Genomic DNA, 144,179 nt, shown 5'->3' on the forward strand with positions numbered 1-144,179 from the left:
GGGTGTATGTGTCGAGGAATTTATCCATTTCTTCTAGATTTTCTAGTTTATTTGTGTAGAGGTGTTTATAGTATTCTCTGGTGGTAGTTTATATTTCTGTGGGATCAGTGGTGATATCCCCTTTATCATTTTTATTGCATCTATTTGGTTCCTCTCTCTTCTTCTTTATTAGTCTTGCTAGAGGTCTATCAATTTTGTTGATTCTTTCAAAAAACCAGCTCCTGGATTCATTGATTATTTGAAGAGGTTTTGTGTCTCTAACTTCTTCAGTTCTGCTCTGATCTTAGTTATTTCTTGCCTTCTGCTAGCTTTTGAATTTGTTTGCTCTTGTTTCTCTAGTTCTTTTAATTGTGATGTTAAGGTGTCAGTTTTAGGTCTTTCCTGCTTTCTCTTGTGGGCATTTAGTTCTATAAATTTCCCTCTACACACTGCTTTGAATGTGTCCCAGAGATTCTGGTATGTTGTGTCTTTGTTCTCATTGGTTTCAAAGAACATCTTTATTTCCGCCTTCATTTCGTTATTTACCCAGGAGTCATTCAGGAACAGGTTGTTCAGTTTCCATGTATTTGTGTGGTTTTGAGTGAGTTTCTTAACCCTGATTTCTAATTTGATTGCACTGTGGTCTGAGACAATTTGTTGTGATTTCTGTTCTTTTACATTTGCTGAGGAGTGCTTTACTTCCAACTATGTGGTCAATTTTAGAATAAGTGTGATGTGGTGCTGAAAAGAATGTATATTCTGTTGATTTGGGGTGGCAAGTTCTGTAGATGTCTATTAGGTCTGCTTGGTGCAGAGCTGAGTTCAAGTCCTGGATATCCTTGTTAACCTTCTGTCTCATTGATCTGTCAAATATTGACAGTGGGGTATTAAAGTCTCCCACTATTATTGTGTGGGAGTCTAAGTCTCTTTGTAGGTCTCTAAGAACTTGCTTTATGTATCTGGGTGCTCCTGTATTGGGTGCATACATACTTCACAGAGTTAGCTCTTCTTGTTGAATTGATCACTTTACCATTATGTAATGACTTTCTTTGTCTGTTTTGATCTTTGTTGTTTTAAAAAGTCTGTTTTATCAGAGACTAGGATTGCAACCCCTGCTTTTTTTTTGCTTTGCATTTGCTTGGTAGTTCTTGCAACATCCCTTTATTTTGAGCCTATGTGTATCTCTGCACTTGAGATGGGTTTCCTGAATACAGCACACTGATGGGTCTTGACTCTTTATCCAATTTGCCAGTCTGTGTCTTTTAATTGGGGCATTTAGCCCATTTACATTTAAGTTTAATAGTGTTATGTGTGAATATGATCCTGTCATTATGATGTTAGCTGGTTATTTTGTCTGTTAATTGATGCAGTTTCTTCATAGCATCGATGGTCTTCACAATTTGGCATGTTTTTGCAGTGGCTGGTAGCAGTTATTCTGTTCCATGTTTAGTGCTTCCTTCAGGAGCTCTTGTAAGGCAGGCCTGGTGGTGACAAAATCTCTCAGCATTTGCTTGTCTGTAAAGGATTTTATTTCTCCTTCACTTATGAAACTTAGTTTGGCTGGACATGAAATTCTGGGTTGAAAATACTTTTCTTTAGAAATGAATATTGGCCCCCACTTTCTTCTGGCTTGTAAAGTTTCTTCCAAGAGATGCGCTGTTAGTCTGATGGGCTTTCCTTTGTGGGTAACCCAACCTTTCTCTCTGGCTGCCCTTAACATTCTTTCCTTCATTTCAACCTTGGTGAATCTGAAAATTATGTGTCTTGGAGTTGCTCTTCTCAAGGAGTATCTTTGTGGTGTTCTCTTTATTTCCTGAATTTGAATGTTGGCCTGCCTTGCTAGATTGGGGAAGCTCTCCTGGATAATATCCTGCAGAGTGTTTTCCAACTTGGTTCCATTCTCCCTGTCACTTTCAGGTACACCAATCAAATGTAGATTTGGTCTTTTCACATAGTCCCATATTTCTTGGAGGCTTCGTTCATTTCTTTTTACTCTTTTTTTCTCTAAACTTCTCGCTTAATTTCATTAAGTTGATCTTCAATCACTGATACCCTTTCTTCCACTTGATTGCATTGGCTATTGTAGCTTGTGCATGCATCAGGAAGTTCTCATGCCATGGTTTTCAGCTCCAGCAGGTCATTTAAGGTCTTCTGTACATTGTTTATTCTAGTTAGTTAGCCATTCCTCTAATCTTTTTTCAAGGTTTTTAGCTTCCTTGAGATGGGTTTGAACATCCTCCTTTAGCTTGGAGGAGTTCGTTATTACCAACCTTCTGAAGCCTACTTCTGTTGACTTGTCAAAGTTATTCTCTGTCCAATTTTGTTCCATTGCTGGCGAGGAGCTATGATCCTTTGGAGGAGAACAGGTGCTCTGATTGATTTTTAGGATTTTCAGCTTTTCTGCTCTGGTTTCTCCCCATTTTTGTGGTTTTATCTACCTTTGGTCTTTGATGTTGGTAACTTACAGATGGGGTTTTAGTATGGATGTCCTTTTTGTTGATGTTGATGCTATTTCTTTCTGTTTGTTAGTTTTCCTTCCAGCAGTCAGGTCTCTCAGCTGCAGGTCAGCTGGAGTTTCCTGGAAGTCCACTCCAGAACCTGTTTGCCTGGGTATCACCAGCAGAGGCTGCAGAACAGCAAATATTGCACAATAGCAAATATTGCTGCCTGATCCTTCCTCTAGGAGCTTTGTCCCAGAAGGGCACTCACTTATATGAGGTGTAAGTCATCCCCTACTGGGAGGTGTCTCCCAGTTAGACTACACAGGGTTCAGGGACCCACTTAAGGAGGCAGTCTGTCCATTCTCAGAGCTCAAACTCTGTGCTGGGAGAACCACTGCTCTCTTCAGAGCTGTCAGACAGGGACGTTTAAGTCTGCAGAAGTTTCTGCTGCCTTTTGTTCAGCTATGCCCTGCCCCCAGTGGTGTGGTCTACAGAGGCAGCAGGCCTAGCTGAACTGCAGTGTGCTCCACCCAGTTCAAGCTTCCAGGCCGCTTTGTTTACCTACTCACACCTCAGCAATGGCGGACGCCCCTCCCCCACCAGGCTGTGGCCTTGCAGGTCAATCTCTGCTGCGCTAGCACTGAGCAAGACTCTGTGGGCGTGGGACCCGCCGAGCCAGGCAAGGCATAGTATCTCCTGGTCTACTGTTTGCTAAGACCATTGGAAAAGTGTAGTATTTGGGCAGGAGTGTCCCATTTTTCCCCGGTACAGTCTGTCATGCCTTCCCTTGGCTAGGAAAGGGAAATCCCCTGACCTCTTATGCTTTCCAGGTGAGGCAATGCCCCACCCTGCTTTGGCTCACTCTCTGTGGGTTGCACCCACTGTCCAACCAGTCCCAGTGAGATGAACCAGGTACCTCAGTCGGAAATGCAGAAATCACCCATCTCCTGCGTTGATCACACTGGGAGCTGCCAACCAGAGATGTTCCTATTTGGCCATCTTTCTACACCCTGTAGAAGCTTTTTAGCTTGATGTGATCATATTTGTCAAATTTTTTATTTGGTTGCCTGTGTTTGGGGGGAATTACTCAAAAGCCTTTGCTCAGAACAATGTCCTGAAGACTTTTCCTAATGTTTTCTTGTAGCAGTTTCATAGTTTGAGGTCCTAAATTTAAGTTGTTAATACATTTTTATTTGATTATTGTATATGGAAAGAGATGGGGTCTAGTTTTATTCCTTGGCATATAAATATACAGTTTTCCCAGCACCATTTATTGAAGAAATTGTCTTTTCCCTGGTGTAAGTGCTTGGCAACTTTGTTAAAAATGAATTCACTGTAGGTGTGTGAATTTATTTCTGGGTTCTCCATTCTGTTCCATTGGTCTATATGTCTGTTTATATGCTACTACAATGCTGTTTTGGTTACTATAGCTCTGTAGTATAATTTGAAGTCAGTTAATGTAATTCCTCCAGTTTTGTTCTTTTGCTTAGGATAGTTTTGGTTATTCTGGGTCTTTTGTGGTTCCATATAAAATTTAGAATTGTTTTTTCTACTTCTGTGAAGAATGTCATTGGTATTTTCATAGGAATAGCATTAAACCTGTACATTGCTTTGGGTAGTACAGACATTTTAATATTTATTCTTCCACTTCATGAGCATAGAATGTTTTTCCATTTTTTGGTTTCCTCTTCAGTTTCCTTCATCAGTGTTTTATCATTCTTATTAGAGATCTTTTACTTCTTTGGTTAAATTAATTACTATGTGTTTAATTTTGTGTGACTATAGTAAATGAAATTGCTTTTTTTTTTTTTTTGAGATGGAGTCTCACTCTGTCACCCAGGATGGAGTGCAGTGGTGTGCAGATGGTGCAGTCAGCTCACTGCAGCCTCTGCCTCCTGGGTTCAAGCAATTCTCCTGCCTCAGCCTCCCCAGTAGCTGGTACTACAGGTGTATGTAGCCACACCCAGCTAATTTTTATATTTTTAGTAGAGATGGGGTTTTACCATGTTGGCCAGGATGGTCTTGATAGCCTGACCTCATAATCCACCCGCCTTGGCCTCCCAAAGTGCTAGGATTACAGGCATGAGACACCACACCTGGCTGGAATTATTTTTTAAATTTCTTTTTCTTATTATTCACTGCTGGCATATAGAAATGCTACTTTTTTAATGTTGATTTTATTTACCGAAATTTTACTAAATTTGTTTATCAGTTCTAATAGTTTTCTTGTGGATTCTTTAGGTGTTTTCAATATAAGATCATATCATCTACTAACAGGAATAATTTGACTTCTTTATTTCCAATTTGGATGCCCTTTATATCTTTCTCATCTGATTCCTCTAGCTATAATAGTACTATGCTTAATAACAGTGGTGACAGTGGGTGTCCTTGTCATGTTCCAGATCTTAGAGGAAAGGCTTTCAGTTTTTCCCCATCCAGTGTGATACTAGCTGTGGGTCTGTCACATAGGGCTTTCATTATATTAAGGTATGTTTCTTCTATTCTCAGTTTCTTGAGGGTTTTTGTCATAAAAGGATGTTGCATTGTATCAAATGCTTCTTCAGCATCAATTGAAATGATCATATGTTTTTTATTCTTTATTCTGTTGTATCACATTGTTTAATTTGTGTATGTTGAACCATCTTTGCCTCTCAAGGATAGATCCCACTTGAGCATGATGAATAATCTTTCTAATGTATTGTTCAATTCTATTTGCTAGTATTTTCTTGAGGATTTTTTGCATCAATATTCATCAGAGATATTAGGCTGTAGTTTTGTTTTCTTAACGTGTCTTTTTGTGGTTTTGGTATGTGGGTAATACTGGCCTTGTAGAATGAGTTTGGCAGTATTTTGCCGTCTATTTTTTGGATATTTTGAGTAAGATTGGTATTAGTTCTTTAAATGTTTGGTATAATTCAGCATTGAAACCACTTGTTCTGGGCTTTCCTTTACTGGGAGACATTTTAGTACACCTTCAATCTCTATACTTGTTATTTGTTTGTTCAGGTTTTGGATTTCTTTCTGGTTCAATCTTGGTATGTTGTCTGTGCCTAGGAATTTCTTCATTTCTTCTAGATTTTCAAATTTACTGGGATATAGTTACTCATAATAGTCACTAATGATTTTTTAAAATTTCTTCAGTATCATTCATTTGTAATGTCTCTTTTTACACTTCAGATTTTTATTTGAATCTTTTCCCTTTTTTACTTAGTTGAGATAAAGTTTTGTCAATTTTAATTACATTTTTAAAAAACCAACTTTTGTTACATTGTATTTATTTCAATTTCATTTATCACTACTCTGATCTTTATTATTTCTTTTTTTCTACTAATTTTGGGTTTGGTTTGCTCTTGCTTTTCCAGTTCTTTAACATGCATTGTTACATTGTTTATTTTAAGTTTTACTCTTTATGACATTGTTATACTGTTATCTTAAGTTTTTACTCTTTTCTGATCTTTTATAGCTATAAACTTCCCTTTTAGTACTCCTTTTGCTATATCTCATAGGTTTGGGTATGTTGTGTTTCCATTATCATTTGTTTCTAGAAATTTTTTAATTTCTTCATTGGTCCATCTGTCATTCAGAAGCATATTGTTTAATTTCCATGTATTTGTATAGTTTCCACAATTCTTCTGTTATTAATTTCTAGTTGATTCCATTGTTAGAGAAAATGCTTGATATTATTTCAAGTTTTTGAATGTTTTAAGACTTATTTTGTGATTTACATATAGTCTATCCTTGAGAATGATCAATGTGCTGAGGAAAAGAATGTGTATTCTGCAGCTGTTGAATGAAATGTTCTGTAAATAAGTATCTATCAATCAGATCCATTTGGTCTATAGTGCAGCTTAAGTCTGATCTTTCTTTGTTGATTTTCTGTATGGAGATCTGCCCAATGCTGAAAGTGAAGTGTTGAAGTATCCAGCTATTATTGTATTGGGGCCTATCCCTTATTTTAGCTGTAATAGTTCCTTTATATATCTGGGTGGTCCAATGTTCAGTGAATGTATATTTAGCTAATTTTTTGCATTTTTAGTAAAGACAGGGTTTCACCATGCACCATATTAGCCAGGGTGGTCTTGATCTCCTGACCTCGTGATCCACCCGCCTCAGCCTCCCAAAGTGCTGGGATTACAGCTGTGAGCCACCACACCTGGCCTGTACTTATTATTTTTGATTGGTTCATATTTAATCTTTCTACCTAGGATAAGAGTAGTTTACAAATACATTTACAGTGTTACAATATTCTGTGATTTTCTGTGTACTTACTATTATCACTGAATTTTCTACCTTCTGGTGATTATTTATTACTCATTGATGTTCTTTTCTTTCTGATTCAAATAAATACTCCCTTGAGTATTTCTTGCAGGATAGGTCTGATATTGTGAAATCCCTCAGCTTTTGTTTATCTTGGAAAATATTTTCATGTTTGAAGGATATTCTTTTTTTTTTTTTTTTAATCTTTGGCACTTTAAATATGTCATGCCTATTTCTCCTAGCCTGTAAGGTTTCCACTGAAAAGTCTACTGCCAGACGTATTTGAGGTCCATAGTATTCAAGGTGATTATTGATAGGTAAACTTTATGATCACCAATTTGTTAATTATTTTCTAGTTGTTTTGTAGTTTGTTTCTTTCTATTTTACTTTACTTTCGTTTAAGTGACTTTCCTTAACAGTAAGTTTTGATTCTTTGCTTTTTTATCTTTAATGTATCTATTATAGATTTTAGCTTTGTGATTACCATGAGGCTTACAAAAAACATCTATTACATATATCAGATTTTAAGCTGATACAACTTAACTTTAATTGCAATATTTTAGAAAAGTCTCTGCATATTAACCCCAATTCTCCTCTGTACATTCTGAGTTTTTGATGTCAACATACACATTTTTATATTGCATATCCCTTAGGAATTTATGTAAATATTATTTTAATAATTTTGCCTTTTAACCTTTATATTAAAGATATATGTGATTTACACACTACTATTACACTGTTAGGATATTCTGAATTTGACCGTGTGCTTACTTCTACCAGTGAGTTGTTGTTTTGTTTTTAACTAACTTTCAGATGTTTTTGTGTTACTAATGTCCTTTTCTTTAAGCTTGAGAAACTCCCTTTAGCATTTCTTGGAAGATAGGTCTGGTGCTAATAAATTCCCTTAGCTTTTGTTTTTCTTGAAAAATCTTTATCACTCTTATTTTTCTGATGAACAGATCTGATTTTTATACTATTTCTTCTGCAAATCCTATCTGATAAATATTCTGTGTCTTGATGGTGTCTCATAATTCATTAAACTTCCTTTATTCTTTTTTATTATGTTTTTGCTCTTCTGACTGGATAATTTCAAATGTTTTGTTTTTTAACTCATTGATTCTTTCTTCTGTGTGAGTCTGCTGTTGAAGCTTTCTATTAAGTTTTTCATTTCAGTCTTTGTATTATTTATCTCTATGAGTTGTCTCTGGTTCTTTTGTCTGTTTTTTGTTCATCTGACCTTTGTGTTTATGGTTTTTCAAATTTCATTACATTTTCTGTAAGTTTTTTCTTTTTACTTTACCTAACTTTAATTTTTTGTCAGCCATTTCATAGATCTTCATTTTGGAGGGTCTGTTATTGTAGGTTTATTAGTTTTCTTTGGGGGTGTCATGACTTCCTGATTCTTTACAATCCTGTGTCCTTATGTTGTTGTCTATGCATTTGAGGAGACATCTCCTTCTTCTGGCCTTACAGATATTCTTTGGCAGGTATACAGCTTCATTATTTATCTAGCCTATGATTATGTAAGGCCAGCTAATGATGACATTATGGAGGCAGAGCTTGTGAGTTAGTTATCTAGTGAGCTGGGGTGCTGCCATTGCTTTCATGTTGTCGGGGGCTACTAGCTGAGGTCTGTTGACTGGTGAGACCACTGGCTGGCTCTGCTTTCAGGTGGAGCTGCTGGCTCAGTACTGCATAGGCTTCTGGTCAGGTCAGTCACAGGATTTATTCCCTGGCTGGATAATCTCACTCTTTGTTATCTGCAGTTTGGCAGGGGCTGCAGGTTGGGCTCTGAGGTTAGGCAGGGAAATGACCTGAGGCTATGCTCCTTTAGAAGTATGAAATTAGAGATTGCTTCCCTGTCTGGGTTGAGCTGTGGGGTTGGCCTTTGGCTGAGTCAGGTGGCTGCTTGATTTCTTGGTTGAAGCCGTACTAGCAGCTCTGTTTCTCCAAAATGCACAGAGGTGGCAGTCTTCCTTCCTAAGCAGGATCATTAGTCAGTATAGCCCCTTTACTTACGTGAGATCCACAGGGTAGAAGTCTCTCTTCCTGGATGAGATCATTGGGAAGGGGGTGGGGCGGGCGCGGTTCTGAGGCTGGGTTGGGAGGAAAGCAGTCTAGGAGCTTAAGCTAGATTGTGCTTCCCATCCTACTTCTAAAGGCTACCGTCTCAGCTTTGCAGGTATGTTATGAGATTGGCTGATATTTCTGATCAAGTTCTGCAGCTGGCAGGAAAGCAGAGGTGCCACGAAGATCTGTGTGCTAGTACTCTTTGTTTCTACCTGACTCACCAGGCAGTCAAGCCATGTTGATTTTACCACTGTTCCCTGTGAAGTCAGTCAGTCCTGACTGGGCTATCTGAGAATGCCAGGGAAGCTGGATTCAGTTTTTGTTGTTTTTCTTTCTCTCTAAAAAAAAAAAAAGCTGAGTTAGTTAAGGAAAACTCTGTCTGGCACCATGCCTGCTTGTTTGGAGTGACACCATTCCTTCTACTCTTCTAAATTCAGATTGTGTTTCATTCTGCATGCCATGTGAGTATCTCAGTATTATTTCCAGATGTTGGAGTTTTTAAAAGGATGTTCTATTCTATGGATAGTTACTAGTTGTTGGTGAGTTGGGCCCAAGACTTCTTACTCTAGAATTTTGCTGATGGCACTCCCATAGAAGAAGTGATTTTATTTACACAAGCACATTACATGAAACCATTGGTGGGTGAGTATTCATACTTCACATAGGATTCATGTTGTGTGTAGGCAATGGGTACCTTGATCTTGTGACTGTTACCTTTCTCTAAATCCATACTGTAGCTGACTTTTCTGATGTGATATTCAATTTTAAATTTTAATGAAGTCAACTGATATTATTAAGCTGAGGATAAATTAGCTCTTCTTTCTGTTTTAAAACTATGTTGAATTTGTCTAAGAAAAAATTATTAAATAGAGTTGGAGTTTACTGCCATTTAAAGTATCTTTTTTTAAAAGGCACTCCTCCTTACACCTTTTTTCCACCCTTTTGGAAGGTACTCTTTAATCTCATGCTTATGAGATTTTAATCTTAGAACTATTTTCTTTACAATGAGAAGATAGTTCAAATTTAGGTAAATGTTAGACCAAAACTCAAACAAAACATAATAAATTATACAGAATAAGAAGAAAGAAAGAAAGAAGAGTAAATGGCATTCCAAAATACTCTATAACAGTGAGAAGTGCATTTTTTATTGTCTTCCTCGACATTCCTCTTAATTTTGTCAATTAATGTTTACATCTCTTAAGAATCAATACTCACAACAGCTTATGGCCAAAAATGCCATCAAGTTTACCTTTATACCTATTAATTAATTTCCCTTTTTCACCATCTTTTGTTTATAAGTCCTATGGAAAGTAAAAACTTATTATTAATTTTGTTTTAATGAACATAAGCATTCTGCTAAAAGTGTTTTTCTTTACTGAATTCAAGGTCCATTTTTTCCTCCTTGGTGGAACTGTCATTGTGCCTATACATCACCATAGTGTATATTTGAAAAAGTATGGGTTTAAACAAAGCATTGATCTACTATCCACAATTTCTTTCTTTCTTTAGATTTTATTTATTTGTTTCTTTGCTTGCTTATTTACTGAAAGTACTAAAATTTGACTAGTATCTTTCAAGAGCAATGAAATACCAGGAATAATGGTTATAAAACGTTGTGTATGTATTTTTATTTAATATTTCTTCTGTCTTTTCAGATGAGATCTAAAAGTGATCTAAATGTACCAAGATAACTTTATTATCATTTTGAAATGTGCCCTGTAGTCACATTTGTTTAATATATTTCATTTGCCAAATTTCAGGATATCATTCTTGGTAATGCCTTATGTAAGACTTTTTAATATCTCACAAATGGTTCCCTAAAATTATGTGAAATATTTTGTCTGTTTGTGTCGTATGCTGTTTTCTGTTGCTATAACTAAATACCTAGGACTGGGTAATATTTAAAGTAAAGAAACTTATTTATTACAGTTCTGAATGCTGGAAAATACAAGGTATAGGGGTTATGCTTGGTGAAGGACCTTTTGCTAGTAAGGCATCTCTTCAGAATCTCAAGGCAGTATAGGGCATCACATGGTTAGGGGGCTTAGTGTGATAGTTCAGGGTCTTATTCTCCTCTTACGAAGCTACTAATGTCCCACACTCACAAACTTATTTAATTCTAATTACCTCCCAAAGAAGTTCCCACCTTTAAATACTGTACTCAGATTTCCCACCCTCTTGATACTATTAAAATGGGGATTAAGAAGTTTTAACATGAATTTCAAAAGGGACAAACAGTTAAATTATATAGCATTTAGCAATATTCCTAAAAGTAGTGAGAGTATAGTCTTTTTGGTAGAAAAATTTGAAGAATATTTAGAATGCCACAATTTTATAAAACAACGACACTGTACCTCAAGGTGTAACAGCGCCTAAAGTAATATTAAATATTAATTTATTTAGATATGCTTTGTCTGGCTCATCTTCTGCCATACCAACATATGAATCTGCAACACATTATGTCAGGGACAATTAAGGCTATGAATGATTGCCCATGTCTTAACAAGGTATTTGAGCTTAAGTTGTAGCTTTCTTAATCATTCTATGTTCTTATTTGATACATCACCTGTTTGGGTTTCAATACATCATCTTTAAAATGAGAGGATTAAAACATATAATTTACATGGTTTTAATATATTTCCATGGTTTTATTATTTCTCAGTTTAATGCTTATAAAGGTGTTGCTACAAATGTCTGACAGAAATAACTCAGACAAATTGAGGTCTCTGTGAGCTATTATAAACAACCAACTGAAAAAATGATGACAGAGTAAATTAGTAGAGTAACAGAAAAAGTAAGCCTACTTACCCACTGCAACCTCAAGAAAGCTCAGTGTAGATCTTTCAGGTAAACACAATGGTAGATACAGTCTCGGTATTCTTTACTTCTCTTTTTGTTGGAAGATTTTGTACTTATTTGACCATAGGTTGTATGTCTTTGCAAACCTTACTTGCACAAAGGTAGAAACAGCTGCACCTATTTGAGACAACATTATTTTACTCCTTATTCAAAAGAAAGTCCACGGTCCATAATTTCAATTTTATAATTGTCAGTAGCATAGTTTATCACACCTGCTTCTCTTTCTATTTTTCATATCTAGCAAAACTCTCAAACTAGATAAATCTGTCTATTGCATTTCCCATCTATTACATTCAGAACTAAGATAACTGTACCCTATTGGAAAAGGTCACACAGAAGTACAGATTGGTTTCACTTTAAATTTATGATTACCAAGCACAAATGCAATCTCAACATGACCCAAAAAACGATCTGTTTCTCTGATCTGTTTGCTCTATCACATTCCGCAAGTATTTCAGACTTTTACAACTCCTTTAAAAATCTTGACTTCTCCAATTTCCTAGTTTATTTCAGTAGGTTATCTTTTCCTATCTAAGGTCCACGTCTGTTGCTTGGATTCCATTCTCTACCTCTTCATGACCTTTACAGCATTGATTATTCTTGCTTCTTTACATATTTAACCTCTCTCAATGTTTATCCTTTCTCATAAAGGATCCCTTTGCCCCACTTTCTGCTCAATCACTACTATACTTCTCTCTCCATTTCTAGCTAAACTTTGTGAAACATTGTCTGCACTGTCTTTGTTATCTCATCTCCATTTTGGGTAGAAGACCAAGCTCTCTGGACTCACTTAATCTATACAAAGAGTCCTCTCTAAATTCAGTTAAACATTTTTCAATCCTTAGCTTTTTGAGTTCTCAGTAGCATTCAAGATTATTGTTAACTATTTTAGAAAGACTCATAGTTTGCAACCAATCAATGACCAATACTGGTTTTTTTCCTCTCTCCTATTTTTTTTGGTTAAAATTCCTCAAAGCTCAGGCCTAGGCTCTCTCTTCTTCTCACACTGTAAGCAATGTCATACATTGTTGCCTTTAAATATCATTCATTTTATGGTGTATGGTAAACAAAACCTCTCCTCTATTCCACTTATTTTTCATCTCTACTTAGACATTTCAAAGATATGTTGATGTCATTATCCTCAAACTTAACCAATAGGCTTACATATCAAATGTGATATTATTCCAATGTCAGCATCTCTTGTATGGTTGAGTTATATATTCAGATACACAAACCAGAAAGCCATGAGCTATTCAACCACTTTCTCACTCAAGTTATGTAATACAGTGTTAAGACTTTACTAAGTCCCTCTTGAATGTACTAAATTTTATTCACCCAACTTTCCCCATTGCAGGCCATACCACCATCATCTCTCATCTGGACTACTCAATAGCTTTGCATGAATCACCTTCCAACCCACTTTTCTTATTGCAGCCAGTAAACATTCAAAAACACAGATATTATCATCCGTTTACTCCAATGGCTTTCTATTGTATTCAAAATAAAGCCTTTTTTTTAGAAAAAAATATAAGACTCTTTATTTTCTGATTCTCTGTCTTTACTTCAAATGGTGCTGCCACCTGCTTTCTGCTTCCCAGCACCACTGGGTTTCCTTCAGTTTCTCCCAAATGTATCACTCTTTTTCTAATGCACTAATATGCTGATACACCTAGTCAGCCTTTTCATGGGCTTTTGCCTCTGTGTGGAGCACTATTCACCCTCCTCTAAAATGCACTCACAGTTTTACTTGGTAGCACATCATTCTTCAAGGCTCTGCTTAACTGTGACTTCTGCCATGTTCTCACTTCCCAGACTAGTTAAATCATTCACCATGTGCTTTAAGACGGTCTACTTTCATTCACTATCATAGCGTCTGAGCTAGTTCTGACACAATTAATCTTATTGAGTAAAGGCCTATGATTAAAAATAAGTTAGACAAAAACCATATGATCATCTCAATAGACACAGAAAAAGCATTTGACAAAATCCAGCATCCCTTTATGATTAAAAAAAAGCCCTCAGCAAGATTGGCATAGAAGGGATATGCCTCAAGGAAATAAAAGCCATCTGATAGGGTTTGGCTCTGTGTCCCCACCCAAATCTCATCTCAAACTGTAATCCCCATGTATTGAGGCAGGAACCTGGTGGGAGGTGATTGGATCATGGAAGCAGTTTCCCCCATACTGTTCTCATGATTGATTATGAATGAGCTCTTATGAGATCTGATGGTTTTATAAGTGGCAGTTTTCCCTGCTTTCTTGCTCTCTCTCTCTCTCACTCTTTCTTTCTCAATCTCTGACTCTTGCCTGCCACCATGTAAGATATACCTTGTTTCCCCTTAGCCTTCTGCCATGATTGCAAGTTTCCTGAGGCTTCCTCATTTATGCGGAACTGTGAGCCAATTAAACATCTTTCATCTATAAATTACCCAGTCTAGGGTATTTCTTCATAGCAGTAAGAAAACAAAACTAATACAAGAAAGTTGTGCTGTAGAGAGGGGGGCACTGCTATAAAGACAATCTAAAAATGTGGATGCAACTTTGGAACTAGGTATCAGGGAGAAGTTGGAACAGTTTGGAGGGCTCAGAAGAAGACAGGAAGATGTAAGAAAGTTTGGAAATTCCTATAGACTTTTTGAATGGTTTTGACCAAAATATTGATAATAATATGAACAATGAAGTCCAGGCTGAGGTAGACTCAGATGGAGATGAAGAACTTATTGGGAAATGGAGCAAAGGTCACTCTTGCTATGCTTTAGCAAAGAGACTGGTGGCATTGGCCTAAGCCCTCATGATCTGTGGAACTTTGTACTTGAGAAAGATGATATGAAATTGGAATTTATGTTTTAAAAGGGAAGCAAAAAAAAAGCTTCTGCATAGGAAAAATAATAATAATAATCAGAAGAGTAAACAGACAACCCACAGAGTGAGAGAAAATAGTCACAAATTAAGCATCTGACAAAAGACTACTATCAGAATCTTCAAGCAACTCAAACAAATAAGCAAGAAGAAAACAATAACCCCATATAAAAATGGGCAAAGGACATGAATAGACAGTCCTTGAAAGAAGATATACAAATGCCCAACAAACAAACATATGAATAAATGATCAAAATCACTAATGACTGGGGAAATGCAAATTAAAACCTCAATGAGATACCACCTTCTCCTCTAAGAATGGCTATGATTAAAATATCAAAAAAAAAAATAGATGTTGGTGTGGGTGTGGTGAAAAGGGAACACTTTTTTACTACTGTTGGCAATGTAAACTAGCACAACCACTATGGAAAACAGTATGGAGATTCCTTAAAGAACTGAAAGTAGAACTACTATTCAATCAAGCAATCCAAATACTGGGTATCTACCCAAAGGAAAAGAAGTCATTATATAAAAAGGATACTTCCACATGCATATTTATAGCAGCACAATTGCAAAAATATGGAACTAACCTAAATGCCCATTGACCAATGGGCGGATAAAGAAAATGTTATATATATATGGTATATAATGGATATATATCATATATATCATACATACGTGTGTATATATATCATATATATGTGTGTGTGTGTGTATATGTATGTGTATATATATATATATCCACCATGGAATACAACTCAGCCATAAAAAGGATTGAAATAATGGCGTTTGAAGCAACCTGGATGGAGTTGGAGACCAGTATTCTAAGTGAAGTAACTCAGGAATGGAAAATCAAACATTGCACGTTCTCATTTATAAGTGGGAGCTATAAGGATGCAAAGGCATGAGAATGATATAATGGATTTTAGGGAACCAGGAGGAAGGGTAGGAGTGGGGTTAGGGATAAAAGACTACACATTGGTTACAGTGAACACTGCTCAGGTGATGGGTGCACCAAATTCAGGAATCACCATAAAGAATGTATTCATGTAACCAAAAACCTCCTGTTCCCCCAAAACTATTGAAATAAAATAAGTTTGAGAGGTGCTACAATATTTTTTCATGTAAATTACCAGGTAAATTTAACAACCCCTGAATGAAAGGGAAATCTGTATATCCAGTAAGTCTAGAAACTTCTGAACCAATATCTGTGGCACTAACTGATTTGTTATTTTATTTTCTTTTACAGTAATACAAAAGCTGATATGAACCTGAATTCTTCCCAAAGGAAGAAAACTGCAAATGCCAGAGCCCCAATTTAGGTCTGTATTTTTTTCTAATTTGTCCACCAACATTTCTCCAAAAATGAGGATGTTCTCATTTTCTCCACGTCTTTCCCATTATGCACTTGCAGCTCTCCAATGATTATTATTATACTAACCTATTCATGGAAGTGGTTTCATCTATTTTTTTCTAAGCATACTCACATTCTTCCATTTATTTTTTTCCACTTTCATCCAAGACAGACATAAGTTATCCACCCTCTCTCACATTCCATTTTCAATACTTGACCTTAAATATCTCCACTTGTCAAGATGACTGACAGCTAACACTAAGACATCAGGTGCAATACTGAAATTTTTTTCTTAAGAAAAAGATCTTGAAAAATCTTAATATACCTTTGAATATTTCTGTGTCTTTGAATATTCTTTGCCTTAACTCTCTGCAGGACTAGAAACTCCTAACTCTCCAAATTTCCATATAAAATGTTCACTCTCAAGACTGTGAACATTAAGCAGAATATATACTTTATAATTTGACCTCGGTTATTTAGGGAAGTGTTCACATTTTTAAATATGTAAAATCAAGTGGAAATGTGAATGCAATTCTACACCAACACTAATAAAATATTTCTTATTCTCAATACAAAATTTCTCAACTTTTTTCTGGAAACTGTTCTTTGGAAACCTTACCCTAAGCCCGCAATCCTTTTTTTTTTTTTTTTTTTTTAATTTTAATACAAGACCCTGGCTTTACGTAAAGTTACTTAATGCCAGGAAAATAATGGAATGCATTTGTTGTTCCAAACTTTCTATAAAAGGAAAGTATAAAATGCATCTTGTGTTGCCTACCTAATTGAAAGGTGCTTTTGAAATTAACTCTTGGCAATTCAAACTTTTAAACTTTAATATTCAGAACTAAAAAATAAGAATACAGTGACATGTTCTCCTTGAAGAGGTCCTTCATGTCCCTTGTAAGGTATTTTATTTCCTTCGAAGAAATTGTGAATGGGAGTTCACTCATGATTTGGCTCTCCGTTTATCTGTTATAGGTGTATAAGAATGCTTGTGATTTTTGTACATTGATTTTGTATCCTGAGACTTTGCTGAAGTTGCTTATCAGCTTAAGGAGATTTTGGGCTGAGACAGTGGGGTTTTCTAGATATACAATCATGTCATCTGCAAACAGGGACAATTTGACTTCCTCTTTTCCTAATTGAATACCCTTTATTTCCTTCTCCTGCCTGATTGCCCTGGCCAGAACTTCCAACACTATGTTGAATAGGAGTGGTGAGAGAGGGCATCCCTGTCTTGTGCCAGTTTTCAAAGAGAATGCTTCCAGTTTTTGCCTCTTCAGTATGCTATTGGCTCTGGGTTTGTCACAGATAGATAGATAGTTCTTATTATTTTGAGATACAGCCCATCAACACCTAATTTATTGAGAGTTTTTAGCATGAAGGGTTGTTGAATTTTGTCAAAGGCCTTTTCTGCATCTATTGAGATAATCACATAGTTTTTGTCTTTGGTTTTGTTTATATGCTGGATTACATTTATTGATTTGTGTATGTTGAACCAGCCTTGCATCCCAGGGATGAAGCCCACTTGATCATGGTGGATAAGCTTTTTGATGTGCTGCTGGATGCAGTTTGCCAGTATTTTATTGAGGATTTTTGCATCAATGTTCATCAAGGATATTGGTCTAAAATTCTCTTTTTTGGTTGTATCTCTGCCTGGCTATGGTATCAGGATGATGCCGGCCTCATAAAATGAGTTAGGGAGGATTCCCTCTTTTTCTATTGATTGGAATAGTTTCAGAAGGAATGGTACCAGTTCCTCCTTGTACCTCTGGTAGAGTTCGGCTGTGAATCCATCTGGTCCTGGACTCTTTTTGGTTGGTAAGCTATTGATTATTGCCACAATTTCAGAGCCTGTTATTGGTCTATTCAAACCACTGCTCGATGAAATAAAAGAGGATACAAACAAATGGAAGAACATTCCATGCTCATGGGTTGGAAGAATCAATATCGTGAAAATGGCCATACTGCCCAAGGTAATTTATAGATTCAATGCCATCCCCATCAAGCTACCAATGACTTTCCTCACAGAATTGGAAAAAACTACTTCGAAGTTCAAAAAGAGCCTGCATCGCCAAGTCAATCGTAAGCCAAAAGAACAAAGCTGGAGGCATCACGCTACCTGACTTCAAACTATACTACAAGGCTACAGTAACCAAAACAGCATGGTACTGGTACCACAACAGAGACATAGATCAATGGATCAGAACAGAGCCCTCAGAAATAATGCCACATATCTACAACTATCTGATCTTTGACAAACCTGACAAAAACAAGAAATGGGGAAAGGATTCCCTATTTAATAAATGGTGCTGGGAAAACTGGTTAGCCATATGTAGAAAGCTAAAACTGGATCCCTTCCTTACACCTTATACAAAAATTAATTCAAGATGGATTAAGGACTTAAATGTTAGACCTAAAACCATAAAAACCCTAGAAGAAAACCTAGGCATTCAGGACATAGGCATGGGCAAGGACTTCATGTCTAAAACACCGAAAGCAATGGCAACAAAAGCCAAAATTGACAAAAGGGATCTAATTAAACTAAAGAGCTTCTGCACAGCAAAAGAAACTACCATCAGAGTGAACAGGCAACCTACAGAATGGGAGAAAGTTTTCGCAACCTACTCATCTGACAAAGGGCTAATATCCAGAATCTACAATGAACTCAAACTAATTTACAAGAAAAAAACAACCCCAACAAAAAGTGGGCGGAGGCCATGAACAGACAGTTCTCAAAAGAAGACATTTATGCAGCCAAAAAACACATGAAAAAATGCTCATCACTGGCCATCAGAGAAATGCAAATCAAAATCACAATGAGACACTATCTCACACCAGTTAGAATGGCGATCATTAAAAAGTCAGGAAACAACAGGTGCTGGAGAGGATGTGGAGAAATAGGAACACTTTTACACTGTTGGTGGGACTGTAAACTAGTTCAACCATTGTGGAAGTCAGTGTGGCGATTCCTCAGGGATCTAGAACTAGAAATACCATTTGACCCAGCCATCCCATTACTGGGTATATACCCAAAGGACTATAAATCATGATGCTATAAAGACACATGCACATATATGTTTATTGTGGCACCATTCACAATAGCAAAGACTTGGAACCAACCCAAATGTCCAACAACGATAGACTAGATTAAGAAAATGTGGCACATATACACCCTGGAATACTATGCAGTCATAAAAAATGATGAGTTCATGTCCTTTGTAGGGACATGGATGAAACTGGAAATAATCATTCTCAGTAAAGTATCACAAGGACGAAAAAACCGAACACTGCATGTTCTCACTCATAGGTGGGAACAATGAGAACACATGGACACAGCAAGGGGAACATCACACTCCGGGGACTGTTGTGGGGTGGGGGGAGCAGGGAGGGATAGCATTAGGAGATATACCTAATGCTAAATGACAAGTTAATGGGTGCAGCACACCAACAAGGCACATGGATACATATGTAACAAACCTGCACATTGTGCACATGTACCCTAAAACTTAAAGTATAATAATAAAAAAAAGAGTATAGTGACATGTAAACTCATTGTTTATAGAATGGTAAATTAATTAATTGTAACTGACCCAAACCAATAACACATATCTATCTATCTAACAAAGCGAACAATATTAGCAGCTGAGTTAAATCAAATGTACAACGTTTTTCTTTAAAAAGGGCAAATTCTCAAAAATATGAGAAAAATAGAATTATTTTTAAGTTTTTCCCTCTTTCTTCATTGCATGCATTTCAATGTCTTGGGCACGTTATTTCACACTTCTGAGTGAAATTTTAAAATTTGTAACGTGTTCAGAAAAGTACACTAGTTACAGGGATACCAGTTAATGTATTTTTTTAAGGAGTATACATTTATCATCATCAGTACCCAGATCCAAAATATGCTTCAAAATATCTCATTTCATTCACTGAAATAGTTTAATATTGACTGCCTTAGTCTTTCTTTGTGCAAACTCCTTTACTTTTTTGCTAGGCCATCTGTTTTTCTTATTTTTGCCTATATTATCCCAAGTCTAGAATTTTCTAACTTACTCCTTCATTCGACTTATTAAAACACACACTCACATACAAACACACACAGTGATCTAGTAAATATGTAAAAGAATGGAGGCAAAGGCTAAAAGATAAATGGCTGCAGAGATAAGCATTAGAAATATACAAGTATGCAGATTGGGCACGGTGGCTCACGCCTATAATCCCAGCACTTTGGGAGGCTGAGGCGGGTGGATCACCTGAGGTCAGGAGTTCAAGACCAACCTGACCAAAATGGTGAAATCTCGTCTTTACTAAAAATATATAAAAATTAGCCAGGTGTGGTGGCACGTGCCTGCAGTCCCAGCTACTGACACAGGAGAATTGCTTGAACCCGGGTGGCAGAGGTTGCGGTGAGCTGAGATCATGCCATTGCACTCCAGTCTGGGCAACTCCATCTCAAAAAAAAAAAGAAAAGAAAAGAAAGAAAAAGAAATATACCAGTATGCTAGAGATCTGTATAAATGTGCTAGTTAAAGCCATAAATTAAATTATTCTCCTTTTCACTTAATTGATAATTTTTTCCCCGTTAGCTATTTGTTTTAACATTTTACACTATGTATAGTAGCATTATTTTAAAAATCATTTTGTGGTCTTAGGCATAAAAATGCTATAAATGTTATTTAGACATAAAAATCTGAGTGTTTATTTGTACTTAATACACAATACATTAAAGGCATAAAGAAATACATTCTCTCTTAGACACTGGATATTAGGGGATATCTCAATGACCTAGTTGACACGTACAGATGTTTCTCATTCACTGACGATCTCTGACAAACAGCTCTTTAATTCAATATACACTAATTTAAAATAGCCTTTTTCACTACAGTTTTTAAGTCATTGCCAACTGGGTAAATTCACTCATATCAATTGTAGTTAGTTAATTCTAAAAATTGTCAGAAACAGCAGCATATTACCCTATATAGAAAGGAAAAATCTTGCAGCCAATAGTGAAAAATTTAGAAATGTGAACAAAATTATTTTTTCTTATGCTACTTATATTAAAATATATTGAAGAATATATATTATGACACAGTTAGATGGCAGCCAACTGTCAGCCAAGGAGAGAGACCTCACCAGACACCAATCCTATGGACACCTTGATCTTAGACTTCTAGCCTCCAGAAGTATAAGAAAATAAATTTCTGGTTTTTAAGCCATGCACACACATACACATGTGTGTGTGTGTATAAATATATATTTAAAATAACCTTTTTCACTACACACACATATATATTGTTTGTTCACATTTCTAAATTTATATATAATATATTATGTATAAAATATATATACCACCTTTCAAGAAGTCTCATTCATTGTTTTTCTTAACGCTATAGCATTAAGAGTTTCTTTAGTTTAAAGTCGTTTTGTTTTGTTTCACAGTAAAAACAGAGGCACTAAATTTCCAATGAAAAGTGTTTTTAAGACAAGAGTATGGGTTGAAAGGAGCGGAAAGGAAAATCTGAAGAGATAGAATATTTCATTTTTCCATTCAACATGTCTTACGAGAATCTGCTAAGACACATAATGTATAACAGTTCACTATAGAAAGGAAAATGAAATAATCTCAGTAAAAAATTTTCAGATCTATCCTCAAACCATCAAAGAGAAATTTATCTAAATCATTCCACTTGGGAGACTCCACTTCATATTTTACAACTCATTTAACTCCAACAATCTTCATCATCTAAAAGTGTTCCTTTTGTGTCATAAATGACTTAGGATGCAAGCAAAGAAGCATTCATGAGAGAAGATAATGCATCCCACAGTTTCTCATTGGGAAGATAATATTGAATTTTGCAAAGTCTTAAGATGAGTGCTCAAGAGCTAGAAAGGGGCAGTAAAGAAGATGGGTGAGGACTAAGTTAGGTATTTGGAAAGAGACTGCATAGTCATTCTGCATTTTGGCTAGAATTTTCTTTGGTCTGATGGGAGGGGCACTGTCCTCATTTCCTATGGCTGCTGTTACAAATTATGGCAAACTTGGTGACTTCATAAATCACACATTTATTCTCTTAACACTCTAAAGGCCAGAATGTAAAATCGTTACACTGTGCAGATATCAAGATATACACAGTACCATATGCCCCTTGAATCCTTTAGGGAAGAATCTGATCCCTGCTTTTCCCAGCATCTGGTGGCTGCCATCATTCCTTGACTTGTGGCCCCATAATTCCCTCCCCTGTCTATGTGGTCACATTGCTTCTCCACTTCTGCTTCCACTTCTCTACTTCTGCCTGTATCAGATTCCCTTACAAGGACCTTATGATTGCATTGAGGCCCTACTCGATAATGCAGAATTGCCCCATCTCAAGATTCTTAATCACTTCTGCAAAGACCTTTTCTAAATATGGGGTGAAATGTATAAGTTAAGGGCATTATGAGATAACACATCTTTTAAGGGGCATTAACTAGCCCACCACAGATGGGGATAAGGCAAGAGGTTGAAAGGTAAAGGTTTCAAGGTCACAGGTGATATATGAATGACCCCTGTGCTAAGGAAATATATGACATTTTTGGAGTATGAAAGTTATATTTACAGAGAATTTGAAACTAAGAAGACATAGAATCCTGCCTTTACCTTGGGTTTGCTGTAGAAATCAAAATAGATCCACTTAAAGTTACCAGCAGATAGGAATAGCATTTCATATTTCATACACTTATAATGTTTGGCATATACTTTTTAACCTCAATTCTTTTTAGAAATTCTTTGAGGAACCAAGAAAAATAAAAACTCCATTTTGCAAAGAGAACAAATAAGGCTCTCAGAACTTAAGTAATGTGCTAAAAACCAGTCAGCCAGTAATGCTTGGCCAAGTCCACAGATTCAATGCCTCCCCCTCTAGCACATATAATTTTAATATATCTTAGATTTTTCTACCTTCTCACACATGGTAGGGTCTCTGAGAAATGAAGTATTACAGATGACATGCCTAAAATCAACCCCGTGATTTCAAAACACAGCGAGAATGCTGCTGATCATCTGTGAGTTCCAGAGTTAGAGGCATTCAAATCTTTCAATTTAATGAGAATGACTCCACATTCTGTCATTTAGATAATTAAGCTTTTCTTGAAGGTAAGAAAGCAAGTCCACATCTGCACAGGGGGGATAGGATCTGGCAGTGGAGCTACTGGTTCCTCTCTATTTCTCAAGACACAGCACACTCAACTTTACATGTTTCTGACCCTTTCACGGAAGCACACATAAACCTTATACAAATGTCATGCTTTTTGAAAAGTAAGGATTATTTTAAAAGTAAAGAATAGAATCCTGAATTTCCTGTCTCATTTGAGTAAAATGCTGCCTCCAATTAAAGAAACTATTAAGAATATTTGAAGGAATATGAAAAATACGGGGAGTAAGTCAACATGTATGTGCAAAACACCATCTCTCCTTAACATATTCGGGCTCTTGTCTTCGAGCATTTTCTTTCTATCTAGTAACTTAGAAATTGAAAGCACAATAGCACAGTGGACATGGTTGTTAATGTGTTATTCTTCTATCATTTTCTATAACTGATTAATGGGAGAAGAGTAAAAGGTTAATTTTCTAATTACGTACTTGCCCAAGGTAAATTATGCCTGTTATCATGTTCATTGACACACTATAATGGGCATTTTATGGAAAAATGATTTTCTCTGAAGCTACGAACAATCAACAGTATATTTTTAGGAAGCAAGTAGGCAGCAGGCAAGCCAGTGAAAAGACCTGCCTCTACCAAAAAATATGTTCGCAAGCAGCTTTTGCCTTCAAAGCAAATTGTGGTGATTCCAAATCATTCTGTCCAGCCATATGAGTCAAGTATAAGCTGCAGAATTGGACCTGATTTTGACTCCTGACTTTTTCCATTTGTTTGTTAATCACATGACATAAATATATTTTATATGTCTAAGCATTGACTAATTCATTGATAAGTGGAAATAATTACTGTGAGAACATAATTACATGCAGAAACGCAGTGATGTATATATAGCAAGTAATGTATAGCAAGTGTCTATCACATATACTCTCAATACATTATAACTGCAATCATGAGTCATGAGAGAAGTTGAAATTAGGAAGTGAATTGTGGTGTTAAGTACATCCTTAATTAGAAGTGTCTGTGTAAATAGAATCTTCCCAGATCATGTCCCCATTTAGTATTCTTTTTGTGAGGAAAGAGTATTGGAGATAGATATAAATAGATTCCTGTGATATTTTTATTTCTTTACTGAAATAGAATTGATGTTCACAAATGCTTATATTTAATGTATACATTTTTATAAGTTTGTACTTATGTCTACATTTGTGCTACCAACACCATAATCAAGGTACTAAACCTACACATCACCTCCAAAAATGTCCCTGTGTTCTTGTGTGTGTGTATGTGTGTGTGTATTTTTTGCTTTTGTGGTTAGAACACCTAACATGAGGTCTATCCTCTTATCATATTTTAAAGCACACAACACCATACTAGCTATAGGTATGATGTTGTGTAGCAGATTTCTAGAACTTATTCATCTTGCATAACTGAAACTTTATACCCATTAGGTAGCGATTTTCTATTTTCTTCTCTCCCCAGCTCTTGCAACCACCATTTTATTCGCTCCCTCTATGAGTTTGACTATTTTAAGTACCTCATATAAGTGGGAAAGCTTGTTGACATTGGTCTTGGCAATGGTTTCTTGGATTTTACACCAAAGGCACAGGCAACAAAACCAAAAATAGACGAGTATGACTACACCCAACTGAAAAGCTCCTGCAGAGCAAACAATCAATACATTGAAAAAGCAGTCTACAGAATGGGAAAACATATTTGCAAACCATCTATCTGATAAGGGGTTATTATTTAAAATATATAATAAACTCTTACAACTTAATAGCAAACAACAAACACTAGTAAAACGAAGAAACCCTGCTTTTTAAAAATGAGGCAAAGGATGTGAATAGAAATTTCTCTAAAAAAGACAGACAAGGCCGGGCACGGTGGCTCATGCCTGTAATCCCAGCACTTTGGGAGGCCAAGGCAGGAGGATCACCTGAGGTGAGGAGTTTGAGACCAGCCTGGCCAACATGGTGAAACCCTGTCTCTACTAAAAATACAAAAATTAGCTGGGCATGGTGGTGGGTGCCTGTAATAACCAGCTACCCTGGAGGCTGAAGCAGGAGAATCACTTGAACCTGGGAGGTGGAGGTTGCAGTGAGTGGAGACCACGCCATTGCACTGCAGCCTGGGCAACAAGAGTGAAACTCTGTCTCAAAAAAAAAAGACATACAAATGTCCAACAAGTATATGAGAGGCTGTTCAACATCATTATTCATCAGTGAAATGTGAATTAAAGCCACAATGAGATATCACCTCCTACCTGTTAGGGTGACTATTATCAAGAAGATAAGAGATAATAAGTGTCAGTGAGGGTGTGGAGAAATCAAAACCTTGATATACACTGTTGAGGGGAATATAGAATGGTGTAGGCACTATGGAAAACAGTAGGAAGGTGCTTCAAATAATTGAACATAGAAAGATATGGTCCAACTATACTACTTTGGGGTACAAATCTAAAATAATTGGAATCAGGATCTTGAAGAGATATTTGCCCCCATGTTCATTGAGCATTATTCACAATATTCAAGATATGAAAACAGCCGAAATGCGCACCTTCATATGAAGGGAGAAAGAAAACCTGGTGTATGTAAATACAATGGAATATTATTCAACCTTATAAAAGAGGAAAATCTTCCCATTTGTGACAACAGGAATCAACCTGAAGGACACTATGCTAAATGAAGTGAACCAGTCACAGAAGGACAAATACTGCATGAATCCATTAATATGAGGTATTTAAAATACTCAAACTGATAGAAGAGAATAGAATGAGCTCATAGCATTTATATGAATAACAGAAGAATTATAGAGGAGAAAGTATTCGGACGTTTAGACCAATTAGTTTGTAAACCTCAGGGAGACTCCCAAGTCTCTTTAGGATCCATCCTCTGGTGCATTCACTCAGACTTTCTAGGGACTAGTCATGTTTAAAAGAACATAAATGAGGACAACTTAAATAAGTCTATTATAGAGAAGCTCAAGAAGTTTGGTGAAAGGAAGCCCAAGACAAAAAGTGAAGTCCCAGTGTTTTAGACCCAATTTTGTACCCTTTCTAGCACAAAACAACCACACTAATGGATGTCACACATTTCAAATATTGTTCCAGCTTCATTCCACTTTTTTTATTAATCTTAATATGTGATTTAGGGAGTTTTTTATTTAGCATTGCCAATGAAAAATTAGATACTAGGGAAACAGCTGCTTGTCCATTTTAAGAATATTTTCCTATTTCCTGAAAAAAATTGTTATAGCATGTTGTCTTGTACATTTATACAGAATAAATTTACCTTTAACAAAATAATGGAAGGTGGTGAAAATAGTGTGAGATTTAGAATAAGACCTGGGTTCAAATATTACTTTCTCTGTAACTCTGAGCAATTGCTTAATCTCTCTGGATCACAGAGAGGTTTCCTTACTTGTAAAATGAAGATAACAGCAATACTGGAGGGCCGTTAGGATGATTAAATATTAACATAAGCGAAAATCCTGGCTCAATCCTTGACCAATTGGAGCCACTGAACCAATAGATTTTTGAGTAAATGAATAAGGTGATTGTTTTAATCACCTTCTATTTATATTGTTGGTGAGAACTTCTTGCCCTAGGTTTATGAAGATAGACAAACAAACAACACCTCAGTGGACAGATAAAGATTCACAGAAGTCGATGTGGTTTGACTCTGTGTCCCCACCCAAATCTCATCTTGAATTGTACTCCCATAATTCCCATGTGTTGTGGGGGGTACCCAGTGGGAGATGATTTGAATCATGTGGGTAGTTTCCCCTATATAGTTCTCATGGTAGTGGGTGATAAGTCCCACAAGATCTGATGGTTTTATCAGGGGTTTCTGCTTTTGCATATTCCTCATTTTTTCTTGCCACCACCATGTAAGAAGTGCCTTTCACCACCTGCAATGATTCTGAGGCCTCCCCAGACATTTGGAAATATAAGTCCAATTAAACCTCTTTTTCTTCCCATTCTCTGGTATGCCTTTATCAGCAGCGTGAAACAGACTAATATAGAGAAGTTTACTGATTACACATTTTCACAGCCAGGAGGAGGAGGACACCACAGGCTAGGCATATACAAGGCTTGCACTAGGGAACAGAATGAGCAACTGTGGGCTGTGGGAAACAAGATTAAGAGACTGAGGTGTCCCTGGTTTTATGAGAGGGTGTGATTGTCATAGTGGAATAATTTTGCAGGCTGGAAGGGAACCCTTTCAGGGATGAGCAGGAATTATACCTCCTCCATTTGAGAAAAAGGGTTGTTTGGCTAGCATTTACAGTAACGGAATGAAGAGGAGATTTTCAGGTTACGCAATTTGAGGTCATCCTTATTTCTCCAGATGATAAAGCAACATAAAATATTGAACCTTAGTTTTAGGCCTCACATACAGTAACAAAGCTTAATCTTCCTGTGATCATTTTATCCCCCTTTTTCCTTAAAAGGAAAAATGAAAAGACTATCAGGATAGTTATATTTTTCAAAATGTCTAACAATCACATAGATGGTATTATAATCAATCTGATGATAATTTTAGGCCTAAAAGGATGAGGAGAAGAGAACTATTCAAACCAGAGACTTCTTGGAAACCATCTGGAAAGCTGCATTAAATGATGGTGCTGACTCTGTTGATCTAGTTTTGAATTAATATTACAGGTTTAGTAGTAAATGGGTGGGGGAAAAAAGCAGATAAATTTCAATGTTGGTGCAATTTAATTATTGGCTCGTTAAATTAAGGTAATTTTTTCCCCTAAATCTTAAAAAAGTAATAAATGTATTTTCAAACAATCAAGAATAACAGAACAGTAAAAAAGCAAAACAAAACAAAATAAAACAAAAAAACCTATCTGCTGATGACCAGCAGACCCCATTACATCCAATGCACATGGACGTTAACCTTTTGCCCTTTTGTCTGAAATTGACCTGATGATCTGCTTTCTTCAACTGCATGGTTAGAAATTTCATCAAAAATCTCATTTAATTTATCTACATATTTCATTTCTAGACATATTTTGCCTAATATTTTGCAGTTATGGATATTGTAGGCAGTAATTGTTTTAGATCAAACTTCTTATTTTGACAATTATTTTTAACTCTAAGATCTCCCATCATTAGTTAAGCAGCAGGAACTATTTGATTTCTGCCTAGGTTTCAGAGTATGAAAAAGATAAATAACAGAGTTCAATTTCAGGCTTTTGAGCTCTTAAGTAGACTTTGTAGAATCTATAGGAAGAAAAAAGTGTCCAGTATTTATAGGTTAAGAGTTACAGAGCTAATTCCAGCTCAAAAACCTTAGATTGCTGCTTGCTAGAGTGATAAATAGTAGGCGTGTGATTAGATTAAAAACTGTCTGGATTTCTGAGAAAGTGTCCTATGCGTACTTCTACTCCTATTTCCTACCTCTACCCCAGTCGTGGAGCTGTGTTTAAATATAGTTTATATCTGATATAAAGAATATGTGCATCTGAAATGCAGAAGACGCTTAGACCACAGACATCAGTCAAGGACAACACTGAACAATGGTAACAACCTTCCAAGTAACATCTCAAAGGATTCCAGGACAAACAGGAGACACCAGGCGATACAGGGTGTCCTTTCCCCAGTTTATGGACAACACAAGCATTGCCTTCCTCTACTTTTATTTCATCTAGAAGTAAAAGTCAAAAGGAAGCAGCAAACACTGAATTGACTCAATTAAAACCAATAATCAAACTTGTAAACTCAGGAATGACACAATTCGTCTTGAATCTTCCAGGTTAGGTTGCTTTTACTGAGTAAAAATTGAAGTTTAATTTTAGTAAATTATTTAAAGTAGTTCTTTTGTAGAACTTATTAATGACAATAAATTTTAACCCTTCTCCATGGATAATGTCATTTCTAAAATATTGCATTTTATCTTAAAGTTAATAAAAACACAACAAAAAAAGCACCCCATATCTGAAATAGTTTATCTTAAATATGGCCCTATATCCTGTATTTGATGTTTTCTCCTTAGATAGTCCATAATTTTCTCAATAATAATTACTTTGTGAGTCAGCTCATGATGATGCAGGCTGTTAGTTCTTCCTGGTGTTGAGATAAATGAAAATGTATCCGAGCAAGCATCCAAAAGTCTTCCCAAATCACAACAACATACAATGGCAAATGATAACACTAGGTAATGAGCCCTTTAATATTCCAGCCACATCTGAAGTACTTTAGTGATATTTTTTGGTTAATCTTCATAATAAGACTGAAATAAATATTATTTTGTCCTTTTACAGATGAGTAAAGTGAGGCAACAGGTTGTTCATTAATTTGCTAAACAGTCAGTCTGGCTCTTGAACATAGTTTCTTAATCCCTAAACCATATTATCTCTTCAGTTCAACATACATCCTTATTACTGAGAGGTGAAGCCAGATGGACTTCCTGGGTCGAGTGGGGACTTGGAGAACTTTTCTGTCTAGTTAGTGGATTGTAAATGCACCAATCAGTGCTCTGTGTCTAGCTAAAGGATTGTAAACGCACCAATCAACACTATGTAAAAACGCACCAATCAGCACTCTGTGTCTAGCTAAAGGATTGTAAATGCACCAATCAGCATTCTGTAAAAACACACCAATCAGCACTCTGTGTCTAGCTAAAGGATTGTAAACACAACAATCAGCACTCTGTAAAAATACACCAATCAGTGCTCTAGGTCTAGCTAAAGTATTGCGAACATGCCAATCAACGCTCTGTAAAAACGCACCAATCAGCGCTCTGTGTCTAGCTAAAGGAAGGATTGTAAATGCACCACTCAGCACCCTGTAAAAATGCACCAATCAGCGCTCTATGTCTAGCTAAAGTATTGCGAACGCACCAATCAACGCTCTGTAAAAACGCACCAATCAGCGCTCTGTGTCTAGCTAAAGGAAGGATTGTAAACGCACCACTCAGCACTCTGTAAAAATGCACCAATCAGTGCTCTGTGTCTATCTAAAGGATTGTAAATGCACCAATCAGTGCTCTGTAAAATGGACCAATAAGCACTCTGTAAAATGGACCAATCAGCAGAACATGAGCTGTGCCAAATAGGGGAATAAAAGCTGGCCACCCAAGCCAGCAGCGGCAACCCACTCAGGTCCCCTTCCATGCTGTGTAAGCTTTGTTCTTTTGCTCTTCACAATAAATCTTGCTGCTGCTCACTCTTTGGGTCCACACCACCTTTATGAGCTGTAACACTCACCACGAGGGTCTGCAGCTTCATTCCTGAAGTCGGCGAGACCACCAACCCACCGGGAGGAACAAACAACTCCGGACATGCCACCTTTCAGAGCTGTAACACTCACTGCGAAAGTCTGCGGCTTCACTCCTGAAGTCAGTGAGACCATGAACCCACTGGGAGGAAGAAACAACTCTGGAGGTGCCACCTTTCAGAGCTATAACACTCACTGCGAAGGTCTGCGGCTTCACTCCTGAAGTCAGCGAGACGACAAACCCACCAGAAGGAAGAAACCCCAGACACATCTGAACATCTGAAGGAACAAACTCCGGACACACCATCTTTAAGAGCTGTAACACTCACCGCGAGGGTCCACAGCTTCATTCTTGAAGTCAGCGAGACCAAGATCAACAGATAGATATTATCTGCAAAGATATTAAGGTTGAATAAAATGTTTTGTTTGCCTTTAGAGACATCAAAATCCAGATGGAAAGAAGAACATACACACAAAGAATATCAGTAAACTGCTATGTGTAATAAATCCATTCAGAATTATAAATATACATATATGGGATAGTTGTTAGATTTGAGTTGATATAATCCAAAACAACATCCTGGACTATGGCAGAAACAGTGTAAAAGCTTCTTACCAGTTAACTAATTTGCAATGGATGTGCTCTAGCCAAATCAGTTGCAGAATAATTGGAATATTTATTTAAGATGGCCATCTGTAGATTGTACTGAACAGTTCTACCATTAACTGCTGTTGCCTTAGTTACTATTTTCACCAGCATGTTTTATTTATTTTAAGACAGTCTCCATCTTCAAATATTTTTGTTTTCTTAAACTCACTTAGAGGAGACGCCCGCTTTAGATGCAATGTGTTCATGGAGACTGGGTCTTAAAAGTGGATCAGTCAGGCAAAATCTGGAGTACATAGGCTTGGACTGTGGTTAGACTCAACTGTTCAAAAACTGATGAAAGTTACTGAACAATGCAGTAGACGTTACAAGAAGTGTAGTGCAGGCTATTAGGAACTTTTTATCCAACAAAATAGCTAAATAAACAACTGCCTACATTTATATTTGAGAGCCAACCCATGTCTATTATTTTATAACAGATTTTTGCTGTTTTCATAGTTATCATACCAGGTTGAAAAACTAATCTGGGATAGGATTTTATCCTCTTGCAACTATAATATTGCAGTCTCACTTTTCTTCTAGAAGATAGAAATTATTGCTTGCAAATGACAGAGAAAATCTAATTTATAGAGGTGAGCTGAGCTGATACCACACGGAGCTGAGATCAGCCTGAATTACCAACCGACAGAATTTTAAGCAAACAAACATTTGTGATTTTTCAGCCACAAAGGTTGGAGTAGAAAGAAGAACACTCAAAGAAGTAAAAGAAACATCTTAATTAGCAACCCCCAAAAGCAAGAAAATAGGACAAAATAAGTGCAAAATAGTTTGGTAGAAATAAAATTTATAATACATAGAAATAATTGGAATAAATGTAAAAAAACTCAAACAATCTAGCTAGAGTCATGATGAATATCTCAGTGAATGTAATTATTTGTGAAATATCAAAATAATTACATTCAAAATTAGGAACATGACAAAGATGTTTCCTAATACTTGGGCCATTCCTAAAATCAAGAGAAACAGAAAGGCAGGATATAAAATGATGAATCAAATCAAATTAAAGTAAGCCTTCTCTTGATATGAGGTCAGGTCCCAAGAAATTCTTGGACAACAGAGTGAGACCCTGTCTGTAAAAAAATAAATAAGTAAAAATAAATAAAAAAGATACCACTCTTGGCCGGGCGCGGTGGCTCACGCCTGTAATCCCAGCACTTTGGGAGGCCAAGGCAGGTGGATCACGAGGTCAGGAGATTGAGACCATCTTGGCTAACACGGTGAAACCCCATCTCTACTAAAAATACAAAAAATTAGCTGGGTGTGGTGGCAGGCGCCTGTAGTCCCAGCTACTTGGGAGGCTGAGGCAGGAGAATGGCATGAACCTGGAGGCAGAAGTTGCAGTGAGCCAAGATCATGCCACTGCACTCCAGCCTGGGAGACAGAGTGAGACTCCGTCTCAAAAAAATAAAATAAAATAAAAAAACTAGGAGAAAATATGTAATATGGTGGGGAACTTGAAAGCAAACATGTTTATTTTCATAACACTATAGTAGGTATATAGTACTCCACTATTTTCAGTTATTTTCTTTAGCCAGATCCATAAGGAGATTATATTTTCCTGATTATGTAATTTTTTGGCCAATGAAATATTAGCAGTAATAATTTGTACCATTTCTAAGGTGAATTATGTGAGATCTGGTTTGTGCTTCTCTATGTACTTTCCCCTACCATTATAAATATTGAAACTTACTGGCGACACAGAAATATAATAAGTAGGTGGAGCCTCTATATGTCTGTGCCTTCAAGAAACTACAGTAACCAGAGCTAAACCTTATATGGAAAAATATATAAGGTTACCCTAAGGCATGGAGGGTTTGGTTTCTTTGTTATCACAACAAATAAACCAATTTTGTTCTAATCTACTGTCATGGTGAACACAATCATTAGAGTGTTTCCAAGCCTAGTTTATATACTTACACTTCTCACTGAATGTTGCATAGGCTAAGACTTCTCTTCATCTATGAAATATTTTCTCTAATTCACTTCAAATTCAGCCTACTACAGTCACCATAACAACCAAGATCTTACGCCAAATAATGAGGACTCCCTGGGATTAGGGGGAGGAGGAGAGAACACACTTTTCTTTAGAAGTCTCACCAGCATATTTAATTTCCTAAAGGAGTCTTCTGAGGTCTTGTAACCTCAAGATTAGCCCTATATTAGCCCTGTATGAACACATACAGGTGAATTCTTGAGTTCTCTGAATCCTGGCAATTGAGATACATAAATCCTACATGACAAAGAATGGAAAAGTAAAGACTGTATTTCTACCATCCTTTATTAATCCCAAAGTGGGTTATAAAGCAATAATGAACACAAAATATATCCGTATTATATTTGTTTTTAAGTAGATAATTTAATTTGAAAAAAATGTATTCTGGTAGCCTTTGACTAATAAAACTGAAGGCTGCAGGAGAATCATATCAGTCTAGCTTAAGATTTCTATATCTTTAAGTCCGAAGAATGAAGCTAATTCCAATTCTGTGTGTGTGTGTGTATGTAGATAGATACAGATTCATATATATATATGCATATCTATATATAGATTCATATATATATGAATCCCACATATATATGATACACACACACATATATATATACACAGAGAGAGAGAGAGAGAGAGAGATTAAGACAGCTATGTTTTCTAAAACAGAGATAGTTTATAAGAGCCCAGACACTGACTAGCATGTTTAATTCAATGTGATTGTTGCCTTTATAAGATGATGTTATAAAGGCAGTGGTAGAGTGCCATGGGATGACAGAAGCAGAGATTAAAGTTATGCAGTTGCAAGCCAAAAATGCCAGAGATTACTGGCAACAGCAGAAACTGAAACTAACATTCCTGGTTACTGAGGAGTTTCCTGAAAAATGAAATTCACATATGAAATTAGTGCTTGAAAGATAAAATATATTAAGTAAATTTTCTGGGTTAATTTTAATTTTTTTCCTGCTCTGGTCCATAAGGACAAGTAAATGTATTATAGACCATATTAGATTTTATTACTTCCTTAATAAAGCAGTACATATGTAAAATTCTAATCCACACTGGTTTTTCATTATTTTCTTGAGTTACTTTTGTGTCTATTGTTTATTGATTATCCACTCTGTGCTAGACATACAGGTGGGGAGAAGGGAATAAAGAATAGCCTAATTATTGAAGAATCTTTAGCAAGACTGTGTTAAGGGCTAATATATATTATTTCTAGATGATTATTATTTTTTTCAGGGTTCCACAGCTGTGACAATAACCCACTGTATATACATCATCCCTCTGGGTCGCTCCACATCATTCCCATGGGACTTGAGGGCCAAAGGGAATTCATCTGAGCATGAAGCTCATGCTTCCTGCTTCACTATGAGTAACAAAGCTCATGGTCTCTGATCCAGGAGTTTCACATCTTCTGCCAGCATCCATGATACTGTAAGGCTAACTTGTTAGCTTGGAAATAGGGAAAAATAACAGAATTTTCACAGGTCCGGAGATAGAAAGGTAGAAGAAATTCATCTTAGATGCTCTGTAGCTTCTAAATCACCTAAAAACAGAACTGATCAAAGTAAAAGTGAAAGAGTTGGTCTATGATATACAAACTCATAACCTAATCATATAATTACAAATTATTTACCTTAGGGAAAGTGAAGAATCTACACATAGACATAGATATAAATATATATATAATATATTTATATATTTTTTATTTATATATTTTTTTATTTATTTGTATTTATAAATAAATATTTAAATATATATTTAAATAAATATATATTTAAATATTATTAAACATATTAATTAAATAAATATATATTTAAATATTATTAAACATATTAATTAAATGTTTAAATAATATTTAAATATTAAAATATATATTTATTTATAAATATATATATTTTTATATATTTATATTTATATATATTAAAAATATGTGTGTATATATATATATATTTTTTAAGACAGAGTCTTGCTTTGTCACCCAGGCAGACTACAATGGCACGATCTTGGCTCACTGCAACCTCCACCTCCTGGATTCAAGCGATTTTCCTTCCTCAGCCTCCCAAGTAGCTGGGAATACAGGCATGCACCACCATGCCTGGCTATCCCACAAAATATTCTTTCTCATACTACTGTTTCCAAGATTTAATCCTAGTTCAGATCCAAGTCTTTAATCACTCATTATGCTATCTCTATCATCTCAAGTTTCCCTTATGACCATATGCTTTAATTTAGTCTTGGTTACACAATGCACACTTGTCCTTTCTAGGACTCAGTATTCTTTAAACTCTGAATTTGATACCACTACCAACAGAAAACATTATCACTTTTAGTATTATAATCAGTTCATTTCCTCCACCACAGTGAATGATTAGAATAGTTAGCTTCTTAAAACCAAAACTTTTATATTTGTAACAAAAAGAAAAAAAAAAACCCACAAGTTTAGATTCCTCCTTTCCTCAATCTTTGGATCAAGAGATCCTTGTAATCTTAGTTTCTTCCCTCAAAACAGATGCATCTAGAAATAAATACCATTATTGTGACAAGTCACTGTAGTCCCTTAAGTTTTAGGCTGACTCTGGATACATGCTACAGGTTCTTCTTCTAGAGCATGCTAAAAATGATCAGGTTTCAAGCACTATTTCAGCAAGCCACACACTAGTGAAGGCAGATCACATCTGTGATCAGGATTTAGTTCTTTCTTTAATATCTTCTTTCTATAGCAGTCATTAGAAACAAAAGACTGCTTGCTGGTAATTGGATCCCACCAGCCCTAACCCCTGCTTTAGCACATTTGAAAAATGGATTTCCTCTGTTTGTTTAATTTATTCCTTAATCCAACTCATTGTAAGAGAGAATATGAGATGGGGGGAAGCATGGGTAGTTTATTATGTTTATCTTAGAGAAGCAGTGTTTAAGCATGTATTTTATATTAAGTTTTTAAAAAACAAACCATTGCATAATAAAAATAATGAAGACTGTTAGGATTCTAAGGGCAGAGAGTTTTAAAAGCGGAATAAGCTTGGAAGAATCACTCTTAAAATACGCTAGTCATTTCTAGAACAACTATATTTTTTAATGAACAATAATGAAAGCCTACTGAAGTGTAATAGCATGAATTTCCTCAGTAACACTCAGGGCTTAAGATCAAAGCATTGTAAAGAAAGCAAAAGAGTGTCAAGTAAATTGAGAATTTTAAGGAAGAAGTAAGGTTGTTTTTCATTTTCTGGAATCCTTGACCAAGAATGGATAGTAAGATAAGTGAAAGAGGAGGAGAGAGAATGATTTGAAGTAACTAGAATGGACTGGTTAATTTAAGTTTACTGAGATAGTTAAGATTTTGAACTATTGTAGACAAAATAGTTCTTCTCTTTATGGGAAGGTGTGAAGAACAATGTGAGACTTAGAAAGTAGAGTAACCATAGAGATGGCTGTCACTGGAGTTGCAAAAGTGAGTATGTGTGAGTGTTTCTGCATGTGCATGGAATGGGGGAAGGATAAAAACATATTTTGCTGGGTATAAAAATAGAATTCTTCATTTGCTTTTTGTTTCGTTCTGCCCTTGTCATAGTATCTAATCTATAAAATTAAGAGAATGAACAAAAGTCCCTTGGGAATTTTTGCATCTAGGCATTAGCTCTAATTTAGTCTACTGAAATAAGCCACAAAATGCAAGTGCTTGCTGGTTCACCCAGGTGGTCCCTAGTGTTACTGCAGAAAGTTAGAAACTACACGAATACAACTCTTGCCTTCTGCAGCCAGGATAATCTGGAGTTTATATACATCTCTAGAGGATTTGGAAATTTTAGAATTTCCATTGGATTAAAGTTGAGGATCTGGTGCTCTCGGAAAACATGTAATCTATATCAAAGTCATTAACATAATAACAATTGTTTTGTACTGATTTACTTACATGACGTCATTAAATTCTTCTACAAACCCTACAGCATTGCCCACAACATAAAAAACTCAGAACAGATTAATTACTCACTCAAGGTCGCACAGTGATAAAGCCGTTTTTAAATTGAAAGGTCAATCAGTATTTATGCTCTTAATTACAACACTCTACTATTTCAATCAACTCTGACTATAGGATAAGAGCTGAGATTCAGGAAATATATTTTGAAGAAAGACCGTCATCTCTATAGTTACACAGATTAGGTCCAAATCCTAATTCCATGTATAGTAACTGGGTCATCATAAGCAAGCTTACAAATTGATTCAGCCTTTCATTATGTATTTATTTCTTCACTCATTTATATATCCATCCCATAATTCATATTGTTCATGTAGATAATGATAGCTATTGAGCATCTACTGTTTACCAACACTATGCTTAAACACTTTGAACATCAGTTGATTATTTCAGTCAACAACATGGGAATGCTGATATCTATTTCACAATGTTTTGTAAGGATTAAATAATCAAACATAAAAATATAGCTAGTATTGTATCTAGCCTATAGCATACATTCAATAAAAGGTAAATATTTTTAAGTTATTATTGTTACATGGTACATTCATTTGCATTATACTGTGTATCTGATGAAATGGCTAAAAGAAAAATTTTTGAGTCTGCCTAGGAAATTTCTTTATTCTGACCCATTGGAAAGGAAGTAAGAGTATATACAAATATAAATTGCCAGAGGAAAATCCCAAATAGAGGATGAAAATGTCCAAACTCAGTATACTTAGATTTAGCACAGATGAAAATTATTTTTCTCAAATCTAGAGGTATATGATATTATAAAATCATCTTTAAAACCAATAATCAAAGTTCCAGAAAATTTTCTATGGGAGAAGATTCAGTAGTGATAGAAATGAACAGTTTACGGAATAAATTCATGTTAGAAGGTGAGCTCATCATAGAATATTTGAAAGCCCTTAAGAGTGCATATTTTGTTTGTTTTTTCAGAAGTAAAATAAAGATTAATGAACAGTATATAAATGATTGATAACTTATGTTTCATAAATTAAAAATACTGGATATATTAAAACATTTCTATGTAGCATCTCATATTAAAACTCTTCAAGGTAAGTGCCAAAGGGATATATATATAACTATTTTCTTAAATCTTCTTGATTGTGTAGTATCTCATTTACAGGATTAGTAAAAGTTTCAAATTTTTAAACTCAAATTCCCTTAGTTAATTCTATGTTGTTACTCAAAGTGACTTTTTATTAGAGGATAGACTATCTAAATTCTCATGTATAGAATGCAGTATTTCATGTAAATACGTTTATGTAAGAATATAAAGGAGAATTATGTGGCTGGGAAACAATTAATGTTTTTGGTTTAAATTAATCAGTACAATTTTTATGTCAGTCTGATCAAGGTAGAGACTCTCTTTAGGGATTGCTGACAACTACACAGCCAGGCAAGAAACAACAATATTAATTAGTTGTTATTTAGCTATATATAAATATCAGGAACGACCTCTAACTCTTTGTGTCACCCATTAGGTAACCTCCATATTCTGAAATGTTTGTCAATAAGCCTAGATCCAGGGGCTATAGATCTGGTAGAAAAACAAAACAGTTACCTTGAGCATCTTTTGACTTCTTTATTCTCTGCAGTGCATTGGCGTTCATGTCTTACAAGACACACGTAAAGTTTAGGGGTCCATTTCAGGACATTTGTAATAAGGAATGGAACATTCAGGTTGTTCCGTTTCCCTATTACAAAAATCATCTTATTTGTTTAGTACTTCACTAATAAACTCTAATCCCTCCTTCTCAGTCCTCTGCTTCTTCTCATGGAGAGTATTTCTGATTGAAAGTTAGAAGGTTTGGGGTTATAAACATCTATAATTATTTATTTTAAAAAATAATTATCAAAAATAATTATTAATCATCAATAATCTCACAATAATAAGATTTGCTTATCTCCAAAAAAGAAAGTTATTTTTTACAATCCAAACCACGGGTTTTTTCATGACGAAAACATTATCACTTATGACTATCCATAAATACTGTCATTTCCACTTTTTATGTTTATGATACATTTTCTGTGATAAAGGACTTCTCTTCAATTCTAGCAATATACTTAAAATCACCACTATTCTAATTCTCTATTTTTGTTCAGTATTCAATATTAAAGTCTCCAGTAACTGATTCCAATAATACTTGTACAAAAACTTCTTAGACTACAATGTATATTTTCCCTAAATGCCCAGAAATTGCTGCAAATAATCATACAAACAACCCAAATGAAACTCTTCATTCCAGTTATTGAAACACATTGCAGGTAGATAACTTGACAATAATTGTCATGTATGCTATCAATCTCTCTCTGCTGTTAGATAATTACTGAGGTTCTGTCTATAAGAACAGCAAAAATATAATTTCAGAATCTTATACCTTTTTTGAAGACAACAATACAAAAATACCATTTGAAGTATAGCTGTAACGTTGTATTTGATTCTGACATTGGTCTTGGGAAGGGAGAATAACATAAGTTTAGGTTTATATATTTTAGTGAAAGGAGAACTTGATTGGAAATGCTGTTACCCACCATGACCCAGTGAAGTGTTTACAAGAGTAATTTTTACTGTAGAAAGACTCTAGAGTGTTGAACCTGAAACACTGAAACCGAATCACTCACAAAGCCATGCCAGGTATTATTTATATCAGATGCTGATTAATGCATACATTTTATTTAGAGGAAGTTAATACTGAGTTATTAAAATGGGAGACTGTCAGTTTCAGAGTGACTCATGTCTAGAATGGAAAAGATTTATGAGTTAGGTTTGAAGAAGTATCTAAAACATTTCTAGTGTGGATTTTTCAAGTGTAAATATCTAAAACAAATAATTTGTTTATTTTATTATCTAACCAAACTTGCAATGAATGCCTACTATAACCAAGTCCCTGAGCTAGGTACTGTGATCTGTCCTGAGAGGGGTACAGTTTCTCAGCTGAATGAGTTATGGACCATGCTCGCAGGTATCTGAATAAAATTATATGACTATGTCAAATATTAATAAAATAAATACTGTAACGAAAGTGGACTACTAGCCGTTAAAATTAATTAAACAATCATTCTTGGATCAACTGCCACTTGAGCTTAGTCCTCTAAAATTCAGTCTTTTAGAATTTAGACACATAGAGCCAATGCAAGAAAGGTATTACTGGACAAAGGATGGTACACAATTAAAGAAACATCTGGCTGTAATATGATCCCAGCACATTGTTGTTTTTAGTATGTGAGCTAAGTAAAGGTTGAATTTAGAGAACAGGATGATTGGATGACATGGCGTAGTAAAATCATAAAGAGACCTGAATGACAAGCCCAGAAGTTTAGGTTTTACTTCATTGATAGTGGACAGCACCTAGAGTTTTATGAGCAGAAGAACATCTACGTTTTCTAGAATAGAAAAATACAGTGAAAATACTCAGAAAGGGAAAAACAAATATAGTCCCTTTCTGAGTTTTTAAGATGGTTCTGGGGCTGCTTTAGTATATAAAGTAAAATGCTAGTATGTTAACATTTTCAATAGAATCATTACGGCCTGGCCTGGTGTGATGGCTCAGGCCCGTAACCCCAGCACTTTGGGAGGAGGAAGTTGGTGGATTGTTTGAGCCCAGGAGTTTGTGAACAGCCTGAGCATCATGGCAAAACCATGTCTCTACAAAAAATGCAAAAATTAGACGGGTGTGGTGGTACACACCTGTAGTCCCAGCTACTCCAGGACACTGAGGGAGGAGGATCGCTGGAACCCAAGAGGTCAAGGCTTCAGTGAGCCATGATCACGCCACTGCATTCCAGCCTCGGTGACAGAGTGAGACCTTGTCTGAAAAAAAAAAAAAAAAAGAATCATTAAGGCTTCACAAATACTTTTTGGCCAAATTAAAATTGAGTTGACCTAGAATTGCATAGCTGTTTTGTGAGAATTTCTTTTTTAAAAATAAGACCTTAATAAAAGTAGATACAAAGGGAATGCCTCTAGATAATAAGACTTGTTGAATAGGACATATTTAAATAATAGGACTTATTTTAATTTGCATTCATATGTGAAATTGATACCATGCATATGCAACTTTTGAAGGAGCTGACTTTAAAAATTTAGGGAAATAAAGGTAAAATGCAGACCCCAATTCTTTTCGCATTTCAGTCTGTAAGCTCTAAAGTGACTTAAGTACCTCGGCTGATAAGTCAAAATTGATATAAAAATATTAAACATTTCCTTATTTTCTCAGTCTGAGTTCTGAAGCTAAACTATATAAGTCATGGCTTCAAACTGAGAAGGAAATGTCCAGTTTGCCTCTAAACATAACTGAAATGTACATGGCTTCGACCCTGTCAAGTGCTTGCTTTCTGGCATTGGAAATAAGAGCCAGATGGCCACCTAGCATCATAAGCACCCCGTGATGATGAACAACTGAAAATGTGCTGGGTGAACAAACATAATTTAAAGTCTTTTAACCTTAGAAATTCAAGATATTATCATGACAGAGTCAATCATTTTTTAAAAGCATAATTACCTGCTTTGTCCCCAACCTTCTTCCCACTGCGACCAAATAAATAACTTACATGGCACAAGTATAAAGTCCCTCTGCATGTCTCAGGTATTAAAAAAAAAAAGGGGAAAAAAACCCTTCATTACATATCTCAAATGAGAAAAATACCATCCAGGGCATAGGCAGGCAGATAAAATAGAAACTTGTACGGCTCAGTGAAAAAGACTAGATATTGCCACATATAGAAGTATTAAAAATCTCTGAGGTCCCTAAATATATAGGCAACTGAGTTTTCAAAAGGTGTCAAGATAATTTAATGTGGAAAAGGTAGTCTTTTAAATAAATGGTATTGAAATTGGATATCCATATCCAAAAAACTGTTTTTTTCTCACACTACAAATATGTATAAAAATGAAGTATATTGTGTACTTAAATTTATGAGCTAAAGCCATATAACATCTAGAAGAAAAATAGAAGAAAATCCTTGCGACTTCGGATTAAGCAAATATTTATTCAACAGGATACAAAAAGCATAAACCATAACAACCAATGAACAAGCAAAAAACTGTAGGTTCAGGTGGCAATAGGTTTAGTATAGTATTCCTTCAGAGATTCATTATAGCTTTTGTTTTTCTACATAGTTTTGATGAAACTTTCTATTTTGCTAAACTATGAAATCTGCCAATGCAGAAAATTTTTTTATTTTGATACTTTAATATCTAATATTTTTAAATTAATTTTTAATAACTTTTTTTAAATGCTTAGTAAATGTCGACTAAGAAAAAAAATCAAATAGACTAAACTTTTCTCCATTTCTTTTATTGCTGTTACTATAGAACACCGACTTATAATAAAATTCATGTATATATGTGTATTTATTTACCTATAGCCATGTCTAATCATGGGTGTCCCATCGAACAAAGCCAGGGCATTAATTTCTCTTTATGGAATATACAAAGACCTCTTCCTAAACACATATTTGAGCTTTCATGATCTTATAATAGTAGAACAAATTTGTTTTTTGTTTGTTTGTTTTGAGACTGAGTCTCGCTCTTTCGCCCAGGCTGGAGTGCAGTGGCATGATCTTGGCTCACTGCAGCCTCTGCCTCCTGGGTTCAGTCGATTCTCCTGCCTCACCTCCCGAGTAGCTGGATTACAGGTGCACACACATACCCAGCTAATTTTTGTATTTTTAGTAGAGACGGGGTTTCACCATGTTGGCTAGGCTGATCTTGAACTCCTGACCTAGTGATCTGCCTGCCTCGGCCTCCCAAAGTGTTGGGATTACAGGCATGAGCCACCACACCTTGCCAACAAAATTTTTAGTAAACAACTTTTTATATTTATGAAGTTCAGCGTCTTTAACCAAGCTGAAAAAAATTAGTGAATATGCTCCACATGAGCAAGTACACAGAAACGATTTTTTTTTCGGCTCTACCACTTTATGTATGTATAGACTTTCATTGCAAGAAAAGTATGCTCTTCACTACCAAGATAACCAGGTCTCCTAAGTCCAGAGTAGTTGAGGTTGTAATATTGTGACAAAATCTGTTTTCCTGTAGGAGGTATTGGTAATAATTCCCCTTCCCTTTAATCTAGTTAGTCATAATAGTAAAATTCATTATTACCCTTATTTTTGTGTGTAGACCTCAGGAGCAGCAAGAAACATATATATTCCTGGGAGAAGAAAGGTTACCAAGATGTCTGCCCTCACATTTCCTTCTCAGAAGTCACCCCACTGCAGAGAATCATAGCAAACACCCATACTACTCTGTGTAGGGTTGTCTCAAAACACACTTTAGTTTAAAATATGCATACATTCTTGGAAAATATCACAGGAGGTGTCAGGAAAAGAGAAGGAAAGAACTCTAGGGAGGGGTAAATTATTTCTTTTGCAAAGTTATTAAATTATTAAAGTTTCATGGTGCGCTATTGAAAGAGCAAACTTGTCCCTGTAAACTGGATTAGAGGGATGTCACCTTCAAGTCTCCTCTCATTATTATTTGATGTGTATTGAACACCAACAGGGAGCTTTGATAGCTTTCAGGATCTCTCTGAATCGTTAGTATTAAAGGTGAAGAGGAGAAGAAAACACACAGAACAAAACTAGCAGGTCCTCTAGTCCCTAGAGGAGTTGGTTTGGCTCCTACTGAAGATGTGAAGGAACAGGCCTAGTTTGTATAATACATAAGGAGGCACTCTGGAGTGACTTATTCTTGAACTAACCTCTGATACTAACAATCTAAGTGCCTGTTCAGAAAAAATGCACTTCTTTAGAAAACTATGTGCCCCACGACAATGTCACTTTCTAATTCCACCTGTCTATTACACTTCTCCTTATAGCTAAAGCCATTTGACTCCCAGATCAATGTCTTCCCCTAAAATTCTTAGTAGTGTTATTTACCAACTATCTATAGAAGAAAAATTGCCTTCTCTTCTGTATTTTCAACTTGATATTGTACTGGACTACCAGCCCATATCTTTTTTTTTTTTTTTTGAGACGAAGTACCCCTCTGTCGCCCAGGCTGGAGTGCAGTGGCACGATCTCAGCTCACTGCAAGCTCCGCCTCCCGGGTTCACGCCATTCTCCTGCCTCAGCCTCCCAAGTAGCTGGGACTACAGGTGCCCGACACCACACCCGGCTGATTTTTTTGTATTTTTTAGTGGAGACGGGGTTTCACCGTGTTAGCCAGGATGGTCTCGATTTCCTGATCTCGTGATCCACCCACCTGGGCCTCCCAAAGTGCTGGGATTACAGGCCTGAGCCACCGCACCCGGCCTGCTACTAGCCCATACTTATTATACACTGTCTACCTTGCACATTCTGTTTGTGATATTAAAATCCCAGTAACATCTCTTCCTTTCCAGGATATATATATATATATATATATATATATATATATATATAAATATGCATAAATTTTATATATGTGTGTGTGTGTGTGTGTGTGTGGTGTGTATGTTTGTGTGTGTGCCTGTGTGTGGATGTGCATGTGTGTGATTTTTTTTCCTTAACATAAATGAAGGTTAGAGATTACCACCAGATACACTGGTCTTTCTTTGTTTCAAACATATTATGCTTATTTTCACCTGTTTCTTCATAGGCTCCTCTTTTTACAAAACTTTGAATACATCATTCCTTCTTATTTTATGAGTTTTAACTTAGCTGCCAGATCCTCAGAGAAGCTTTCCACACTCAACCAATCTAAAGGTAGATACTCTACCTAGTCGCTCTCTATAGATTAGCATCAACTTTTTTTCTCATCATAGCACATACGATTGTCTGACACTATATATGTTTGTATGATTTTCTCTTCTCCACCAACCCCTTGTCACTACAATGTCATCTCTAAAAGTAGGGCTGTCATCAGTCTGTTCACATCTATTAACTCTTGTGTCTACAAAGGTGCCTACCATCTAATGGGCATTTTATAAATATTGATTAAATGAATAAAAAGCAATAAAGACCCTGTGGAAATGGGCTCTCATCTTAATCCCACCATTTGTGGGAAATTTCGCATTTGCCTCAGGTAAAGAAAATACATCCACTTATAAAATAACTATTTAAGAAGTCCTTAGTCTGCAAGAAGCACTATGGAGCTTAAAAAAAAAAATACACCGTCTACACATCCTGCATTTTCTCAGGACCCTGCAGTCTAATTGAGGAGTTACGGTAATACATAACTGTATCATAATGTGTTAAAAGAAAAATACAAATAGAGTCCATGGACTTCAGGAGTAGTGAATCCACCTATGGTTGGAGAAAGCAGAGAGGACTTGTGCATGGAAGCAAAAGATACACTTAAAGGCAGTGGAGAGGCGATTATAGAGATAATAAGGACAGAGGAAAGAGGTTACCTGGTCAGATAGGCGTACCAGGCCTGAAAAGGAGGTATCTAGAAAGCTTATATATAGGAAGAACATGAAAGCTGTTGAAGAGCAGAATAAAAAGTCAGACTTTAATCTTCAGACCAGTCTTTCTTAAAACAGATCCCTAGATTTACTGGGTATAAGAGGAGCCAAATATGAAAAGCAATTCTACATTATTGGTGAGCGAACTAGGGCCTACAGATTAACTCTGCCTGTAAATAAGGTTTTACTGGAATATAACCCACACCCATTAGTTTAGATATTGTTTATAGCTTTTCACTGCAATGGTGTATTTGACCAGCTGTAACAGAGGCAGTATATATCAGAAAAATACAATATTGACCACCTGGTCCTTTACAGAGACTGCCTGCTAGCTTTTGGTATAGGTAATGGTAAACCACTTATTATTTTTCAAAAAAAGTAAAACAAAATTATAATAGTATTTTGGAGAATTTAACAGAAACATTTTACGTGAGCTAAAATGGATGCATTCCAGAAGCAAGGTAACAGGTTACTAAGAAATGAAAAAGTCTAAGAAAATATTACAAAGATTTGGAAGATAGTAGTAGCAATGAAATGCAAGAAGGGACTAGATATAAGAAATGTTCTAACAGTGAACTGTATAGCAAATACACAGTAACATAAAGAAAATCAAAGTTGATTGAGACCTAGAACTTCAGTTACTAAGAAGCTAACTGATGGTAGACAAAATAGGGAACCCCAAATTAGAGAAATATATGGCGGGAAGCATATATTGAGTATGTGTGATTAAAGCTTTTAGCAGACCATTCTGTGGACACATCCAATGGACTTTCACTTGAACTGAAAAACTGAGGCCAGGCGCAGTGGCTCACGCCTGTAATCCCAGCACTTCAGGAGGCTGAGGCGGGAGGATCACCTGAGGTCAGGAGATCAAGAAGAGCCTGGCCAACAATGGCTCAACCCCATCTCTACTAAAAATACAAAAAAATTAGCCGGACGTGGTGGTGTGCACCTGAGTCTCACCTACTCAGGAGGTTGAGGCAAGAGAATTGCTTGAACCCTGTCAGCGGAGGTTTACAGTGATCTGAGATCGCGCCACTGCACCCTCTGGGTGACAGAGCGAGACTCCATCTCTACAAAAAAAAAAAAAAAAAAAAAAAATTGAAGTCAGCAATGGAAGTGAATGAACCATAGTTTACTTTGGTGTATTAGTTATAACTCTGGGAGTTGCCAAGGAGGAAGTTATAGGGAAATAGGAGAGCCAAATGTGGAAAGTAAAATTAAGTTTAAAAATGGAGTGGGGTGAGAAAAGAATGCTGAGATAGACACCTATAGTTATCCATCACTCTTTAATTTACCATCTGAATCATGGGTCTTTTTCTTTTCTTTTTTCTTTTTTTTCAAACAACGTCTCACTCTGTTTCCCAGGTCCAGGCTGGAGTGCTGTGGCGTGATCATGGCCTACTATGAGCTCAATCGATCCTCCCACCTCGGCCTGCTAAGGAACTAGTACTACATGCATGTGTCACCACACCCAACTAATTTTTTTTTTTTTGAGAGATGATGTTACTTTGCTGCCTAGGCTGGTCTGGAACTCCTGGCCTCAAGTGATTCTCCTGCCTCAGCCTTCCAAAGTGCTGAGATTACAGGCATGCACCATCACTCCCAGCCCCTGAATAGTGGATCTTTTTATTTCTCCACACACTTCTAGGAGTTCATGTAGCTTATACCATGGCGGAAATAAAAGACTAAACTGAAAATCAATTCAAGACATTGGTATCAGGAAAAAATACTTTGGCTCTAAAATACGCAAGGAACAGTTTTTCATCTTACACTCAAATAAGTAGGTGACTTTCCTGTACACAAGGAACAGAATATACTGTATTTCAACATAGCACAAAAATGGAATGAAGCTAAAGCACATAGCACTGAAAGAAGAGAAAAATGTCTTTCCAGATTTAGCAAATAACCAGTAGATGTTTTATGAAACATATTGAAGAAGGAAGATCTTCATATAAATTGACAGTAAATAAAAGAGTCAGAGCCTTCCTGAAATAGAATTAGTGCCCTGAGAAAAGGGAACAAAGACTTCCATTGTGGACTAAATGCTACAAAAACAATGTGCAAAGCAAATTAGTGGAATCTGGAAAATATGAATACTGAGCCAGAAAAACATCACATAACAAGAACAAAAAATTCCCTTTAACAACGTCGGTTATATTCTTATTGGCTCATTAAAGGAAAGGGACTAGAACTTTATATTAACAGTTGTTTAGTATTTATAAATAGTTAAATATATGTATAATCAATTCTAGAATTACATTTCTGTGGTCCTCATACCTCGGTATGGATTTACTTGTCATCACTTAAGCTTTCAGTTACCTTACATAGGTGTAAATTAAAGAAACCCGCTAGTCAGTAAAATATAGCTGAATGCAATGGATGAATCCAAACTGATGATTTTGGTGAAGACATCATGCTTAAGGTGTGAACCCGACAAGTAGCACCCTCTCAGAACATAGTCTTAATGAGGATCATTTTTCTCTGTGTATCCTGTATGTTGCATTGGCACAGTCCTTCTTTCTCACCTACTTAGTCAATTACACAAAGAATTCTTCCACAAAGAGTGCTTAGTAATTTGAATGTTAGGAACTGCAAAAAATATAATTGTGCTCATCAGACTAGTCATCTATAAGAAAATGCATTTGCTATGTGTGTTTATCTTTGTTTTTTGGTTTTTTTGCAGGGGGGGTGTCGGGAGGAGACAAGGTCTTGCTCTGTGACTCAGGCTGGTATGCAGTGGTGCAATCACAGCTCACTTCAGCCTCCACCTCCCAGGCTCAAGTAATCCTTGCACCTCAGCCATATACTACCACGCCCAGCTAATTTTTCCTTTTTTTGATTTCCAGGGTTGGTCTTTAACTCTTGGGCACAAGTAATCCTCCCACCTAGGCCTCCCAAAGTGCTGGGATTACAGGTGCGAGGCACCACGCTTGGCCTGCTTTTACCTTCATTTTATTTATTTTTTTATAGAGATGAGGTCTCACCATGTTGCCCAGGCTGGTCTCAAACTCCTGAGCTCAAGTGATCCTCTCGCCATAGCCTCCCAAAGTGCTGGGATTATAAGCGTGAACCACTGTGCCTAGCCTTGTTTTTACCTTTTATATTCATGTTTCAATTGATTCTTAAACCAACATCACAAAGCATTAGTGAAATTATTACTTTTCTATTTTGGAAAATAATGTGTGTTAGAAGGTTAAGAGTTAGCCAAAGGCCACACAGAAATGATAGCCTAAATTTTTGTTTCAGTGTCTTTTGAGGTGTATTTGGGTGGTCATTTGTTTTTCTCATATTTTCATACATATCCTAACCATCTGTGGCACATTTTTCTTATATATATATATGTCTCATATATATATTATATGTCTCATATATATAATATATATACATATAATATATATTATATATATATTTATATATATATGTCAGTACCTCACCTCTCAAGGGTATAAAGCCATAACCCATGCAAATACATATACGTTCATAGGTCATGCAGTCATGCTGATTCTCTGGAGAAAAATGACAATAGTAACCATTGTAAGTATGGTAAACCTAAACACTTAAGCTTGAGAAGATTAGGTAAATAATTTAATAAGGAGATGAAATATACCCTTTCTATACTCCCATTGACCACAATTAGCTCAGAGTAGAAAGATGTTGCCAACCCACTAGGTGTGGACCGTAAATAGTGTCCAGAAATTTAACCCTGTCAGTAGAATTATCTGACCTATTAATTTTGATGCAAAGGTATTTGTGTGTACATTCAATAAAATTGTTATGATAGCTGTGAAAGCAGTAGTTTTTAGGGAAATTTAAAAAAAAGATGATGGGAGGGTAAACGGAAGGAGTAAAATATGTACACTTCTAATTGTGGGTATTTTCAAGGCAAGTAAAATCATCAGTATTTTCCTTCCATTTCATTACTCAGCCCAAATGCCATCAAGCTAAGTTGAGTGGGAATTGCATACAGGAATTACCATGGCAACCAGCTTAAAAATTTGTTCCCCTGCTGAGAATTTAGCTCACTGGATAATACTTTGTTTTTACCTTTGGAAAATTAGATGGGAGTTAATTTTGGAAACATGTATAAGCCATCTCTAAGTTCAAGCCATTACTTGGGTTAGTTTCCCTAGGGGTAAAGGATATTAGTAGTGGTTTGTCCCTTGCAAAATAATATACAGGAATTCAAAGAAGGTAGATATGCAGTCTATTATGACTTCTAAGGCACCAATGTCTAGACAATCAATCTCCTAGGTGCGATTTGGTCATTTATTGAAGGTCTGGTGTGAGCAAGAACACAGATAATCATGACATCAGAGAGAATGAGATGGCCTTCTGTTTCCAGTGATATGGTGGACTGGACATTCCGGAACACCTTCTTACTGTAGTCATCTAAAACACTGGGGGAATATTAAAAATAAAACTTCTTAAAAACTATGTTGATAAGGAATTTTACTTGCGGTTAGACTAATAATTCCGTTGTAACAACAACAACAAAACAGGACAAAAGAAACAAAAGCATATAAATACACAACCTGATGCCTCTACCCATTTCAGCTTTTGGAGTCTAATATGTCAGTAATACTTGAATTGACAGGTGATTGTATAAAGATTATGCCTGATTATTTACTTCATGTCTGCAGTTAATTTAAAAAGAAAGACAAATATAATATTATAGCAGTAATACAGGAGGTTGACTAGCTCTGTCAGTTGAATTCAGTAAAAAGCTCCAATCTTGTCAAGGAACGTGTTGCTTAGGGTGTAGGAAAAGAAATTCAATTGTATGAATTAGAAGATCTTGTGAGGTAGTGGAGTGTGGTCAAAATTTGGACATCTGTTTAGCAAACATATGCTTACCTCAGAGATCATAGAGGTTTGGATGAAAATTAAGAAAAGTTTATAGCTATTAATATGCCACATGTCATACATATGACTTGTATTAAATTTAGGGTTAGATATAACAGTACAAGGATGAGCAACATAAACCGAAAGTCTTGATTAAAAAAAAGAGGTTTGTGACCTTCCACTCTTCTATTTCTCATCCAAGAAAGTTTCTTGATTCAATCTGTAAAGCAGAGATTATTGCTAGTTCACTCCTCCTAAAGGACGTAGTCTTATTAAGCAGAAATTTACACCTCTGCAAGTTATTTTGCTTTGGAGCTTACATTATTTCATGTAATTTCCCAAGCCTATAAAGAAACAGCACACTGGGAAAGGCAAAGTATTTTGGAGCAATTAATAAACATACAGATAATTAATTTGTATTAAAATGGGCTAATTTATCAATCGTATGGAGATCTGATGTTTTATTCCGCATAGACTTATTCAATATTGAATGTATATGAGATAGCTGTTTAAAAAGGAAGGAAGAAAGAAAAAGAAAGGAAGCTTTAGAGAAATAAGGAGATTTATGTAAATCAAACTAAACATTAATCCCAAGCATCAAACCAGGATTATTTAAAATGTGACATTGATTAACATATTAGAATGGATTTTATAAATCTTTAACTTGGGTGAAAACAAAGTTTGGACACATTAAGCATAAAAGAAAGACATTCTGAAGAGTTTCAGTAGCTGTTTGGAATTCCTACATTCTTCACAAGAGTAATGACATTTAACTATTCTTGACCACTGTGGGTACAGTTACCACAATCCAAGGACAACAGCTGGACCGATATGTGATGCAAGTCATCCTCTACCCAGATTGGTTCCAATAAACATTTGTGAATTCATGTTTGAAGAAAGTGTGTCATTGTTTATGAATTAAAACTTCAGATAAAGGTAGATTTTGGAACTATGAAAATAAAATTAAAGGTAATTTTTTTGAAATGATGAAATTAAACAAAGATGTTTCCTACTAATAGCATTATAAAAATGGTTCTCTTAAACTAGTTAGTCTGTCAATTGGAAAGTATGCAAAATTGCTAGGAAAATCTGATTTATATGTTTATTTGATTTATTATCTTCATAATCTTACTTTTAGAAATATTTTGTATAATAATTCAAAAATACCCAGTCTTTTTCTCAATGTATAGTTTAATTTTCAGATTTTTTTTTTTTTTTTTTACTTTGCAACTCCAATATTTACTCTGAGAAACACCCTTTTAAAAAGATGCATGTAGCCTTCATGTTTCCTTATTTTTGTTGGTATTCCAAATCCACAGTGGATAAGGAATTACCCTAGACATATAATTATCTTGTACATTCAGATTAATTTTTAAGTCTTCTAAATTTAGAGCTTTCCTTGTGATCATACAGCCCAGATGTAGAGTCCACTTCTTTTGAAATCATAAATCCTTTCATTGTAAAAGATTAGTTCTGATTTATTTTTATATATCTTTGAAGCACTGGTATATACTGTTTTTTATTCAATCATTTATTCATTCAAAAAAATCTTCCCTAAGTGTGTACTAGATTAAGCCTTCATGTTTCTTTTTGTGAGAGATCAAAGACTTGGTAATCCTTACCTTTAAGGAATTTATTTAAATAAAAAATATGATACAGATAGAACAAACTTGCTGAATTTGAATCAGTTCAAAATTCTTTAATGAAGTACAATTTTGTGATATGATCATATTAATAATTAGTGGAAAGGGAATGGAGTATATTTAACATGCTAAATTTTGTATGTACTCAAAGCATTAGAACGGCTGAAGGCTCTGGAAGCTTACCATTTGGATATTTCAAGTTAACATGACCTCAGCTGACAGTAACATAAACCTCTAACCCTGTCATTTCATGTGTAATTCTACATGGTTAAAATTCTACAATGTATGTATTGTTTTATACTCATTCATTTATATACACAAACAACAAATCTCTTCTATGTTACTCAGAGCAAAATACATATTTTGACTTTTTAAGTCAAATTTAAATTTATGCCTTCTAAAGATATAAACAAAAATACAAGGATACAAAAAACGTTTTCATATTTTCTTTGATGAGATAATAAAAATTGTGTTTCACTTTATACCTACTAAGTACACTAAATAAAGGAGAGCTATGTACTTTAATTTGTAGGTTATTAAATTAGCTTGTTGGTCTCCACATTGTCAAAATTCACTTAAGTTCATTACCAAAATTCTATTTAATTTTGTGATACAGCTTCTCTCAGATTTATATTAACTGATGACCTCAAGATCAGTTATGGTTTTAGGCCAGAAAAGAGAAAATAGAAGACTAATAAAACATGCGTATAAATAAATTTCATTTGTTTCCTTCTGAAAAATCTCCGAATAAAAACATGGACTCAATATTTTTTACGAAGAAACAAATTCTTCTCTGTTAAGAGGTAATTGAGTTAAAAACTCTTTACACAGAATCTAGATATCTGCAGAATGAAAATTTGGTGTAGGGGAAAGAGAACTGGTCTCAGAATTAGAACTAATCTAAATGCATAATTTAGTTCTGCCATTACCGACCATTCACGTCAGAAACAATTATAGTTCTCTCAGATTCTTATCTTTGTCCAAGTAATTTTCCTGGCAAGTTTCTGAAATTGACTCTAGTTTGCCTTCAGCAAACATGAGTCCAAGAAGTCACAGTCTAAGTGGTAAATGGGAGGCAGACAAAAGAGTGATTAGAAGACATGCACAGGAAGAACCACAGCCAAAGTCAGGGACAATCCTTACCAGCACTGCCAAAGCAGTGAATTATTTTCAGTTCTCATGTTCTTGCACCAGTTGCACAAGATGTAGAGCACATATAAGTTACCAAGTCTGGGGCATGTGAGATAAAGAATCTCCATACGACTTTCCATGGGACTACATAAAATGGGAGGTTGTCCAAAAAGAAGATCTGAGAGCTCCTAGGAAGATACACCTTAGAATTAGAGTTTCCTCATCAGTAAAATCACATTCGTAATATTTACTTAAGAGTATTAGAGATAATGGTACAAATGAACACACTTTTTGGTTAAATTTAGTTGTATCTGCATCAGTTAATGAAAAAAATGAGAGAATATTTTAAATTTCATAACAAAGAAATAGTCGCTGCATGCAAGGAACATATGGAAGGCAAAAAATGATGAACAACATGTGCTAGAGTCTGGTCTTCTCTCTGGTGTGTAGTCTTTGCTTTAAATCGAAGGAAAATAAAGAAGATGCAAATCGAGGGAGAACTGATTATTGCAGCACAACATGCTAGATCTTAAGATCTTGTGTCAAGCTATTATTAATGAGGCTTTTTTCTCCCAAAGCAAACTTGAGTATCACTCTTGATCAAATGGAAAGAGAATGTCAAAAGTACGTAAGTTCACCATTAGAAAAAGAGAGTCTACTGGCACATAGGAAGTCTATTTTGCTTGACAATGGCAAAATATATAATCTTGTTACAGAGAATGAAATCTGCTTGTTTGTCTCAGAGCTTATATTTATGTGGTCACTGCTTGACTCTGAAGCCATTTCTTGAACTCACTGAAGATCTCAAGATGGAATAAATGAACCAACTGCTGAAGTATTGTAAAAGTAAAGTAATTCAATGTTTAGTTAAATATATAACAGGCATGAAACGTGCATATATTCTGTAAAGATTTCTCAAAGATGTAACCATTTCAACAACGTTATATTATATTCCCATTCATTTAATTACTTTAGTATAGGAATATCATGTGGTAAGATGTTTGGAGTATTTTTTTAGATTATCTACTTGAATATCTTCAAATTAAATGAAAAATGCATTGGAAATATTTAATTCTATTAAACATTAGAGGTTGGAGAATATGCTGTTTTTAAAGATTGCTATTTTGTATGTTCATTTGGATATTCATTGCTTCACTGAATCCTAAGATCTTTTATTAGTTTTCTAATTCATTTTCTAGACTACAGTGTAATGTAAACACACTGAAACTGCTGAATAATATCTTGATATTATGATATGTAACAGTCAGGAGTATTGATACACATGAAGTTGACATTTAGCTTAGTATTTTTGTTAATATTCTTTCTCTATTTTACTTTTGCTTTTATTGCTTCAGTAGAGATAAAAACAAGTGATAGGAATATGGCAGTTAAGAGGTTCTAAACATATGAGGCTGCAAATAATTTAATTGGATATAAGTGTCTAGAGACACAATTTATCTTAAAATGTCCTTACTAAGTTAAATAGAAAAGTAAAATGCTTGGATCTGTTAAGAAAAAAAGAGCAACAAAATTAAACAATGAATGTCTTTTTAAGTTGTATATAATTAGATATTTCAACATTAATTATATTATGAAAAGCAAATCATGAAGTATCTTTTGGCTTGAATTTCAAATTGTCCAAGGGTCTTTCTTCGCTTCAAACCACAAGTTAATAAAAACATAGAAAAAAGCTGAGGTTGATCAATGCTGGACTCAAAAAACACATATAATGAATTTATATCTGCAAAATATAAGCCCAGTCTCTTTTACTAATAACCACAAATGATATGTAATCAATGTATAATAAAACCACTAAACAGATAATTAGCTTTGTGGTTTGAGGTATTAAAAAAAAGTAGATTCTTGAAGCTTCTAATTGTCTTCCCAACTGGTATATATAACTTGGCATTTAGTATTCTGCATGACAGATTATCTTCAATCTTGCTAGGCTCAACTTAATTTTGATTTTTGAGTGGGGTAAAAAAAACTAAGAAAAAATAACTCAATTGTTTGACGGAGCTTAATGCCAATTTTAATTAATGGTCCTAAAACAATATAAGTACAACAATGATCAATACAAAATTAAAAAATATTAAAAGGAATATAAATAAGTCTTTGGATTGATGAATCAATCAATATTTAATATCATTTACCTAATTTGTGTTCTGTATGTTGCACAACATTTTATGAGAAGAAAAAATATATTTTTTAAATTACTATGTTTTTTCTTTGAGGTGGGGTAGGTGGAGGAACATATTTCTATGTAGTTTCCTTTCCCTAACACTAAGTTGGATTATATATTAAATTTGACTATAATTCTACTTTTAAGATATATATTTCCAATTCTAAATAAAGAAGTTTTATCATTTGTGTGTCATGTTAAAGATCAAAAAGCAGTTGACTACTGTGGCAGGAAAAAACAAGAAAATAAACTATCATCCTTCTATTGATACTCTAAGACTACTCATTTCACAGTCTCTTCTTTGGGGATTTGCACTCATATAAGACAACCTTGACAGAAGATCATATCTGAAGTAAATACTTTCAAATTTAACATATAATTTTAAGTTTCTAAATGTTTTCTTACCAATTACTAGTGATTATAGTATTTCCTACTAATGATAGGAGTTAACAAAACTGTTTCCTTTTTGTTAAAGAAGTTCATAGTTATTCTGACTTGCTACAAACATTACTTGATGGTAGTATTCTCTTTATGTTCTGTAACATATGCATATTAAGAATCTAAACATAATTAAGTGAGGCTTATTAAGAAAGTCTAAAATTGTGATGCATTTAGTTCTCTCTAGTCCATATTGGTTTTCAATGACATAGAGAAAAGTCAATTTAAGTCAATATACTTAACTTAGCAAGAATCATTAGTCCAATCAGATAATCAGTATATCAAATAAACCAGTCATTCATTAAGCCTTTATTAAACACTGTGTACAAAAATTGTACATCTAGATAATTGCTCTTCTATAGAGCTGAACAAAATGCTCTACATTTTAAAGACTAGAGAAGTTAGAAACACAGAAATTTAATTTGTATTATAATATATTCTTACTATAAAAATGTATAATTGAAATATAAAAATTCTATGGCTATTATTAAGTATTTATCATGAACTATTATTAGCCACTTAGAGGTTAGGCATTATCAGAGAAATGAATAAAAGGAAATTATTAAATTTCTTCTTGAAATATAATTAAGTACCTAGATTATATCTGCAAAGTCAAAATTCTAGAGTCTACGCAAGCTATTATCTAGGTAGCATTTATGGAAAATATCCTTAACCTTCAACTTGTTTAAATTATCTAGGTTAGGTATGAAAGTATCCTAGAATTGCTGAAATCCTTTCTTTGTTCAATACATATCTATCAGTATGCTGACGTGTATGGAGACTTTTGACTTCAGATGCACTGAAACAAAAATGAGCAGTTGTAATAAATATTACTTCCTTGATTAATAAAGCTGAGTACTCAAGTGCACTGGCACTACGAGATGCATCAAATATGAGACATGGCAAAATGGTAGGAAAGAAAAACAAACAAGCAAAATGGCATGAATCAAGGTGATAGTAGTAAGTAGAGTACAGATTCCCCCAAGTGTTAAATAACAAGTTTCCTAGGCCTCCACTGCGAAATCTTCTTGAGAGAGACATTTTATGTCAGCCCAGACTTTCAATGAAACTATTAACTCCGAGAGTTTCCTTTCCCAGATCCTTATGACTCCTTATGCCATTTTTATCAATAATAGAAATAATCATAAATATTTTATTTATGGTAAGCTAGTACATTTTGGATCATTTAAATTCACTTATCATTGTATTATATATACATTATACTGATTTTATAGACAAGGGAACTGAAACTTAGAATGGTTTAGTAACTCACCTAAAGTCTCATAGCAGTTAAGTTGTGGAGACAGAATTTGAACCCAGATACATATGGCTTCAGGGCTTCTGAGTTTACACACCACGTTATGTTTCCTCCTTTTACAAAGGGAGTGTCTCTATTATGTAGTAAGCCAATAGAGTTTGGAGCAGTGGTATCTAATCAGCTTTTTTCTCCTATTTTCTTTCCTTATCTGTCTTGTAAGCACGCCAGTTCCTTTGTAAAATTTGATAAATTCTTGTAGCTTCTTGTTATATACCGATGGAAAAAGCTAGGACTTTTTAGAGCAAAGTATATGAAAATTGCTGGAGGAATATGTGGCAAGATGTTAAGGAGGAGAGAAGTACAAATACTTGAAAAATCCTACAATATAGATTAGCCATTTGGAATAAAAGGTAATAAGTAACAGATAAGATATATTAAAATGTTCCACAGGCCGGGCGCGGTGGCTCAAGCCTGTAATCTCAGCACTTTGGGAGGCCGAGGCAGGCGGATCATGAGGTCAGGAGATCAAGACCATCCTGGCTAACAGAGTGAAACTCTGTCTCTACTAAAAATACAAAAAATTAGCCGGGCGTGGTGGTGGGCGCCTGTAGTCCCAGCTACTTGGGACGCTGAGGCAGGAGAATGGCGTGAACCCGGGAGGCAGAGCTTGCAGTGAGCCGAGATCGCGCCACTGCACTCCAGCCTGGGCGACAGAGTGAGACTCCATCTTAAAATTTTCCATGAAGACTTAGAAGATATTTAAGAGGTGCTGACTGAATTTAAGTTACATAATCATTTAATCACACATAGTACTTGCAATAATGTTTGGCACACAGCAAACATTATATATGTGTCAGCTATTGTTAATATTTATTGTTATCAATACTAGTATTTTTATCCCTCCAGTCACCTAGGATATTGGATTTGATCTTTTTAAAAAAAAATTTATGAAAGGGGTACCACCAGAAACGGGAAAGCATAGATGCTTATATTACACATCCAATATAATATCACCATTTTCCTCTACTAAACTGTCAAATTCTCAATTTAAATGAATTACGAATGTGTATCTCGATTGAAAATAAAAGCATAAAATGATTAAGAGAAATAATCTCAGTTAGAGTTGTAACCATATCTTTACTAAGCCTTGTGAAAATAAATAAATAAATATGTTAATAAACAAATACATTCTTGTAACCTCAGTTTCTGTTTCACAAGCTCATTGTAAATATTGATGGGATTAACTTCATAAAATCCTATTTATCCATATATTAATTTATTCATAAAAAGTATTTTATGGTGGACATTGTTTTAGAAACAAGGGATAAAATTATGAAAAATATAGACAATATCTACCGTCTTGGAGCTTTTATTCTACTGTGGAGAAGATGGAGAATAAATAAGAAAAAATAAACAAACAATATAATTACAAACTGCGATGGTGCTCAGAAGAAAATAAAACAGGTTTATCTGATAAAGAGTAACTAGAATTTGACATACTTGAGTAAAAACAAATTCTATAATAGAATTTGACATACTTGAGTAAAAACAATGAAAAATTATTACTGCTGAAAAGAAGGGAATATCATGGGAGATGGGACAAGAGATAGATTACGTAGAAGCATTGTACACAGTATGATATTTATTCTAAGTTTAAGTAGAGCCATTCAAGGGCTGAAGGAGGGCCATAGTGGGTGAGATATTTGATTTTCTTGAAGGAAAAAAAAATGCCTAAACAACACACTTCTAAATAATAACAAATGAATCAAAAAAGAAATCTCCAGAGAAATATTGAAAAGATTCTGAAGTTCATGCAATGAAAAGGTAACATCAAGATTTGTTGGATGAGGCAAAAAAGTGCTTGCAGGAAAATTCATAGCACTGAATGAATTCATTAGAAAACAAGAAAAATGTAAAATCAGTAATCTAAGCTTCCACTTCAGGAAACTAGAAAAGGAACAACAGATTAAATCCCAGCCAAACAAAAGAGAATAAATAATAAAACTTAGAGCAGAAATCAATGGAATTAAAAACATAAAATCAACAGAAACAAATTCAACGAAACCAAATGCTGGTTCTTTAAAAAGTTGAATACCATCAATAACCTTCTAGCCAAGCAAACTAGGAAAAATACAAGAGAGAAGAGATGGAAATTACTAATATTGTAAATGAAAGAGATGGCATTCATACAAATCCCAAGAACATTAAAATGATAATAAAGGAATACTATGAAGAACTCTATACCTACAAATTTGATAACTTAGATGAAATGTATCAGTTTTTTGAAAGACATAATTTGCCAAAACTTACACAAGAAAAATAGACAATTTGAATAGGCCTATATAAATTTTAAAAATTTGATCAATAATTAATAATCTTACAAAACAGAAAACACCATGGCCAGTGGGTTCAGCGATGAATTCTACTAAACATTGAAAAGGAAATTACATCAGTTCATCGCAATCACTTTTAAATGAAAAAGCAGAGGAAATACTTTCTAACTCATTCTATAAGATCAGCATTACCCATACCCAAACCACAGAAAGATGTTACAACAGAAGAAAGCAGTGTAATATCTCTCATAAATATGGATGCAAAACTCAAGAAAATACTAACATCAAATCCAACAATGTATATAAAGAATTTTATACCACAACCTATTAAGATGTATCCTAATTATGCAAGGTTGGTTCAACATTTGAAAGGCAGTTATTATAATCCACCACATCCACAGGATAAAGAAGAAAAATCACATGATCGTACTATTAATAATAGATGAAGAAAAAAGCATTTGACAGAAATCTAACACCAACTAAAAAAAAAAAAAACACTCAACAAGCTAGAAATAGAAGGGAACTTCCTCAGCTTGATAAAAAGCATCTACAGAAAACCTATAGCTAACATCAGTTAATAATGAGAAATTTAAAGTTTTCCTACTAAGATCAGGAACAAAGCAAAGATGTCCCTCTCAGCATTGCTTTTCAACATCGTTTGGGAAATCCTAACTAATACAAGAAAAAAAGAAAATGATTTAAATGGCATACAAACTGAGAGGGAAGAAACAAAGCCATCTTTGCAGATGACATGATCATTTATGTAGAAAATCTGAATTACAGCCATGCTGCAGGAAACAAGGCTAATACACAAAAGACAATCACTTTCTTGTATACCAACAACAGATAAGTTTAAGTTAAAATTTAAAATGCATTACTATTATGTTAGCACCCAAAAAGTAACAAAAAAGGTACAAGATCTATATTAGAAAAGTTACAAAAGTCTCATAAAAGATATAAAAGAAGAACTAAATAAATGGCAAGATAGTCCTTGTTCATGGATAGGAAGACCCAATATTATTTAAATGTCAGTTCTTTCAACATTGATCTCCAAATTCAATGCAAGTTATTTTGTGGATATCAGCAAAATGATTCTAAAGTTTACATGGAGAGGCAAAAGACCTAAAATAGCAAACTCAATAGTGAAAGTACAAAACTGAAGGACTGAAATGACCTGACTTCAGTAATTATTGGAAAACGACAATAATCAAGATAGTGTGGTATTGGCAATAGAATAAGTAGTTCAGTGAAATTCAGGGTCCAGAAATACACCCACATAAATATGTTTAACTGATCTTTGACAAAAGAGCAAAGGCAACACAATGGAGCAAAGGCAGTCTTTTCAACAAATGGCACTGGAACACCTGCAAAATCACATGCCAAAAAACAAACGAATGAATGAATGAATCTATACACAGACCCACGCCCTTCATAGGAATTAACTCAAAATGCATTAGATACCAAAATGTAAAACAGAAAACTATTACATTGCTAGAAAATAACATAGGAGATAACCTAGGTAAATATGGGTATGGTGATGACTTTTTGTATATAACACCAAAAGTATTATACATGAAGCAAATATTAACAAACTTGACTTCATTAAAATTAAAAGCATTTGCTCTGTGAAAGACTATACCAAGAGGATGAGAAAACAAGCCACAGACTTAAAGAAAGTAATTGCAAAAGATACATCTAATAAAGGAACGTTACCCCAAATACACAAAGAACTCTTGAAACACAATAAGAAAATTAACATCCCAATCAAAAAATGGGCCAAACACCTGAAAAGGCACCTCACCAAAGATGATATACAGATGGAAAGTAAGTATATAAAAATATGTCCAACATCGTATGTCATTAGGGACTTGCAAATCAAAGCAACAATGAGATACGACTACACTCCTGTTACAATGGCCAAAATCAGAAGACTGACAGCACCAAATGCTAGAAAGAAAGTGGAGCAACAGAAACTCTTGTTCATTGCTGATAGGAATGCAAAATGATACAGCCTTTTAAAAAGACAGTTTGGCAGTTTCTTAAATACAAAACATTTTCTTACCATATAATTCAGCAGTCATGTTCCTTGTTATTTATCTAAATGAACTAGAAACTTAATGTCCACACAAAAACCTTCACATGGATGTTTATAGAAGCTTTATTCTTAATTGACAAAATGTGGAAGCAACCCAGATGTCCTTCAATAAGTAAATGGATAAATAAAACACGGTACATTCAGAAAATAGAATATTATTCAGCAATAAGAAGAAATAAGCTATCAAGCCATGAAAAGAAATGGATGGCTCTGTACAGTGGCTCATGCTTATAATCTCAGTACTGGAAGGCACAGGTGGGAGGATCACTTGAGGCCAAGAGTTCGAGACAAAACTGAGCAATGTAGAGAGACACCATCTCTACAGAAAAAAAAAAAATTGCCCAGGAGTGAAGCCTCCTGGGAGACTGAAGCAGGATTGTTTGAGCCTGGGAGTTGAAGGCTGCCATGAGCTATGATTGTGCCACTGCACTCCAGCCTGAGTGGCAGAGAAAGATCTTGTCTCAAAAAAGAGAGAGAGAAAAAAGGACAGAACATAAAAGAAAATGAATTAAAGGAAGAAAAGGCATGGAGGAAACTTAAGTGCATATTACTAAATGAAAAGAATATGATCTGAAAAGGCTGCATACTATATGAGTCATTATGACATTCTGGACAATGCAAAACTATGGAGACCATATAAAGATTAGTGTTAGGGGCAAGTAGAGAAAGAGAGATGAATGGGAATAGCACAAATAATTGTTAGGGCAGTGAGACTATTCTGCATGCCACTATAATGGCAGATACAAAATATTGTGCATTTTTTCCAAAACCCATAAAATGTATACCAGCAAGAATAAATCACAGTGTAAACTACGGATTTTAGGTGAAAATAATATATAAATGTAGGTTCATCAGTTGTATCAAATTTACCACTGCTATGCCAGAGGTGAAGATGTAAATAGTGGGGAAGTTTGTGAATTTGTGTGGACAGGAAGTACATGGGAATTATCTGTACTTTTGCTGTGAACCTAAAACTTTTTTAAAAATGAAGTATGTTGGCCAGGCACTGTGGCTCACGTCTGTAATCCCAGCACTTTGGGAGGCCAAGGCGGGTGGATCGCCTGAGGTCAGGAGTTTGAGACCAGCCTGGCAAATATGGTGAAACCCCATCTCTACTAAAAATACAAAAAAAAAAAAAAAATAGCTGGGCATGGTGGCAGGCGATTGTAATCCCAACTACTTGGGAGGCTGAGACAAGAGAATCACTTGAACCCGGGAGGCAGAGGTTGCAGTGAGCCGAGATTGCGCCACTGTACTCCAGCCTGGGTAACGAGAGCCAAACTCCACCTCAGAAAAAAAATAAAAAATAAAATAAATAAATAAAATATATTAATTTCTGTAAATCACTGATTACTACAAGAAGAATGTGTTGCTAAGAAGCAAACACAGAAGCAGACCAACTGGTTAGGAGTCATTTAGTAATCATGTAGTAGCACTAGATATCAAGAAAAGTAAAGGGAACCAATCTGTATCTTGGAGGTAGAACCAAAAGGGATAAATGGATTACTTGCAAAAAGATGAAAAAAAAAAGAAAGATAACTCCAAGTTTTTTAGTTTAAGGATCTAGATGAATGGTGGTGCTATTTACTGAAGAAACCTGTGGGAGGAATATGTTTTGATTTATCTATTTCATTTTAGTGAGGAATGGGAGATATTTGGAGACATAGACACATTGTATTTATGATGGTATATTTCAAAGAAAAGTTAAATATGGGGTGCTAGAAGATCTCAGGAATGGTGACATACATTTGAGAGTCAATAGTAAATTGCTAAAATTCTAAATCATAAAACTAGATGAGATTAGTATATTTATATAGATAAAGTAATTATGACTAGAACATTCCAACATGTAGATATCAAGTAAAGAAAAAGAGGACACAAAAAGGAACAGAGAAAGAAGATCAAATGAGGAAAAACACAAAATTGTTATATGCTAGAAGTTAGGAAGAGGAAGTGTTTTCTTTTTTTTTTGTTTGAGATGGAGTCTTGCTGTGTCAACCAGGCTGGAGTGTGGTGGTACGATCTCAACTCTGCAGTTTCTGCTACCTGGGTTCAAGGATTCTCCAGCCTCAGCCTCCCACTTAGCTGGGATTACAGGTGCAAACCACCACACCCAGCTAATTTTTGTATTTTTAGTACAGATGGTGTTTTGCCATGTTGGCCAGTTTGATCTTGAACTCCTGGCCTCAAGTGATCCACTCTCCTCGGCCTCCCAAAGTGCTGGGATTACAGGCTGAGCCACTGTGCCCAATGAGGAAGTGTCTTCAGAAATGAAGTAAAACTTACATGAAAAGAAAGAATAATGTAGAGTTTGAAAGGAGAGATTACATCCAAAACACCTGGGTTCTAAGTCAGTCTTCACCATCAACTAGGTATACAGTCATGGGAAAGTTATTCTCTGTGACACTCAATTTCCTCTTCTGCAATATTGTGATTGATTATATTATTACCAACCTAGTGTTACTGTGAGGATTAAATGAACAAACGTACTTAATGCACTTAGAACATGTTTGGTACATAGGAAGTGTAATATATGAGTTTGTTTCTACAGCAAATATGAAAAGCTATTTTAATTGTTGCTGAGGTGTTAAGACGAGGGTCCAATGATTAAATTGACTATTGGTTTTATCAACATAGTAGTTACTCTTGCATTAATGAGGCAGTTTTAGTGGAGTGGTTAAAATGTGGGTCAAACTGAAGAGGAATAAGTAGTATATAAGAGGTTATTGGCCAGGCACGGAGGCTCACACCTGTAATCCCAGCAGTTTGGGAGGCCGAGGCGGGTGGATCACAAGGTCAACAGACCAAAACCATCCTGGCCAACATGGTGAAACCCCGTCTCTACTAAAAATACAAAAAATTAGCCGGGTGTGGTGGCAGGCACCTATAATCCCAGCTACTTGGGAGGCTGAGGCAGGAGAATTGCTTGAACCTGGGAGGCAGAGGTTGCAATGAGCCAAGATCGCGTCATTGCACTCCAGCCTGGGCAAAAAAAGTGAAACTCCATCTAAAAAAAAAAAAAAATGCAAGAGGTTATCAATTGGAGAGACTATGTATAGACAATTCTGTTGAGAAGATGTGTGTGTCTGGACACATAGAAACAAAAAAAAGGAGGTTGGCTGGAAATGGGTCTAGAGATCAAATTGAAGGAGAGTTTTTGCTAGATGTAGACATTAAAACAGAACATATGAATTCTGAAGTAAATTTCTAAAGGAGAAAATCAAATCTTCACTATATGTTGGACCTTTAGTAAAGCAGACCTAGTTTGCTCATCAATTTATTTTATTACCAAAAATCCTTGATTAAGCCAGTACACATGCCACTGCAAGCCCGAGAACTATATCCACACTACCTCAAGTTGAAGGAGTGGGATAGACTGGCTCACATAACTGAATTCCTTGAGTAGAACTCGCTTCAAATATGAACACAAAGTCACAAATAATGTCATCAGATCCCTGTCTCTTTTAACACTACTCACACATCTTCTTCAAGTGGCTAATGTATGGGGGACAACTGTCTAGCATGCTCCTATCCTACAATAACCTGAAGAACAAAAACGTCTTTTTTAATAGTTCAGGTAAAGACCTTTAGAAATCTCTGGCTTCCCTGCCTTGAGGCATGTACCGATCCCCGAATGTACCGGCGTCACAGAGTGCTAAAATTGATTAGGAATACATCAGGTGCCCATTTCTGGGAGTTAGGATAAGTAAAGTCAACATCAACCTTAATGAATAGGATAAAACATGTTTATTTTAGAGAGGAGAGAAGCGGTTTCCAAGTAGGCACTGGCAGAGCAAACAAAGCAAAGCAAAACAAAAATGTGTCTATTTCAAACATCCTAGAAAGAATGGTTAGTTGATTGTCTCAATAGTGCTCTCCGGTACTCTTAAACTTGGTCTATGACCTTCATTGTCCTTTCTTACAATGACTAGAGGACATGGCAACATATTATGCATTTATTCTATTCCAGCTGTAGATTATCAAGGCTTTACTGCCCTAACTGCAAATCATTATCATTTGAATTCTCGGTATGTTTTCCTAAAGAGTACTTTCTCCCCTTCATTATTTTCTTTTTTAGTTTGTTTCATTATGTAGTTGCTGCTTCTCTTTTCACTCAATAATCGCCCTTTTTTGGGCTCCATCCCAATGAAGCTATATTTATTATGCTCTCCTTACATTTCCCTCTTTCCTGCTGGCTTCTTCTCTACTACATTTTCTTTCCACTATTTGTGTCTAAGGAGAGGTACAACTATTTTCTTGGATAAGTGGAGAATTATCTTTACGCAAGAATATTTGTGTGTATGTGTGCTCCCAAAGGAAATTATGCATTTTGAGCATGAAAATCCTGACTCCTCAGTTAAAACACTCCGAGAGAAAAAAAAAAATACCTCCCACATCCAATTCTAAGGGAATCACCTACAGTGGGAAAAAAAATCTTAAAAAAATATTTGCTATTTTCCTCATTTTTATGTTCTGCTGTAACAGTATTTTAAAAAAGGAATCTGGTATTATTTCAAGACCTAGCCAGCAAATGCTTATGATCTTTTGGCTGAATATCCAATGGATTTACATCTGTTCTGTCTTCTCCAATGTTCCAGTTTAATTATTTCAGTGAGAGGAATGATTGTGACTATAGATGGACCCAGGCTTGATATTAAAATTTCAACTTCCTCTCTCTGCCAAGTGATTTTTATTAAAAGTCAAAGTACTATTGCTGTCCAACAAAATGCTCAAAAGTATATTGAATATATATTTCAAAAATACACAGTTCCGAAAAAGATATTTAGCCTATTTCTGGGTTTAAGTTTTCACTCTTCAATAGGTAACATTTTTATGTTTTTGGAATCACATCTTATGATCATTTCTAACTTGTAAGGTAATCTTATTATGATTATTACTATTATTATTTTAGAGCAGACATGTTGGAAATATTGAACAGATCTTACTAATTCTTCAACGGAGATCTTTTTAATATGTAAGTCTGTTTACTACCATCCTGACTATGGGAGTTCATTCAGACTTATTCAAATAATGAAATACTATACCTATAAAAGATTTTAATGTATTTCTTGAGAAAATAAAACGAGATGATTTTAAAATATTTTTAGGGAAGGGAAGTGAGAGAGAAAGATGAAAAATCACCTGATGATTTTAGATCTCCTGCCAAGGGTATCTTCCCCTGTCTTCCAAGAAATCTCTCCTGCTTATTATTATGTTACAAGATAATGATTTACATTTTTAAAAAATCATTCAAGCACATATACTAACTATTGCTTCTTCTACCTCTTTCAGTCCTTGACTTTTAAAGGAACTATGAAGGTTAGACACACTTTTATTTCAGCTCTCATCTCCCAGGACTTAACAAAATAAAGTATAATGGGATATGCAAACATGTAATCTTCGGAATCCAAAAAGTTGATTCTTTTGTGGAAGGCTTAGAGAAGATGGGCCACACCATCAAGAATTTATCAAACAAGACTATCATACCCGACACTCAATCCTCTGTCAATGTGCGTGAGTCTCTTGGGGAAGCAAAGTGGATCGCCTTCTGGGAACTTTTAAGAGATTAACTAATGATGCCTTATCACTAAGAGACAGACTCGCCACTGAAAGTTTCAGGAATACTTTCCTTCAAATCTAAGAGGCACATTATTTACATTTTAACATATCTGAGACCCATATCCGTGACTGTGAAGAGATTTAAGATTACATTAACTTTTTCATGGTGTTGATTTTTTTCCTTTGCTGTGAAGAAACTTTACTTTGATGTAGTCCCTCCTACTTGTTTATTTTTGCTTTTGTTACCTTTTGGTGTCAAATCCAAAAATCACTGGCAAGATCAATGACAAGGAACTTTACCCATGTGTTTTATTCTAGGAGTTTTATGACTTTATATCTTATCTTTTAGTCTTCAATCCATTTTGAATTTAATTTTGTGAAATGGGTAAGGGAAGAATACAATTTCATTTGTTTCTTTTTGCCCATTATTATGCAGTTTCCAAAGAAACATTTATTAAAGAGTCTTTCCTTGCCCAGTATGTGTTCTTGGCAAGTTTGTAAAAATTAATTGACAATGTACGTGTGGGCTTATTTCTGAACTCTTGTGTTCTGTTCCATTGGTCTCCCTGTCTGTTCTTATGCCAGTACCATATTGTTTGTTACTACAGCTTTGTAACATAATTTGAAATCAGGATGTGTGATGCCTCCAGCTTTGTTCTTTGTTCTTCTTTCACAGGATTTCTTTAGCCATTTGGGTTTCTTTCTTTTTTATGATTGTATCTGATAAAAGGGATAACATGGAAATATATAAGGAACTCATTTAGCAGCTAAATGGTAAAAAAAAAAAAGGAAGAAGAAATAGAGGAAGGAGAAAGAAAGAAAGAGAAAAAGAGATAAAGAAAGAAAGAAAAAGAGATAAAGAAAGAAAAGAAAAGAAAAAAGAAAAGAGAAAAGAAAAGAAATAGAGAAAGAAGAAATAGAGAAGGAAGGAAAGAAGGAAAAGAGAGAGAGAGATAGAAAGAAAGAAGGAAGGAAGGAAGGAAGGAAGGAAGGAAGGAAGGAAGGAAGGAAGGAAGGAAAAGAAAATCTAATTTAAAAATAGACAAAAGTCCTAAATGGATACTTTTCTGAAGGAGATGTACAAATGGCCAACAGATACACGAAAAGATATTCAATATAATCATCAGGAAAATGCAAATCAAAACCACAGTGAGCTATTATCTCACACCAGTTAGTATGGAAACTATCAAAAAACAACTGATAAGAAATATTTCCAAGGATATGGAGAAGAGAACCCTTGTTCACTGTTGATGGGAATGTATATTGGTACTGCCATTATGGTAAACAGTGTGAAGTTTCCTCAAAAATATTAAAAATATAACTACTACAGGATCCAATAATCCCACTTCTGCTTATATATCCAAAGGAAATAAAATCACTATTTTGAAGATATATCTATGTTCTCATATTTATTGCAGCGTTATTCACAAAAGCCAAGATGTGGAAGCAAAATTGTCTGTCAATAAATAAATGGATGAAGAAAATGTGGTAAGTACACACACAAACATATACATACAAACACACACACACACATAAATACACACACACACTCACAATGGAATATTATTCAGCCTTAAAAGAAAAAGCATCTTGTCATTGGCAACAACATGAATGAAACTTAAGGTCATATTAAGTCAAATAAGCCAGATACAGAGAGATAAATACTGTGTGGTCTTGCTTACAGTAAGAATTAAAAGAAAAAAATAAGTCAAACTTGTAGTAACACAGAATAGACTGCTAGTCACCTGAGAGGTGCAGAAGGGGTGTGGGGAAAAGGGGAATATTGATCAAAGGGTACATGCTTTCAGTTGTAAGATTAATAAGTACTGGAGACTTAATGTACAGCATGGTGACTATAGTTACTAAAAATGTGTATTTCAAATTTGCTAAGATAACAGATCTCAAGTGTTCTCATCGCATGAACACAAACACACAAAAATGGTAACTGAGTTGATGAATATTTTTATTAGCTTGATTGTGATCATTTCACAATGTATACATATATCAAAACATATTGTATATCCTATAAAGATAGCCTTTTTAAAATCAAACCTTAATAAAGCTGGAAAAATAAAAGACAAGTGTGTATTAAAAAGATTACATTAACCTACTTACTTCGATTACCTTATTCTTTCATTACAAGAGTAAATAATGATAAATCTGAGTTTAAGTAATGCTAAAATAGCTGTTTTCATAAGACTAAAAAAAAGCCTCAAAGTGGTAATAGAATTTTCTTTTGTAGTTTACCTGCATCATATTTTATCACTGGCATTTAAAATGATAATGTAGACTTGTTTAATTGTCAATTTTGGCTCTCTGGAATAAATGCAAAAATAAACTGTTGATAAAACAAAGCTGAGATCTTACCTTGTTCTAGTAGTGCCTTGGATAAAGGAAGGCCAAGGTGAATACTTCTGAGGGTTTGCGGGGGTTTGGTTTAAGGCAAGAGCTTGATCAGGATTGAGCAATTAGTGAATAAACATTAACGATTAGTAGAAAGAATGAGACAGCATTTAGAAGTGAGTTTTGTTTTGTTTTGTTTTGCTTTGCAATGGAGTTTCACTCTGTTGCCCAGGCTGGAATACAGTGGTGCAATGTAATCTCGGCTCACTGCATCACTGCAATCTCTGCTGCCTCCCAGGTTCTAGCAATTCTCCTGCCTCAGCCTCCCGAGTAGCTGGGATTACAGGTGTGTGCCACACCACACTCAGCTAATTTTTCTATTTTTAGTAAAGATAGGGTTTCACCATGTTGGCCAGGCTGGTCTTGAACTCTTGACCTCAAGTAATCTGCCCCCCTCAGCCTTCCAAAATGCTATGATTACAGACGTGAGCCACCGAGCCTGGCCAGAGCTGAGTTTTGAAGAGTTAACAGATGTGTGATACTAGCACTGTTCTGAGAAGGGGATAAGGGAAAATTGACTTGTCTAGTGTTCGAATAAATGGAATTTTTAAAAGGTTCTGTACCAAAAATAAATTTAATTCCCATTGGTAGAACTATGTCATGGTTCTTACACAGACTTGGAATATAACATGACCCACAAGTGTCTTCTCAAATCCTTCATTTATATTGATTTAAAAATGTGCATAAACAAAAAACATTATCATATACAGCAATAATGTCTCTCATCTGTTTTTAGCTGAACCAAACAATCCTGCTACATCACAGCCAAAGGAAGAACAACTTCAGTTATTATGATACATTAGGCTTAGCTAACATAAAGGGCGAGATAAAAAAATAACTTTTATTATATCTTTTTCAAGCCCTCTATCAACCCCAAATTTTGGATCAGAGAAATATAGGTAAAATTGGGATTAATGTTTCATTTTGATGGGATTATGTATCTTCCAGTTATGCTCATTTAATAATGCTTTGACTTAGTAGGACCGAAAGAAAGTAAAACTCTAGCATTTAAGAAAATATTTTAATGGATTTTGAAGTTTTATATTTTCTTGCTGGTTTTCCACTATATATGTTGTCAAATTAGTGTCTACTTTTGGAAATATTCATGTTATAGAAACTCTGAATTTAGAATTAAGGATTTAGATGTCACTTTGATTTTTGTTTCAAGGACATGGTTGAAGATTTGATACTGAAGGAATTCAGAGTGTACAAATAATTTCTCATTTAATATTGAGAACAAATATGCCAAATGCTTAACATTTTTAATCAAAAAATTGAGTCTATTAAACATTAAGAATAGCACTATTGAATACAGAAGACCTAAAGTCCAGACTAAGTATTGACTGCATAATAGAACTGCAGATTCCTTGGAATGGGGTTGGGGAATGTGAAAAGGATAGAAAGGCTGTCTTTCTGCTTCAAAGATGAACTTATTGTCAATACAAAATTAATTAATATGTCTGAGTGATAAATATCAATCACCTATTATATCTCAAGCATGATCCTAAGTATCACACATAGGAGTGTAAAATAGACTAATTTTTTTGTTCATAGAGATTACATTTTAATTTGGTCACAGAAAAAATAAATAAATAATTTATTATTATTTATTAATAAATTACTATATAAAATGTCAGGTAGTGGTTAGTGCTATAAAACAAAGAAAAAAACTAGGGGTATGGAGGACAAGTAAAAAGGAAAAGGAAATAAAGGAGAAATTTATTCTACTGTTCAATAATTCATTCTCTGTAAGTTGTCTGTTTTCTACGTTCTCTTTTTTGAAATCTAATTAGCAGACTTTTTTTCTTCTGAAGTAACCACCACCTATCGGCATTTGGTTATATTTCCAAAGCTGTGTCACTTCACTGTATGTTTTGGGAAGTTTCTCAACTTTTTCACCCAACTATTTTTTCGTGACTGTTTGATCATCATATTTTAATTATCAAGAACATCTTCTAAATGTGTGATTGTTCCTTTTTCACCATAGGTGATTCTTGTTTAATGTCTGTCACCTTGATTTCTCCTGAGAACATTGTTTCTTTAAATTGCTAAGTTATTATTGTTTCCTCAAGTATCAATTGTTTCTTTTGATTTTATCCTAATATTGTTGTTCTCATTTCCAAAATAATCTTGGCTGTTTATTCATATTTATGGACAAAATATTAAGTTAATTTATACAGTTAACTCTTTAGGTAGAAAAAAATGGCTTCCGGAAGATACCCATGAGTTAATCCAAAGAGCGTTGAACATGTTATAGCAAAGAGAAAGTAAAATAAAATATAGAATTAAGGTTGGTAATCAACTGAGTTTGAAACAGGGAGATTATCCTTGATTATCTAGAGGGTAAAGTTTGGGTGGGTGGGGGTTAGGGGTAGAAGTTCTCCTCTAGAGCATCCAGAAAGACTGCAGCCATGCTGATATTGCTGACACAAATCTTGATTTTAGCCCATTGAGACCTATTTTGGACTTCTGAATTCCATAATTGTATGATGACAATAAATTTGTGTTCTAAGTTACTAAGTTTGTGGTAAGATGCTGCAGAAGTAATAGAAATCTAACACAGCTCTCCACTGGGTGTTCTCTATGGATTTTTTTCTACTGATCTATAGATCTTTTGCTAAGGAGTATTAATTTGTAACTTTAAAGTTAAACTTACAAGTCAAAGTTTTAAAATTAAAGCTGTTTTAAATTAAGGATGGGCAAGACCGAGTTTAACTTTAGGCATATATTAATAAAGTGGGAATGACTTTATTCTCGGAAACTAAAATTTATATTAGAAACTGTTAGCCTGGTCCAGGTATGTCATTCAATTTGTATACTGCTGATTTTAAACTGATGCAAAATGCTGCTTTTGCAATGATAATGGTGAAAATAGGGCAGTTAAAGGTCAGCTCAAACAAATATTTGTGGATATTGGCTGGCTAGCAGTATTCTTTGTTTAAACTTTGATACATTCCATGTGCTTTTGTTTTCAGAAGACACCAAAATCCCTTATATTCTGATGTTCCATCCTCCAATTCGTATCTTTAAGGTCGTATTCCTGTTTGTACATCTTTGTTATCATTAATGGGATTTAGAATTGAGAAACAACATAAAATCATATGCCAAGTCATCCAAATTGAAGTGGAAACCCCATTTACTTCCGGTATTATTTTGTTTCTCTAGAAATTACCACCTCTAGAATGAAAACTAATAGTTGGTTGCAAGAGTTCAAGAGTTGCCAGGTCCTTTTTGACTAGATACTATCCAAAGGTCAGAAAATAAAATGAATTACCTGTTCCAGGCTCTTCAATCTAGAGAAAGTACTTTTGTTAGAGAATGTTAGCATCAGAGAAACCCTTGTGTCAAAATAACTGACTGTAAACTGCACATCTGAGGAAGTTGATTCTTTGTTTCTCTTGCCATCAAAAGCTCTTGAGTGACACAATCACAAGCTCTTCTCTAAGTGTGCAATTGCCTACGTAGCATGGAGTTGCTGCTGGGTCAACGTTCTTTTCCCAGTTCATTTCATTATTCCTTTGGCTTTTACAACTTCTAGCTTTCAGCTACGTATCTGCATCTCACACATGCCACCCAGCTTCATGATGACAGGTCTAGGCTTCCCCCCTATTATTCTGTGTTTGATGACAATACTTAACCTTTCGTGAAGAAAAGCAGTGATCCTCTTAAAACATTACCAGCTGGTTGACTTTATCACACTACTAATAACTGATCAATAGGTTACAGGCAAATCTTAATACAGACATCCCTATAAAATATCAATAAAGCCTTATTCTCAACAAGTCTCATGATAGCTGAGTCTAACTCCTACACTTGTGAACCATGTATTTTACTTCTAAATGATGGAATGTTAGACTTTTTCTATTGAAAGTAGGACTATCGTAGCAGAATTGGTCCAGATTTTACGCACACACACAAAACCCATTATTTAGATTTGGCTGACCATTATACTAAGGCTATTCAGGTAAAAACCTCTTGGATTTGTCATGCTTTCATCCTTTTTTTATGGACTCTCAGTAATATATAAATTTCCCAGAGAAGATTTTCTGTCAAGGCAAAAGTCTTTTTTTTTTTTTTTAATCTCCCAAAAGGCAATAATGTCAAATTCTAGAATGAATCCATTCATGTGGCTTGGGATCTCTGAAACCAAACATACATGTAAATGCTTCTCATATAACTCAATGGTACTTGTCAAAAAATATTTATTTTACCTAATCAAATGAGTACTAATAATTGTGAAGAGCTAAGACTTACCTTCAAAATAAACCAGCACCTTTGACCAATTCATTTACAGAGCCAAATTCTTGACTTTCAACCATGTGAAACCTGACAGATTAAGTCTGCCTACCTTTCAGAGACCATTCTGAAATGTCAGAACAATACTTCAGAGATATAATTTACATGGTGGGAATGAAGACAGTTAACAAAATAAAAGACATGCTAATTCCTACACAAAATGGCATTGCTTCAAGTTTCAAGTCAAACCACTTTAAATGTAAAAATGTATGTGCATCTTTTCTGCAAAGCCTTTGAAGAATGAAAGATTATTTGTTAGTGACTCCAACATATGGTGAAGGTACAAACAATATGCTAGAACCTGACTTTTTGAACAGTAAAGAGCGAAAGAGCATTGCATGTGTAATAACTAATTTTAAAGAAATACTAATTGAGCAAGGATCTAACGAAGGTTATTTGATTGGTAGCAATGAGGAAGGATAGCCCTACTGTTCAGATTTAAAGCCTAGTTACAGAGTCCTGTTTTATATCTACAGCACCCCCCACTAAAAAAAAAACCAAACAACAACAACAACAACAAAAAAAAACAAAAAACCCAAAACCTCTTATAAGTAAGGTCAATGTTATGTTGTTATGTGCATAGGTGTTTCCAATAAGTTCCTTGCACTAAGCTGACAGCATGGATGCAAGTTACGGTTAATGAGAATTGTTGCAATACAGTAGGGAACTACAATTTACTTACCTTTTAATGTATTAAGCTGTAATGATTTGAACTAGATAGTGCAAAGAAGTTTAAGATGATATAAAACAGGAAAGTGTATGTGTTATGTATATGAAAGGGAAAGAGAAAATAGAAGAGGAGAGAAAGTGGGAGGGAGGGAAAGAAAAAATAAATTGGGTGAAAGAAGATGGGGAAAAAAATGCTACAGACCAAAAGAACCTCCAAATATATTGAAGGACTGAAAGAAGATTGCCAAGAAATGCCATTTCTTAAGGAGATAAATCAGTTTCCAGTTTTTCAAACTTGCTTCCTAAAACATTTCTATCAAAAAAAAAAAAAAAAAACAGTTTTAAAAAAGAAATGCCGGAAGCTTACAACAAATAAGATTACTGCCATGAAGACAAGAAGCCAATTTCTATTAACCATAGAAGGAAGGGAAAATAACAGTTTTCTGCAATAGAAAGCCGACTCCACAAGAAGATAAAGTGTAGCAGTTGCAGCACCCATGCACGCAAAGCACTGACCAGTAATGTCTGAGTAACTGTGTGACATCTGTGTGGCTATAACATCTAAATGAACACATTATGGAGAGTCAATGCATTTTTAAATGAGTAGACTGTGCCAAAAATAATTTAAAGCAACTCTCTCTTCAATTGTGGAGTATTTTTGTTTCAACTAAGTATTTTTTTCTTATAAAACTGATTCTCTGAAGAAAAATCTGGGTCGTGGTGTCATCTTGACATGAATACACTTAGCATCAAAGAGTTTTCTGGAAATACGGTAAACATCGGAAAATTCTAAGGATTATTTTTTACCTTCGGTAACAATTAGGCAATAATAATTAGGCTTCTTTTATAGACATTTTTGGTTCTGATTAAAGGTGACAAGAACCATTACTAGGATAGTTTGATTACCACATCACTTTAACAACTCTTATCCTCCATTTGTACTTGTCTAAGAAAATAAATTATTTCTTTGCCAATGAAGAGTTGTTCTTACCCATGATATTACCTTTGTCTCCGGGGTAGTCTGTAACCATCAGAGTATAACAGCTTCATCAAAGTTTCTCAAATTGTATTCTTTTTTCTTGCTTTCAAGAGCAGGGAATTCTTACTTCTAATTTGAAGTGAAGCTCTGTGTTACCTAACAGTATTTGACACAGTAGACATTTTGATTCCTCTGGAGTTAGAAATCTGTCTTTTTTCTTTCCCTGCCAGATACAGATACTAGAAATAGATGCGTTATTTTTTGAAATCAAGAAATATACTAAAGGATGGATACAGGAATGGATGTGCGAAGAGATTAGGAGCTTGTGATATTGGAATACAAGTGGAGTATCCCTTACTCTAAATGCATGGAATGAGAAGTGTTTAAGATTATGAATTTTTTTTTTTGGATTTTGGAGTATTTTCATATATATAATGAGATCTCTTGGGAATGAGATGCAGATCTAAACATAAAATTTATTTGTGTCATGTACATAGTATACCCATAACCTAAATATAATTTATATAATTTTTACAATATTTTTAATAATTTTGTATTTGAGACAAAGTTTGTGTACATTGAAGCCATCAGAAAGCAAAGGTGTCACTCTCTCAGCCACCCATGTGGACAGTCTGTGGTTGTTTGGAATCATCATTATTCCTAACTGAATTTATACGCTGCTGATTAAACAACATTTTCTTAAATTCATTTACATTTAAGCACCTAACAGTAAAAAATACGACATACCATTAATACAGTGAAAAGTAACCTGTTCAGGATAACTCAGCAGCACAGCAGCATCACGAGAATACCTGTATCAGCTGTTAAACAACAAAGGCAGGCTTACAGTTTCTAACTACAGTGCTGTGTTTTGATTAAAAGGTTATTGTATACCGTATTTTATTTTTTTTCTTTTTTAGATGATATAAAAATCAGAAACATTTGAGATGCCAGAAAGTGGGCCCTTTAGTGATGAGGAGGCATTCTGCTGGACAGGTTTCTTAAATGTTTTCTCCAGAGTCATCTACCTCATTAACAATGTTTTTTGTCTTAGTCTCTCTTTGTTTTCATAAGCTGACATTTTTTGTATTCTGTTAATGCACACTGCTCTAATCCTTCAATAAGCCCATTATATATTTTCACCATGTCATCTATAGGTATCTTTTCTGCAGTGTTGAAAGCATCATCTTTGTCATCACTATTATGACAATCACCTTGGTTCCAAACCATTTGGGTTATTTCACCATCAGTCAATGAATGAACAACTGGGGCCTTATTATGTATGTTAAAAACTACTTTGATACCTACTTCTTCCAGCTTATTCATGCGGGCTGAAGGTATACTTTTTGCATATGCAAGGAAGTCAGACATTATTTTCTCACTTGACATAGAGAATTTTTCAAAGTCATCACTTTGTCCATCATCATCATGGAACAGTCACAGGCCAGAGGTTGTGTCAGACACACACAGCTGTGTCTTTAGTTACGGTGTTCCAAGCAGTGGCAACAGCATGTATGGCATCCTTTATGCTTAACTGTTTTTGAAAATCTTCCACACCTACATTTCGGTTCACTGTTGCTAGCATGTTCAAGAAAGTGTTTATACACTTATTCTTCATTGATGTAAGGATACTCTGATCACGTGACTGAGGGCATCATCACATTTGGGATAAATTACATGGCATAAATATTATTTTTGATGAGAATTTCAACTGGAGGATGAGCAGAACAGTTGTTAAGGAATAGTAAAATCTTTCAGTCGTCATCCAGTCCAGCTTCCGCGCAGTAAGCATGAGCTGCTGGCACAAAATGTTTGTAAAACCAATCAGAAAAGATGTCCTTGGTGATCCATGCAATTTGGCTAGCATCATAATGGACTGGTAAGAAAGCCACTCCTTGAAAACAGAAAGAATGCAAGCTTTTGAATATCACAGCAAGTTCCACTTACGTGTGCCCCTGCATTAGCATATCTCGGCTTAGTTATTCTGCACTTGGCATCCTTACTTTCTGCAGGGGCTGTTTTATCAACTATAGTCAGTGTATTTTTGGAGCGAAATTACCAAAATAATGTTTCATCAGCATTATAAACTTGTTCTGGCATCAGCTTTTTATCAGCAATAGCCTTGGCAAACTCATCAATAAATTTATTCACTGCTTTGTGATCAGCAGATGCTATATCACCACAACTTTTTTTTTTTTTTTTAATTTTGAGATGGAGTCTTGGTCTGTTGCCCAGGCGGGAGTGCAGTGGCACAATCTCGGCTTTGCAAGAGCCGAGTGGCTCTTGCAAGCTCTGCCTCCCGGGTTCATGCCATTCTCCTGCCTCGGCCTCCTAAGTAGCTGGGACTACAGGCATCGACCACCATTCCCGGCTAATTTTTTGTATTTTTAGTAGAGACGGGGTTTCACCACGTTAGCCAGGATGGTCTCGATCTCCTGACCTCGTGATCCGCCCGCCTCAGCCTCCCAAAGTGCTGAGATTACAGGTGTGAGCCACCATGCCTGGCCTATCACCACAAATTTTTTAAAAATGTAATATCCTGCCTTTTCTTAAATTTCTGCAAAGAGCTTACATATTCACAATTCCCATCAGTTTTCAGTTCATCATGATAGAATTTTGTTTAATGACCTGCATACCACTGAGTGGTATGTGTTCACTGCCATGCTGACAGATCCACTCTTTCAATACACAGTTGAGATCTTCATTTTTAGCTTTATGCAGTGTTTTTCTATTTTTCATTAACTTCTTTCTGTTCATCATTTTCAGCATAAAATATCATTAGTTTATCTTTTTCTTTTTTCAGGACGTTTATAGTGGTCATTTCAACATGATACTCTTCTGTAATACATTTTACATTTATATTGTTATTTTCTCCAACAGCTTGAATTTCTGTGCTGTAGATAAGCATAAATACATTATCTTCTTCTTAACATTGTTACTCTTAAGGTTATCTGCAGAGCTTTTTCACATTTTCAACAATAACTTTACAAAGCAAAGAATAAGCAAAATATACAGTGAGTAATGCATGTAGGTCTTGACTCCATGTAGGAAATCATGGGGACCCTGCCACTGGCACATCTAGCCTGCACATTTGCCATTTTATTACCCTTTGTGGACATGCTTGAGTTGGAAAATCTGGATGATAGTTGTGCCAGGCATATACCACTATATATCTTTTGCAATATTATTATATCTTAATCCTGGATCCCTGACACAAGGGCCTCTGAAGTCCTTGGAATCTTTAGAGGGACAGTAGAGTATTTTTGGGTGCTAATAAGGTGACTGATAGCTTGGGTCTCCCAGAAATCCTCAGAAAGGAGGCTGTCATCAGAAAGGCCAAGACATGATTAGAGGGTTGGAACTTTCAGCTCTACTCACCTGGCCTCTGAGGAGAGCTGGGAATAATCACCAATGGCTGATACTTTCATCAGTCATGCCTATATAATGAATCATCCTTGGAAAATCCTAAATGATATGGGTTAGAGAACTTTTGCACTGATTAATGCATCTATGTGCCAGGAAGGTGGCATGCCCAGAGAGGGCACGAAGAAAGCTCTGCTCAACACCCATAACTTATCCTAGTATCTCTTCCATTTGCTTGCTTTTGAGTTGTCTTTTTTTTTTCTGGTTCATTGACTAGAAATAGTAAAGTGACTTCTTGAGTTCTGTGAGCTGCTCTAGAAAGTTAGTAAATCTGAGAAGGGAGTTATAGGAACCCCTCATTTATAGCCAGTTGGTCAGAAACGTGGGAGGAGGAGGACTTGCAATTGGCATCTGAAGTGGGAGTAGACTTATGGGACTAAGCCCTTTTGCTTGGGGAATACAATGCTAACTCCAGGTAGTTAGTGTCAGGATTGAATTGAATTATAGGAAAATCAGTTAACGTCTGCAGAGTTGGAGATCAGTTAGCATGAGAAAAAAATAGAAAGAAATCATACTTCATAATATGATTAATCCATTGCAAAACTCCTTTAATTCATATATTCATTCTGAAGCTTCCTCCCAGGCATGTACAAATCCTCACTATTTTTCTCTCTTTTTTAAAAATGACTACAATTGACTCATCTTTCAGAGTTGCACTCCCATCAAGTTTTTTTTTTTTTACTTATTCTTATATGGATGTGTCATTTATTCATTTAATTCATGTTTTTCATTAAACATTTATGTATCAAGCTCAGATATGAAAGTTAAGAAAACAAAGAGGAATGTGACCCAGATCTTGCCTCAGAGAAAACACAACTAAATAGATATCTTAATAAAAATTAAACATGATAAATAGTTTTGTAACAAAGATTTCCTATTTGGCAGTCTGTTTTCCTTCTGAGTTGATATATGAGCCCCAACACACAGCTCCAATTATCAATCAAGTAACCCAATATAAAAATATGTTGTTGTTATCTCAGACAATATAAAGAATAAAAATAAAAATATAGACTACTTCTTGCCACAGTTTGATTACCACTAGCCTTAAACATTTATTTTTGAGTAAGGGATGGTCTATAATTATCATCCCTTTAAAACCATACTCAAGTTCATAGTAGTACTACTTAAAATAGCCAAAAAGTAGAAACAATGTAGATGTTCACCAATGGATGAATGGATGAACAAATTTGGGTAAGAGTGAAGTACTGATTCATGTTACAACATGGATGAATCTTGAAAACATTATTCTAATTAAAATAAGCCAGACACATATTGTAGGATTTCATTTGTATGAAGTATCCAGAATAGCATCTTATTCTGTTTGGGCTGCTTTAAGAAAACAACATAAACTGGATTGCTTATAAAAAATAGAAATTTATTTTCCACAGTTCTGGAGAATGGGAAGTCCATGATCAAGGCACTGGCAGATTCAGTGTCTGATGAGGACACGTTTCTTGATTCATAGACAGTGACTTTTTGCTCTGTCCTCACATAATGACAAGGAGAAGGTAGCTCTCTGGGGTCCCTTTCATTAGGGCATTTAATGGCTATCCTGAAGGTTTTAACTTCATGACCTAATCATCTCCCCAAGGCTGCTCTTCTTAACATCATCACTTTGTGGGTTAGGATTTCAACATATGAGTTATGCAGGTACACAAATATCCAGACAATAGCAAATAGGTAAACCCATAGAGTCAGAAAGCAGATTGGTATTGCCTAGAGTGAGGAAATGTGACGCAACTGCTTAATAGGTATGGGATATTATTTTGCAGTGATGAAAAGTTTCTGGAATTAGGTAGAGGTGGTGGTTGTACAAACTTGTGAATATATAAAATGCCACTGGGTTGTACACTTGAAATGGTTGATTTTGTTTTATGTAAATCTAACATCAATTTTTAAAAGAAAAAAAAAAGACAAAGGAAACATACCCAAGTAGGCTATTTCTTTTTTAAAGGGCCTGATTCTCAAAAGATCGCCTGAAACAGCAATCCATGCTAAGACTTTCAGTTCTCCTTTTCTTTAAGTGAAAGATTTGCAACTGTGAAATTCTTTAACAGGGAGATTGAGCATATCTTTGGTGACCCTCATTTCTTAGACTCTACTGTCTGTTAACTACATTTTATCTATTATTGTCTAGGAAACAATTTATTCCTTTTAAATGACACTTAATAATTATCTTTTAAATGACAGATGATAATTATTTTATATTAATTCATTCATCAGATTTTTAAAAATATATTAATAAATGTCCTAAGATTTAAACATAAAGTAGTTGATGAAAGAGGATCCTGCTTTCCCAGTTTTAATATCATATTGGAGAAATAAGAAAATAAGCAATAAGCAAATAAATCACTTATTTTCAGAAAATTATCTATGCTATGAGAAAATTAGAAATGGATAATCGAAGAGAAGGTGTGTCAGATAATATTAAATAGGGTGAACAGCCAGGACTCTCTGGGGAGATAATATATGAGCAACTATATTAGTCCATTTTCATGCTGCTGATAAAGACACACCCGAGTCTGGGAAGAAAAAGAGGTTTAATGGACTTATAGTTTCACATGGCTGGGGAGGCCTTACAATCATGGTGAAAGGCAATGAGGAGCAAGTCATGTCTTACGTGGATGGCGGCAGGCAAAGAGAGCTTGCTCAGGGAAACTCCTGTTTTTTAAAACCATCAGATCTTGTAGGACTCATTCACTAACATGAGAACAGTGCAGGAAAGACCCACCCCATAATTCAATCACCTCCCACTGGGTTCCTCCTGTGACACGTGGGAATTGTGGGAGTTACAATTCAAGATGAGATTTGGGTGAGGATACACCCAAACCATATCAGCAACTATGGGAATGACTGGAAAAAGATATTTATAACCCAGTGAGCAGTTCAGATGAGCAGTTCAGACAGGTAGGAAAGACAATGTAAGTGTTCTGAGAGGAATGAACTTGGTAAGTTCCAGGAATAGAAAGGAGGCCAGGATGACTAGAAGTAAGTGAAAGGAAAACATGATAGAAGAGATGGAGGAAGAATAAACAGAAGCCAGGTTTACAGACCACGTATAAAGTGGTACTTTTACTGAAGTGTTAATCTTTACGTGAAAACTGGATGCAGGGCTGTGAATTAATTTCTAAGTCTTACGATTATTGTGTGTCCTGTCGGGCTAGAAAAAGAAATTAAATGAGACATGAAATAACATATTTTAAATACCTGCTATGTGCAAAAGCAGTGTTAGACTTATCATTGGCCTTCAATAAACACTTTAGAGGAGAAGCAAACTAAACTGATATAAATATGAAGGATTTTCTTCATCCTTTATACAACTTTCTTTTATTGGACCCTGCCTTTTTGGAGTGGAGATCTCATACATTCTATTTAATTTTTCATTGAGAGGTTCCATGCTGCAGTTCAGTTAAACGCTGCAGAAACAACCATTTGATTGCTGTTGCTTTATTCAGACGTATTTCAGAGAATGAAAGTCAGTTCATGTAAGAGAGGAGCTGTTAAGTTTTGCACTGACTAAAAGGACTATTTTTGCAGAGTGGGTGCTCTTATCAGAAAGCTCAAGTCCTCTGTTTTCAGCCAGCACACGGAGATGGTTATTAGATTTAGGGCCATTCTTATCACTTCTCTATTGCACATTTTACTCTCAAGCCACTTCACAAAAAGTCCCTATTTCAAATGCACAGTTAGTAAACACCAAAATACTGAGTACAAATGATCTATGTTGGATACAAGAAGGATAGCCTTTACAGGTAAATTAGCATTCTGGAAAAACACTGGCTATGTCTCTGATTTGAGAGCACTGGATCATTTCTTTAAAACTGGGGAAGATCACATAATTATTTTTAAAAACAGAACATCACAGTGTGTTTTCAAAATGGATTTTAAAGTGGCTGTGTGGGTGACTATCTGGACAGTTATGTTACTGATAAGAAATTGTCAGTTTGAGGTTTTATTTCAATATAGGCAGATTCTTAATTTGTTTGCATTTGTGATTTAGGGAATCATATACCATCTGCAGAATTTAATTTTGTTCATTATTTTTCACATGAAATGTACTGCATAACCCTTTGTTTATCGTGAAATAATTCAAACAGGAGGCAAGTTCATAGATTTAAGAGTTAAAGCCTATTTTCTCTTCCACACAAGTCCCCTGCCAATCCTATTATCCTCTCCAATGGTAGCTATTACTTACAGTTAATGTTTCTTTCTAGACCTTTTTATATACATTCACATAAACATTTAAATGCACACGTGCACACACACACACACACACACAAGAAAAAAAACAGCAGACACCAACACATGCACACCCACACACATACATGTTATTTTATGTTAATTATTTTTAAATAAAAATTGGAAAAGTTGTCTGCTTTACTTAAAAGCATATTGTACAGATCTGTCTATGAAAATCATTATAAAACTAACTCATTCTTTTGAATTTTTGCTTGAAGTTTCAGGTGTAGCTATTCCATAATTTAATTTGGTAAAAAATTTATCTTCTATTGATAGACAGAAAAAATGTTTTAAATTTTTTCTTCTGAAAAAAAATCTTACATCATGCCTTTACACAATTTTTCTTCCTAAATAAAATTTAAAACATTGAACCCTCACCATAATCACACCGCGAATATCATTATAAATATCCAAGTCAATGGAAGCAAAATAATTTTATGACTCACCTAAATTTTAAATAACAAATCTGAAAAGCTATGTCATTCATTATTATTACATGTTTCAGATTCTGTTTTGAAAATTCTGCATTTAGGTTTTTTTCATAAATATGCTTATAAATACATTTTACTTATGTTTCATGGATATAGCTTGTGTTTAAAACAGTGTGTACCTATCTTTTATGTGAGAATTATTTTGTGTCTGTTACTATAACATAATTTTAAATAGAAATATACATTACATCTTATAACTTTTATTAGTTATTTAAAATAGAGAAAATATTAAAAAATAAAAATGGTCTAAAACGGAACATCCCAGGTTTTTTGGTTATTTTTCTAAATTAAATATAAAGAATACATTCAGACTACTAAAAAAATACATTCAGAAAAATCTAAGATAAAAGGCAAATGCAGTCTCCCCTCTTCCCCATCCCCAACTCTGTGTCTACAATAGTCACTAATAAATGAAAGTTTTTATTTATCAAGAAAAAACAGATAATGATATGTCAAATGCATTCATTCACACACATAAATTGTGTAAACATGTGTGTATTTATGTACATAGTGTCCTTTATATTGATGCAACAAATTTCTTGTAGAAAATTTTAAATTCTGCAGTGTATTATCTCTGGGCTTCTTCCAATAAGAGCAAGTATAGATGTACCTCACAAATATTTTGTTTTCAAATATTTCCATTTATCTAAGTATAATAAAAATAAATTGCACCGAGTTTAGTTGTAAGAGTTTAGTTATAAGAGAACAACTAAACTAATTTTTACATACATATCTATCCATGTAACTGCACATCAGATTTTCCGTATCACACAAGATTGCTATCTAACTCTTACACATTCAAATATTTCCTGAAAATTAGTCACACATTTGACTCCCATGCAGGTAGATTGGTTTTGCCTTTACTGAACTCAATATACCTAGTCGTGTAATATGTATCTTTTCATGTCTGGCATCTTTTTTTCGATATTTTGTCTCTAATATTCATACATACCTTATATGTCCCAGAAATTTGTTCTTTTAAAATTCTATGTATTATTATTCTGTTGTATAAACATACTACAACTTATTTACACATTTTAGTACTAATAAACATTAGGATTTATCTTAGTTTATCAAGCTGCTGTATCAAAATACCTTAGACTTGGACATTTATTAACAACAGAAATTAATTGCTTACAGCTCTAGAAAGCTGTCTGGGAAGTCCAAGATCAAGGTCCTAGCAGATTTAGTTTCTGGCAAGGGCTCTGCTTCAAAGATGGTGTCTTGATGTTGTGTGCTCACATGGTGGAAGGGCAGAATGCTGTATCCTCACATGATGGAAGTGGGCAAGGGTTTTCCCTTCAACATCTTTTATAAAAGCACTAATTCCATTCATGAAGGGAAAGCCCTCATGACTTAATTATTTCACAAAAGGCCCCGCCTCTTAATACCCCACAATAGGGATTAGGTTTCAACATAAATTTTGAAGGGACACATTCAGATCATAACAAGGTTATGTCCATTAATCAACTATTACGAATTAAACACATTTTAGCTTGTTTTTTTTAAGTCTTTCATTGAATATGAACACTAGTATTTGCTGCATATATATCCAAGTGGAATTTCTGATTCATGGGATATATATATGCTTAGCTTGAGGAGATATGGGCAGTTTTCCAAAGTGGTTATAAAAATTTACATTCGCTGCAGCAGTGTATAGTGTTTTGTGACCAGTTTGTAAATGTTTTGCTTATGCTGATCTCATAAAGATATTTTTCTGTGCTTTCTTGTATAATTTTATTGCTTTCTATTTTTTATTTAGGTCTATGATGCTTCTACAATTAATACTTACATAGTTGTAAGGTAGGTACCAAGGTTTTCTTTTTTTGTATGCATATCCAATTTGAACTGGCATCACTTAACCTGTCTTTACTGAATTTCAGAAGTGTATTTATTATAAACCAGGTGACCATATAGATGTGAGTCTGTTTCTGGGTTCTATTCCAATTAGTCTTTTTGTCTTTTACAGCGTCATATCTGTACTATCTTAATTAATCTATCTTTGTAGTAATTATTGACACATGGTAGTGTAAGATGTCCAATTCTGTTTCCTTCTTCAAAACTGTCTTGGCTATTCTATTAAATTTGTTTTTATGTAAAATTTAGACTTACATTAACAATATTCAAAACTTGCTGAAATTTTTATTAACATTACATTGAAACTAGAGATCAATTCATGGATAGTTTGCATAGTAAAAATTTGAAGCTTTTATTTATGAACGTGATATGTCTATTTCCCTTTAAATTTTTTCTTCAATATTCCATAGTTTTTAACATAGAGATCTTGTACATCCTTTGATAGATCAATTCCTAGGTATTTGTTTCTTTTGATGCTACAGTAGGGAATTTTGTTTTACTGTTAATACATTTGTTTTAATTATATTTTCTAGTTATATTTTATTTTCTAATTAAAATTATCCAGTTGATTCATTTGTGGATTTTTTTAAAGCAACTTTTCCATTTCATTGATTTTCTTTGTCTATTTTCTGTTGATTTACTATCCGATATTTACTACTTATTTATTTCTAAGTGTATTGGATTTGATTGGCTCTTCTGTTTTATTGCTTCCTATGGTAAAAGTTCAAATTATTAATTTTAGATCTGTCTTTCTAATTTTGTGTTTAAAGCTATAAATGTTCTACTAAACATTACTTTTGCACCCCATGAATTTAGAGATGTTGTGTCTTTGTTTTTAACCAGTTGAAAATCATTTCCACATTTTTGTAATTTTTTTCTCTAACTCTTGAGTTATTAAACAATGTGTTGTTCATGTTCTGCATCCTTGAGAATTTCTGTATTTCTTTCTCTTTTTATAATTTAACTTCATTGATTTTAAAGAACATTTTATTTTGATCCATTTAAATTTAAAACCATTTGTTTTATGACTAACATATCATTTATCCTATCCTATGTACTCTTGAAAAAACATACATTTTGCTGTTGCGGATGGAATGTTCTAGTTACGTTAGTTAGGACTCTTTGATTGATAGCATTGTACAAGTCTTCTATATCCTTACTGAGTGTCTAGTTTTATAATTACTAAGAAAGGGGTATTTAAATCTCCATCTATAATTACTGATTTATTTATTCTTTTAATTCCATTAAATTATTAAATTATTCTGGAAATATAACACTTACTGCAAAAAACAATCTTCACAGCATAAGTCAGAAAAATATTTACTCTAAAACTAGCTGCTTTTCATGGGACTATAGAGTGGGGTTTCTGTTTCTTCCTCTTTCATTACTCCACCACAGGGAATGTGAGATGGGGAGGGAGGGTGCAGATGGCTGGGAAGATAAAGAAGGGGCAAAGGAAGGGAAGAGACACAGAAAAAGGGGAGGCGGCAAATTTGAAGTAGAATGTTGATTGATGGAAAATATGTAGAATGCACAAGAATTGTTTCATGTTCCCAATATACTGATCTCTTTATTATTATAAACTCTCTGTTTCTAGTAACATTTCTTGCATTAAAATCTAATTTTTTAATATTAATACAGCTACTTCTATTTTCTTCTAGTTACTATTTGTATGGTATATCTTTTCGTTATTTTAGTTTCAATCTGTTTCCACCTTTAAATCTGAAGTATTTCTCTTGTAGAGAAGATCTTGCAAAATGTTGTTTTTATTTATATATTTTTTATATTTACCCTGATAATCTTCAGTGAAATATTTAGCCTATTTGCAATGTAATTATTTGTATGGTTAGATTTTTTCCAACTTAATATTAAAATGATTTATGAAACACTCAAATCTTTTGAAAACTGCAAACTACTTTGAACAAAGATAGAATAGTCCTCTACAATATATGATGGCAAACTATAGCACATAAGCCAAACCCTGCTTATCTCTTGTTTTGTAAATAAAGTTTTATTGGAACACAGCATTCATATTTGTTTACATATCATCTATGGCTGCTTATGTGTTACAAGAGCAAAGTTGAGTAATTGCTATGAGGCCATATGGTACTGTTTTATAAAATCAAACTGAAGAATTCTCTCAGAATAGTCACATAAAATGTAAATAGACATATAGATGAATGCACATAAAAGGGATAAAATAGCAGGTAGAATCAAGAAATTAAAACATAGTTTTATAAGATTCTGAAAAGAGGTAAGTCCTATAACTGGGAAAAGGAGATATGTAACCAGTGACCAAAATTTTCACAGATAATCGGATAGTTAGTCCCAAGATTGAAAAAATAAAAGGCTAATGCTGGGCTGAGCAGTATGAGATAAAAGCATATTTTTAAAAAACAACTTCTAGGAATATTTTTGATACATAATAAAGAGACTATTATTATTTGCTGAATAGTAGAATGCTTAAAACATTGTCTACTCACTGAATAAAGGTTTTTATCACTGTTCACTTATTTTTTATTTTGTTTTTCAATATGTATTCTTGAGATTTTACTATTCTGAGTGATGCTTTTCTGTTGTAATTTACTTTTAGATTTTACTATTCTGAGTGATGCTTTTCTGTTATAATTTACTTTTAAGTTTAAGCATTTATTTCCAAAGCACTGATATGCAAGGGAGCCATTCTGGAACAATGATTCTATGCCTTTGCTTAAAATTCTTTCATCAACAATTTTGGCTTAATAGAAAAATATGTGAACTGGAAAAGAAAGAAAAAAATGAAAAGGAACAAGGAAAGAAATTGAGGGTTAACAGCGGTCAGCAAATTAAAACTTGTCATGTGATGAGTACAGAAAGTGCAATCAGCAAAGCTGAAATAAAGGAATGTAATTTTAGGTATGTTATCAACATATCAATAACTAGATGATGGGTATAAAAACATAGTAGTGTGTAATCAAAAAAGCAAAGCACTCTGTTTTAACTCCACTTTCCTTTCAAGACTTTAGGATATAAGAAACCTTCCCAGAGAGGAGAGAAATGGTTGCTCCCACCTCATCCTTTTCAAAGGTTCATTTATATTGATAAATAATATGCTAGTATACATTTCATGCTACAAACCAGATACACAAATAAAATTATTTTCCCCTATAATAAAATATTCTTTCTGTTTTAAGCCCCAATTCCAGCAGGGTTTGGCAATTTAAGCGTGGCCAATTCAGGAACTCAATGATTTGAGAATTTCCCCTCCTCTTACCCTGCATTTTTGTCTGGAGTCACTTGAGCCATTTGATTGCTAAGGCATTGGGTAAAGAAGTAGTTATATGGTCATTAGTCATTGCCTTTTACTCAAGCTGAAATATACTGAGATAAGCATTTTCTCTTTAATCAATATTTTGTTCACCTACATAAATAATTGAGACAATTTAAATTTCACTTGGAATTTAATCTTTGGTCTGCTTCTACATACTTAACAACAGGCCTCTCAGCCCTGATACTCTTTCAGATGCTGTGGTGTTTTTCTTGAGCACTCAGGTTCGCACAGTACTCTTGCACTGCCCTGAAGTTCTAGGAACACTAACTGTGTCACAGACCCATTGCTTAGATATCTAACTCAGCCATTTATCTTCTCCAGCTCCTAAACCGTGCTGTGCATGTAGGTACTCTATGGAGTGTGAGACTGGCCATTCGCTTGGGTTCTCTCAGGTTGTCTCTTACAGCTTCCAAACCTATTGAGAGTTTCTGCCATCTCTTTCTCTATCTCTCACCTCACCTCAGCTGGAAGGCAGGGCACATGGTCCATTTTCTCTGACTCTTTTTAGCCTTACATTTTATCTAACATGAGTCACCTAGCTACTCTTCGATATCTGTTATTATGGGCATAAGTATAACGTACTTAATCCTGCAGGATTTAGGAATATGAAACCCAGCCATTCAAATTCTTGCATTACAAGTTACTTTTTCTCCCTTAAAACTATTGCCACATCCATTAGTTTTAAAAGTCAACTTAAAAACCCAAAAGCTACTGGTGATAGTTCCAAGAAAATACACGTTTGTCAAAACTAATTGAACTACACACTTACAAGAGAACATGATATTGTATGTAAATTATACTTCAATAAAGTCGATTTTAAACATACAATTAAATCTCAAAATTTAATAAACAACTTTCTTTGGTATTTTCTTCCAGGCAATTAGCAGAAAATATCCTACATACTACCTTATCTGCGGAATGTAGTAATCAACACAAGAGGATGCAGAAAGGGAGAATAACGTAAAATAATATTCCATGCAATAATATTAGTAACAGTCATAATAGTGGTGATGAAAACTAACACTTAAAAGTTTCCACTGTGTGCCAGGAAACTCAGAATAGTTTTTATCAGTTAATTTATACTATAATTTTTTAAATTTTATTTTATTTTTAAATTTTTTATTTCCATAGGCTTTAGAGGAAGAGGTGGTATTTGGTAACATGAATAAGTTCTTTAATGGTGATTTGTGAGACATTGGTGTACCCATCACCCGAGCAATATACACTGAACCTAATTTGTAGTCTTTAACTCCTCACCCCCCTCTCACCCTTTTTTGCAATTGCAGAAATATGGAACCAGCCCAAATGCCCATCAATCAAGTTGATAAAGAAATTGTGGTATTTTTATACAATGGAATACTACTCAGTCATTAAAAGGAAAAAAAGTCCACCATAATTTTATAAAATGGGTTTCTGGTTAGCTTGATTTCACAACCAAGAGTGCTGAGATTTGGAAGATTCAGGAAAAAAGGTGAGATCATACAGCTTCTCTATGGCAGAGGAGTGATTTAAAAGCAGAGAACCTGACTTCAAAATCCTCACTTAATTACTACCCTATACAAACTTTCAAAGCTAATCGTTCTGGTCAAAGTTACAATTGTAATACAACTGAAAATTATGATGGTAAGGTGATGATGATGGTGATGATGATAATGATGGTGATGATGATGATTGTGGTAGTGGTGATGGCATGACGTAGATATGCTGATACTAGCAATTTTTAACACTTATGCCAGGCATTCCTAGTGCTAATGTAAATTTACCCATTTATTGCCAACAAAAGACTTCTGACAATGTTTCTGTTACTATCTCCGTGTTACAAATGAGAAAAATGTGGAATAAATTATTATCACATATAAATAACATATCTAAAATTATACAGCTAAAAAGTATTACAAGTTAGACAGAAATACAGGTTTGATTAGACATCAGAGCTTACTCCTTTATTTCCTTTAATAGCTTGATTTTCTCTCCTTTGAAAAATAACCATATTATTTTTATTGTAACCATGTTTTGAATCCCATAATGAGTAATTTAACAATATTACATTATTGTTCTTCATTTTGGATTATTAACTAAACAATAAATGTCACTGCTCTTTCAAGAAAAGTGCACGTTGTCATCTTGTACAAAGCTGGGGGCTGATAAAATGGAAAAATAGAACTAACCCCTTTCTGAACTTTGGTTTATATCAATATATTCAAATCTATGTGCATATCTAGCTATCCAACTATCTATCACATATGTATCTCTTTCTATTGATAGATTTGTTCAGCTTACATATTATTATGTTTTTATTTTAAGATTCCTTATGAAGAAAGAATGAGAGGCAGGTAAAAATATGCAATAACTTTTATAGCTGGCTTTGTTCCTACTTCCTACCAGTAAAAAAAAGTTAAGTATTATAACTACTCCCTTAATCTATGAATGCACGTAAACTCACAGGAAATTATTTACTAGTTTCCTATGGGTCCGTAGTACTTAGTATTAAAATGCATTGCTTCACAAATTCAAGAGGCCGAGGGAAAAAGGGAAATGATAAACTTATGAAATAACTCCTGGGACTAAGGAATTAGGAATCCTTTAAAGGTAGAACAAGGCAAAAAAAGGAAAGTTCAAGAAATACAAGATGAGCTTTGATGATCTCCAGTCAGGCATGAAGGTAGAGGCAGTGGTAAAGCTCCATTTAAAAGTTGTATTTCCAGACTTATTTCCTTCAATACTGCTTAACACTGTAATTTTATTAACCACTGGACTGAGACAAAGATGACTTCAGCAGTTAGCTCAGTGTAAACTGAACATGTTTTAGCAACTCCCATGAAAAGTCACTGCATTCTAAATGACATACTGTTACATACTACATCAGAGAGAAAAATAGTTTTGCTCTAGGGGGAAATTCATGCTCACATAAGGATATTTAGTATTTACATAGTATTGGAAATATCATTACAGCCTCAAAGGTTAACACTCTTTTATCCGTGTACTACTTTTATAACAATGTGTAACCCTAAACATGTTTAAACCATTGAATTTTGCCTCAAAATGTGAAAATCTACAGGGATAAATTGTGTTTCCAGCTACTACAAATATATAAAAGCGCATCAAGTATATAAAGAACACACTTGCATGTCTAAATTAATCTTACTGATTTTCAAATTAGTTTTGCATATGAAAGCTAATGATTTGAAGAACCTAAATGAAGCAGTGATTTGGAAAAGTTAATTTATTGAAACATTAGTTGAATCAACTGGAAAATAGAGTTGAACATTTTATTTCAAGATCTAGAATTTTGACAACTCCTGAAAAATCCCTGTATTAAATTATACTAGTGTTTTTGAAATTGAAGACAACATCCAGAGTAAATTGGAATTGTGGGCTTATCCAAGCTGATATGCCTTTCTACTGCATCAGGCCATAGCATTATATAATGAAGCTATCAAGACACAGTAACTATTACAGTAACGGAGAGAAGTGGCTCAGAAAGTCTGAGACGTAGTAACCATGCAGCAAGTTTCTGTTTCCATTGACTAAGTTAACTTTTGAATGCCCAGTAGGTACACATAGCTACTGGGATATGTGAATTTAAGGTGAAACTGCATCACGTTCAGCATTCAAGCCATTCAATTACACAGTGCATCTATTATGCCATTGTTCAGGTATACGTCAGTGATCAAATATCATTCCTATATATATAGACAGAGAGAGAGAGAGAGAGAGAGAGAGGACATGACTTCACCTAAGTTACGGAACATTAAACGTGTAAGACCCTAGAGGCCACGGAAACAAACAGCATTTTATTGCTCTCTCCTGCAAACCTTTTCATTATTTATACCTCTCTTTGTATCCAGACTGGGGGAAAAAAAAGTGAAAATCAACCACCATGATTCCAGTTCTGAGGAATCCTCACATCTCTATTGTCTTTGTAAATCTCCAAGGACTATTGGTACTTATCCAATAAAAATAATGCTTTGTAAGTACTCAAGGGGAAAATAGAAATATGTATGCCCATCAAATTATTGTCTTAAATTGAAGGGGTATTTTCCTCTCTGTGTAATCACCTTCAGTAGTCTAATGAGGAAAATAGAACAAATGGCATGCGGTTGCCACAGCAATATTTTTTGTTCTCTCACCTAGTGTTAGACAGTATTTTTTTTTTCTGTTTCCATTTTCTTTGCTTTGTTTTAATAGAATAAAAGCATCTCTAATAAATGTAATTTTACTACTCCCAGTTTCTGGTTTTTGCTTCACTATAATGAATAAATCTGAAAATGGATACATATCCCAATAATGAAGTACATATGCTCACACATAATTATGTGGTGGCATTTTCAAGACATAATGCTACTGACAAATACAGTGGTTTCCTGCTTCATAAGGTAATTAATAGTGTTGTTTATTGTTCTATACATTTTCTTTTTTGTCATACATAATTTGTTAAGTAAATTAGACACTAAAATTTGTGTGGGTTTAACAGATACCAAATAATAAAGTATTATCAAGGATTTAATGATACAGAAATATATCTGGGAAAGAAATAGTACGCTGATGCAAATAGTTGCCATGGCGATAACTTGAAATCACAGTGTGATTTTTAAAATATATATATTTTATGGAAATGTAAATTTTACTAACATTAAAAAATACTAGACTCTACCAGATTTATCAAAAAAAGAACAAAACAAAAAACAAAAGCACTTAGCTTTTATTTTCCAAGTTATAATATGTTTCTACTTAATATCAACAATTTGAATATTGAATTATCTCACCAGAAGAAATGTTTATTCACAATAGAAAAACCGTATCAAGTGGTAGAAGAATTCATGCACTGATTGGAAGCTTAGACTAAATGAGTTTTATGTCATTACAAAAGACAAAGCTTTATGATTTCAACATGTATGTAGACATGTATTTATTGGAGTATAAGCAGGAAAACTAGCATTGTCAAAATCTTAATCAATCATTATAAATACATACAGAAATTATAAAACAGAAGTAAAAGCTCAATAAGAGTGTCAAAAATATAGTAGGCCGTAAAGATCTGTTATATGAGCAAATTAATACTCTATGCCATTTACCCTATCCTCACCTCAATAATAAATATTCACTCTCTGCAATATGTAAATTAGCTTGAAATAGTAGAAGATATATTATCTATTCCTAATTAATTAATTATACCTGTAGGATTACAAATCCTAATTTTAGACAGCAAGCATTACCTATAAATAATAGTAACAGACAATTGATGATCAAGCACCACTTTCCAAAATGCAAGTCAATACTCTCTAAATCAAGTGGAGACTATCTGTTGGAAAGGTCTTCTAAGAACACTACCATACACAGAAAATATGTTTCAATAGCTACATCAACTGGGTTGAATTAAAATGAGACTATGGATGTGCTCTTGTATATGGGTGCTTAGAAGGCCCTTAACAATTGAAATTATAAACAGGAAGGAAGAGACACCACCTCTGTACTCTTTCACACTTATTCATAAGCTCATCTATTCCCTGTTTTCACCAGTAGAGCAGCACTCAAATAATTTTCAATTACTAATAATTGCGTTAAATACACAAACACACATGCACAAATATATATGTACATACATCCATACATATAGTCTTACCTAATAATGTTATTTTATTAATACCCATTTAACCCTTTAGAGTTTACCAATGACATTCTTAGTGATTAATTCATTTGATCTATACAACAATTCTGAAAAATATCATAGTTTGATTTTATAAGTTGAGACTAAGACGGAAAATAATTGAGTGCATGACCCAGGGTCATACAGTTAATGTGTATAAATCCAGGATTTATTTTTTACTTTTCATTAGAGAGCCCATACTCTTGCAGATTCAGCACTTGTCTTTTATGTCACTTCAGTGTCTCATATTGTATTTTATGTATAATGTTGATGCCCATTTTGTAGATAAGGAACATGAACATGGCATGGAGGGAGAATGTGACTCATAAAATATTCAGTTCTATGCAACAGCCTTGAGATAAAAACCTAAATTGTGCAGATTCCAAAGCCTTTACCACTATAATATGACATTTCATCATTTACAAAAAAAATGAATAAATGTATGTGTGAAAGTGTGTGTGTGTGTGTGTGTGCATATGTGTGTGCTGGGGGAGAAGCTAAAGATGTAAATATGTTAACTTAGGTAATTCTCACAATAATACTGAGAAGTATTTCAATTATCTCTAATTGATAAATGTAAAAACTTAGTTGCAGAGATAATCATTCTGCTCATAAGCTACAGAGGCAAGAACTAATAAATCTCAATGTAGTAGAAACACTGATTTCTGACCAAATCTGGAACACTAATCTATAAGAATTACCAGTTTCCCAACCCTAAATAAGTATGGTAGAGCAAACATGGAAGCAAGCAGGCATTTATAAAGTTCACATCTTGATATTAATTGGTTTTCAAGAATTTATATTGCTATAGTCTACAGACATTTGATGTAAGAAAAATATAAACCAAACAGGGACAATTTGACTTCCTCTTTTCCTGATTGAATACCCTTTATTTCTTTCTCCTGCCTGATTGCCCTGGCCAGAACTTCCAACACTATGTTGAATAGGAGTGGTGACAGAGGGCATCCCTGTCTTGTGCCAGTTTTCAAAGGGAATGCTTCCAGTTTTTGCCCATTCAGTATGATATTGGCTGTGGGTCTGTCATAAATAGCTCGTTATTTTGAGATATGTCCCATCAATACATATTTTATTGAGAGTTTTTAGCATGAAGCGCTGTTGAAATTTTTCAAAGGCCTTTTCTGCATCTATTGAGATAATCATGTGGTTTTTGTCATTGGTTCTGTTTATATGCTGGATTACGTTTATTGATTTGCATATGTTGAACCAGCCTTGCATCCCAGGGATGAAGCCCACTTGATCGTGGTGGATAAGTTTTTTGATATGCTACTGGATTTGGTTTGCCAGTATTTTATTGAGGATTTTTGCATCAATGTTCATCAGGGATATTGGTTGAAAATTCTCTTTTTTTGTTGTGTCTCTGCCAGGCTTTGGTATCAGCATGATGCTGGCCTCATAAAATGAGTTAGAGAGGATTCCCTCTTTTTCTATCGATTGGAATAGTTTCAGAAGGAATGGTACCAGCTCCTCCTTGTACCTCTGGTAGAATTCAGCTGTGAATCCATCTGGTCCTGGACTTTTTTTGGTTGGTTGGCTATTAATTATTGCCTCAATTTCAGAGCCTGTTATTGGTCTATTCGGGGATTCAACATCTTCCTGGTTTAGTCTTGGGAGGGTGTATGTGTTGAGGAATTTGTCCATTTCTTCTAGATTTTCTAGTTTATTTGCGTCGAGGTGTTTACAATATTCTCTGATGGTAGTTTGTATTTCTGTGAGATTGGTGGTGATATCCCCTTTACCATTTTTTATTGTGTCTATTTGATTCTTCTTTCTTTTCTTCTTTATTAGTCTTGCTAGCAGTCTATCAATTTTGTTGATCCTTTCAAAAAACCAGCTCTTGGATTCATTGATTTTTTGAAGGGTTTTTTGTGTCTCTAACTCCTTCAGTTCTGCTCTGATGTTAGTTATTTCTTGCCTTCTACTAGCTTTTGAATGTGTTTGCTCTTGCTTCTCTAGTTCTTTTAATTGTGATGTTAGGGTGTCAATTTTAGATATTTCCTGCTTTCTCTTGTGGACAGTTAGTGCTATAGATTTCCCTCTACACACTGCTTTAAACCTGTGCCAGAGATTCTGGTATGTTGTGTCTTTGTTCTCATTGGTTTCAAAGAACATCTTTATTTCTGCCTTCATTTCGTTATGTACCCAGTAGTCATTCAGGAGCAGAATGTTCAATTTCCATGTAGTTGAGTGGTTTTGAGCAAGTTTCTTAACATGATAGTATATTTAGAAAACTCCATCATCTCAGCCCAAAATCTCCTTAAGCTGATAAGTAACTTCAACAAAGTCTCAGGATAAAAAATCAATGTACAAAAATCACAAGCATTCTTATACACCAATAGCAGACAAACAGAGAGCCAAATCATGAGTGAAATCCCATTCACAATTGCTTCAAAGAGAATAAAATACCTAGGAATCCAACTTACAAGGGATGTGAAGGACCTCTTGAAGGATAACTACAAACCACTGCTCAATGAAATAAAAGAGGACACAAACAAATGGAAGAACATTCCATGCTCATGGATAGGAAGAATCAATATCATGAAAATGGCCATACTGCCCAAGGTAATTTATAGATTCAATGCCATCCCCATCAAGTTACCAATGACTTTCTTCACAGAATTGGAAAAAACTTCTTTAAAGTGCATATGGAACCAAAAAAGAGCCTGCATTGCCAAGACAATCCTATGCCAAAAGAACAAAGCTGGAGGCATCACGCTACCTGACTTCACACTATACTACAAGGCTACAGTAACCAAAACAGCATGGTACTGGTACCAAAACAGAGATATAGACCAATGGAACAGAACAGAGCCCTCAGAAATAATACCACACATCTACAACCATCTGATCTTTGACAAACCTGACAAAAACAAGAAATAGGGAAAGGATTCCCTATTTAATAAATGGTGCTGGGAAAACTGGCTAGCCATATGTAGAAAGCTGAAACTGGATCCCTTCCTTACACCTTATACAAAAATTAATTCAAGATGGATTAAAGACTTACATGTTAGACCTAAAACCATAAAAACCCTGGAAGAAAACCTAGGCAATACCATTCAGGATATAGGCATGGGCAAGAACTTCGTGTCTAAAACACCAAAAGCTATGGCTACAAAAACCAAAATTGACAAATGGGATCTAATTAAACTAAAGAGCTTCTGCACAGCAAAAGAAACTACCATCAGAGTGAACAGGCAACCTACAGAATGGGAGAAAATTTTTGCAATCTACTCATCTGATAAAGGGCTAATATCCAGAATCTACAAAGAACTCAAACAAATTTACAAGAAAAAAAATAAACAACCCCATCAAAAAGGAGGCAAAGGATATGAACAGGCACTTCTCAAGAGAAGACATTTATGCATCCAAAAGACACATGAAAAAATGCTCATCATCACTGGCCATCAGAGAAATGCAAATCAAAACCACAATGAGATACCATCTCATACCAGTTAGAATGGCGATCATTAAAACGTCAGGAAACAACAGGTGCTGGAGAGGATGTGGAGAAATAGGAACACTTTTACATTGTTGGTGGGACTGTAAACTAGTTCCACCATTGTGGAAGATAGTGTGGCGATTCCTCAAGGATCTAGAACTGGAAATACCATTTGACCCAGCCATCCCATTACTGAGTATATACTCAAAGGATTATAAATCATGCTGCTATAAAGACACATGCACATGTATGTTTATTGTGGCACTATTCACAATAGCAAAGACTTGGAACCAACCCAAATGTCCATCAATGATTGACTGGATTAAGAAAATGCGGCACATATACACCATGGAATACTATGCAGCCATAAAAAAAGGATGAGTTCATGTCCTTTGTAGGGACATGGATGAAACTGGAAAACATCATTCTCAGTAAACTATCACAAGGACAAAAAACCAAACACCACATGTTCTCACTCATAGGTGGGAATTGAACAATGAGAACTCATGGACACAGGAAGGGGAACATCACACTCCAGGGACTGTGGTAGGTTGGGGGGAGGGGGGAGGGACAGCATTAGGAGATATACCTAATGCTAAATGACGAGTTAATGGGTGCAGCAAACCAACATGGCACATGGATACATATGTAACAAACCTGCACATTGTGCACATGTACCCTAGAACTTAAAGTATAATAAAAAATAAATAAATAATATTTCTTGATTTTTCTTTTCTTAATATGACTAGGAAACAGTTAAGACTGAATTCCACTGTATTCCTGTATATTCATTTTTTATTTACCCAAAAATATTTATTTTATGTCCAAGATACTAGGGATACATAAGTGAATGAAACGGATAAAAACTTTCCCTCCTAAGTTCTATATTTTAAACTGAAATAGAAAATAAACAAGTAAATAAGTAAAAATATATAGTAAGTTGTATGGCTATAAATTAATAGAGTTCACTAAGACAGAAAAGGTGTAAAGTGTGATCCAGAAAGGAGAAAGGTTTGCTGCAAATTTAGATTTAAAATCAGGTGACCATAGAAGATTACCTGAAAGAGTTGGAAGAGTAAGTTCTGAAGGCACCTTAGGCGTAATTTTGCCAAGTAGAAAGATTTGCAACTGCAGAAGCCCTGAGAAACAAGTAGAAGTAAAACAGAGCATTTTGAAATAAACTAAACAATACGGGTGCGATCAGAGAATGAGTCGGAGGGATAATTATGTTGGTGGCAGATTTCGTACAACCTCCTAGGTCATCTACTCAAGTTTATTCTGAGTCAGATGCAAAAACAACGGAGTGTTTTGAGTAGAAGAAGGTCATCTGGCAGATATTAGAGGATGCGCTGCGGCTGCTCCAGGAAATCAAAAAATAATCCATATGAGAGACGATAGAGATTCAAACCATGATTGTTGTGGTGAAGGCTACGAAAGGGTGTGGAATCAAATATATTTTAAAGATAGAACTTAAAATATTTGCTGATTCATAAAATATGGGATATGTGAGGAAAAGATGAGTCAGGAACAATTAAGTCCCAGATATGTTGTATGAACAATTGTAAGAATGAGACAGAAAAAAAGATAGGAGAAGCAGATTTTAGTGGAAATTGAGGAAAGATCAAACATGTTAAATGTGAGATGCACATTATATATCAAAGTGGACAGTTAAGTATGCAGATGGATATATGAACTGGAGTTCAAGGAACAGGTCAGTGCTTGGGATATAAATGTGGGTTTGTAAGTGTATTGACGGCATATAAAAGTATTAGACTCGACAAAAGTGCCAAAGAAATTAATTTTGATATTTTAAACAAGAGAAAATGTTTAACGATCGAGTCTTATAGAGATTTTGGAGGTGATGATACACTAAAAAAAAAAAAAATAGTGACAAGGAGAGATCATTAAAGAGAAAACATGGGGAATGCATTGTCTTAGAAGCGAAGTGAATAAAGTATTCCATGGAGGGAGGGATCAACTAAGTCGAATGTTGCTGACAGGCCAAGTAGGAAGAAGTATGAGAACTGACTATTTAGCCTCATGGACATCACTGGAGACCTTTGAAAATAGCAGTTTGATTGGAAAGTGGAGGTTAAAGCCCGACTGGAGAGGCTTCACAAAAGAATGAGAAGAGAGAAATTTGAGACAGTGTAAATAGGCAAGATTTTATACTTGCTCTTAGCCAAAAGGCAATGGCAATGCTTTTGTGTTTTACTCTAAAATACAGGTGATAAATGGGGTTGATGTGATGATGGTAAATAAATTCAAGGGGTTATGCAGATATGAGAGAATTACTGCTGAACATATTTGCATGACCATCAGAAAGATTGCATAATGATGATGAAAAACAGAGAGAGAGAGAGAGAGAAGAATCAATGGAGTGATATTCTTGAGAAGGAAATAGGTGTTGGAATATCATAGAGGTATGTTTCTCAACAGAAGCAAAAAAGATAAGCAATAAAGGAGTAGTAAAGAAGAAATAGTAGTAAAGGGAAGATGGATTTTATAGGCTCAGATGGAATAGGTGAATAGACATGGTGTTGGAAGCTTGATAATTTATTTCCAGAGTAGTAGCCAAGAAGATACTTTCTAGAGCTAGGTTGCCTGAGTCTGAATCCCAGATTTGTCATTAGCTAACTCTATGACGTTATGCATTTGTCTCCCCCTTTACATAAAATGAATAAAGTAATTGCATTTATATTCTAAGGTCATTGTAAGAATTATTAGAATAAAATAAAGCACTTAACAGAATCCGGCCTAGAGTAGGCACTGAGCACAAGTTAGGAAGAAAGGAAATGATCTGAGAAGATAAAGGAAGAAGTAGTGTGAAAGACGATAAGATTTAAAAATAGCTTTTTTTTTTTTTTTTGAGACAGAGTCTCACTCTGTCGCCCAGGCTGGAGGGTAGTGACGCAATCTCCGCTCACTGCAAACTCCGCCTCCCGGGTTCACGCCATTCTCCTGCTTCAGCCTCCCGAGTAGCTGGGACTACAGGCGCCCGTCATCACGCCCGGCTTATTTTTTTGTATTTTTAGTAGAGACGGGGTTTCCCCCGTTAGCCAGGATGGTCTCAATTTCCTGATCTCGTGATCCACCCGCCTCGGCCTCCCAAAGTGCTGGGATTACAGGCGTGAGCCACCGCGCCCGTCCTAAAAATAGTTTTAACATGTTATGAATTATCTTTTGAGTTATAGAAACATGAATCTACACAAGTAAGAATTGTGGAATATTAATATCTAAATAGGGTATGAACCTCAGAAGTATATCTCATGGAAGATAATAGATTTATGTGAGGTTCAGAGGAGTACCTAAAATTTTCAAGGAGGCAGAACCTCCAGCTAAGAAACCTGTCCTTAAAATTACTATGAAAGCAGGCCGGGCACGGTGGCTCATGCCCATAATCCCAGCACTTTGGGAGGCCAAGGTGGGTGGATCACGAGGTCAGAAGATCCAGACCATCCTGGCTAACATGGTGGAACCCCATCTCTATTAAAATAATAATAATAAAAATAATAATAATAATAATAATAATACAAAAAATTAGCCAGGCATGGTGGCAGGCGCCTGTAATCCCAGCTACTCGGGAGGCTAAGGCAGGAGAATGGTGTGAACCCAGGAGGCGGAGGTTGCAGTGAGCCGAGATCTTGCCACTGCACTCCAGCCTGGGCGACAGAGCTAGACTCCGTCTCAAAAAAAAAAAAAAACTATGAAAGCAAAAGAAAATATTAAAATATTAGCAAACAAATGAATTTTGGCAACTAAGAGACTGAGAAAAGATCTGTTCTTCCTGAAATGCCCTCTTCTGTCCCTGTGTCACATACCCACGTGCCAGTGGCCCCTATGATACAATCACATCAAATTTCCGGAGAAGCCAAGCTTTTCCACATTTTTACACTTTTTTTTCCCCACAGTGTCCTTTCTATTGTATTAATCCATCTGGTAAACGTATTCACTGTTCAAGGCTTGGTCTAAATACACTCTAAACAAACTTTTTTTGTGTGAAGTACCTCCATTATTCCCAATAATTCTCTGTGTGTATTTCTATTAATGATACATAGAATATTTTATTGCATTATTTGTTTACATGTCTGTCTCCCTCTACTAGACTATAAGCTCTTGAGAGATCATCAGCCATCTTAGTTGTCCCCCAGTCCACAAATTACATTTAACATAGTACATGTGTAATAGGTATATTTTAACCAGAATAATTGATACATGGCATTCTGAATTTATTATTAAATAAATTTTGCAAAACTCATAGACTCTGTATTACTCTCGGTAGTCATCTGTATTATTGTAAATACAGATTAACCCATCAAATTGCTATAATATTGGACATCTTTGCAGTATGACAGAAATAAATTCTGTTGTGGCATATTTTAAGAAAAGACATAGAAATGCTGAGAAAGACCTGTACATGATTTAATCAGTAGATACTAGATAAGTTGGAACTAACCACTGACGTTTCAAGTTCAAATTTTCCTCATCTTCCCATTTACGATTTTTGAAACCATTCTACATTCTAATAATCTCTCCCTCCTTCAAACTTTGTTTATATTACTCACTTGACTACGAATCGTCGTGTACTGCCTTGTGATCTTTCTTATACTGTTACATTAAATAAATTAATTTTTTTATTTCGCACTTTGCATGGTTATTTTGTATTTTCTCAACCCAGTTATAATATCATCTAGAAGTTTAATTTACAAAACCTGTCAAGCATGTACTTACTGAATGTCTGTGCTGTGCCAGGAACCCTTCTTAATATTAAGGGGAGAAGCAATTCAAACAACAACAACAAAAATAAGAATAACCCTTCCCCCAAGGAGTAAATCAAACAGAGGAGATTAATGCAATAAGTCATTTATAGAGGTATATATAAAATGCTAAGGAAATCCAAGGGGATCCAGAGAAACCTCACAAAATAAGTGGCAATTGATTTTTAACTTGACGGGCTGAATAAAAGTTTTTCAGTTAAAGAATGGAAATAGGAGGCCAGGCACGGTGGCTCACACCTGTAATCCCAGCACTTTGGGAAGCTGAGGTGGGCGGATCATGAGGTCAAGAGATCGAGACCATCCTGGCTAACATAGTGAAACCCCATCTCTACTAAAAATACAAAAAATTAGCCGGGCGTGGTGGCGGGCACCTGTAGTCCCAGCTACTTGGGAGGCTGAGCCAGGAGAATGGTGTGAACCAGGGAGGCAGAGCTTGCAGTGAGCCGAGATCGCACCATTGCACTCCAACCTGGGCCACAGAGCGAGATTCTGTCTCACCAAAAAAATATATATATATATGGAAATAGGAGTGCCGTTGGCTAAGAAAACAGAATACGCAATGTAAGTGGATATTTGAACAACTACGAACATTTCAATGTGGATATTTGAACAACTAAGAACATTTCAATGTGTCTATAGCAATATAACATTAAACTAATTCAGTTTTAAGTCTCAATTTAAATTAGATGCTATTTATTGGTTACTGCCACAGTCCCCTGCCGTTACACACACAAAATAAAAATTGTAGAGCCTTAAAGACAGTTGACCCAGTTCAAGAGAAATACTTGACCTGTAAGATCCTGAAAGACTTACCTCATTCATTAGCTGAGATCATGTCAAATTAGCATATTTAAAAACTGATCTTAGAGGGTTTAGCTGGTTGAGATTTTCCTGTGGCTTGAGAAGAAAAACTATTTCTCAGCTGAAGTAAAGAAGAAAGAGTACATGCTATGAAGAATAAAAACTGAAAAATCACCCCCTTTTTAGTTTCATGCCAATTAAGAGAAACAGATAAAGAGCGGAAAGGCAAAGATATCAAAACTTAACTATAGATTTCTGCTCTCTGAGCATCTGTTTGGAGGGTACGGAGCAGTTTTTGATAAGCATACTTGCTAGTTAAATGTGGTCAGGCAGTAAGTGGTGATGAAAGGTTAAGGACAAGGATTTGGGAATAGTGGTTAGCTTCTGTGGCTTCAGAGCAGACTGTCAGACCAGCCAGCTGGATGCCGAACTTTGCCAGCAGCTGCGGGCCTGGAGCCACTCAAGAGCCTGGAGTCATACGAAGCTAGGAAAAGTCAGCTAGGGAGGGGCCATCAAGCCAAAAAAATTTACATAACCATTTAACTCAGCCACAAATGCAGAGAGAACAAGTAACACAGGTGGACGGGAAGTCAAGCTGAAAGATCACAAGCGTAAAAAAAAGACACTCATGCCAAGCATCCTGCTATTGAGAGAAAATATAAACTCTTCCTTCCATTCATGGAGATTCCCTCAACTAGGAAGGGGAATGGTGGCTTTGAGTGAGACTGATTATTTGTATCACTAAAACCGAAGGCACCATAAATGAAGTATTTAAATGATTAAGTGCCACAAAGCTTTAGACAGAGTTGCCTATATAGTTGGATTCTGTAATTATAGGTGTTGTTTTCCCTGTTGGCCAAATGATTAAACTTGGGGCACAGATCCATTTTATTGTTTATGTGCATGTATATATATGAAATTGACTATTCTGTCCATCTGAGCTATAGTGGAAATAAATGTATCATCCTGCTACAGTTAAAATCTGTATTGTTTTAATCTATGGGCCAAACAGAGCACAAGGAAGTAAAGCAGTTACTGGAGATTAACATTTTGTTAAATGATGAAAAGGAGAAAGTGGGGTAACTAAAAAGGGAAAGAAAAGAGAGAAGACAACATTATTATTCTGCTTGCCTGTTGACTGGTTTATTTAGGAGACTGGGAATATTTGTAGATGAAAAAGAAGTCGGTGGAAAGAAATCAACAATATAATAGTTTCCCCTTTTGCATGGTTTTACTTTCTACTGTTTCATTATTCACAAACATGGTTCAAAAACATTAAGTAGAAATTCTAGACATAAACAATTCATACGTTTTAAATTGCATATCATTATGTGTAGCATGATAAAATCTCATGTGATCCCACTCTGTCTCAGAGTATCCACACTGTACATGCTCTTCTAAATGTTAGTCACTCAGCAGTGGTCTCGGTTATCAGATTAATGGTTTCTGTATTGCAGTGCTTGAGTTCAAGTAATATCTATTTTAGTTAATAACGGCTCGAAAGTGCAAAAGTAGTGATGCTGGCTCAGTCTTCTGATATGCCAAAAAGAAGCCTTGAAGTTCTTCCTTTATTAGTGAAAAGGTAAAAGTTCTCCACTTGTTATTAAAAGAAAAATAATTGTATGCTGAAGTTGCTAAGAGCTGCAGTAAGAAGGAATCTACTACCTGCAAAACTGTGAGAAGAAAAAGGAAATTCATGCTGGTTTTTCTGTCACATCTCAAACTGCAAAAGTTGTGGCCACTGTGTAAGCACTTAATTAAGATGGAAAAGGCATTAAAATTGTAGATGGAAGACATGAAGAGGAAACATGTCTGATTAATAGCAACATGCTGTGCCAGATTAGCTTATTCTTAATTAAATTAAACATTATCATAGGTATGTATGTAGAGAAAAAAAATTAAGCCTTATCATAGGAATTCATATATCTATGGGGTTCAGTACTCTTTGAGGTTCCAGGCATCCACTGAAGGTCTTGGAACATATCCCTCATAGACAAGAACTGCTGTATAAGAAAAATTCTTTGAACATTGTACTAGAAAACAATAGCTAATACCTAACATTTGTTTAGTGGTTACTAAGCACCAGGAACCATTTAAAGAGCTTAGGTGTACTAACTCACGTAATGCTTATAACATCACAATTAGTGGTGCAATGGCCTTTGCAAAATTATGACAGTAAGAGAAATCTGACATAGTTGATTCCATCTTACTCTGTTCTCCAAGTTGTCATTGGTCTTTCCTGGGAGTAGGCCAAGCTAATTTGGGGAGAAATTTATTTCATAGTTTAACCTTAAAGCAAGGATAGTACTATTCCTTCCCAAAACGAAACTGCCTTTATACAACGGATGAAAGGACACAAGGTTAGGATTATGAGAGGGACCTGAATTCTGCTAAGATGTAGGCATAGTTAAATTATAACAAGCCATTGTTCCACAAGATTTGTAACTTCACCAATTACTTGCATGGATAACATTATATTATACAACCTAAGATTGGTGTTTTGAAACATTATTTAGATTTTTGCATTCTGGCAACCAATCGACCACATATAGACTCATGACTCATGACTCAACCCATCCTGTGCCCCTCACCCAGAGGCAGACTCAGTGCCTGAGGACCGTTTTTCACACTCCTGTGATCTCATCCCTGACCAATCAGCAGCATCCATTCCCTAGTCCCCTACTCACCAAACTATTCTCGAAAACCCCTAACCTCCAAGCCTTCAGGGAGATCGATTTAAGCAATAATTCTACTCCTTCACATAGCTAACCTTGCAACATTTAAAGTCTTTCTTTACTGCAATGTGATGATCTTAGAGAACTGATTTTGTCTGTGCAGTGGGCAGGAAAACCCCTCAGATGACTACAGCAGGTAAAGTAGCATTCACAATTAATATCCACATTGTACGATAGGAAACTGAAGCGCAAAGAGAAAAAAGGTGGCAAGATTGGACAACCTTCATTATTTTTATTACTACCCCATAAAACAAAATGAATGCTCTCATGTACATTCTAATACATTATCAGTCAATCGACAGTTCCATAATCAATATGTTATAGACCTGTTGGAACAACACTGCCCAAAGAAGCTTGATCCCTGATGGTGATTCCCCTGCTCTGCCATGGCATCATGATTATTAGCCCAGACACAATACTAGGCTTTTGTGTTTTCATGAATTGTTGTATGTTGTAAGATTAAACATTGTTTTGCATCACTACAGGTTGGGTTCTCTGAGAGGTAATAATGTGGGATGTTTATTCAGGAGTGCCCTTAGAATGGCCCTGTGGAAAAGGAAGCAACTCTAGGCAGAGATAGGAGTTAAACCATGATGTAGCTCTCACATGGAAATCTTCGGAGCTAGAATGACCATTTAGAATTGCTCCCAACTAGGACAAGATGACCAAGACTTTATAGTTCTGCATTAGTCAGTCATTAGATCCAAAGATCCATGTGACTTTATACTAGGGGCTATCAGTCAAGTGTTTACAGCACTCCCAGGAACCAAGGCAACACATCCTTCACTTAGGGGGCAGGTAGGTAACACATTATAGAGTCTACCCCAGGCATTCATGGTATAGAACCATATAAAATTGCCATTTCTATATGCCAAAAATGCTAGAAAATTGACGATTTCTTATGGTTGGGGCTAATGTATGTTATTTCACTTATGTATATGTTGTTTTATCTAAAAATCAGAGCGGCAGCCTGCAGTCATTTGTAGTATGACTAGGGTTGGGTAGATCAAGTATATTTTTAAAAGTTCATGTAGCTGAGAACTGTGGAGCTAACATCTTACTAAAGACATCAAGCTATTACAGGTTTTAAAGGGGAGATAATTTTACATGTTATTATATTAAATGGTATTACGTTGGGTTGTTTATACATACAAACAAAAGCCTTGTCATTGCTTTCAAAACTTCATAGTTGGTTGTATTAATTTCACATGACTGTAGAACTAATTCCCATAAACTATTTAGTATTTTAAAGCAATGCAAATCTGTTATCTCAGTATCAGAAATTCAGAACGGGTCAGTAAGGCTCTCATCCTTCTGTAGACTGGAGGGAGGTGCCATTGTTTTTTTTGTTTTTGCTTTTGTTTTTGTTTTTTCATTTTAAAGCTTTTAGAATGTGTTTCTCTAATCACAGCTCTTACTCTCCAGCTTGGACCCTCTTACCTCTCTCTTATAAGGACACGTTACATGGTTCCCACATAGGTAACCAAGAATTATTTCCGCACCTGATGAGAGTTTATTTGATCACCTATTCAAAGCCCTTTTACCACATAGGGAATTTTGACAAGATTTTTCCCGGGATAAGGAGGTAGACATCTTTGGGGAGTCAATATTCTGTTTACCACACTGCACGAATTGGTGCAAATTAACTGTCTTTCCTGGACTTCATTTTTCTTTCCTGGCAAGTAATAGATTCTACCATGTACCTGAGGGTCCTTCTAACATTCTATACTTACGCATTTATGATCAACAAATAGCAAATTGTATTTTAACTTTTCTGCTTTGCTCTGCAAAATTAATGTAGTCTAAGAAAAGACATACCAAAATATTATGTGATAAAGAATAGCGATGTCAAGAATCAGGTTATGAGTGATTTTTTAATAGAATGTTAGCTCTAAAAATAATTGAGATGTTGAATGTTACTCTCCTTCCCACCCCTCATCACCAGTTGATGGTGCATTTGAGCACTAGTCTTTTCTAGGAGATTTGTCAATCATATGTCTAGCTAATAACTAAAGTATCACAAACTCCAATATGTATCATACTACAGAATATGTTGCACATTTTTTAACAACACATCAATGCGTGAATTGCTGAAGAATACATATCTGATGACAACAACAACAACAATGAAACATGTCTTTTTTGGTGTTTTTTCTGACTAACGATTTCCTAATAAGAGTAAAACTACTAGTTGCTGTTGTTTTAATGTTTGCTTATTTGTTTGTGTTGTGGTTTTGTTTTGTAATTCCAGGTGGTCACTTAGTCTTCCACACTGTTTGTTCCACAAGGACCATTCTTGACATTGAACGTTCCTTTGCTTTCTTCTAAGTGGAATGTGTTATTTTCTTTCACATTCAAATAAAAAAGAAAAGCTTTTTTTCTCCTTTGATTTAAAAAGAATGGACTATACTTGAGAAAAGAGTGAAACAGCTTTATTTTAAAATCCAGATGAGAAAAACAAAATGCATCTTGCACACACAATGCACATTTGTTACCATGCCCTCAGTATGAAGACTTATCTACTGTGCTGTTGTATCTTGATATTGTAGGATACAGGCTTTCCCCAAAAGTTAAAATATATTTTTGACATTTTGATCAAGAGATTAAAAGTGGTCTAAGAAGAACATTCATTTTTCAAAATGATGATTTGTGCAACCTGCTGCTTGTCACTTATTATAACCATCAATTGATCTATTTTTGTATTCCCTCGGGCTAGAAGAAACTGCTCTTTACAGCATTAATTTTAAAATACAATTATGGAGGAGTGATGTCAGCAAGATGGCTGACTAGAAGCCCCTAGTGCTCATTCCCCACACAAAGACAGCCAACGCAACAAATAAATAGCTACCCTTTGATGAAAATTCCTAAAAGAGAGCTCCAGAGTACATCAAAGGAACAGCAGAAACACAGTAGAGCACAGAAATCCAGGTTGGCCACACGAAATACAGAAAGATACACATGACCTCTAACACCCAATTTCCCAATTGGGATCAGCTCAGACCCAGGATGGACTTTTCCCTGTGGGGCAAAAGTAAGAGGACCCCAACAACCTCCATCAACACTGCAGTCACCTACAGTCGTTGCCAATGAGGACTCTCACCATTGTCGCAGGCACTAAGCCCAACTGAGGCAGCTGCCTGAGGCTCACGTGACTGTGCTTCCCCCAGAGAAGAAGCCAATGCTCTGTCCAGTCCTCCAAGGCTGGCGCTGCCTACACTACACCATGTTGGAACCAGAGCCACTGCTGGAGTGTGCCTTGCTCCAGGGATGAGGAGCCACTGAACACTTTTCACCCTCAGGGCTTTGTCCCTGCTGTACCACACCTTCCTAGAGGTCAGCCATCCCCCGGCTGAGTTGCCACTACCCTGTATACCCTGGGGCCAAGCTGCAGCGAAGCTGCTCCATCCATCCCTCCTAGTCACTGCTGCACCCTGCCCTTCAGGCCCTGAACAATATTGGCATCCTGCTTTCTGGAGAAATAGTGCCTTGGCTACCCAGAGCAGTCATACATCCTAGCACCAGAGCTGAAGCAGCACCCCACCTTAGAGGGAATCATTGCCTTAGCTCCCTAGAGTCACAACCCTCTATAGCCTGAGCTGAAGTGGTACCCTAGCTACTGGAAAATTGGTGCAACTCAGAGCAGTCACGCTCCCAGCTGCCTGAGCAGAAACAATGCTCTGCCTCCCCGGGAATCTTTACCAAGACTCCCTAATATGGTCTTATTTCCTGGAACCTGAGCTGAAGCAGTTCGCCACCTCCCAGGGAGCTGGTGCCTTGGACAAGCTGAGCAGCCGCGCCTGCCATAGCTGAACTGACATCCCAGGGAAACAGAGCATTCATTGATCTGGGATACTTTGTCCTCCAGGGCAAAAAAGGTGGCACCCTGCTGCCCTGGAACTGGACTAGGCCCCCAGAGCCTGAGGTGCTAAGGCAGCTTGCCTTTCCAGAGAGTGGATTCATTGCTATGCTGCTCCCTGGCCTCCACAGTCCAAGCCACAGCAGTGCTCCACCATTCCTGAGCCTTTGCTACTGCTGTACCCAGCTTCACAGAAGCCTAGGATTATCCCAGGGTCTGGAATGACCACTGTGTGTTACTTCATCCCCCAGGGCCTGAGTTGCTGCTATGCCCTATTGGCTTCAGCTTCCAAATTACAGTTGTGCCTTGTTCCTCAGGGCCCAAACCTAAAGAGCACTCCTCCCTCTCAGAAGTCAGGCTAATGCTGTGCCCTGCCCCCAGGGTTAGAGTCCTAGCTACAACCAAACCTCCTGGGCCCAAGGTCTTGAGGTGTCCTTAGTATCACAGAATTTAACTTTATGGGCAATCTGCATCTACCCATGCCTCGAAGAGTAAACCTGCACCCCAAGTCCCAGATTCAAGAGTAGGTTTAGGAGATCTTGATCCCAGCACTCAGGCTTCATAGCTACTCTGAGTACCTGCAACCAGGAACCCAGTGCCACCACAGCTGCTTGTGGGCCATGTAATACCCAATGCCAAGAAGCCACAATATAAAATTTGGAAGAGGTGACTTCCAGCAGATGTGCAGGGATCAACACAGGGACACAAGAAACATAAAAAAGCAAGGAAACATGGCATAATTGAAAGAACATAATAATTTTTCAGTAACTCCATCCTCCAAAAAACTTATTTAAAGGGAAATGAAAATCTAAACCACTATATTACCTCACACTTATTAGGATAGCTATTATCAAAAAGACAAGAGATTATAAAAGTTGGTAAGGCTATGAAGAAAAGATAACCCTTGTACGCTGCTGATGGAAAAATAGATTGATGTAGCTATTATCAAAAACAGGATGGTGGTTCCTAAAAAAATTCAAAAAAATTAAAAAATAGAGTTGCCATATGGCCCAGCAGTCCCTTTTCTGGATATATACGCAAGAGAAATAAAAATACCACCACATAAATATATCTACACTCCCATGTTCATTGCAGCTTTAAAACACGTGTCTGTCGACAGAGATAAAAAAACTATGGTATAGATATATAGTGGAATAGTATGCAGCCTTAAAAAAGGAGCTCCTGCCATTTGCCTCAACATGGATGAACCTAAAGGACATCATGCTAAATGAAATAAGCCAGACACACACACACAAAAATATTGTATGATATTGCATGATCGACTTTTATGTGGAAATTTGAAAAATAAAATAAAATAAAATATAAGAGAGAATAAAACAGTAGTTGCCAGGGGCTGTGGGAGTAGGTGAGAGACTGGAGAAATGTATGTGAAAGGATGCAAAGTAGCAGGTATAGGATGAATGAGTCTAAATATCTAATGCCCAATGTGTGAACAATACTTAATAATAATGTATTGTATTCAGGATGTTTGTTAAATAAGTAGATTATGGCTGTTCTTGCCATGGAGGGATATGAGTAACTGCGAGATGATGGATATGTAAATGTGTTTCACTATAATAATCATTTGGCTGTATATATATGTGTGTGCGTGTGTGTATGTATGTACACATATCTTATAAGATGTTGTATACCTGAAGTATATACAACAAAATTTATTTAAAAAAATAAAATTGTGAAATACACATTCAGGGAGAAACAAAAGCTTTTAAAAATGTTATTGTCTTCACCGCAGTCGGTTAATGATTTAAGGAATAAAGTTATGAGAAATGGTAAAAACAAAACAAAATAAAATACAATTACAGTAAGCCAATATGTACACATGGTATGTTCAGGTACATAATGGTAAATGCCACATACTTTGTGATCTTTGTCACTGGGGACAAATTTATAAACATATTAGCATCTGTGGTTTGAATCATAAGCTGTGCTTTTCATTGTCCATGTTATTTTAAGCTTTCAGAAGTAATAGAGGTCTGCAATGGCGTAATCTCCTTCCCACCAGCTTCTCACTGTAAGATGTATTCTACACTAACAAATTGATGTTCGTTGAAACTAGGAAGAAATGAATTTAATAATAAGATTCCAACTGGATGATGAATATACTTAAACAATTTTGCTTTTGTTTGAATGTAATTGGTTTTAATTACACTCTGCCTTGCTTTATCTAACAGTGGTGCTTTGAAATCAGACTTGAAAAAAGAATTCTGAATTACTCTCTCAAGAATATCCTGATGCATATAACAACCTCAGCAAATTTGGACTTTTTTCTCCCTCAGAATAATACATGTCCTACTATGTTGGAAATTCAATTAAATTTCATATTAAATGTGTTCTGTAACTAACTGAATTCATCATCGTGTCGGTTATTAGTAGATATCAAATAACAAAAAAAAACAAAGGTTATTGAACAAAAGTCATATTTTTGGAAGTCTTTCCAAACATTTTCTAGCTTATTTTTGTGCGCAATTTTTACTTAAAGTTCTGATAAAAGTGTTTTTTAGTCAGTTGCCTTGTTGAAAAGTCTCTTGTTTTGGGACCTATGGCCTTTAAGAACATAAACTACTTTGATGGTAAAGATATACAATTTAATACTTGAAGTAAAATAACAACGGGAGCAATAGTAACTAATTTGGACTAGGACATTAGTCAGTCCTGTAGTCTTTGGCAAAGTGACTCCATTGTGTGTGCCCCTCACAGTGAGAGAGCCTCTTCAGTTCTAGAACCCGTTGACACAAGAGTCCATTTCATGAAAACTTACATCTTCTACAAGTTAACTGGGTCATCAGCAATTAAAGCTACACAAAATAATTTGATACAAAATTTTCCTTTTGGTTCATCCTTTCATTGGGTCTTAATCACTTTTATATAACAACATCCTATTTTTTGTAGGTTAGAGGAGGCTACAGAAAACATTTTCATTGTAGAATGCCTAGGAAACGCAGAAAACTAAAAATGAAGAATTTTTCATTACCCATAATTCTCCTTCTTAGGGGTAACTCCTATAAATTAAATTGTTTGCATATAACTTGATTTGTGTAACAAAAATGTTAAATTCAAAACTGATATTACATTATAATTCCATATTTTTCTTCTTTTATTCTTATCTAATATGTAAAGAATATTAGTATTACATGGTGTGGTTTTATAACAATTAATAAATCTTCTATAAGAATATATTACATCATTTCAAACTTTTCAATATATTAAAAATTCTGCAATATACATCCTTGTGGAGAATTCTCTTCTTTTTTAAAAATATATTTCTTTAGAATAAATCACTAAAAGCAGACTTGCTGAGACAAAAATTATGAAACCTTTTAAGGAACCCAGTGCATTTTGCTAAATTACCCTCAAAGAATTTTTCCAATATATACTCCCATTAGAAAATTTTTGATTATATCAACTACCCAAATCTTCCAAATGCTATATGAAGTCATTTTGAAAATTTACACAAATTAGTAGTGTAGATAATGTTATCTGAATTTTTAAATTTCATTTCTCTGACAACTAGGGAAGTAGAAGACATCTTGACTCAAAAAAAAATAGGACTTACTGTAATTTGGGGCAACTAAGAAATATATACACTATGAGAAAATTTTACAGGTCAGAAACGGAGTCTTAGGAGTAGTTCATAGCAAAGAGAGTACAATGTCCTGGAGATATACTTTTAAAATGATGTAGGATTTTTCTGTCACTTATCAGCCAGAGACCCCCGGCCAGTGACGCCCTTGCCCAGTCCTGGACTCCAGTGTGGGTCCTGGGGCCACTGCAACTGCCTGCTCAGCTCCTGGTGGGAGGGGATGCGTGAGTGAGTGTGGGGTCTAGTCCGCCGTTCCAAGTGCATTCACAGAGGCAGGCTCCGTGCAGTGCTTGCGGCTGGACCAGGCGTGTTGCAAGCCACTCCCGTGGTGGACTCTAGTGTCCAGGCAAGGGGAAGGCAGTGACGCCCAGGCAGAGGTGCCCGTGACCCTGAAGCCCCAGAGAGGGTGTTACAGAGCACTGAAGCACTAATTAGCTCTTTTAGTCCAGCTGTCCTCAGCTCTGTCAGCCCTTGTTCCGCTCTGGCCTACAGCTCCTGGGCCTGGCTCAGCCCCGCCACTGCTTCCATCGTGTGGGGCAGCTGCCCCCACCAGCGGAGGGCAGAGAGCCACGAGGTTACAGCCTTCTTTGTGCTCACGCTCAGTGGGTGCCAAGTTCTTGTCCCACGTCCAAGAAGAATGAGATCACACTGACAACAGAAGAGTGAGGAAGGCAGAGAACAATTTTACTGAGCAACAAAACAGCTCTCCGTGGAGAGGTGACACCAGAGTGGGTCAACCACCTGAAGTTTGTGATTTTTTTTTCTCTCTCAAGTGTGGCTGGGTCCGGGGCTTTTATGGGGACCGAATGGGGAGGATCAGGCCCTAGGCAGCTTTGGAAAAGGTAATATTTGATGGGTTAAAAAGCATTCAGAAAGAACGAATCAAGAAAGAGCAGACAACCGGGAATAGAAGTTCTTACTCTGGGTGGCAGGTTTCAGACTGTTCTTGGCTTAAAGGTGGGGTTTCACCGGAGACCCGCCCCTGTCTGCCCAGAATCTGTCTGCTTCCTGCCACTATCACTAACTTACAGTTATTTATTTATTACTTATTGAAGCCTTTTCATCAATGATAAGAAGATGGATGAGGCGCCTTCACTATCAACACTTAGGGGGGTCAGTCCCTTTTAACTTTTATTTTAGATTCAGTGGGTACATTTGCAGGTATGTTACATGGATGTTTTGCATGATGCTGGGGTTTGGGGTATGGGTAATCTCATCACACAGGTAGTGAGGATAGCGCTTTGTAGGTCGTTTTTCAGCCTGCACTCCCCTCCCTACCTCCTCCCTCTAGTAGTCCCTAGGGCCTCTTGTTCCTGTCTTTATGTCCGTGTGTAGTAGATGTTTAGCTCCAGGGCAGGTAACATACAGGAAATCTCTGTACCTTCTACTCAGTATTGCTGTGAACCTAAAGCTGCTATAAAAAAATGTCTTTTATTGAATAAAAATTTAATTGGCAATACATTTATTTTGTACCAAAAAAAGAAGTTGTGATAGCAAAGGAATCGTACCTGAATAAACAATATATTCACTCACTTAAAAAAAAAATTATCAGGAAGCATAAACCAATAGAGGTTCTACCTGAAGCCAAAGCGATGAGTCTTTACTATCACCCACCACCGTGCTTCTTTTTCTGCATTCCTCACCCCTGGGGAAAATCTGAAGAAGTTCTGGAGCTACCAGTGGTGTCCCAGGGATCAGCTGTTTGAGGGCTGAGAGACTCATACTTTTTTCCTGTGCAGTGTAGCAGAGGAAGAAAAACAGGCCTTTCAAACAAAATTTTCCCGACGAAGGGAGCATAACTTCCAAATCAACAAGAACAACAAAAAATGATGCTGATGTTAGCATCTACACATGCTCGCAGTACAGCTTTAGGACTAATATATAGATACATATGTACATATATATATAGATATATATATATATTTTTTTGAGACAGAGTCTCGCTCTCTCGCCCAGGCTGGAGTGCAGTGGTGCGATCTTGGCTCCACCTCCCGGGTTCACACCATTCTCCTGCCTCAGCCTCCCGAGTAGCTGGGACTACAGGCGCCCGCCAGCACGCCCAGCTAATTTTTTGTATTTTTAGTAGAGACAGGGTTTCACCGTGTTAGGATAGTTTCGATCTCCTGACCTCATGATCCACCCACCTCGGCCTCCCAAAGTGTTGGGATTACAGGTGTGAGCCACTGCGCCTGGCCAGGAATATGTTTTAAATAGTTGTGGAAAAGCTACATTTTCTTTTTTAATATTTTGTGGCTTTAAAAATGAAAGAACAATTAGAAAATCAATCTGACTTGAAAACTCATCAGGTGGGAATTAAGTCAATCAGATATTCTAAACAGTTAGGGTAAGCAACCCACTGATCTGTCTCATTCACACACAATTTTTGCCAGTTAGCACTGCCCATTGGGTATGTGCCACTAAACATTATGTCAGAATACATTGATCTATATAATACAAGGAGAGGACTGTGCGATTGCTTGGCTAAGCCAGAGGCAAAAACCAGGAGTTTCTGTGTCACATCTAACACTACAACCTAGGTCAGCCAACAAAATGATGGTACAGTATTTATGTTTTAATTTGTTTACACCATTAAAAAAAGATATTTCACAAAAAGATAAATTTCTGACTTCTCTTGAGCAATTTGATAATTATAGGCTTGAAGTTTTATGCAGCAAAGATCAGCTGTTGCTGAGAAGAATCTCTCATCTTTACACAAGCTGTGCCTTTCCATTTACAATTCCTACCACAATTTCCTGCCTCCCTGATATGGAGACAGAATGTCAATTGTCATTTGTCATTTTACTCATGGCCCATTTTACATTCTTTGTATTACTTTTTGGACCTTGAAAGCATCTGAATTCATGATCCTAAGCTAATACCACTCAAGTCATTTACCAGTGAATCTGGAAGAAAAATAGTAAAGAGTACCCCCAAACTTGAAATAATATATTTTTAGATTGCAGCAAGATATAATCCGATTAGGAAAGTTTTAATGCATCCATTAATTCATTCATTTACTCTTTTTTATTTAATATTTATTGAACACCAGCTACACACTTGGCATTGTGTTGGTTGTTAGATATTGCAGTAAACAACATGGGCATTGTTCCCTATGCAGAAATAAAAATTTCAAGTTTGATGAAGTACAGAAAAAAATGTATCATTCTATGAAATCATGTAAGAGAGGAAAAAGAATTTTTAAAAGAGGGAAGCAAGTCACCTATGTCCAAATAAGCTAACCAAATTATAATAATGTGACTGAAATATAATTGAGGAATAAGAGCTAACAGAATAAATTCTACAAATCGATCTGAAAATTACATAAGAATACACTAATATGAAAAAAGAACAGTTACTAGAGCCAATAACTGATACTAAGAAATAAAATGTTCCCTGTGCCTCTGAATGGGGTAGAATGTATACACTATATATATATATATATATATATATATATATATATACACACACACACATACACACATATATATACACACACATATATATATACATATATACACACACACATATATACACACACATATATACATATAGAGACATATGTGTGTACATATACATACATGTGTACATATATGTACACACATCTGTATATATACACACACATATACATACATATATATGTACATATACATACACACATATATACATACATATATAATATATATGTACATATACATACACACAAAGATATCATTACTTGGCAGTAACTAAGTTAAATGTATCATTTAATTATCTTGACTCCTTTATTAAGCAGGCAATATTACTATTCATCTGTTTTAGACATGAATCCATTGACGCTTAGAAAAGTTCATGTTAACTAAGGTCACATATTAAATGGCAAAGCCAGGTCTCAAACCCAAATTCTGATTCTAAACTGTAAAAAGGAAATTAACACAGAACTGAAACATTTTATTCAAATTTTCCCATGACCTATATGGATGTCTCTCAAACTAATCTAGTCTGCCTTGTTAACAGTCCAGACACATCAGTAAAACTCATACCGAATTATTCAAATGCTCATACAGTCTGATCCTGGAAAACATGGTGTCCTAGATAGCAGAAATGCCACCCAGTTCATGAGGAAAAGCATATCCCACTATGAATTCCAGAATTGGCATGGGTTTATTTAATCACTTGTTTTTTTTCTTGGTTGCATAAGTTGATATCCCAGAGTTTAATCAACTCTGGTTGGGTTGAAATTTCAAGTTACTGAACTAGCAAAGTTTGGAAGTATTGGGCTTAGTTCTAAGTTCAGCAACAAGTGAGAGTCAAACACCTTAAACAGATGTAGATCAAAACGCCATTTAATTATGAAACCTTTAAAGGTATGAGGCTTTACATCTGCAGGTATTTTGGCTTGCTGCTACTTACTCTTCTGCATAGTTACAAGCATAACTAGGACGGCCTGCAGCGTCAGGCTTCTTTTCAGATGGTGAAAAGTAGTCCAGAATGCACTCCCTGTACAGTGGGCTAGCTTTGAAAGATAGAACCTCAAAAGGGTTCAGTCATGCATGCCTGGTTATGCTTCTACACTGACTGCAGGGGTTCACCTGTCTTAGTTTACTTAATGGTAGAGGAGGCCAGAAGAAAAGTGGGAGAATGAAATGAATTCTGCTAGAATCCTGAATAAGCCTAGAAGAAGATTTTCCCCAGTGCCTCCAGATAAGAGCCCAGGCTAGTTAACATCTCAAGTTTGACCTTGTGAGACCCCAGGCAGAGAACCAAGCCTAGTCCACTTGAACTTTTTGCCTGGAGAACCTCTAAGCTAATAAATGGATGTTGTTTCAAGGGGCCAAATTTGTTGTAATTTGTCATGACAGCAATAGAAAATGAATGTGCCTCCCAACCACTAACAAGAATCACGTCCTGAAATATGGCGCTTAAATAAGGTAAAGTCAGCTAGACAGTCTTAAGTGGACACCATTCTCCTACTTTACTTATACTCACTCTACAGCTTCAATCCTGGGTTATTAATAAATAGGTCATGCATCCAAATAACAAAAATCCTTCTTTCTCAATATAAAAATGATTTTTATTTAAAAAAAATACTATTTCAAGGCCAAGCGCGGTGGCTCACGCCTGTAATCCCAGCATTTTGGGAGGCCGAGGCGGGCAGATCACGAGGTCAGGAGATCGAGACCATCCTGGCTAATATGGTGAAACCCCATCTCTACTAAAAATACAAAAAAATTAGCCTGGTATGGTGGTGGGCGCCTGTGAGAAAATGAGGCAGGAGAATGGCGTGAACCCAGGAGGCGAAGCTTGCAGTGAGCCAAGATGGCGCCACTGCACTCCAGCCTGGGCGACAGAACGAGACGCCATCTGAAAATATATATATGTATATATACTATTTCAATAAGAATAAATAAAAACAATGAGCCCTGAAAATAATCCTACCACCCAAGGATAAATATTAGCAAGATCTTAGTATATAGTTATTTTTCAATACAAACAAAATCAAATCGTGTATCCTGCTGTGTAATCTTCAATAAATCATGAGTATGCTCCCATACTAGAAAATATATTTTTTAAAGCAGTATTTTGCTGGCTTTATATTAATAAATAATATGCTTGAATAATTTTTTCCTTTTACTGTTTTATTTTTGTAAATAAACATGTATTTAACAAAACATTTATACTTTGAATTTTAAAATCTTGAAATATAATTTAAAATTCATATGAATCCAGTTTACATGATGAAAAATTTAATCTGGGCAAACTTACACTAAAGATGAAAGTGACCTCATGATCTTCAATATTAGTTGACATTTGGAAAAATATTTTATTACATAAATATAAAGACAAAACACTTTGGTTACTTAATTTTACACATACCAATGTAAAAGAATGAAGACAGAGAGAGGAGAGAAAACTACTAGTACAGTAAGACAGAATAGTAAAATGGATATGTGATAGCAAAAGTTAAACACTCTGGTATAGTTCAAACACAAAACTAATGTTTCATTGTATGGAAAAAGAGCACTATGTATATAATGTGCAAAATTATCATCATTAACTTGATAGACAATACTATATTTGAATTTTTTTTTTTGCGATGGAGTCTCACTCTGTGGCCCAGGCTGGAGTGCAGTGGTGCAATCTTGGCTCACTGCAACCTCCACCTCCTGGGTTCGAGCGATTCTTCTGCCTCAACCTCTCAAGTAGCTGGGATTACAATTGTGTGCCACCACACCCAGCTAATTTTTGTACTTTTAGTAGAGACGGGGTTTCACCATGTTGATCAGGCTGGTCTTGAACTCCTGACCTCCGGTGATCTGCCCGCCTCGGTGTCCCAAAGTGGTGAGATCACAGGTGGGAGCCACCGTGCCCAGCCTATATTTGAAAATTCTTAATAATAGCTACCATTTTACATTTAGGAACCTTATATTTAGAATCCAGATTGTAAATATCTAAGTAATTTTTGTGTAAAAAAGAAAAGACTTACTTAATTGTCAGACTATATGCTATGGTTATTATTTTAAATTTCTAAAGTAATATGTCATCCATCATGGGATTCAGGTGTTTTGTTAATATGTACTTGTTCATAAAATGTGTAGTGCATAGCAGAATGCCTAGGGACACATTACATTTTATTGATTGACTCGATTATGATGGTGCAGAAAATACATCGTTCACAATAAGGAATATTTATTGTTTCATCTACACACAGCAAAATCAAAGGATTAACAACATTACAATCACGTTCATGGCCATTGTAAAAAAGAGGGTAGGCCAGGCGCGATGGCTCACGCCTGCAATCCCAGCACTTTGGGAGGCTGAGGCGGGTGGATCACGAGGTCATGAGATCGAGACCATCCTGGCTAACACAGTGAAACCCCATCTCTACTAAAAATACAAAAAAATTAGCTGGGAGTGGTGGTGGGCACCTGTAGTCCCAGCTACTCGGGAGGCTGAGGCAGGAGAATGGCGTGAACCAGGGAGGCAGAGCTTGCTTTGAGCCAAGACCGAGCCATTGCACTCTAGCCTGGGTGACAGAGCCAGACTCCCTATCAAAAAAAAAAAAAAAAAAAAAAAAAAGAGGGTAATACATTACTTAGGTCCTAAAAATTATTTCTCTGAACTTCATTTCAATCTTTACTATATTCTATTTGATAAAACATTATATCCTAATATGAGACCAATATATTTCAAATAAATGAGAATGTTACCCAGATTCATTGAATAGATGAGGCATATTTTATCAAATAATTTTAAAATTCATAATTTGCTTTGTCAAAACACAAGGATACTTATTAAATATCTGAATAATAAACTCTCTAAAACATGCAGATAGATAATATACAGTAATACAAATAATTTCCTACTACTTATTTTTTTCCCTCTTAGTGGGATTGCGCTACTCAAATGTACCCAATAACGATGAGATATCATTAATTAGGAAATTAAAAAATAAAATGTATTCCCTATTTAGAAATACAGCGTAGTTATACAAGGATTGCTGTAAACATCTCCAGCATTGTCATTCACAAAGTCATGATGGTATATACATAGATTAATGAAAAGAAATAATGATTAAAAGGATATAAAGATGCTTTGTTACTCTCAACTAGAGAACACATCAAAAAACGACAATAATAAACCTTTAAAAAAGAAAATAATAGAATAGAGATATGGAGGGTGGCAGGAAAGTAAGAACTTGAGAAGGTAGATAAAAAGGAATATAGAAACGAAACAGAAAGAAACTTTCCCTGCTGATAATGACAATGGCAGATATGTGACAATCAAAATTTCAAATACCATGAAAATCAAAGCATGTATGAAAATGACACTGTTTCTTATCCTACAATAAAACTAGAGCACCTAGCCATGTTTCAGTTCAATAAAATATGTCCTGAGAATGCAAATACTATGCTTATCGGATTCTTTATTCTACAACAGGCTCAGAAGTTGAAAATGTACATAGGCCCATCAAAATATCAGTAAAGTTCAGATTAAAACCATTCAATGCATTATGGGAAATTAACATGTTTTAGATACATTCCAAACTGTGATGTCATTAGGAATATATTTTTTCATTTACCACTTAGTGTGTCCTTCAGGAAAAGAATAGAGAGGTCAAGATAATTTTGTAGAAGGCCCAGAACCCAGAATGCTCTCACAGAAGTAAACTATTCACACGCTTTTACTTGATTTCTCTTTTGACTAATAGTGCATGCCTGGCTATGAACATATTGTACATTATGTAAACAAGAAAGAGGATTTTTGTGAAAATTATACTACTACTTCATCAAAATTGGCAAACAAATAAGGTTTTATTAAATCTTGCTGGAAAAGCCTGACCCAAGTACATCTAAAATGGGTATGTGTATAAGAGAAAGAACGAGAGATAGGGAGAGAGAATAAGGAATACACACTACAGAAAGTTACACTTTTGCACAGGGTGCAGTGGCTCATGCCTGTAATCCCAGCACTTTGGGAGGCCGAGGCAGTCAGATCACAAGGTCAGGAGATCGAGACTATCCTGGCTAACACGGTGAAACCCCGTCTCTACTAAAAATAGAAAAAAAATAGCCGGATGTGGTGGCGGGCACCTGTAGTCCCAGCTACTCGGGAGGCTGAGGCAGGAGAATGGCATGAACCCAGGAAGCAGAGCTTGCAGTGAGCCAAGATGGCACCACTGCACTCCAGCCTGGGCAACAGAGTGAGTCTCCATCTCAAAAAAAAAAAAAAAAAGGAGAAAGTTACACTTTTGCTTTTGAAATTTTTTATGCATTTCAGAATTTTATGTGGCAACAATAAACCTGTGTCAGTCAGGGCTAAATCAAGGAAAGAAAACTACTATCATTATTATGGAATGGGGGATTTATTACAGAAGTAAGAGGCTATACAATTATCAAAAAATCTGCAGAAAGAAGGGTCAGAAAGAGGAAGCTGGAGCATCCCAAAAAAAGTCATTAAATAACCTTCCCTGAGCACTGTCAAAAGTGGTCAGCTAATCCCCAGATGCCATTGTGGATCTCAATGGACAGTGGATGAAGATGCTCATGGACAGCCATGGCCTCTCTACCTGGAGTTATCCAAACATTTTCATCTAGAAAAGAGTGTTGGGGGGAATTTATTTCTAGCTTAGCCAAGTTGACACTACTGAACCACTATACCAAACAAAATAGCACATCATAATTTGTTTCCGAATTCTTCACTTGCTCCCAGTCTTCTTTCTTTCTGTATATTAAAAAAATTAATGGATTAATCATTTTCTAAATATCAATCACTACGCTGGATGCTGTGGCACAACGAAAAGCCATACATAGATAGGTAGATCTTGACATCAGGTAGCTTAGAGTCGAGGTTCACACTTAATTATTTGAGTCTCCGTAGTGTGTTGCATTGCATGGGACATGACAACCAAGATCGTAGAGACAAGGATCACAAGCTCAAACACAGTGAGGGCCTAATCATGTAACTGAAATATGGCAAAAGTCTAGCTACAGCACAACAGAAAGTATCAGTGGCAGAACTGGGGGTATAGAAACTCAAGAGTGTCTAGCGTAAAAGACTTCCCTAAGACTTCCAAGTGTAAAACAACGTTTCTAAAATCTACAACTGTACAGGACAGAATGTTTTGTCTCTGACGTGCTAAAGACTGGAGCAAAAAATCAGCAAATCAATATGATTTCTTTGAATAGCATGCTTAAAATTATCCCTGGCAGCAGTTAAAAAGTTTTGCAAAGTTTAAGTTGTGGCACTATCCCTGTGACTGTTACAAGCCCATCCTGTGAGTATTTCTACAAACCTCTGACAATAATAGGATGGGAAGCCTTCCTTGTGGCCTTAAAATATATATTTGATCACAAGTAGAATCAGTTTAGCAAATTAAAGGTGAGAAGGGACAACACACTTACTTTTATTAACCTTATTTGACTTAAGGAAGCCTTCACTATCCCCATTACCAAAAAGTGTTTTCTTTGCCATGTGTAGAAGCATGAAACTGGGATGCAAATCTCTTTGCTTTCAACTTTTACATTTACTTTTCCTGCTGCCTAGTAATCAGATCCTTCCAAGGTATACCTTTTAAACCCACAGGCCAGCTGATGGAAACAAAAATAATTTCAAAAACTTGGTTCATGGATTTGCACTTTGCTATTAAATCTCTGACGGTTATCCTGGGCCCTTAGAATAATAACCAAAGGGAAATAATTTTTAAAAGTTCTGGCTTTTTGTTTACTGTGAGAGGTTACTGAGGTGGAAAAAGCTATTAGGATCCAAACAGGGAGGTCTAATGATTCTTACTTTATTCTATGAGGCCTTGACTAGATCTGATTCATATTCTAGTGGACTGGCCTTTTGTGGCCGGCTGAAAAGCCATGAAAGCTCTGACAGCAAGAATGACTGCATCACAAATGAGCCTTTCTCTCGTTTCCAACTCTGCTGTCCTCTGAGACTGACTTTATTATAAGAACATCAAATGCACTAGCTTCAGGTATTCAAGTCTTCCTGATTCCATGGTGCATGCCTGGACTACTACCTTCCTTCTACTTTGAGTTTCAAAGGGCATTATCTGAGTATCTGTCTTAGGTCATCACTCCTTGTTGTTTTTCTCACACTTACAGGCGTGAGAAATAACACAGGCTTTATTCAGTGTTTGGGAAGGAAACTTGATACTGATGTAGTTTGTTTATCAGAATCCTAAACAATTTTCTGAAACACACACACACACACACACACACACACAGACACACACACACGATGAGGGTTCCCTGAAGAGCTGAGTTTAATTTACAGTTACAAATTACATCAAGCTTAGGCTCTTCTACCTAGCTGTCTCTTCTTTTTTGAGATAGCATTCTTTAAATCGGTTTAGTTTGAGCTAAATATTTTTCTTATTATAATTTTCAGGAAGTGGTCAATTTTGTTATTATTTTAAAATGATATTTATAGATATCTATTTTAATTAGTTTATGCATACAAACACACAAAAAAGAAAATGTATAAAATCCCACCTATAATAACTGACATTTGGTGAAAAATATCCCAGCCACTTCTGTATGCCTATATACACGTATTCAGAAAAGGTAGCAGGAGATACATGTTTTTTTAAATAACACTTTGGTTTTAGTTGTACATAAATTTAATCAAACAAGAAGGAACCAAAGTGGAACAGAAGGTACAGGCATTACTGAACTCCAAAAAAGTCATTCTTCACAAGAAGGCACATTATTTTTTAGGAAACTCCTCCAAAGATAAGAAAAACTATCTTGAATTATTTGAGAGATTAGATAAGATGATACCTATATTTTTCTACTAATCTGTCTTTGTATTCTATTATTTTTGCATCCACTATATAATTTTTACATTTTTTATGCAAACATTGTTTGGAAATTTGTTTAATTTTGAATTTAAATTACTGCAGTGTTTTTCTCTGGCTCTTCACCAGTTTTCCCTTTATAATCTCTTTAGTTTGAATGCATTTTCTTCATCATTGGCTACATTTTCTTATCAAGTAGTTTTCTGAAGATGAACACATGGGTGCTATAATCCCTGAGGCTTAACACACTTGACAATATTTTTTTCTATTTGATAGTGGCAGGAGGCAGGCATATCCTAAACAGACAGGGGCAGGTCCCTGGTGAAACCCGACCTTCAAACCAAAGACAGTTTAAAGCCTGAAAAACAGGCTATGAGTCTCAGATAAAACCATAAACTGGATCGAGAGCCACTCTTCCAGTTTGGTGCACTTTTCTCTGATTGATCCCCACCCTTCACCTGTTTTACATATACATACCCTTCGCTAATTGTTTCTTTGGAATGTTGTGCCCATCTTTGAGCAGACCCTTTTTTTCAGCCTTTTGTGCATATTCACAGACCACTCAGCATGCACTCCCCCATTCTGAGCCCATAAAAGCCGCAAAATCAGCCACACTTGAGAGAGACTGCCCGCCTTTGGGCTGGGAGGAAGACTACCTGACTTCAGGTAAGGGGGCTGCCCAACTCGGGTCCCTCTCTCCACTGAGAGCTGTTTTGTCACTCAGTAAAACTCTGTGCCTTGCTTAACCACCGGCTGTCAGCCTAGCCTCATTCTTCTTGGATGTAGGACAAGAACTTGGGACCCACTGAATGGCAAATGCAAACAGAGCTGTAACTCTGTAGCACTCCCCTCCCACTCGCCAAGCAACGGGAGAGGGAGCTGCTGGGTGCCCCATGCCCCTGTTTGTCTGGCTGTGGACAGCAGGACTAAAAGAGCTGTGAACATATTCCAGTTCACTTGGTGTCTCTGAGTTTTCAGGCGCCACCACATCCCTCTCATCTGGACACTGGAGTCCACCACAGGAGGCACTTGCAACACATCTGGCCCAGCCACTAGCCCTGCATGGAGCCAGTGCCTGCACTAGCACTTGGAGCAGCCAGCTAGACCCCATGCTTGATCACTCACACACCCCCTCCCGCTGCAGGCTGGCCATAGGATGCAGGCCAGAGGGCAAGCCAAATGCAGCCTGCAGGGCTGAGTGGGTGGGCTGCCTCCTGCAGCAAGCCTGGGTCCGAGCAAGACTCGAGCAGCGCATCACTGGCTACCGAGGACTCTGGCTGGTGAAGTGACACCAAAATAAATCCTGTGTCATATTGCCCTTAGAGACTAGAGCCAGTTTGGCTGTCCATATAATTCTTTGTGTGATGGATAATATTATGTGCCAACTTCATTGAGCTAACTGATGCCCAGAGAGCTGGCAAAACATTGTATCTGGGTGTGTCTGTGGACATGTTTCTGGAAGAGATTAGCATTTGATTCAGTAAACTGAGTAAAGAAGATTATCGTTAGCAATGGGGGTGGACATTATCCAATCTATTCAAGGGCTGAATAAACAAAAAGGTGAAAGAAGAATAAATTTGGTCTTTGCTTGAGGTGGGACATCCGTCTTCTCCGGGCATTGAACATTGGTGCTCCTGCTTCTCAAGCCTTTGGACTTGGACTCAGTCTGACACCATTGCTTCTCCTCTGTCTCAGGCTTTCAGGTTTGAACTAAAACTACACCACTGACTTCCTTAGGCCTCAAGCTTATAGATGGCAGATCATAGGACTTCTCAGCCTTCTTAATTACATTAGCCAATTTCTCAAAATAAATTTCTTCCTATATACATCCTATTGGTTCTGTTTCTCTGGAGGACCCTGATTCACACACTTGGGTTACACTCTCTTTCTCTCAGAATTGTATCTATTCTTTTATCTTCTGCACTCCAGAGAAGAACAACCACCTGCATCTATGCTGTTCAAAAAAATTCACAAATATTTTTCTTGTATATACTTATGTTACTTTTTCTTCAGTTTTATTAATTTAACTGAGATATTTTTTTTTTTTTTTTTTTTTTTTTTGAGATGGAGTCTTACTCTGTCACCCAGGCTGGAGTACAATGACGCAATCTTGGCTCACTGCAACTTCTGCCTCTCAGGTTCAAGCGATTCTCCTGCTTCAGCCTCCTGAATAGCTGGGATTACAGCCTCCTGCCACCATGCCCAGCTAATTTTTGTACTTTTAGTAGAAACAGGGTTTCACCATGTTGGCCAGGCTGGTCTGGAACTCCTGACCTCAGGTGATCTGCCCACCTCAGCCTCCCAAAGTGCTGGGATTACAGGCATGAGCAACCATGCCCGGTCTTACTGAGATACATCTTTTTTTTTTTTTTTTTTTTTTTTAATGGAGTCTCACTCTGTTGCCCAGGCTGGAGTGCAGTGGCACGATCCTGGCTCACTGCAACCTCTGTCTCCCAGGTTCAAGAAATTCTCCTGCGTCAGCCTCCAGAGTAGCTGGGACTGCAGGCACATGCCACCACACCTGGCTATTTTTTTTGTATTTTTAGTACAGATGGGGTTTCACCGTGTTAGCCAGGATGGTCTCGATCTCCTGACCTCATGATCCTCCCCCCTTGGCCTCCCAAAGTGTTGGGATTACAGGCGTGAGCCACCGCACCCGGCCCGAGATATATCTTATGTGGTTGTTTCTATCAATTTCTCCCAGAACACAATGATTATTTTCAACTTAAGGTATAGGTCTTTGTGTTAGAAAAGCTTTATTTTATACGATTTTTTTTCTCTTCTATTTATTTTTTTCATCTTTGTTGGGAACAATATTTATGTGGATGAATAGTCTCTTATAATGATCAGGTAGCACCTTATCTAGCATATATCTGTGTTCCTTTCAATTTCATGTATATGTTGTCTTTTGGCTACATATCTATATATACACACACATTTATAAAAGAAACACTGCTATTTCTTTTTATTTTTCTTACTTTTACTATGGCTTTCATTCATATAGCAGTTTTGTGTATCATTCTGTTGTTTTCTGAGTTTTGATACCACACTTTTCATCTTCTTTTCTTTCATTCTTTTCTTGAATGTTGATAATGTTTTAGCTCTTTTTAAAGACAGCTCGTGTTGTCTGCAATTTTTGAGACTATGGATAATATTGTGATTGTGCCTTTCACTTGTCTTTTTCTTATGTTCCTTTTCTCATTGAAAAATGTTTACGTTTTTGCAGATTTTACTTATGGGACTCATGAGTTCCTTAATATTTGTTAATATTCATAAAAGGGACCAGCCGCTTGATGAGGAATAATACAGGGAGTAAATATACTGCGTCAGAAACCTTTACTTGGATTTGTTGTCTCAAACACCCTCTCACACAATATGTTATTTTCTTCACGCCACAGAAAAGAGCATATTCCTCTTTAGTGTTTCCTTTTAAGAGGTCAGTGTCATGGCAAAGCCCTCCATGTTTCAGAAACTATAGATTTCAATGTGGTTCTCACAGACTCTTCTCTTTTTTTCCACTCTAACTCCTATAGTAATCTTCAGCTGGGACATGCGGTTATATAGACAATAGAATTGTCTTATTGGAACATTTTCACTGTCATCTCACCTCTCACCTGACATTCTGTGGTACTGAACTTTGTCTCTATGGGGACATTTCCCACCTTCCTAGTGGCTTCTTCACAGCCTTAGATTGCCTGCTTTAAATCAAAGCATCACTGAATATGCCTTTCAGGACAGTGACACTTACTTTGCAGGAGATCTGTACGCTGCCAGCCATGCAAGACACCATGTGTAAGCTCTCAGCATGCTCCCCTGTCACAGACATTACAGTTTCGGCAGAGGTACGTCAAGGTTACTGGCTTAGAGCTATGGGAGTTCCATTGCTTTGTAAAATCCTGTGTATCTCTCAAAGTTTTACTTACTTTTTATTGTGGCGTTCAAAAGAAACACTGGAGTACAAAAGACCTCACTTGATGATTATTAATGAGAAATTATTCTAAATATTTTCAAACAATAATATAACTCAAATATGTATAAAACTATGAAAGAAAGACCTCTCATTTGTAAATTAAAAATAAAATTTTAAGTCCCTCAAATGACTAATGGACCCCCACCCCAGCCAAGAGCATTCCAAAGTAAACCTGAAATGCTAATTCAGGCCATGATGAGAAGCAGGAATTAGATATGCCTCATTATACCCTCCTCCCTTTAGAATTCAGGCATAACATTCCAGCATCAACATTAAAACAGATCTTAAGGCTGACAAAACAGAGTTTTTGTAGTAATAAGACACCAAATTCCAACCTGACTTTAGTATAGCATCACATGACAGATAGCAGGGCCTGAGAGAGATTGAAGTATTTTACCCTAAAATATATTTGAAATGACCCTGCAAAGCTGTCTCTTCCTGAGAAAATCCACATTCTGTAGAGAATCCCCTTCCCTTTCCAGGTCTTTTCCCTCATCCAGGAGAGAATTAACTCAAAGCCTGGCACCTTTTTAAGTTCGACAGGAAACATTTATAATCTTATTCTCTCTGAAGCCTGCTACTTGGAGGCTTCATCTCCACAACAAGAACCTTGTCCTCCAAATCCCTTATCTTAACCCAGACATTCTCTTCTATTGATTCCAGGTCTTTATTTAATAACTCTTTCAACCAAATGCCAATCAGAAAATCTTTGAATCCACCTATGACCTCGAAGCCCCCCGCCCCACCATAGCCTTGCTTCAAGTTGTCCCAGCTTTCTGGACCAAACCAATGTACATTTTACAAGTATTGATTGATGTCTTATGCCTCCCTAAAATGTATAAAACCAAGCTGTAGCCTGACCACCTGGGGCACATGTTCTCAGGACCCCTGCTGGTGTGGCACAGGTCATTTTTCCTCATATTTGACTCTGAATAAATCTCTTCAAATATTTTACAGAGTTTGACTCTTTTGTTGACAAATTCAATACATATTTACTGCAGACCTACTGTGTTTTAGCCACTGGAGAGACAAAAATATATTAAGAAATGAAATAAAAGGAGAGGCAGAGTTTGCAAAAGGCCAAGAAGGTCAGTTGATAGGGACGGTTGCTCTGGAAAAGGCAGACAAGTTGTAGAAAAGAGATGAATACAATGGTACCTACTGATAAACATAGTAATGTCTCTATTTCTTTCTATAGTAAAGCCTATATTACCATATACGTCTCCAGTGGACCTTTTGCTTGATAGGGCCCACCTAACATAATGGTTTAAAGCTCCTTAAGTCAGGAGACAACAGTCTGGACAATATGAGAAGAAGAGATAATGACCTTTCATCTGAGGCTGTTCTGAAGAAAAATTACTAGCCTTTTCCAAACCTTAGCACAAAGAGGAGTCCAAGGTAAATGTGGAGGCCAATTATGAGCAATTACTGCTTTGAGTTTTATATGCCATAAGAGAATATAGAGTAATTGCAAAAAATAATTTTAAAAAATTAACACTTATCAAGTACTTCTACTATGTATAGCCTTGTCCTAAGCACCTTACTCATGTAATATTCACATCAGTCTTGTGGGCTCAACAGTCTATGGCCATTGTTTTACAAATGAGGAAACTGAGACACAAGAGCTTAATTTACTACACTAATGGTACAGAATGAAAAACTGACAGGTGAGATTTAATCTCCATTCTGAATAATTCCACAGCCTTCCCATTTTAGTCACCATGCTCAGCAAGGTCATGAAAGTTTTTCATGGTTCAGAGCAATCATTGTTTAAGCCCACCCAGTTCCCTGTGTCGTGGGTACATGCATCTCGGAGGAATTGTAAAGTGCCATGTAAGTAACTCATTCTCAACCCTGCCCAAAAAATAGCCAGAAAGGAACAGTTGCAGTATTTATATTGGGTAGAGTTTGTGGTTTGTTGATTGGTCCCACGCTCTGTTCTCATTTCTGTGCTTCAGACTGTGTCATACACTATTTGTGCAAAGTCAATTATGTCATATCTCTTGATTCACCTTGTCTCTAGGATTCAGCTTCCTGACATAAAGCCTTTCTTCAGTCCTCTTTCCAATAGCAGCAGGAAGCTGGGTTGTACAAAGGTATTCCCCTCAAGTAAGCTTTTCTTCATGGGCCTCCAAGTACCTTGTGTCAAAATTAATATTTTTACACTATTTTCCCTGGAATTGTATCATAAGCCATACTCTTCTCAGCTAGAAAAAGTGATAATTTCAGTTACCAAATCTTTTACTCAAAAGTAATCGCATACAGTCAAAACGATTTGCTTTTTCGAATATTGGGGTTTGGGGGGATGAAAGGAAATATTGGTAGGCCACACATATAGGCAAATATAATTATAGCAGTGTGCAAAAGGCAGGAGTTATTTGTGAGAGGGAGGGAAAGCAAACCAAAAATTATCTTGTTTGGAAGAAAAATATTTTGACAGAACAGATTAGGAGGTAGAACTTTGTCTTTCACTATATAGGGAAAACCTCATCTTTTGGGTAACGAAAGAATATTTGTTAAAGAGTTAGTGGATAGATTATTGCTATTAATAATAATAGTCAATCCTTAAAGAGAAGAGTGCAGGTTGCATATAAGATATATAAACACACATACAGGCACATTATTCCCTACAACAATCCATGACAGAGAGTGCTTCTTTCTTCATTTATAAATTTCTCACTGTTTTTATAACCACTAATATAAAATCAGGAAATAAAAGTGCAAAAATGTTATGTAATTTGCTGAAGATCTTATATCTATCTGTAGCGCAAGAAATCAAACCCAAGCAGCATCAGCATGATTTCAGAGTCCAGGTATTGAAATGTGATATTATGTGACTTTTTTATTTTCAGAGAAGGGTCTCACTCTATCACTAGAATGGTACAGTTGTGCAGTCATAGCTTACTGCAGCCTTGAACTCCTGTGTGCAAGCAGTCCTTGTGCCTCAGCTTCCCAAGTAGCTGGGACTACAGCCACCCTGCCCAATTAATTTTTATTTTAAGTGTTTTGTAGAGTTGGGGGTCTATGTTGCCGAGGCTGCTCTTAAACTCCTGGCTCAAGTAATCCTCCTGCCTTAACTTCCTAAAATACTCTGATTACAGGAATGAGCCACTGCACCCGGCCAGTGACTTATAACATTTCAATATATACAGGTTAATCATTGTAGTAGCCACTCTCCAAAATGGCTTTCAACCCCAGTTCCTCTCAAGGAGAGGAGCTTCATCTTCTGACTGAGGCCTTCATCTTCTGACTGAGAGTAATACCACTGGCTTCCTAAAATCTTCTTGATGAACTGAGTCATGCTATGAGCTTCCCTAGTTCTCCAGCTTGCACATAGCCTATTATGGGATGTTTCAGCCTCCATAATTGCATAAGCCAATTCCCCCAATGAATTCCCTTTCATCCATCCATCCATCCATCTATCTAATCTATCTATCTTCATCATCATCATCTATCTTTATTTCTATCTATCCATCTATCATCTATCTCCTATTGGTTCTGTCTTCCTGGAGAACCCTGACTAATACAACAATAGATTATGGTAGCCCTGAGGGTATGTTACTTCCAAGGTCGATAAAATCACAGAAATATTTCAGTTTCCGCCTTGGTCTTTTGGATTAATTGCTATGACAGAGGCCAGTTGACCTGTTGTGAAGATACTCAATTAACCCTGAGGGGGGTGCCACATGAAGAGGAAACAACTTGTAATACTAACTCGACAATCTTTTGTGTGAGGTACCTTGGGGATGGATCCTCCAACGTCAAACCATCAGATGCCTGCAGCTCCAGCTGAGATCTGACGCCAACCTCATGAAAGTCCTAGAATCAGAACTGTCAAACCAAACTGCTCCTGAATTCCTGAAACAGTAAAAGATAATAAGAGCAACTGTGATTATTATTTTAAGCCACACATTTTGAAATAATATGTTAACTAGAAGTAGATAATTAACACAATCATAAATTTATTATGTATTCCTTAAAAATGATTTTGTTGACAATAAATGTATATTAAAATTTCCTTCAATTATTTTACATTTTCCCCACTGCCTGTTATTTCAGACTTTGAAACAATTAGAACATGCTTATAAAAGAAAAGAAAACAAACTAGAATAAAGGTTCCATCATCAAGAGTATAACTGAATTTTTTTGGAATCTCAAGATTACTAAAATTTTAATGTCTAGAGTTTTGTTTGTTTGTTTAAGCTCACTTTATGAACAGCAAATGAGCAGTCAGTCAACATTACCATGTGTCGACAAAACCAGTGGGAATGGTACTGTTTGATTTTTTTGTGTTACAGAAACACAAAATAAAAATAACAGCAGGAGTGACCTCCGCACTCTAAATTGAAGAAGTTCACGTTTCCATCCCCTGCTGTGTTTCCTTTGCATGTCACCCTTGCCCCTCCAATAGGACTTTGAACACACTATTGCTAGTATTTTCTTATATCAGCTCCTAAGTTTGGCGACTGTATTATTTTCTTCTAGAAACACAGTAGAAACTTACCTGAAATACAGTAGAAAACAATAAATTTTATTGAAACAATGAGTAAATAAATGAATAAACAAAGGAAGTCCTTCTTTATAAAAATATTAAAAATAAAATTAAGCCTCTATGGCAGATTGCATTTTCCTACAAAACAGCTTCAATGATATTACATATCTCATTCGCTCTTCTATCATTGTGGCCTGCCCCTCACAAGAGGCAGAGTCTCTTCCCCTTGGACCAGGACAGGTCTTTGTGACTGCCTTGTCTAACAGATTACAGTGAATGTTAGGTGAGCTCCGAAGTTGTGTCATAAAAAGAAGTTATGGCATTTTTCTCTTTCTTTTGGAAAATTCATCCTTGGTATCCAGCCACCATACTGTGAGAAAGCTAAGGCCACGTAGAAAGATCATATACAAATGTTCTGGCCAATAGCCCCACTAAGATTTCAGAGAACAACCAGCCAGATATTGGAATGAGAAAGGTTTGAAATGACACCAATCCCAGCTGTTTTATGACTGCAACTGCATGACAAATCTTGAGAAGAAACCACTTAGTTGAGCCCAGTTAACCTCCCAAAATTACAATAATATGAGACAGGCTCAAATGATCTCATTCTCTGATATGTTTTTTGCAGATAACACTTTCCTCTCCAATAAGACTTTGAATAATTATTGCTATTATTTTGTTATATAAGCAGCTAAATTGTTTCTTATTCTTCTGTGGGGCTAACATGGCATCTGGATTATAATAAAAATTTAATAACTAATTAATGACTAAATAAGAAATGACTATATGAATAATAAAAATGAATGTTTCTTTGTATAAATACTAAAAAAAAGGTTTTTGGTAGGTTATATTTTGCAAAATATTGTTATAATAAGTTTGGGATAGTTTGTTATGCAGAAATAAACAACTGGAATATCCTTCTTTTAGTCCCAGTGTACAGCCTCTCTTGAATCTCTTTTTAATATTTGTATTGCTATTACTATGAGATCATTGAAGAAAAAGACAGCAAAAATCAGTCCCAGAATATTGCAGTTTACTTCCTGACATTGCCACTTTTTAGTTATGAAAATTTGGACTTTATTTAACCTCTTAAAGTCATTATGTCACGATTTGAAAAACTTAAAAAAAATATTAATTGAACTACTCTTTACTCCAGAATATTCTGTGTACTTCAAGACAGGGTTTATTTGACAGATAGATAGATAGATAGATAGATAGATAGATAGATAGATAGAGAATGATTTGACAACTTTTTTTTAATTTAATTTAATTTTATTTTTTTTTATTCTTTTTTTTTATTATTATACTTTAGGTTTTAGCTTACACGTGCACAATGTGCAGGTTTGTTACATATGTATCCATGTGCCATGTTGGTTTGCTGCACCCATTAACTCGTCATTTAGCATTAGGTATATCTCCTAATGCTGTCCCTCCCCCTCCCCCCACCCCACAACAGTCCCCGGAGTGTGATGTTCCCCTTCCTGTGTCCATGAGTTCTCATTGTTCAATTCCCACCTATGAGTGAGAACATGCGGTGTTTGGTTTTTTGTCCTTGCGATAGTTTACTAAGAATGTTTTCCAGTTTCATCCATGTCCCTACAAAGGATATGAACTCATCATTTTTTATGGCTGGATAGTATTCCATGGTGTATATGTGCCACATTTTCTTAATCCAGTCTATCATTGTTGGACATTTGGGTTGGTTCCAATTCTTTGTTATTGTGAATAGTGCCGCAATAAACATACGTGTGCATGTGTCTTTATAGCAGCATGATTTATAGTCCTTTGGGTATATACCCAGTAATGGGATGGCTGGGTCAAATGGTATTTCTAGTTCTAGATCCCTGAGGAATCGCCACACTGACTTCCACAATGGTTGAACTAGTTTACAGTCCCACCAACAGTGTAAAAGTGTTCCTATTTCTCCACATCCTCTCCAGCACCTGTTGTTTCCTGACTTTTGAATGATGGCCATTCTAACTGGTGTGAGATGGTATCTCACTGTGGTTTTGATTTGCATTTCTCTGATTATTTGCCAATATTTAAACTCAAGATATTTCAGGAAAATATCTAGGTTTCTGGCTTCTTTTAGATGAAAATGAGTAAAATGTTGTCTTCAGTTTGGTACAGCCTTGCTACTTATGGTCTCAAAATTCATGGCATACTTTCCTATGTAGGTGACTGAGTTTATAGCCACTATTCCGAATTGTTAAAGCCGTATTAGGCATTATTTTTATTCCAGTGGGTATGTACTTTTAACAGTTGTTACAAAAAGAGTTATTTAATTATTTTCATTTTAGTTGGTTTTTCCAGATTTGGTATAAATGATGCTATTTAGCTTTGAATTAATTAATTCGTTTAGTCATTCATTCAGGAAATATTTTTAGAGATGTTTATATGCATTAGACATTTGCTATGTAGTCTTCTGAGTGTTACAACATAACTTGGTAAATATTAGTTTGCTCCTTAAACTCAAAGCCATATAGTTAGGAGTTCATAGATAGGACAGAATCCTCAGGTACAAGATTTGTGTTCCTTCTAGCTTAAGACTTAGAAAGGACATTCCTGTGTAGAAATCAGAGTCAATTTAGGTCACTGCTGTCTAATAGAATATTCTGCAATGATAAAAGTATTTCAAATCTTTGTTGTTCAGTATCGTAGCTATTAGTCCCATGTGACTGGTGAAATTGAGGACGTAGATATTTAATTTAATTTACTTTCAATTAACTTCAACTTAAATGTAAACAGTCACAAGTAGCCAGTCGCTACAGAATCGTACCGCACAAATCTAAGCTTTATTGACTTCTTAATGAACTAACATGGAAGCAAATCAACAATGATGTTATTGTCAGTGTCAGTGTTTTGGGACCTGGATAGAATGTTATAGAGAGAACATCGATTAAAACAATGAATAGCATCATAGATAAAATATTAGGCATTGAGAAATTATCAGTGAAAAATATGACAACAAAATCAACCATTCATTTATTAAAACGAGTTCTAGCCCACAGAGAACAAGGGAACATTAGAGTTAAAAGGGAGCCTTTAGGCATCATCTTGTTTAGCCTTATTTTCTAGGAGACAAAGTCCCAGCAAAGGCACCTTGACCAAGATCACAACTACTCAGCAGCAAAACCTGATCAGAAACACACACCTCCTGGTTCCTTACCCAGGGTTGTCACTATGAATGTTTTCTGCAGTTTGCAAGCATAATCCAGATGCCTTAACCCAACTATAATTTGTCTATTTATTCATTCATTAAAAGTGTGCCCCTAACACTTTTGAATAATGTGATGCACTTTGGGCATCATATTTATTTGGAATATTTCACAAACTTCTGAAAAAGAAGAAGAAGAAGAAATAGTATAGGGTTCTGTATACATATATGCCAATTTTTTCATTAGAAAAATAATCTGAGCAACCTGGAGAGATGGACAGTTCTGTCATATGCTAACTTCTCAGGTAAAGGCAGCTTTCAAAACACACTTCAACAGAATCCTGGTGATACTGTTACCGTGGAGACAGAAGCATCGGGAGGTTTTAAAAGCAGGGTGCAGGAAGAGACACTCAGAGCCCTGTTTTACATGCAGAGCCATCATTTGACTCTATTTTATGCAGCACTGCTGCAATTTTTGATCAAACAAGTGCAAAATGGTAACAGTCTTGACAACAGCTCTGTACAAAAGGTCAGGCAGCTTTTGACTGTGTTTCTTGTCTTTTCCCTTTTCTTAATCAGAGGCTGTGAAAGAGCTGGAGAGGTTTCCCTTTGCATAGCTACAGAAAATACTTTAGGCATTAAGTGTGTGTTGATTTTAATCAAATATGATATTGGTATCTTCCAGCTTTAACCCCTTAACCCTATTACAGCAGTGAATGGCATAATAAAATTACGGACCTCCTTTTATGTTTGTTAGCATACATCAAAGATCTTGGGAAAGAGGGATGTTAGATAATGAATCCTTTTGTGTTAGTAATGAACTTTATATGTAAACACCAATTCATTCAAGAAACTTTTTTTAATCCAGAGAGAGTTCCATGAGAGAAATTATGAAGAACACATAAAAGTATTCTACTTTGTTCTGAATTTTTTTTAAGTATCAATTTGTAATTTTGACTACTCCAGATTAGAAGTCCTCATCGAAAGAAATGACACTGACATACTCATCTTTGTATACTCTGGGCCTGGGACAATGTCTGGCACAGAGAAGTCACCTCATGAATGTTTCTCAAATGACAGATTACGTAAATACAGATGCACTTCCTATTTTCAGGGCATTTACTCTCTTGGTAAGGAACATCTAAATCTGATTGTATCCTGCTTGATGATTTTTAAAAGCACTGCCTCTGAATGATTTATGAGTGAATGAATGAACTAGAAATCATCATTCAACTTATTCATGGATCCATTCATTTAGTGCCTAAACTCCAAAGCTGTATGTTCAACAAACTCCTTTTGGTTTCCCTGACGTTGAACCAAAGTTAGTAGTGTAAAATCTCCCCTGTAGAAAAAATGCAAATAAATGGTAGCTCTAAGAGAAGAAATGAGACAAAGCCTAGGTTTCGAAATGCACAGCACCAAGAAAATGGCACTCGACTCATTTTTATTTCTTGCCCTGAGAAAGAATAGGCAGCTTAAATTTAGGTCTCCCAGGGCAACAGGGATATGAATTAACTCAGTACCACCTACTCAAGCTAATCTCTGCCATCAGAATCACGATGGCTTCCATGTAAGGATAATGCAATAAAAAGAAGATGGCTCTGGGGCACAGTTATAATCTGCTTTAAAATTTGAAAACCTCCATTTAAGAAGTAAATTTAACTCCTACTTGACTGCTGTAGTAGGTGCCATCTTCTAGGGACAGAGAAAAAGCCGCATCTTTGCATAGTAATATTTCTTAGTCTTGATCCTAATAGAAACACATCTGTAAAGGAGAAGCTATTTTGATTACCAAATATCTTTAGATTTGTCATCTCATTTGTTGGCACACTTCATAAATTTTGAAATTATGAAGACTATGTGCTATTGGCATTTTGAATCCAGATGAATTAGTTCCTTTTGAAAGTCTTTTAAAACTTCACGTCAGGTAGCGTGACTTTTGGTTATGGAAGACACTGTCTTGAATCCAACAAAATGCACTTTCATATAATTTTTTATTTAATTGAAGTACATCTCATCATAGTACTTCAATTAAAACACTAACAATGAAAATTTTATAAATTTATTTATATGTACTTATTTATAATAAATTTGTATTATCTGTTTATAAATATTGAAATAATTATATAGACACTGATGTCTACATTTATTTTTAGTTCACTGGAAAGACAGGAATAAGTTTTCCTGTAAGTAATACATTATAAATAAAACCAGAGTTTAAATTGCCCATTACCCACTTTCATTTTCTCCTCTGCCCCTTGCTTCCTGTAGATTTGAAAGAATGTGGATATGTAAATATTTACAAAAATATAAATGATATACAGCCTTTTATTTTGTGTTTTGGTAGAGTGTATTTTATATAAATTTTTTTTACAAATATAGACTTAGTTGTGTGACTATACTATATCTTAGACATTTTCATATTCCTCTCCATTCGTGGGACTACATGTTTTTCCAGTTTTTGACCACTACACAGTGTGCATGTGTTCATAATGTCTTAAGCTATGTGATCTAGTATATTTTGTTGATACATTTTAAGGTAGCACATCTTTCTTTCTCTCCTTTCTTCTTTTCTCAAACAATTTCTACCAGCAAGGGCTCTTGGCTGTGGCCAAACACAACAGAAGTTACTCTGGCTGTGTTATAGGACTTTCTCCATAGTTCAGCTAAAAATGGGGTCCTTGTCACACGACCATGAAAGATTAGGCTTGCAGAAACTTTGAAGGGTAAGGCCATGCGTGATGGCTCACGCCTGTAATCCCAGCACCGGCCAAGGCCAGTGGATCACGAGGTCAGGAGATCGAGACCATCCTGGCTAACACAGTGAAACCCCGTCTCTACTAAAAATACAAAAAAAAAAAAAAAAAAAAAAATTAGCCAGACGTGGTGGTATGCACCTGTAGTCCCAGCTACTTGGAAGGCTGAGGCAGGAGAATGGCGTGAACCCGGGAGGCGGAGCTTGCGGTGAGCTGAGATCGAGCCACTGCACTCCAGCCTGGGCAACAGAGCGAGACTCCATCTTAAAAAAAAAAAAAAAAAAGAAACTTTAAAGGGTGAGAAAAATTGAATTTATTGGGCTAAAAGGAAAAAACAAAAAGCGGGGAGGCGGGGGGGAACAGACTCTCAGCAAAGTGAGAGTCCTACCAGCAGGCTTCCTGCCTCACAGACTGAATCCCAGGTAGCACCCTCGGTCAGGAGAGGCCAGGCTTCCACCCTCTGCAAATGGCGTGAATTTCCAAGGCTCTACCCCAGTACACACTTGCCACTGTGTGCAGGCCAGTGGGAGGATTTGCGAAGAAGCTGTTTTTATTTGGCTGTCTCAGCTGTTTGAGCAGAAGTATGTTTTTTAAACAGGTTACTGGAAGGTTCACAAAGTAACTGGAAGGCCTAGCATCTTCCTACTGCACCAAGTCTGTGCTTCCAACAACAGTGACCCAAACTGCACTGCAGAACTGGCCTTACAATGAACCCACAACCCGCTGTGCTTCCCCGATGAGTGTTACAGGGAATCCTACTGTTAACTGCCTCTTTGCACGAAACTTGAGCTTACATCCCTTGCATGCACCGTGTATCTTCCAGGCTGCCACAATCTCCACTGAAAGAAAGAGGCCTCTGCTGTCACCTGAGCCTAGCGAGGGAAGGAGGAGACAGAAAAAGAGAAAGACAGAGAGATAGAAAGATTACAAGAGAGAGACATGGAATCTATAGCCCTTTCTTTTATGTTTCAGTAGAGTGTGTTTTACATAAACATGTTTTTTATAAATATAGACTTAGTTGTCTGACTATACTATATTTTACACATCTTCATATCCATAGCCATTTATGTAGTTTTAATATATATCTCCTTAATTTGACATAAAACTTCTTGAGCAAAAGGAAAAAAAAGTCCACTATTTAATATATGTCTGTCGCTTCACATTTAACAACTATTTAATGAATATTTGCTCATTTATTTTCTAATCAAAGCAATCATTACATTTAAAATATTTAATATCACAATTCACTGAAAAAAATTACCCAAAGAAAAATATGCTAAAACCTCTTTATTTTTATTAGATTATGGGACTCTGGTTAAACACAAAGCAGAATTTATCTTTTCACTAACATGGAAAAGCATTCTGCATAGGTGTTAATTTCAGGGACTTCTAGATAGTTATATTTGTAAATTAACTAAGAAGGAAGTTCATGTGTCTCTATTACATGTTACTTGTATTCGCTCTGTGGTCATCATAAGTGCTTCTTTTCACCTATTATTTAGTAAGAATCCTTAATATTTACAATATTTATCTTTTAACTCATTAAAGTGCCAGTAAAAATCATCTTCCCAGAGAATATTGTCATGCAGGTTGCTGTTAAAATAGAAGAGTTTACATCATCTAAATGCTTTACCCACAATCTTCTCCCAGCATACCAGTCTCAATAGGAGACTGTACTTCAGTTGTAGAATATATTTGATATGAAAGCTATACCAGTCAGTATGTGGATAGGGAGGAGGTAAGACAGTGGCTGACACAGAAAATTTAAAAGAAAATTCACAAGTAGGACTGGCTATTTAAATTTATACTTCTAATTGAAGACACAGCTACCACAACAATTTGAAATATTGGCAATATCCTAATCTTACATCTTTAAGGGAGGAAACTTATTAATGTTATAAAATTTTATTTATCTTAGAAAATATTATGAGTTATTTAAATAAGGACGAAAATGTGCTCCATGACCAAGAAGAGAAATGTACCCTCTCAGCCAATGTAATTCATTCAATAGCCAGGAGAATTGGAGTGCAGATAACTGCAAGTCTATCTTAAATCTCTCTTTCCTAAATAGACACTGTGACATTGAGGGACTATTAAAAGTCTATTGAGGGACTATTAAAAGTCTAATTTTCACACAAAGGTTTTTTTTTCCCTCCAATAGTGTCAATCTTCGGTCTGTTCTCAAGACATCACCATTTTAGAATCCAAAAATAGTTAATCCATGCCAAAAAAAATAACAAATCACTGTTAGTTTTTTTAAAGATACAATTCTGCGTCAGTGATTATGAGTGTTTGTATGCTGGTTTTTACAGTTGTTGTTATCATTTAAAAATTGTCCTTGGGAAAACAGCCTCTAAAAATGCACCATTTCATTTTCATGGAAGAGTGAAGGGACAGAATACACAACCACCTTTACAGCAAGCCATCATTGTTAGAACAAAGGAACACAGACTAACAGCATAAATCAAAGAGCAGTAATGGAACAGGAATGCACAGCTTGGCAGGTTAAAGCAATTAGTAAATAACAAAGGTGGCTTTGAGGGTATGAAGCTCACTTTTTGGCTTGGCTGGGTAATATCAGCTGTGAAGTCTTAGTCATGCTTTCAGCTAGAGATATTTATAGGCTGTAACACTGGCTGTAATGCTGAGTATTCTCTTTTGTGGTATACTTGCATTTTCTCTGACTAAAACGTGGAAAAGCCTTCAAATGAAGATAAACCATGGGCATGGCTATCTTTCAGTAATTTGAGAGCAACCATGCTGTCTTATACATTAATATGCTGCCAATGTCTATTCCAGTCTCTGGATAGAGTGAATCCTGAAAAAAAGTTTACTAAACAAATGCATAAATAAAACATAAATAAACAAATGAACAAATGGCCATGTGGGACAGAAAACCAGTCTGGTATTACCATTCAGGAATTTAATAACAGGCTTTCAACATTTTTAGGTCTGTGCATTGGGTTATATCATCACCATTCATTCACCTACTGATTTCATTTCACTAACCATTCCTTGAGTGCCTGCTGTTTGTCAGACATGCCAGATACTACCTTATATACCAGATAAATGGATAAAAATTAATAAAATAGTCCTTAATGAGTTTTTAAAGAATGTTTAAACTGTGATACAATATGATAATGACACAGGATTTTTCTCAGCCACTTTGCCAGAGTGGAGACATCCAGCTGGTGATGCCCCTGCCCAAGACTTGCTTGGGCCCAAGCTTGCTGCAGGATATGCCCCACCTACTTGGCCCACTGGGCTATGTCTGTCTTGCACTGTGGTGCAGATCCCATGGCCACTGTGACTGCACACTCAGCCCCTGCCAGGAAGGGGTGCATGAGCAAGCAAGTCAGGGTCCAGTCCTCCATTCCAAGGGCTGCTGCTGCTTCCCGTCATGTGGGGCAGCTGCCTTCCACCTGCAGAGGGTGGAGGGCCACAGTGTTACAGCCTTCTCTGTACCTGCATTTGGTGGGTCCCTAGTTCTTGTCCCAAGTCCAAGAAGAATGAGGTTATGCAACAGTTGAAGTGTGAGGAGGGCAGAGAATAATTTTATTGAGCTACAAAACAATTCTCAGTGGAAAGGGGATGTGACGGTGTTTCCCTACCTGAAGTTGCATGGTCTTTCTCTCAGTGTGGCTGAATCAGGGACTTTTATGGGCTCAAAATGAGGAGTGTGTGCTGATTGGTTTGTGAGTACACAAAAAAAGGCTAAAGCTAAGACACACTCAAAGGTGAGCATGACAGTATAAAAAATCAATTAGGGAAGTGTAGATATATGTAAAATAGGTGAAGGGTGCAGATCAATCAGAGGAAAGCACACCAAAAGGGAAGAGAGTTTCTTAATTTGGCACATGGTTTTACCAAGGACTTGTAGTTAGGCTTTAAATGTCTTCAGCTTGAAAGTCAGGTTTCACTGTGGAACTGCCCCTGTCTGCCTAGGATTTGTCTGCCTCCTGCCACTATCATTCTCCCCTCTGAAGAAGTACATCTAACTGCTGTTAGGATAGGGACGATGACCCATCTTAAACTGCTTCCTGCTGACAGGGGATGCTGTTTTGGGAAACAGCAGTCAGATCTCTCTCAGAAGCCTATCTAGGGGTCCCCGGTAAAAGAAAGCCACCATCTGAAGCTCCAGTTGCATGACTGTTTGGAGTGTGATGGACTGGAGGCAAGAAGAAAGAAACCAGGTTATTAGAAGACATATATCAAAATGAAACAAGGGGGTAAGGACAGCTTAAAAATCCTGAGGCTGCTGACATGCCCAGATAACTGGCGGCTATAAGTTTGCCTGCTAAGATTTGGGTGCATGGAGCTTGGCTTTGGTTAGCTCCTTTGGTCTTATTTTCCCAAAAAAGAAACCTCTGGGTTATGGGCACCCATTTACCCCATTATCAGGCAGGATTTTTAGCATAATTGCCCAGAACTAGAATATTGATCCGAATTTTTACAATAATGCCGTGACAAAATTTAGCAGAAATTTCTAAGGGTGGTCCAGTGGATGGAACAACAAAATCAATCATATGAAGAAAGTTTGGCAGTGAAAGTTTTTTGTTTTTGTTTGTTTTTTGAGGTATGTAAGTGTCCTGTATTGACATGTTTGTCCTAAATATTAAGAGTATTCTGCCTAGAGAACGTGGAATCTGCAATGCCATGGAATCCTCAGAGAACAGGGAATCCTCAAAGAACGAAACGCTAGTAACAAATAAGTTCAGAGAACACTGAAAAATTTGAAATATTTACAAAATATCCATTTCTCTCATAACGATCCCCACCCCCACGGGACACACATGAAGAATTAGTGCAGGACCAATGAACAATATGATAGGGATAAATAGCAAAAGCTAATGGATAGAGCTAAGCTGGAGGAGCTTATTAGATTGCTAAAGGTTTTAAAGCTCATAAAGGTGTGCTTACGTGGTAGATGACCTTATCTGAGTCAAATAGAAAATGTAGCTTACTGAGTACCCCACTAGGTCATTCTATTTACAGTTTGGTTTCTTCATCTATTAGCACCTGGTTTCATCCAAGTGGAACCATCTTTTTAACCTGTGTGAGAAGGGGTTTCATAGTTTCTTTAAACCACAGGGAAGCGTTCATTTTTGCTACAAGGAAGACTTTGTACTCTTTCATTTCCAGTGGTGACAAAAACTTCATGTGATAGAATGTGTCGCCTGAGATGCCAATGTCGCAAATTCCGCATCTACCTTTGTCCTGTTGTGACTTTTCTTAAGAGACAAATTTGGAAGTAAAACTCCAGTTTTTATATCTTTTCTATTG

This window comes from Nomascus leucogenys, chromosome 15 (assembly GCF_006542625.1).
Source record: "Nomascus leucogenys isolate Asia chromosome 15, Asia_NLE_v1, whole genome shotgun sequence".
NCBI lineage: Eukaryota > Metazoa > Chordata > Mammalia > Primates > Hylobatidae > Nomascus > Nomascus leucogenys.